At 42.8% G+C, this 144,179-nt stretch overlaps 1 protein-coding gene and 1 pseudogene across 1 annotated transcript; one reads left to right on the forward strand and one right to left on the reverse strand.

The window, feature by feature from the left end:
• Nucleotides 1-12,479: 12,479 nt before the first annotated feature.
• Nucleotides 12,480-119,522, forward strand: WLS (Wnt ligand secretion mediator). Its single transcript, XM_037042737.1, has 13 exons — nucleotides 12,480-12,833; nucleotides 54,665-54,937; nucleotides 85,782-85,906; nucleotides 91,264-91,425; nucleotides 92,522-92,658; nucleotides 95,493-95,661; nucleotides 96,945-97,042; nucleotides 97,406-97,469; nucleotides 99,396-99,539; nucleotides 100,748-100,831; nucleotides 109,159-109,312; nucleotides 118,483-119,459; nucleotides 119,492-119,522. The coding sequence occupies exons 1-12, from the start codon at nucleotides 12,728-12,730 to the stop codon at nucleotides 118,590-118,592; spliced, it is 1,626 nt and encodes a 541-aa protein (XP_036898632.1). The 5' UTR covers nucleotides 12,480-12,727; the 3' UTR covers nucleotides 118,593-119,459; nucleotides 119,492-119,522.
• LOC118985339 (protein FAM118B-like) lies at nucleotides 39,172-40,325 on the reverse strand (annotated as a pseudogene).
• Nucleotides 119,523-144,179: the final 24,657 nt, after the last annotated feature.

The following is a 144,179-nucleotide window of genomic DNA, read 5'->3' on the forward strand; positions in this document are numbered from 1 at the left end:
GCATGTGTGTTGAATTAGTCTGATCTTGTTATTGTGGGAACTTTAGTGAGCTGCAAATTAGAGACTCATTTCTAGATCCACGAATAACATTTTGAGCAACCCTGGATTTCTGCCTTTCCCCTCCTTGTACTTTTGCTTTTCCATATCAAAAATGGTGATAATTATAATGGGCCAGACCTCCAACGTTGTGAAGATTACTGAGATATTATCTTAAAATTGTACAGAATTGTTGCTATCCAAACACAGGAGAAGGTGTTATTATTCCCAGTCCAATAATAGACATGCTTTCAAATAATAGCTTTCAAAGATCTATAATCATGACAACCTCACTTTTCCACCCTTGTTACGTTCCTGTCTCCCATGGCTATAGGTCTCTGATACAATATGCTGGAGACACAGAGACATATGACTCACTCTTCAGCCAGATATATGAGCTTTAGCGTCATCATTCCTTGACTTTAACCATGTTTTTCCTTTCTATGAGGAGAACACCTACTCATCTTTTTAAACTTAGACTTATCTTTTGCTTTAAAGACTTATCTGAACTTGCTTCCTTTCTCCAATAAAAAATAAGCACTCTCGCTCTGGCTGGTGTGACTCCATGGCTTGAGCGCCAGCCTGCAAGCCAAAGGGTCCTAGTTCAAATCCCAGTTAGGGCACGTGCCTGGGTTGTGGACCAAGGTCCCCAGTAGGGGGCATGGGAGAGGCAACCACACATTGATGTTTCTCTCCCTCCCTTTCTTTCTCCCTTCCCCTCTCTCTAGAAATAAATATATAAAATCTTTTTAAAAAAAGTGTTCTCTTCATTCTTGCTTTCCAATGCCAGCGTCCCCCCATGTGGTAATACCATGACGACTACTAGCTAGAGCAGCCCTGAGTGTTACCATGTTCCAGGCACTGATCGAAGTCTTTTATATATACCAAATCTTAAAATTATGACAACAATCATATAATGTAGGTTCTAAGAAAAAATAAGGCTTAAATAGTTTAAATAAATTTTCTAAGGTCACATGAGAAGTAGCAAAGCCAAGCTTTGAACAAAGTCTGTCTGGCTCTAAAGTCTGTTCTCTTAACTGCTTTTCGATTCTACCTGTCATACTTCATTGTACTAGTTGCTTATAATATTCTCTTCAGTTTGTAGATATTTATTTTTTTGGAGAGAAGAAACATTCTCTGAAGTTTTCAGTGTCTTGGGGATAGTAGGTGTTCAATAAATGTTTTTTTTTAAATAAATAGATAGTTGGATGAATAAAGAAACTCCTGCTCTCATGCTGCAAAAGTACCTGAAAGTTTGTGATAAGCGATATGAGAAATCTAAAATTCTAAAGAATTCTGAAGCAAGGCTTTTAGAAGACTAAATGCATATTACTTTGAAGTGGGTATTCATGTACAGATTTTTCTGTGTTTTCAGTTTGAATTTTTACTTGGCCTTTTCAAGTAAAGTTAATTTTCATAAGTAATTGAGGAAAATAAATAGCACCTAACTCATCAAAGGTATTGTGGGGATTGAATGAAATAATACGTGTAATATATTAAGAGCAGTGCCTCACACATAGAAAACCTTAAAGGCTATTACTATTACTGCTATTTGAATCAAAAGCAGAAGAGTGTAACTATTAAGTGCATGAACTATGGTGATACACTGACTGGGTTCAAAACCCAGCTGTAGTATTTGTTAGCTACGTGATCTTGGGTAAATTACTAAAATAGAATAATATCCTGTATCTCAAATGGTTGTGGTAAGAGTTATATGTTCTCAGTCATATATATAAGAGCACACTTAGAGCATTTAATCGTAACCACAACCATTTGAGATACAAATTTTTATTATACTACTTTAATTTTGTGTTATATTTTTATATTATCTATCTCACTTCAAACAGTGCCTTTCACACAGTATGATACATGTTCAGTGTTGTGGTGACGATGTATTATTTATGATATCTGGCAGATAATATTCTCAGTATCTGTTGACTACATTTGTAAAGGAGACATCTAGGATCATTTCTAGATCTCTATTTGGGTCTCTGGAGAGTCAGAACTTTAAAATAGGTAATGCAGGCTCTGGCTGGGTAGTTTGGTTGATCAGAGCATTGTCCCCATATACGAAAGTTGCAGGTTTGATCCCTGGTCAGAGCACATACAAGAATTAACCAATGAGTGCATAAATAAGTGGAACAACAAATTCCCCCTCTCTCTCTCATCAGTAAGTAATTTTTAAACTTAAATAGGTAATAAAAGAGGAGAAATACCAGCGGTTCATTCATATTTTGCTGGCACTACTTGAGGGGTCAACTGGCCCATCCCAATGATCATATTATATAAGAAGAAAGACATGCGCTAGACTGTGAATTATACACAATCAGGTACAAAGAAGTGACTTGTGAACTCTGGGAATGAAAGAGAGTCTCAAGCACGTGGGTTTTGGATAAGTCAGTGAGCTTTAGCTAGATATGGGCTTTAAAATGTAGGTTTTATTTGTAGGCAATAGGAAAATATTGCAGAGTTATATTCAGAGAGTGAAGAAGACAGATCTGTATTTTATAGTGATTGTACTTTAGAATCTATGTACAGATTGAATTATGTATTGTTAGAAACCAGAGATTAAAGACCTGATACGAAGGGTCTTCAAAAGTCTAAGTTGGAGAGATGATGAGAGTCTGGACTTGCAAGGAGGTGAGGAGGATGGAGAGGAGAGGTCAACCCATTAGGAACAAGAGAGGTAGAACCTGGTCTGGATAACTGATGGGATGTGGGTGATAAATCAAGGATGGCCTTGAGATATGTAACTTGTGCAAGTGGTTGAAATGTTAGGCCACTAAATGGGATAGGGAAGACATCTGGTTGATTTGGAGGAGCAGGTGGCTTGTCAAGGCAGAGAGGTCTCAGAAGCGACTGGGCCTGAGTCTAAAGTTCAGTCAGGAGGTCAGGTCCGAAGATGCAGACTTTCCCACTGACCCCACAACAAGAGATGAGCTAAAGGAGAGGATACTGACATCCAGGGGTTGGGCAGAGGAAATGGAGTCAGTGAAAGAGAGAGAAAGGAATGTTAGAGAAATAGGAAGAGAACCGAGAATGAAGTAGGGAGAGATTTTCCCAACAGTACAAGTGTTAAATTTGGGACATCAAATAAGACAAACACCAAAGAGGCTGCAGGTGACCTGTGGCAGAGCAGAGTCTGAGGAATGTTGGGCCTAGAATCTGAGTTGTCTGCAGGGGGTCAGGGAGGGAATGGGAAGAGATGTTACTTTAAAAAACAGCAAATGTGAACTGTTCATTGAGGAAGTTTGATTTATAATCAAAGGAAAGAATTCAGTAAGTGATGTATTATGTTGAATGCAGGATTGAGGAAGATCTATTTTATGTGGGGGAGACTTGAGAGTAAGATTGAGGAAGGGTATAAAAGAAGATCGTGAAGAAGCTAGTCATAGAAGATGATAGAAGGTAATTAATAATAACTAACATTTACTGAAGTATAACATGTGCTAAGTACTCTATCTAGTAAATACCTTTGTTACTCTCACCCTGGAGGCAAGGGGTACACAGAGCAACACCCTATTAACCTGAGGCTATGTGGACAGCTTTCTAAAACAGGTCTCAGTGCAGAAGTACAGGTACACGTGCAGAAGTAAAGAGGTATCCTTTGCTCAAAAGGTAGATCATTGCTTCTCTGGAGATCATGCATAAGAAAACGATCAGTTTTGAAGCCCAGAATGTTTATACTTGATGGCTCTTTCCCTTAACCTTCTTATTAAAACTACATCTGTTTTGAGAAGTAGATGAAGGGGCAATGATCTGGAAGGATGACTTCAGAGCTTGGGATTCTACTAGAGTTGAATAAAAAGACTTCCAGGAAAAACACTGCCCTGTTATCTTAAAACAAAACACAACATAACAAAGCTGTGATCTAATGACGTAGATATGACAAGTGCCCAGATAACTGGAATATCAGGTAGCAGGTGTGAAGGGCCACCAATAGATACAGCAATGTGAGTATCCCAAGGAAGATACTGTATCTGCTTATGAAGAAGGAAGATCAAAAAGTATTTCAAAGTATATGTGGTACTTAAAAGATAGTCAGTTCAACAAACAGTTCTGGAGGCTTTGTAGCCCATTCTTTTCCAGATAACAGCTTACGAAGAGTAGGTTGCACATTGAAAGAGCTGTCAACAAGGATTGCATGCAAAGATTCGAGAGGAACCTGGTACATGGCAAGAAGAATCCTTGAATAATGCAGAATAGGAGGGCAGGGGTTGACGGCACCGAACCTCAGTGTTCTAACTACACAAGCCAGTTACCTTTTCAATAATCCTACTCCTTGTTCTCCCTTTCCTCCTCCAGTTTCTCCTTATTACAGAGTGCTTATCAAATATCTGGCCCTTTGCTAAACTCTCTCTACACTGAACATATTCGATCCTCCCCAGAGCTTTTGTGAAGACACCATCATTTTCACTTTGCAAGTGACTTAGCGGAAGCTCTGAGGGCTTGTTACTTGCCTAAGGCCCCAGCGTTTCACCCAGATCTGTTTAAGGTTAAATCTTTGCTTCTCATACCACCTCCCACAATTAAGCAACAGCACCTGGCATGTAGGAGATGCCTAATAAATTAATAAAGGGTAACAATAAGAATTACTAATGGATATACATGTTCAACAACATGTGGTGTTTTGGGGATTTAACAAGATGTTTAAAGCGAACAGAACCTGAGGTATCCTTGTGGCAGGGGCAGAAAAGGAAAAACTTTTTTTTTGAGCAAACATGCTAAACTTCCTATGTTTCAAGCACTGTTTTAAATACTCAGCACCAATGATCCCATTTAATCTTCATAACAACCCTATTTGGGGAGAGTATTATTATTCTCATTTTATAAATGAGGGTGTTGAGTGACAAAAGCAATTACCCTAACTAGCCCAGAAACACAACGAGTAAGTAGCAAAGCCAGATTCAGACCCCAGGCAGGCTGGCTCTAGGGCCCATGCTCTTCACCGCTACACTCTGCTGGCCTTGCAAAGATCAAGTGGAGCCAGAGCGTGGAGTCCCTGTGCACCCATCTAGGAGCGCACCCCCTGTCCTGTCCCTTCCTCAGGTCAGGGTCTCTGCCATGCCTCTTACACCAGTGATTCTTTAGGACTTAACCGTCTCAGGTAACAGAGCCATAGCATCACCGAGACCCTTTTACATACCTGAAATAGTAACCTTCGTGAAAGGAAGAGTGTACCTGTCCTCCGTGTATTTGTAGTCCAGAAATTGGCAGATGCCTGGCATGTGTAAACACAATAAATATTTATGAAATAAGTGAAAGAAAGTACCATCGAATCATTCAGGCTTCTCAGCTCAGATTTATTACAAAGGTGAGACATGTATCAGAATTGGGTAGGTAACCAGCATTTGAAACCATTTATTTGCAAAGATAGATGCACCTCTATGTTCGTTGCAACGCTATTCACGGTGGCCAAGACATGGAAACAACTGAAATATCCCTTGATAGCGGATTGGATAAAGAAGATATGGTACATATATACAATGGAATAGTACTCGGCCATAAGAAAAGATGAAATACTGTCATTTGAGACAATATGAGTGGACCTTGAAAATATCATGTTAAGTGAAATAAGTGAGTCAGAAAAAGCTAATAACCTTATATTCTCACTCATATGTGGGATATAAAACTGGAACTCACAGGCGCAGACAACGGTATGGTGGTTGCCGAAGGAGAGGAGGTGGAAAGGAAGTAAAGGGTAAAGGGAGCCAAATATATGGTGATGGAAGGTATTTAACTTTGGGTGTTGGGTGCACAATGCAATATGCAGATCATGTATCATAGAAATGTACACCTGAAACCTATATAATCTTATGAATCAATGTTGCCCCAATAAATTTAATTGTTTTAAAAGTACCCTGGCTGGTGTAGCTCAGTGAATTGAACACGGGCCTGTGAACCAGATGTTGGCAGATTTGATTCTCAGTTAGGGCCCATGCCTGGGTTGTGGGCCAGGTCCCCAGTAGGGGTCCTGTGAGAGGCAACCACACATTGATATTTCTCTCCCTCTCTTTCTCTCTCCCTTCCCCTCTAAAAATGAATAAATATTTTTTTAAAGTTGCACTGTGGAAAAAAAGAAATAGGGAAAATTTTCCCTCATAAATTGTTACATTAAGATGAATAATATTGATAAAGCAACTTGAAATCTTTGATAAAGGGTGTCTTTTTTAGGGTTTCATATCACAACAACAAAATTAACCAAAATATTTTAGAAATCAATTTCTAGATTAACTAAGCCAAAATTAATTTGGTGTACTGAATGTCTTTTCTAATAAGTATTTTTCTAGAATGTCCTCAAAACACTGTGAAATTGTGCATGACAATTACTTTCATGAGTGATTTGTTTTTAGATCTTCAACTTGGAAAAGCCTTAATGGCAAAAGTCTGCAAAGAAAGACTTGTAAAGATTTAAGGCTTAATTGGAGAGAGTTTGATCTGAGTGGGAGTAAGGCGCTGAGGAAGAAAACAGAGTTGAATGTATGAACAAAGGAGCAGTCAAAAGCCACTAACCAGTGCCGGTCTCAGAATTGGCAGGAAAAGGATTTTCTGGATCCATGTCTCCTGAGAGCTCCTGGGGGAAGGGAGGGGGAAGGCCCCCCCCCCCCCCCCCCCCCCCCCCCCCCACCCGGCCCCCCNAGCCCCCCCCCCCCCCCCCCCGCACACTGAGGAGGTGATTTCTACTCATTTCCATAGCACCGGAGGTTTCTTTTCTTTGTTGAGTTCAAAGGGCACAGCTGACATAAAGGAGATAAGAGCTGGGACTCTGTGGCAGGCTTTCTAATACAGGCTCCATGAGGGCAAGACCTTTGTCGGGCTCACGGCCGTAACCCAGAATCTAGATCCGTTTGGCATTCAAAGCCATTCCATCAATATTTGGTGATTGAATGAATTGTGTGTTCAATCTACCTCAGAATCTGAACTGCCCAGTTTACTAGCAGTATGGTCAAAGGAATATTCCTTAATTTCTCTGAACAGGCTTTCTTTTTTTAAAACAAATGATAAAATGAGTACCTACTTAATAAACTGTTGTGCATATTAATGATGACAACACTTGTAAAACATTTAATTTAGCATAGTGCTTGGTACATAGAAAGCAATCAGTGTAATCTCTTATTGTTATTGTTGTAATTATCGACGTTATTATTAGTGGCTAATAGCTGCTGTTGGGTCTGACATTGGGGAATTACCTGCCCTCCTCACTCCTTGCCATCCAGTTGCCTTTATCTAACGCAAAGTGGAAATATTATAGCTTCTTGGCTTTCATGTATTTTAGCCTCACACAACCTTTACTTCCCCACATTACATGTAGATGCCTGAAACTGTTTTTATTGGAGAGTATCCTTCATGCCGAGTCACTTGGTGATGATTCTGAGCTAGTTTACAATTAGCACGGGGTAAAGGTTGGGCATTGCCCAAATCAGGGTCTACTCTCACCCCAGATGGTCTAGGGCTGAGGATAAGTCCCAGTCCCTCTGCATTGGCCATCTGTGGGGGAGCCCCCCGAAACCCCTGGACAGCCAGGGACTGGAATGTGTTCATTCATCATTCACTCACTCATTTGATAGAATTTCTCTGCTGACTCTGCGCCTCGACGTTGGTTTTTATCTACGTATCACAGGATCGTTATCCAGGGCAGGTGTTTCTTGGCCTACTCAGGCTTTCCTCCCACTGCCACGCTCCATGGGCAGGAGCAGATGGAGAGAAGCATATGAGCATGACAGTACAAGATGAGATGGAGAGGGGGAGCAGTCATGAGGGTATGGGGTGGGGGGTCAGTCAGCTCAGACCCCATAAGGCATATGCCAGGGAAACTGGCAGAGAGAAAGGACTCTTTCCTTTACCTCTGCTCCAGAAACTGAGCACATGGCATCTCAGGGGGTTATACACTGGAGGCATCCCAGCTCTCTGCTGCAGCCTCTTTCAAGCCTGGAAAACAACAGGAGGCTGGCTGGCTACTTCAAGTTGTCAGCTGCCTTTCACAAGAGGCCTCTGGGAACCTATACATTTGTTATCGGTCCCTTCCAAGTTGCCTTGGTTCAGAGGCAATTTCATAAGAAAGGATAATTAGAGCATTTACAGTTCTTTGTTTTGCTTTGCTATTTGGGGACAGAAACCTCCCCCTAATAACTTGTAAAAAACATTTGTTGAGTGCCCCCTTTGCCATCGGGCTTTAGGGCAGGCACTTTGTAACATTTTTAAAGTGCTCACCACAATTTAAGGAGTTTAGCATCTTTTAAAAAAGAAAGAAGTAAGAAAAGTATCAAAAAAGGTAAGTAATATTGTCAGGTTTATATACACAACCAGTAAGACAAAGCTGTGACTAAATAAGGTGTAAAATTTTTTAAAAAAGGTGAAACATATTTATTCAGTGTAGGTGTGCATGTGTAAAATGGGAGAGGGTGGCGGGGTATTTATGAAATAGCTTTATCTAAAGACCAAGTTGAAAGTACCAGTATTCCCAGCCTAGGGTTCTAATAGTCCCTACTCCAGATTAGTGCGCAAGAGGAGGTACTAGAAAAGATCTTGTATTTACATACACAGTAAGACGAAGGGGCTCACGGAGGGGAAAAAAAGGGTGGTTCCTTTTGAAAATAAATGAATAAGCATTTTAAAAGAAGTTGTGAGTGTATACACATTCTTTTATATCTATATCTATATCTATATCTATATCTATATCTATATCTATATCTATATCTAACTATAGAAGGAAAGGGAGAGAAAAATGACACTGAATAATAGAGTGTGAACCCAAAGTGCCTGCTCACATTTACAGGCACTAACTATGAGAAAATCCCAACAACGGAGGAGCCACAGGGATGCCATTTATGGATAAAAGCGATTCACGAGAATGAGAAGCCTCAGAGTGAAATTATTACTCTTGTTAGGTCCCTCTGGGAAATAAATTAGGTGTTTGAGGAGGTATATGCAATTCTTTTAGATCTCTACATTACATTTACTGCAACGATGATAATGATATGCTTGCTGCCTTTGGCTCCCAGAAGGGGCTTTCTCGGCTCCAGGAAATGAGCCCTCCTCTGTACACGGCGCTGCGCTGGGGCTGTGAGAAAGACAAAGACTCAGGTCATACTCTTCTTGGTCTTCAGGAGCTTGCGAGCCAGGGTGACAACACGGCACACACATAGATGCGGTGCGAACTACAACCCAGGTTCTACGTAACCAGACAGACATTTAGTCAATAAATGCTACATGGGAGTGGGAGGTAGGGTGAAGGGATGGGGAGGAGTTGCAGTGAATCCACCTTCAGTTAGATATTCATTCATTCATTCACTCACTCACTCATTATGCATTAAACATCACTACAAACTCCCATGGGCCAAACCCTTCAAATAAACAGTGGGTAAATCAGGATCCCCACCTTAAGTCTAGTGAAATGGAGTCTAGATGATTAATTGCTGTTGGCAGAGTTGGATTGCACCCTTGGGTTATCCCAGTCTCTGGGACAACTTACCTGGTGACCCAAAACACATGTTTTATGGGTGACTGGGAGCAGCTTTCAGAATGATCTTACGTTTAAAGTTCACTGAGTGTTGTCCAGAGTTCAAAACTAAACGTTGGCCTATTAGCACCCTTGTCAGTCACAGTTAATCACCTAGACTGCTCCTACAATACAATTCAAGAATAAATATAGCAGGATAGAATTTTAGAGCTAATAAAGGACCAACGAATGATCAGTTTTACTAGTTTTTTTACACAAGATTATCGATTTCTCTTAAAAGTTCTAATTATAACAATTAATAATATCTCGCAAGAACTCCATAATAATGGACATTATTATGCCCATTTTGAAGATGAAAAAAACTGAGCCTCAGAGCGGGCAGGTGACTGTGATCACACAGAGCAGAAGGCAGAGCTGGGAGTGAGGCTCCATCCCAGATCCAGGCAACTCAACAGTCAGGCTCTTTTCTGCTCAACTGTGTCATTCCCTTGGAAAATAAGAATCCAATAGTCATGTTTTATTTTGAAAAAGACATAAGAGAAATGGTCATTTAAAAAAACAGTCCATGGTGATTAATGCTGCAGGTGTCTAGCCCGCCCTCAGTTTGGCAATATTGGTAATCTCATACAAGTTAGAAGCACTGGTTAGCAATGAGAAGTATCCCTTTTTAATTAAAATGTTAAATAATAAGTGCCCTCTTAAAATTGAGTATCACCTTGCTGGGGAACCAGCATTCTATTCCAGGTCTCTCATTTCCAGACCTGGAAGAGTTAAGTCAGTTACTCTGAAGAAGTATATTTGGGAGCCAAGGGGATGAGGCGTGTTGTAGCAGTTCATATTGGAGAAAAGTGAGTTGAGTTGAGGAGGTCACTAATCTTAAACAAATAAACCCATTCAACTAGCCAAGAATTTCTTATAGATTTGATTCATACTTTAAGTGCATGGAACACCATTTCTTTCTTCCTAAACATTGAAAAGTAGTATCAAATGGAGAGTAAATCTTGATATTGAACCCTATCAACCTTACTAAAACAAAAAAAAAAAAAACAACTCCTGTTATTAAAAAAGAAATCCTACCTTAAGCTACCATTATTATTTAACTATAAGGGAGTTGACAGCTTACTGAGATGAGAACACGGAATGTAGAGTTAACTAGCAAAAGAAGAAAGGACATTCTTTACTTCTGTTTATGATGCCCTGGAACCTACTCCTGTGAGGGGAAACGAATGACATAAGCTTCTGAAAAGGTAAAGAAGAAGAGCAAATAAACCACATTGGTCTATCTATGTTTCGGTACCAAACACTCCTAACCACTACCGCTGACAGGATCTTTTTCTGCTTCTTCCTGGCTGATCTGAGGTTCTCCAAAGTAAAGGTGGCTAATCACTACTCGCAGTGAAGAACAGCTAGACTGGGGAGCCTAGATGCCAAGGCAAGTGCAAAGGTCTTCACATCTTGGCACCCTCCAGTGCCAAGAAAAGAAAGCTTGCAAAGGGTTATGGGACAGAATGAATAAGTAGCAAATATATCCCCAGAACTGGTAAGAACTGTTAGATGCCAGGGAGATGGAGTTATATATACATAAATTTTGGTACCAGTCCTCAAAGAAGTATCTAGCTGGACTCCAGAAATGAACACCTCTATGAAGTGTAATCTGCATAGCATCTTCTACAAGGGCAATGAAAGTTCAGGAACAGAGTATAGGGTGTGGATGGAGGGGAGGGGCAAGAAACTAAGCCTGTAAGGGATGGTGGGTGGCAAAATCCCTGCATGTGTGGAAATGGAGAGGGGAAGTTACCAGACCCAGGGTCTACCCAGCAGTGTGTGAATTGTGCTGGCCAAATGTCCAGTTTATGAAAGACAGAAACACCAGGCCCAGGAATTTACTCTTGATAGACCAGGAAATCTCGAGAGTCCCACCCGCCTTGCTTCCTGCAAGTTAAGTATAGATATAAATATATCCTCACTAAGAGAGAACAAACATTGCAACTTAATATGAGTGCTATCTAAATCAAATTTCTCTGTCAGGCTTTTGAAATGCAACGGTGGGCTTGCTTTCACATTCGATTATTTATTCAGCCCACAAAAGTTATGGAGGACCCACTAGAGCTAGAATTTTGTTAGGCACCACGGGAGGTACAAAGATGAATAGGACTCGGTCCCTATCCCCCAAGAGTTAAGGCCCTGTGGTGGCGGCAAAAGTCCTTGCAAGTACTTACAATAGAAGCTAAGAATGTAAACACACGAACGGTAGGGGCTCAGTTCCGGGAAATAGTATGTGGAGGTGGTTTGGAAAATTAGCAAGGTTTTTCAGGCAAGTTGGTTTTTAAATGTTTAAAACTCACGGAATTTAAAAAAAAATTATTTTTGAGGCAAGAGCCACGATCAAGGCGCTGAAAACACAGGGAGTGGAGTATAATATGTAAAGAACAGCAGCCTGACTCGGCTCAGGGTTCCTCAAGGGATGCGGTGGGGGTGGTTTAGCGGGGTCTATGCCCAATAGCCCGGGCTGGGATCAGGCAGAAGGAAGCCGAGCTGAGATTGGATTCCGCATCTCTGTTCTTTGATTTAAGCGTTTTTTTGGTCCCTTAACAAAATTCTCCTCCTCTTTCCTAAAGAGAGTTCTAGCAGTTGGGGGGTGGGGACCGTTTCCTAAAGTCAACGCCTAAGTTAAAGGTCTGCAAGGCTTTCCACGGGTGATTGAAATCACGCACCAGAAAAGGAAACGTGTGAGAGGCGGAGTAGGGGGAACCCACTTAACAACATCATCAACCCCCAACGACACCAGCCCCTGGCGGGACAGGCCGCCCGCCCGACTCGGGAGCGGGACGCCAGCACCCGCGGGAGCTCCGCGCCCCGCCCGCCCTGGCGGGCAAGGGGGTGAGGAAGAGAGGGAGGTAGGGAGGGAGGGAGGAAGCGCGAGAGGGAGGGAGGAAGAAAGGGAGGGAGGCGGCGTCATGTGATCCGCTTCCCTGCTCCTTTAAGCGTCCACAGGCGGCGGAGCGGCCACAATCACAGCTCCGGGCATTGGGGGAGCCCGAGCCGGCTGCGCCGGGGGAATCCGTGCGGGCGCCTACCGTCCGGGTCCCATCCTCGCCGCGCTCCCGCACCCCTGAAGTTTTGCAGCGCCCAGACAGGAGGCGAGGGAGGAGGGAGCGTGAGAAGAGAGCGAACAAAAAGCACACCCTAAAACATTTATTTCCAAAAGAAAAGAAAAAGGGGGGCGCAAAAATGGCTGGGGCAATTATAGAAAACATGAGCACCAAGAAGCTATGCATTGTTGGTGGGATTCTGCTCGTGTTCCAAATCATCGCCTTTCTGGTGGGAGGCTTGATTGGTAAGTGTGAGAGCTGCAAACTTTTCCCCCTTTCTCTCTTTTCCGGCCCCTTCCCTCTTTGCCTCTCGGGCTACTTGTTACAGTATCACTGTCTTGCTTCTATGATCTAATTAGTCTGGCTATTGTGCTTAAGAAAGCAGAGCTCCATGGGGCTCCGTGGGGCACAATCCAGTCTAGTGGCTAAGAGAAAAGCAGGGGAAAAAGTTTTGGCCTAGTTTCAGTACCCACTTGAAAGGAAGGAAGGGGGTGGCGGGGGTGGGAATCTTAAGCATGGCGACGGATCGCGCGAGGAAGCGCTGGGTTACAAAGTTGATACTGCACCCCCCGCACCCCTCGCCTTTTCCCGCGTTCCCCCTTTTTCTCTCGGTTCCCTCCCATTCAGCTCTGGAGGGCAACGTAATCGACTTTATTAGGAACAACAGAAGAATCGGGGAACTGCGCCCAGTTACAGGGCAGTGCTCCCCGCCCGTTTAAACGCATGGGTCGTCTCAGCCAGGGGGTGAGAGTTTGTATTTTTGGGTCCCGACCATCGCTATCCCACCCCACGCTTCGGCAGTCGGAAGGTCGAAGCGGTGGGCAGGGAGGTGGGATGGGTGGGGTGCGATGGGAGAAAGTCCTTGGCTGGCCGTGCGGGAAGTTGGAGAGGTCGGAGGGGAACAGCGTTTCCGAAAGGTGTTGCTTTTGGCCTTGTGCCCTCTTTTGAGTCCTCCTTCCCCCACTTCTCTGAGCCCTGAGAGCGGGTGAGTCCGCAGCCCCCGATCCTCCTCGGCGTCTCGGAAAGCTCCCCCGCCCCCGCCGGAGTCCCGCACAGGTGACAGCTCTCGGAGCCCCAGGCTAAGGTGCCGGCCCTCGGGTACCTCCCCTGAAGCGCACTGCCCGGACCTCTCGGAGCCAAAGAGGCTTCTGGATGAAGAAGATGGTCTCCTGGACTTTCCACTCGAAAAACTCCTTCTCCCGCCCCCCCCCCTTCTCTCGGTCTTTATCCATCCTTCCGCCTCGCCAAACACTGGCGTTCCCTCGAGATATAGGACATCCCGGCACAAACTTCAGCGCCAACTTTGCAGCCGGTGCGGACGGGAGGTTTTGCTCCCTTACTTCGCGGATATGTGAAACTTTGCGGAGTGGGAAGTCCACGGAGGGGCTTTCTCCACACTTCCCTTTGGAAGAGTCCGCGGCGCGGGCGCTGTAGTCATCCTAGGGACCAGAGCCTGGGCACTTCGGGTCGTGTGCGTGGCGTCTTGTCTCCAGACTTGGGTTTGATGGGGGCAAACTAAAGGGAGCCTGGTTCTGTAAATCACTGGGACATCCAAGCTAATTGTTTAAACAAAGGAGAGTGGGTGAAGCTTCACCGAGCAGAGAAATTTCTGAAAGAGATTGTGTCTTTCTCAGTGTAGGTATCCACAACGTGGAAAAGGATTCAGAGTTTTTCAAGCTCATACTCTCAATTTGAGCCAAACAACTAAATCTTTTCACTCCTGGAACTCTCACCACCCACCCCCAAACACACACACACACACACACACCCATTGGGCTTTCCTGTTGTGAGCTCCGGTTTAGCTATGGGCAATCCCCATGTTTCCTTGTATTGGATTTTTTCGAGGCTCTTAATACATTCTCTGCTGGGAGCGCATGGCAGCCTTCCCTGTGCCCTCACAGTGATTATGCAGCAGTTACAATTACACCTCTTGTCTCTCTTGATGAGCAGTTGCAGTTAGATGCCATTGGATCTTGTGTGATTTCAGTGGCAGACCATAATTAAAATTTCTTGCACCTTGTGCTTTCAGGATTAAATTGGCCTATTATCCCTGCCTGACCTTCATCCTCTTTGAGGTTTTTGTACAGGCAGTGAACCATTACACATAGTTCCCGGGCGTTGGTTGGTATGTGTTTTAGGGTCCCCCCCAAAGCTGATCTCCTAGCCGCCTCGAAGACCCCATCGTCCACTGGTCTATGTTTCTTAGGGTGCTTCTGGAATTACTATAATTTCTGGAATCTTAATACTGGGGAGGTGGTTCATGGACACTGATGAGTGACCACTGGACATTAAAGTTACAGTTGGACTGGAACCATAGTATGCTCAAAGAGGGGCTTTTCTGGAGTCAGTGGTGCCAGGAGTTGTTTCTCCCCAAGAAACGTAGTGACCATACTTGGTAACAGTCTCAAAAAGTTAGTGATAGGTTCTAACCATAATTAGATTCTCTCCCACATATAAACTGCTTTATTTCCAACTTTCCTTGAAAAAGAGAACGTAGATATATGTAACACTTCTTGGGAAGAATTGTGTAAGTTTACTGTTTAGCTCCCTTCCTTCTCTGGTGGTCACAGCTCTGTCCCCAGTTCTGGCTGGAAGACTAAGATCAGATCCAGCCCACGTTGAACACTTTGAACAGGGACTTAGCCTTTTATCTCCTCCATGTACAGCAGCGATTTTCAACCTGTGTGCCGTGGCACCCTGGTGAGTCAAAAGAATTTTTAAAGCTTGTAGTACCTGACTATTTAGTCAAGGGCACTGACAACGGCCAACACAATAGCCGTCCAGTGTGAACGAATTAAAATTATACTTACTATTTTTGTCAAATTGGCAAAAAAACATTTTTGGTGTGCCACGGAATTTTAGTAGTTTATGTGTGCCACCAGATGAAAAAGGTTTAAAATTGCTGATTTTGAGAATTTTTCTTTCTGCTTTCTTTTCCTTCTTTCCTTCCTCCCTCCCTCCCTCCCTCCCTCCCCCCCCCCTCTCTCTCTCTTTCTTTCTTTCCTTTTCCTTTCTGTTAAAGAAATCTTGGAACTTGGGTACACTACAAGACCCAAACATGGGAAATAAATATCAACACAAGGTAAGTGATATGCTTTCCCACCGCACTTCTCTAAATCGGAAAGCAGATGAAGCGAAGCAAAGAACAGACCTTCAGCGAAGTGGGCAAGTGGAATCTGTAGATGGAGGAGCAGTTTATAGGCTGGAAAGTTGAAGTCAAGTTCAGAAAATTTCTCTTCTGCTCTCCCCAGGGAGAAGTCCTCAGTTCCACTGACACGTTAGAAGGAAGGTGTCCCGGGTGGGAAGTGTCTTTCTGATACATCTGCAGAGGCCAAGGGAGAGAGTGAAATTTTAGTGTCCAACTGACCGTGATAGATGTTCCTTCCTGCTCACGGTTGTCCCAGGTGAAAAGAAACATGACAGCGTAGGAAGGGGAGGATCTGAATGGCAAAGCTCCAGATTTTAAGGCTGTAAGTACTACACACATGACACAAAACACAAACACACACCCCAAACAACAACGACAAACCGTGCACCCCACAGTCACCACGCCAGTCAGTTAACCCATAGGCTTCAGTCTCCTCACAGGTAGGTTAGCGAGTTTCAGTGTTCTTTCAGTTATAACATTTCACGAATTTGTCAGTGCTTAGTTTTACATGAGACTTAGGCTGGTGTTTGGTTGCAGCCTTCCAGAATTGATGGGGAAATTTTAAACATTAGGTGAAAAGCAAGCAGAATTGGATTTTAATTAGCCAGCTTAAACACTCCCCTGCCCCAGACCTTCTTAGAACCAAGTTTTTGTGTGTGTGCTTGTTTTATTTGTTTGTTTTTCTTGTGGGTCTGTATGCTGCTGAATCTTCAATGATATTTTGTAGAAAGCCTCTGGAAAGCAATATTCTATATGGTAGGATTTGGGTTATTTAAAAATTCACTGAATTACACTATGCTTTTGTGAGGACTTTGAGCCATTGTAAAATCTTGCATCTGTTTTCTTATATATTGAAAAGGTTTCTTAAGTGGCTAGCCTCTTTAGTATTTAGAACTCATTTAAAAATTTAAGCACCCCCTGAAGGAAAATTTTAAAAAATTTAAAGATATTGCTTAGATCTTTATCCTCCTTAAAAGTAAGGGGGATAGTTTGTTAAAAAAGAATTTCTGCAGAAAGTTTTTTGAAAATAAATTTTCTTTTATTTCACATCTGGTGCCTTTAGTTCATGAAGACACAGCTGCAGGGGTGAAGGGGGTGGGGAGGAAGCCATGTGACCTGCCCAACAGGAGTGCAGCCGCCTAAAAATCATGAACTTGAATCCCTGGCCCATTATGTGCAATTTGCTCAGCTTCAAATTAGTCATGTCTGGGGGATATAATGGTTGAAAAAGCAGGTCACTGTTCCCACCTGTTCTGAAACTGTGAGGAGTATGAAGACCAGGACTGGATGAGTAGAAAATTATTGCGTTGTTTTAAGTGTACACATAAATGAGAATATTCCAAACTTAAACTACAAATAAGTATCAACAAATGATCAATAATTCTTTCTTTAGGAAAGACTGCCCTTTCTTTCATCAGCTCACTCTGCGAGTATGTTAATGCGGAGACTGTTGTGTGTGGGTGTGTATCAGTTTTCTCAATTTTTAGGTGGACTTATCTACTGCCTTTCAATGATACAGCCTATGCTATTGTGTTGTTACTGTTTAAATGGGAACTATTGGTGGTCTTAATTTTGGTTTATTCTGTTTTTGTTTCTGTGACTATCATGTATTTAGAAGTTGCAAGATTTAAAGCATTTAAATACAATTACAATTATGCAGTGTATATAAGAGTTTGCATCCTGGTCTGTTAGGTTTTAAGCTTATTGTGGTATTTATTATATTTCAGCATATGTTAATAATGCAGTGCTTTTAATCCTGCAGTGTTTCCATATCTGGTGAGAATCTTGAAAAGAATAATTAATTAATTGGCCTTCTTTAAATGTTAGCCCACATTTTTCTGTATTTGATTGTCCCTTTTATTTTGTAAAATGTTTATATCTGACTAAAGCGTGTTCTTTTTTCTTTTCTTTAAATATTTTATTTATTTATTTATCTTTTAGAGGGGAAGGAGAGAGGGAGAGAAACATCAATGTATGGTTGCTTTTCGTGCATCCCCTGCTGGGAGTTGGCCTTCAGGGAACCGGCCTGCAACCCAGGCATGTGCCCTGGCTGGGAATCGAACTGCGATCCTCTGGTTCGCAGGCCCGCACTCAATCCACTGAGCTACACTAGCCAGGGCGCGTGTTCTTTTTTCTTTGTTTATTACTAGAGTATCAACTGTGGTTTGTGAGAGTACTATGCAAGGTCAAAAATTTTTGTAAAATTTTCTACAATTGAAATTACATTATTAAAAAAATAATGACTTAAAAAAACTAAAATACCTCCTTGGATATTGCAACAAAATCATGCTTATGCTAACAGTCTCTAATCGTGCTTTCATCTAGTTGTTCAGTAAAGCCTGTCTAGCCTTCTCTTGGAAGTTTCCCTTCTCCCAGTTAAAGGTGACAAATATTTCCTTGAGATTATAGAGTAGCTTTGTAAGGTTTTCAAGTCCCCTGCCTGGAACCCATTTCTAGATTCAAAGCCTTTTCTGCCTAGTTAACATTTTGTGATAACTTGGCCTTTAATTTTAAAAAAAATCCATGTAGACTGAGGAAAGATTCTTACCTTATATTCTTCATGAAGGGGTTTCTGTGGAGATTTAGAATTTGAGGTTTCATGAAGGTCCTTAGCTTTGAGCTCATGTGCGTCACCTGCCTAGTGCACAAAAATATTTTTAAAAGATTTTATTTATTTATTTTGAGAGAGAGGGTAAGGGAGGGAGAAAGAAGGAGAGAAACATGGATGTGGGAGAGAAACATTGATCAGTTGCTTGCTGCATACCCCCTACCTGGGACCCACCTGCAACCCAGGCATGTGCTCTGACTTGGAATTGAACCAGTGACCTTTCAGTTTTGCAGGTGATGACCAACCCACTGAGCCACACCAGTCAGGCAAAATATTGATTAGAGCCTACTGTGTGCCCCAAATAGGGCCATAGTACAGGCTAGGGATTAGCAAAGAGGGGACTTGAAACCTGAGTAACCTAGGGAAGCCAGAGGCAGAAGAGAACCCCTCTAAATACAAGTTCACCAGCAAAAGATTTCCTGAGATAAGATTTCTAGCATCAAGAGAATTCTCACTCATTTACTGGGAATTTGAGAACATGTGAAATGAGAAGCCCTGTTAATTATAACATCAAATAATTATATTAATATTTCATCTTAGAATAGCCCTGGCTGGTATAGCTCAGTGGATTGAGCACAGGCCTGCGAACCAGAGGATCGCAGTTCGATTCCCAGTCAGGGTACATGTCTGGGTTGCAGGCAGGTTCCCTGCAGGCCAACTCCCAGCAGGGGACGCAGGAAAGGCAACCATACATTGATGTTTCTCTCCCTCTCTCCTTCCCCTCTAAAGATAAAAAAATAAATAAAATCTTTAAAAACAAACAAACAAACAAAATTTCATCTTAAAATACATAATAAAATAATAAGAATGTTTTGCATGTGTTAAATGTGTACTCTGTGTCAGATATTATTTAATTTTTCCATGCAAATGAAAAACCAAATTGGTACTGCTCTACCCAGTTAGCATGCAAGTTAACTGAGGTACAGAAAAGTCTAGAAGAAGTGCTCACAATTGCCTAACTAGTCATTGTCAAAGCTGGGGCTCCAATCTGACAATAGAACCAGAATCTCAGCTATTATGTGATCCTGCCTCCACCTCCCAAAATCTTGACGTCAAGGACTGAATAAAAATGGTTTAAATATAGGAAGATATGGTGAGTAACAATAGAAAAACAACTGTCTTATTTTTACATCATTGGGGAACGTGTAAAAAGGAAGAGACATCAAATATTATGATAAATGACATGGAGTCCAGCCGTACATAGTCAAACATCGCCCGTACCAAGGCCACGGGAGGACACCTTTTGATATGTCTGCATATGCGAGTCCGACCAACTTGGTACAAGTTCTAACCAGTCTCCATAATTGTATGAATCATCCACTGCCTGAGCGGCCAAGTTCATTAACCATAATGTGTTTGCGTTCTGCTACTTTAAGGAAGATTACTTGATTTTGTTTTCTCTAGTTAGTGGTTTTAATCTACTTATGTAGTTATGTAAGTCTGGACTTCAAAGGAAGAGGCGAGAAGGAGTCAGCTGAGGTCGGAGAGGGTATCAGAGGCTGTGAGCTGGCAGGGACGGCAGAGCAGTTGAGAGAGGAGCCTCCACTGAAAACCGAAAGTTCGGTTCCCCATAGGATAATTTTTGTTTATATTCACACCCATGCATCACAATGAGGGCATTTCCAACTAGAGGCTTCCATGCTGCCACCATGAACAGGTACGTTTAGTTCTTTGGAAAAAATGCTGATAGAATTCTCCTATTGAAAGATTTGTTGTCCTCAGTTTTGACAGAGGCTCTTGAGAGATGATGGCAGGTGGGGACCATCAAGACATGGAATGATCACTTCTGTTCCATTTTAGGTCTTGTGTCTTCCCTGGGCTGTGGTAGTGGTGGTCTAACAGACAAATGGGGCAGATAGGGACAGTTCGCAGAGAAAGTACCTCGATGGGTTTGGAGATGGGAGTAGAGAAGAGGAGCTTGAGGTGTTCAAGCCCTCAAAGGATTGCTAAATAACCGAAATGGGCAACTCGTGTTTTAGAATACAAAAATACTAAGATTCTCTAGCCTTTTATTGCTCTTCTTCCTACCCTCCACACCTCTTTTGCAGAGCAAAGGCAATAATCAGATTGTCATCCAACCGGTAGTGAAAGATCTGGGTTATTATGATTTGCTGGATCTACTCAATGAGTATGGAAAGCATTTTATGTATGTTGATTCATTTAATAATCATAATGGACCTTGAGGCTCATTGGAGGAACTTTTCAGAGGTTGCAGATATAGTAAATAAGAGGGCTGGCACTCAAGTCCATGTTCCTTGACTGAATCCTAAGTCTTAAGTCTAATGCCATTGTCCTATTATCTGTTCAATTTCCATGGGTAACAAAGGGTGGAGTGTGATGAACCTAATTCTACACAGATGCAATAGAAGATGGAAGCTGTCACCCCTATTTCTATTTCAACTGTTTCCCCAAACCTCATACTCTCATCACTGACTAGGTACTACTCACAGACCTAGTTAATTCGTAAACAAATCCCAATTTCAATGCGTACTAACTTCTTACACTAGTCATTGTAAATGCTGACCGGTGTTGGGGGCTGAACCTGAGAAAACTGCACCCCAGGTACTCCTAAAAAGAAATTACACACAGCAAAGATTGACTGAGAATTCTACTTGAAAATGTGTCAGAATTACTGACCTCAGAGTGCTCCCTGGGTTTGGCATATACAATAGGTCTTGAATATAGTTGTTGAATGTAAGAGAGGAACATGGGGGTGGAGAAGGAAGATGGGAGTAGAGTGTGGACTCAGGAAAGAAAAACTAAGCCCCTTTTTAAACATATGAGACCATATCTCTGGGATACGGCTTGTATCTGGATTTCCCAAACCTACTTCCTATGTCACGCCCAACCCCCGTCTGCTATGCCTATTGAAATCCTGGCCTTCAAGTACAATTTTCTCCCTCTTTTTGTCTTTCCTACTCCATTCTTTTCATATTTCCTGATAAAGGGGTGTTCTTTCCCTACTGGCCCACAGGAATTATAAGTCCTTCTTCAACTTCTGGTTAACTCCCTGGGTTAACTTGGAGGCTTTATCCACAACACAATATTTCCAAGAGAACAGGTAATTGAAAAGAAGAGGCCAAATTATTACATTTGTTTTGGCAAGGCATTATGATTTTTCTTTAGAAAGAAGGTAATGGGCCTGTAAATGAATTGCTTAGGTTTTTTAAAGCCACAGATTAGTAAGATTTGGCTCATGAGAGCTGGTTGGGGGCCACTTAACTGCTGCCTTAGTCCTGGCTGAGCCCCTCCCCGAGAGAGAGCTCCTGGTCGCAAGGCAGTACCATGCAGTGGGCAGAATCTTGGCTCGCACTCTGCAAATGACTTGTCTCAGTGACCTCCAATAAGTCACAAATGCTCCTTGGCTCCCAACCGCAACTGTGATGTGGGACAGAGCCCTCTTATATCATGGATGATGGTTTCGAGGACCTTGGGGACACGGCGTCTGTTGGGGTGCCTCATTGAACCAGGCCCACGAGAGATTCGATGCCCAGAGGACTCTTTTCTGAAACTATCTGATTAACTCCATAGCCGTCTCTGCTACTTTCCTTTCTCTGTCCATCTCTGTTTTTAGATATGGAGGAAATTCAATCATGATGCTGTTTATTTCCTGTTCTTTTTCTTCCTTGAGTCACCACCACTTTGCCAAACACCTCCAGATTCAGAGACCTACTGAGGATGAAGGAATGGGATTGACCCAAAGCATTATCCAGTTTGGGTTTGAAAGTACAAAACAGGTCATTCCATTCTGTTTCCTAACATGACTTTCCATGCTGTAGCCAGATGTCTCATAATAAGCCTTCCCCGAACAGTGGACACGATTCCAGAAAACTAGTAAATAAGAACACAAGTCTAAAGCATTCTCCTAAGCATGCACATTTTGCCCCAAAGAGAACCCCTCATGCTTTTACTCAAGGTCTATCTGTTATTTTTGTGTTTTACACAGTAATTAATTAATTTGTAAAGGGCCAGAGGGAGGGAGAAGGAGGGGGAGAGATACATTAACCTGCAACCCAGGCATGTGCCCCGACTGGGAATTGAACTGAGACATTTCCCCTTGTAGGATGACACCGAACCAACTGAGCCACACCAACCAGGGTGCATTATACACAATTTTAATAGAGCTTGGTTATGCCATTTCTAAGTCTACAACAGTTGAGACAGTTTGCCATCTCTGGCAGTAGAGAGATGAAAGAGTGTGGTTACCTGAGGGCAGAGGAAAAGAGGGGAGGACACCCAGGAGCCTGGGGTCTCTGTGGTACCCGCAGGTCACTTCACACCTCAATACCCCACTGGCAGCATCACTACATCATAAGCTGATAAGATAATTGATTATTCTCCAAGGTGGTCTTATTACTTGCCATGAATGTAGCTTTTTGGATGAATGTATCCACACACTTTGGTGTTGTTTGGCCTAAATGGAAGCTGTGGTGCTTGTTTCTATGAAAGTGTAAAAATAAAAGGACCTTGGAGACTGTCTTGTCCCACCTCCTTTGAGGAGGAATCAGAGTCCTAGGAAAAGAAAGGGGCTCAATTTACAGAATCAGAGACAGAACCAAGGCTTGGATTCATGTTCTAATGCCAGTCAGCCCTCCAAACTTGTATCTCCTTCTGAGCTTCAGCATGAAGACTGTTTGATTTCTGTCCAAACTCAAGAAAATTCCCCCATTTGTAGTTCTTTTTTTAGAGCACAGGGAAGGGAGGGAGAAAGAGACAGAGAGAAACATCAACGTGTGGCTGCCTCTTGTGTGCCCCGACTGGGGACCTGGCCTGCAACCCAGGCATGTGCCCTGCCCGGGAATGGAATCCATGACCCTCTGGTTTGCAGGCCGGCACACAATCCACCGAGACACACCAGCCAGGGTGCCATTTGTAGTTCTTACAGCTTTATTCACTTTCTGTAACTTGAAAATAAAATAGTAATAACTTGAATGCCTTCACCTTCTTGCTTTTGTTTACTTAATATTCTTAGCTAATCTCTTATGGAACAATATAATCATACACAATGTTAAGCTGTTCTATGTGGATTTTAAAGGATACTACAGAATTAAAAAACAAAACTAAATTCCTTGCTTGCTTGCTGAGGGCGTGGTACATTCCCTTCCTGTTGGTTGAGAAAATGCTGTAAATTTAAAATTTAAAAAGGAAAAGTCCTGCAACTGTGGTCCTTAACAATCCAACCAAAGACCCATCTTTGTGGTTATTTTTAAGACTTCATCAATCAGAGGCTCCTTTGACTAAAATTCTGTTACTAACTTATGTGCTTTCGGGGGATGTGTGATGCAAGCGTAATTCCGAAATTGTAGTGAGTTTAGGGGAAGTGGCATGGCATATATTTTTTGGTCTGTTTTACATACAAAAGGAACAACAAAATTTCTCAACCTTCCTTTCTACCATTTCTTCACTCTGAGGATAATTGCAAACAGAACATTCAAGTTGCGAAAATAGGACTTAAAATGTCGAGGGCTCCATACCACTGTAACTGATGGGCATGTTTCTGTGACTCCAGAGGAGCAAGTGTTGCACTGTAAATTCTTCCTCTTCCTCTTCTTTGTTGGAATCATGCAGAGTCACAAGGCGCTATGCTTTTCTGCATCCTCTGATTTAGCCCTAATAAATTCTGACTTTTAAGTGTCTGTTTAGCAACTTTGCCTTCAGGTGATCATAGCCAAAAAGTTGGGTTTCATATTTATTAAATCTAGCTCTCTGTTAGGGCAAGTGGGTCTTTTGAAGGCCCTCTTCCCTTTACTCTGGGTTCTTGTATATTTTGTCTGCCCTCTGTTGAATTGTGACTTGCCTGAGAACAGAATGCCTCAAATGTAGAAAGAATACATCCCCACATTCCTTTCTTTTCTCTGTTCTGTTGAGCTAGTTCTGACTTGTGGGAAAAGGACTCTAACTTTAATTCATGTTTGGTATCACTTACAGGACACACCTCTACTTAGAAATGATCAGCTTTTTCATAATCGTGGGGTAAAGTAGGGTGGAGTGGGGAGGTACTTGGCTGCGACTGACAACTCTGGACTTCAAGCATCCTTTTAGTCACACCTTTACTCTGAATTTTACAGAATTTGCAGGTCCATCAGAGAGCTGGTGTTAAATCCCCAGGACCATTCTTTGAGCATGCCTGAACAGAACAGAGTTTTTTCCTAAGAGAACATGGTATTTATGGATAACAGTTGATGAAAGTCAAAGAAATAGGATAATTTGTAGATGCCCAAGATTTTTAAAACTAAAAGGATACTAAGTTGCCTTTCAATTAACATTTGTTTCCTTTTTTATTTTATTTTTTTACCAACATCAGAAGAATTCCCCCGTTCCCCTAACCAACCCAACTATGAAAAAGAGAGAAACTACTTTGGGAGTAGGATGAGCAGCGGGATGTTTGGGATGTAAACAAAAACAACATTAATGTACATTGAGGCCGTAATATTTCTGGGTTAGGACTTGGGTTGGGCATTGATACCCGTTCTGTCCATTTAATCCTCTGGGCGGCTCACTTTAGAATAACACTCCTGCCTTGGCCGCTGTGTGTGGCTTGGGTGGAGTGGGGGCATGTACAAGAAGGCAGCCAATCTGTTTCTCTTTCACATAGATGTTTCTCTCCCTCCCACCCTCTCTCTCCCTTCCTTTCTCTCTGAAAGCAATAAAAAATATATATCCTCGGTGAGAGGGGAAAAATGGAGTAACACTCCTGGCTAAGCACAACTGACACAGTATTTTGAAAGTTGCCCTTGGCCCTGGCTGGTGTGGCTCAGTGGATTGAGTACTGGCCTGCAAACGAAAGGGTTGCCAGTTCGATTCCCAGTCCAGGTACATTCCTGGGTTGTGGGCTGGGTCCATAGTTGGGGGCATGTGAGAGGCAACTGATCTATGTATCTCTCGCACATCGATGTTTCTTTCCCTCTCTTTCTCTTTCCTTTCCCCTTCCTCTAAAAATTAATTAATCAATTAAAAAAAGAGAGTTGCCTTTCATGTTTTGGCCTTCTCATATGATTCATAGGAAACTGCCATTCTATAAAACAGCATGGTCCTGGCTGAAGGATTTCCATACGATGTTTCTGTTCAGTGAAAAACTTACTCATCCTTCCACCCAAAGCAGATTTCTTTTTTTAAAAGATTTTTTTAATTTATCTTTAGAGGGGAAGGGAAGGAGAGAGGGAGAGAAATATCAATGTATGGTTGCCTCTCGTGTGTCCCCTGCTGGGAATTGGCCTGCAACCCAGGACTGTGCCCTGACCGGGAATCGAACTGTGATCCTTTGGTTCCCAGGCCCGTGCTCAACCCACTGAGCCACACCAGCCAGGGCCCAAAGCAGATTTCTTACTGATCATTTTCTAACATGTGGTTTTATGGTGATCAGTGGGTGTGATCTGGTTCGTCATCACACTTGCTTTATAACATGGACTACCACTCACATGCTTTGAACCTCAGTTTCCTCATCTAAAGATTTCTCCTTCACAGGGACACTATTGGGTTTCAATGACAGCATGTAAATTACCTGAGCATGCATGTTAGATCAATTATATATCAGCCATTTTCCTGAACTAGAAGTTGTCACTAATTAACTTCTTAAAGTTTGGTTTTTCAGGGTTTTTTATCATTCTTTCTCTGGTTAAGCCTGTGGCAGATTATTTCTGCCTCTTTGTTGACTATATAAAACATTAGCCTGGCTTGAGAGCCATCCGTTAGGCACAATCCAAGCTAGCTAACAGTTCAAAAAGCAGGTCATTTACACATTTGGTGAATGAGAGTGATTAACTTAGTTTTTGATCTGGTCAGCGACCGTTTTCAGCAACGGTTTAATTTTTATCTTCAATTTTGCCTTTTAAATTGCTGGGCCAGTATTCATGGCTCTTTCTAGCATAGATAAGCCCAGGTAGTAAAGCTTGTAAATGGAGGTAACTCAGTTCATGGAAGAGCTATACCCCATCCCTGCATGCTGCAGAGGGAATCCCAACTGTTCTTCTGTGTCACATTATAGAATTGAAGTAATCACCCATGGGGAAATTATTTTGCTTCTAGATAATAATGTTAGTGACAACGACCTTTCAAAGTCAAGATTCAAAAGAAAAAATAATCTCATAAAATATTAACTGCTTCTAAAATATTAACTAGAATTATAGTGCTCTATTACAAGAAATTATAAACAAAAAATAAAGATGAAACTATAGCCCCTATAAAACTGTAAGCTACATGAGAGCAAGGCTGGCCTAATTTGCTCAGCTTTATCTCCAGTGGTTACCATGGGGTAGTGCAGGGCAGGTGCCCAGTAAATACTTGCTGAAGAAACAGATGGATGCCTTGCATTTTGGACCTATTGCAGAGGTAGCTGAAAGGCTTCAATGGTAAGGGCTGTCTTTAAGATTTGTAATATTGTATTCCTGGCTATTCTTTTATAATTTAAATGAAGGGAGATTTCTTATTATTTACTTGAATTTAAAAGGTTGTATCACTTTCATGGTCTTCATGCTTAGATTTATAAAAACATACACTTTTTGGAGCTAGAGGGACCATACTCCTATTGTATTGTGGACTCTAAGGCCCAGAGAAATCACAGGAAGAGAATAAGGTTAGAACGAAGAAGTTTCCTGACAACTAATGGAGTGTTTCATTACCTAGGCCTACTGTTACACTGATTACTATCATGTCTGGTCTAGGACTTGGTCTGTACTTAGCCGTAAAGGCAGAGAATTTACAGTGACTCATTACCCATGCTGAGTAGGAGGAAGGGAATATAGACTAGTTACATGTATTTTCAGATTTGGATATTCAAATGAGAATGTTGACAGATGATGTAATTTTGTGATTTGTGGTTTTTGAGAAGCAAATGTGTTTCCTTCACCCTCATGTGGGCTGTTTTTAGGGGAATCTTTAAAGACCACATAGTTTGCCTCATTTTCTATACACTTTGGAGATAGAAACTTCATCTTTCAAAGTTCCTCCTCTTACGAGTTTTGCAGGTGTATCAACAGTTCTTCGTGGCGATCACTAACGTGTTTATGATGCCAGCTTTTATAATTGCCCTTGACAAGAAAGCATAATGCATTCAAATAACCACTCCCCTCCACATTCCATTGTGTTCGGCTTGTGCATCTGGAGGGGGGCAATGAATTCGTGCATGCATTCTTCCAGGTTTGTGAACAGTACTGAAACAGGTTGTGCAGAATACCTGCAGGTAAACCTGGGCCTGGGACGTGCTAGTGGAGCCACGTGGAGATGGGGTGCAGAGATTTAAGAAGCAGATGTAAGGGGAAAGACAAAGAAACAAAAGCCAAGGGGATAGTCACACAAAAATTAGACTTGGGCTTCTCTTAGCCAGACCTTCCAGCTAGAGGTGGGAGTGTTGAGAGGTTGGGGTGGGGGACACAGAACTGGCATGGAGTAAGGGGGAGGGGGAGGTGATGGTGCTGGAGAGAAGGTGAAGGCTTGAAAGAAAGGTGACAAGAATTTCTCCTCAGCTGGGTCAACATGTCATCATGCGCTCCCTCCTTTCCTCCCTCTAAAATAATGCTTTTTTTTTTTTGGTGTGGACCCATCCACTGCTCTGAAGCCTGGATAACACTTCACTGGAAATGGGAGTTTGCTATTGTAAATCTAACGAGAGCTTTGAGGTCAGAAGCACTGGATACAAATCTGGGCACTACCACTTGCTGGCTGTGTGGCCTTGAAGAAATTACTTAATCTCAGAGCCCGAGTTTCCTCCACTCTCCAATGGGTAAAATGGTAGTAGTAATACTGCGGGGATTAAATGACATTTATATGAAAATATTAGATAAGCGTACACTGCCCGGCACATAATAAACACTTAGAATAGGCTAGGTACTATTTTATTTTTAGTCTTTTTCTTTTTTCTTTTCCACTGCTTTTAGAGAGAGAGGAAGGAAGAGAGCGAAACATCGGCTGGTTGCCTCTTGCATGCCCCCGGACTGGAGATCGGACGGGGACAATGCTCCAACCAACTGAGCCATGCGAGCCAGGGCTAGTCTTGTTCTTTTAACCCAGGAATGAGTTCTTGGAGCTAAATCACAGAGAGATTTGGAGCTCTCAGAGAGAGCCCTTTGGGAGCCTGGTATAAAAGTTTTTGTGCCTGCTCTGAATCTGGCCATTATGGTTCGAGTATTGTAGATGGTTCTGGAATGAGGTTTAGATTGCTTGTGTGAATTTAAAATTTACCAACTAGAAATATGTATTTTTGTTCCATCTCAATTTTTCTTTATGCTTTTGAATAGAATACAATGATGTTAAAAAAAATTAAAAACAAAGAAAACAATTGTCCTGAAATCCATCATTTTAATACAATTCTGTGTTCATTTTTTAATTTTTTTACCTTCTGTGACCGAATAGTTCCAACTTTATATAAAAGAAATGTAAAAATCTAGATAGCAGAGGCTCAGAAGTTTATTGTTTATGCCTCTGCCACTGTATATTTATTTTGGAAATTCAAGTCAGTTCCTCATCTCCTCCTTCTAAACGCTTCTCTATTACTTAAACCAAGTTGCCTGTTGAACCACTGAACCATGGGAAATTCATTTTCAAAATCTGCTTAATTGCTGTGAGACTTTTAATTTGTTCTGGATGATGGTGCTAATGTCTGGGACCTGGGACTGAAGCCCTCCAAAGTTGTTAATTCAATCAGCTGCTGCGCCCTTGCCATGCCTAATGAAGGGCAGGGGGGCTCCAGAGTCTTCTCACAAAGAGGCGGAGGCTGGCCCGAACACCTTGTCAAAGATGAATGAGAGGGGCCCCGCAGTTAGGTCGGACACTTGGGGCAAATTACCAGGGTGTCAGCCCATATTATCCAAAGCCCTGGGTTGTGCTTCCCCAAATAATTATTCAGTGGGTTTTATGTAGGACCCCAGAGTTTTAAGGCATGCATTGTGTGTGCATGTTGTTCACACCTGATAATCTGCAAAATTCTTTAATTACTGAGGTTCTGTTGTGGCTCTGCCTATAATCTGTAAGATCATAAATATTACCCTCAGACTATTGATATTCCCATTAACCACTGAAGTTTTCCATGGCGAGACTGGTGAAAGCTTGCTCTGTCCTCATGATAAATTAGCTTGTTTATTCCTCTTCTGCTTATTTCTATCCTGCTGTTGGTTAGTGTAATGAAGCAGAAACCCATTGTGTATGTTCATTGGGTAGCGATCCTCTGGCACCAAAGGGGGTAATTGAGTAGAAAGGCAGAATGCTGTTGGTGCATGGGAGAAGTTAACACCACATGAGGTCACCAGGCTTCAAGCTTTAATCAATGTGGACACAATGCAATTGAGATTTTGAAAAAGGGTTTGTTTATAGTGTGAGAGTAAGGGTCAGTAGTTAATTTGAAATGCTGTAGGTGTGTTTTCCTTGAACCAAGAAGGTGTAGAGCATGTGTCATGGAGGATTGTAAATATCCTCAAGGGAAGGATGTAGTTGCGGTGGGGGTTTAAAAAGAAGGGCATTTAGGAACTTAAATGTACTTATTATTGACCCATCCATGCTTTACTTAAACTTTACCATTCTTTAAAATGAGCCACTGTAGAAGAAACACAATGGAAGTCCATAGTATAGAAGCACAACCCTACCAAGAAACAACTATTTTTAAAGCAACGATTTCCTTTCAGAAGATCACTGAAGTGCTATGAAATATTCCTAATAGTAGCACTGTGTGCTAATTCTAAGGGGATTCTCACTTTCAGGAGTTTACATCTTCTAGGATTTTTTTATTGCTGTGGCTTGAATGGAAAAATATGAAAACCATGAGCCCCTGTACTTGTTCATGCTGCTGCCCTTTTCCATTTCAAGCTCCAGTCTATACCAGGCATGTCTGCCTGCTCTTTGGAGTATTTTTGGCTTCCTCCTCTTATTTAATGACCTGTGTCTCAATAGATGGAAGCACCATAAGTACTCTTTGGCCAATTTGAAAGTAGAGAGGGCGTGTCCTCTTGTTGCAGGGAAACTTTACGGACCAACATCTGGCTTTTCAGAAATGACTCCAGGAAAAGAACGTGAAGGTTATGTACCACCAGAGGCTCTCAGGTGATACGTTGAATGTATGTTAAATCTAGATAATGAATTCCTCACACTTGTGTAGTGCTTTTACCCTGCTCTGAATCACTTTCATATAAATCATCTCATTTAACATCACCAGCAACACTCTAAGAGAGGCTGGCCCACTAGGCATATTCACATTTTAAAGTTATGGAAACAGAGATGGAGAATAGCTGTGTTTGTGGTTAGTTTTGTTTGAGGAGATAATTGATTTGTTTGTGGAGGGAATTACTCTGGGGATTTCAAGATTAATTGCTATAAGATGACAGGATGAAGAGCAGGAAAAAAGGCTTAGTTTTTTTTAATATAGAGAATTCTTTACTATGGAAGTCACTGCATATTAGCAAACATTACTTTTTGAGCTACCTTCTAGGGCAATGAAATGCTGTCTGTGGTCCATTTTTTTCACCTTCCCAGTGTAACACTCAGTTGCTTCCATGAACAGTTGTTAAATATGTAAAGAATATGTCTTTGAAGGAACAACCTGAGGGTGTCCAGATGTTTTGATCTTTTCCTGGGCAGAATCTGGGTCTTTGGAGCCCTGAGGTAACTCTGAAGGAAGGAGGAGCCAGTGAGAGCCTAGAAGAGGCAAGTAAAGCTAATTTACTAGTGCTAGCTAGTGAATGGTGCTTCGGTAGGGTGACCCACTATGTTAACTCTTTTGTGGTGTGCTCTTCTCCCTTACCTAAGTCGTGCCAATACATATGCACTGGAAGGTGATTTTTGGTGTTGGTATGATAGCACATAGAATGGGTCATTTAATTATGGTGCATCCAATCTCCTCTTGGTGAACATTGGTGATATTTCTAGTTTGGGGGCTATGTAATAGCCATTCTGGGAAAACCTTGCTTGTAGTTAAATTCTCATTCATATTCTTAATCATTTCCTTAGTAATTTCACTTCTGTGAATTTAGATTAGGTCTAAAGGCATCCCATTTTTAAAGATTCAGCTAATCATTGCAAACTTTCCCATCGGATCAGTGATAACCACCAAATACCCAATTAGTCAAGTCTGGAAGTGTTCATTTCTCTGCATCTGGGCCGGTGCAAGGCATTATTTTTAATTTTTGCCAATGTTCCAAGAATATCCTTTTCTTTCTTTTTAAGATTTTATGTATTTATTTTTAGAGAGAGGGTAAGGGGGGAGAAAGAGAGGGAAAGAAACATCGATTGGTCTTACAATGCCCCCAATGGGACCCCCAGTCTACAACCCAGGCATATGCCCTTTCTGGAAATCAAGCCAATGACCTTTCATCTTGTGGGACAATGCGCAACCCACTGAGCCACACTGGTCAGGGCTCCTTTTCTTGTAATTCACATTTCTTTACTAGTGAGGGTGAACCTATTTAAAAAAATTTTTTTGAAATCCCTCTCTGAGAACATTTTTTCACTTTTTTTTTTTTTTTTAGAGAGAGAGGAAGGGAGAGAGAGAGAGAAGCAGTGATTGGTTGCCTCCCAGATGTTCCCAGACAGGCCCAGATAAGGGACTGAACCGGCAACCTAGGTATGTGCCCTGACTGGAATTGAACCTTCAACCTCTCGGTTGTAGGACGATGCTCCAACTAAATGAGCCACACAGGCCAGGGCACGTGTGAGCCTATTTTCATATGATTCCTGGCTCTTTATGTTCTTTCATGACTTGCCTGGTTGTTTTCTTCCTTTAGTATACTGCTTTCAAAGTTGACCATCCCTATAGTACACTTTTTAGCCATTAGAGAAAGAGGGAAGACTTATTGGGAGGATGGTCCAGCCAAATTCTATTGATAGAAAGACCCTGAGTTTCCTTTGTGACGTTTCTCCTGCCTCTCTCTTAGTCCATGTAGTTTAAGAGAATCCTCACCTCTGACACCAGTGATGGGCACGTGACCGAGCATGCAGTGGATATGTTAGTCTAATCAGAGTAAATTCTGAGGCTTGTGTGGAGGCTACCAGGAGGAAGTGTCCTCTATTTTTCTTACTGAACTGAAACCCTGCTAATATGAGCCTGGAATTGCTGGAAGCCTTCCAAGAAAGTCTGATAATGAAGCTAATAAAACTTAAGGTAGAATTCAGTGACTGTAGAGAAGTGAGATTTGTTGACATAATTTGATCTTTCAAAATAACCCCTATCTAAAGACTACTCTGTTGCTGGACCTTTTTCAGCTTCCCCTTACTAAGTGATTGATTAATTTTTGCTCAAGCAATTTGGAGCATAATTTTCTTTCTCTCGAAACCCAGAAATATGTGACCAATGCCCTCGTTTACTGTGTCTTTGGTTTAAAGACAGGCTGATGGAGAACACTAATATATTGAAGGTGTATTAAGAGTTTGCGCAGGTTTGATGGAATAGGTCTTCCGTAACAGTCAAAATATAAAATCAGCTATGGACCCACAACCTTTGTTAGGAACTAGAGCAGTGGTTGAAGTGGTGAGTGTGTGTGGGTTTCGTACCCCTGTTGGAGCACCAAGTGGCTGGTGAAGATCATTAGTGCCAATTCCTGGAAGTAGGCCAGGCTGCTGGCTTTGAAACGAAGTTTATTGCAACATGCCTTCCTGCTGAGCTGGATTTATTGGTGAGATACATAGCAACAGGATGTCCCAGCATCTAAAACGAAGTTCTTGAAGGCACAGGAGAAGCTTTGATGACTGCCTAAGGAGAGCTGTATTTCTGGGGATGGTTGGGAGTCTCTTAAGAGATGTTGCAATGGCTCGAGGTTTCTTTGGGACATCCAGGAGTCTGTGAGGCAGAACGAGGAATGAGCCAGCACACGTTACTACCATTCCTGGACTGGATTAGTCATGGGCTACAGAAGGAGTGCACACGTGGATCTTGCCTTTGAGCAACTTAAATTTGATTGGAGAGATAAGGTTGATAAAATAAGACAGTTTGTTGTTAAGGTCAAAGTCGGGTGAAGCAGACTAATTGTTCTGAGCCTTTTTTAGATCAGATAAAAAGATTTGTTTTAAAGAATTAGTGAGTTTGGCCTGGGCCTTTGAAGTTTTGGGTGATCATTTGAAGTACAATTTGATGTGCATAATCCAAGACAAGATTCACCTCATTCAAGGCGTTGAATTAAAAATGAGCTTAATAGAAAAAGCCATGAGCAGGACGACTGGTTCGGCCCCCATCTCCTTATCATTCAGTTCCTCTCGTCTCTTCTTACCTTTATAATTTGCTAAGTGGATATGGTAATGCTTTCCCTTGGCAAATAAAAACAAAGCCAAATATGTTGCCATTTTCCACCAATTTCTTTTCTTTTTGTTAAAGTCACTAAGGTAAATCCTGAGTGTCTTTAGGTCACCTACAGCTCAGAAATTTGTTTAGATGGTGATTAAGGTATGTCTTCATACTTTGCTAAATTCTGGAGAATATAAGAGGCACAAGACATGACAATCTGCTCAGCTGTGGTGCTGGGAAAAGGAAGCACCAGATCTGAAAGTAACAAGTTGAGATCTCAGGGTACCCACCACGCACCAGCTATGAGACTGGCTTTGTTTGTAGTACCCTTTCAATCACCTACTGCAGATCTGTAGGCTTAAATATGCCTACGAAGTGCACTTACCTTTTGTAATGCACCCAAGACAAACATGATGGCATTGTTTTTGCTGAGTAGATAGGCAGATATCTACTCCACATATAAGAATATTTGTAGTAAAGCAGAGCAGCACATGATAAAATATCAGATAAGATTAATTGAGAATTTAATGTGCCAAGCAGTGTGCTAAATGTTTTATATGCTTTCTCTCAACCCTCATGGTGTTTTTAGTTGGAACTCAAATCTCTGTTTCCCTTGCTGTTTTCATATTTAAAAGTCTTGAAAGACTAAAGTTTCTTTAACACAGTGACTCAGACTTAACTTGTTAATTTTATTTTCTTTAAAAAACCCTCTGTTTTAAAAGCTATGGAGTTGGGGAGACAAAACCTGAAGGTGGCTATCCATTGACCAGAAGGTTTACAAACACCCATAAGGACCGGCACTGTGTTAGACATTGTGGGCAATCACCATTCAGCCTAGGCCTTCCATCTGTGTTTCCCTTTGTGAACTCTTGCTAAGCGTCCCATCATCCTTTGTCAAGATGAGGTCCTGTTCATCCTGTCCGCTTTCACGCCGTAAATGTTTTAGGAACTCTCCACAGACTGGCTGGATTGTCTCCCTGGGCTATGAACAGATCGTGTGGGTGATGAGATGAGTCGGAAAAGACTCAGCCTTCAAAAAAGGGGGATGGAAAGCTCTTTCTTGCGCTGTCAGAATGGAGCAAGGACACAAAGAGAACTTCATTCTTCATGCTTCCTTTTGTAATGAGAATGGCCAAGGCATTTTTTCAGCCACTATTATTTTGTCCTCTGTCTCATCTGAGTTAAACCAATTGTTAATAGCTAATCGAGGGGTTAAAAATTTCCCAGGCACAGCCAGACAGAATCAACCAACTTCACTTGATAAAGGAGTGTGTCAATTCTGACCGGGAAACCAGGTTAGGTGAGGTGCCAGGCTTTCTGCAGACGAGGTGCTGTTCTGGTAGGATTCTCTTATCCAAGATCTACAAGGTGGTAGATTTGTGCTTAGATCATGAAAATTTCATGTGTGTGCGTGAGAAATGGATTCAAGGTAAAAACAGGCTAAGGTGTTTACTAGATTCAATCACTTTGTAGTACCACGGTCCCTAAAATAAGCAATAAATAGAAAACTTCAGGCATCTCAATTTACTGAACAACTTTGGACAACTTATTGTTTAATCTTTCTGTAGTTGCTTTCTTAGAACTCAGAGAAGGATGATAATCTTTGATAACCACTTAAAAGGTGCCATGTAAAATAATGAGACTGTAAGAAGGCCCTGGAGAAGACGAGATGGGGGAATTTAAGTATTATTCATATCTACTGTAGAAAGATGAATGAATATAGCTTACCCCCTTTCTTTGAAAACCTATGCTTTCAGCACCTCGCTTTTACAGGGGAAGTTGTGTATGTTAGCAGAGGTTGCCTTTGTAACAATTTTGTTTTCCAAAGTAGATCCTACAAATTTACAATGTGGTTGGTTTCCTAAGGGCAAAGAGTGAGGGTAGCCTGCTTCTCTCTCCATTCCTTGAATCCAGTAGTGAGATGTTTTATAATTATTGTTGGTTAAGGGTAAATGAAAGGCAGTGAAGTCAAAGGCAATATTAGTGTTTATGAGAGAGCTGATCAACTGTTGCTCCAGCTATTCCCTAGCTGCATATTTGTCTGGTTTCTTCTAAGAGTTAAATGGAGTTTTGAAGTCAGAATAGTGAGAGGGGGCTATAAAGTCCAAGAGAGGCAACACGGTATCTCAAGGTTGGAAGACACCGTGAAAATTGGAAGACAGAAGGAAAACTGCTTGATTCTTGATTTTTAAAAACTTTTCTTGCCCTATTCCTCAGTCATTTATTTAGAACAGAAGAGAAAACAAGGTTCTTTCTTCCCTTTTATGTCTAGCCTCACCTAAATGATATTTTTCCCCAGGTAAGATTGGAGTTTACTACTTCTATGATGATAAGCTATTACTGATATTTTCTCTCTGACCAGTGGACACCCCTGATTTCCCCATCTTCTATTTGTCTGTTTTCAGCAGGAATCTCACAATTTTCTAATTCTGTAGAAATATAGATCCTTGGTTTGGGGGCTTTTTTAAGACTTTATGTATTTATTTTTAGAGAAAGCAGAAGGGAAGGAGAGAGGGAGAAAAACATCAATGTATGGTTGGTTGCCTCTCATGCACCCCCTACTGGGGACCTGGCCTGAAACCCAGGCATGTGCCCTGACTGGGAAGCAAACCAGTGACCCAATGGTTCACAGGCCAGCACTCAATCCACTGAGCCACATCAGCCAGGACAGAACCTTGTTTTTTAAGGGGCCTATGAATTCATCTAGTCCTGCCCCACCCACACAGGAGTCTTCTAACAGAGATGGCCATCCTGCCGTCACCTTTCTGTCTTAGTGATGAGTTGCTGTCTAGACAGCTATTTCAATTTTCAGTCCAGTTCAGACACTATGATGGTTAAATGTTATTTCTTATCACTCAGTGGAAAACTGGCTTCCATTACCACATTGTAATTTCCACTCATGAATCCTGGATTTTCCTTTTGGAATAATCTACATCATGTGTGTCCCTTCAGTTAAATGGTGACCTTTCAAATTGAAGATGACTATCATTTCTCTCTTTTGACTTTCTCTTTTTTTTTCCAGTAGGAAAAAACACCTTATCTGGTTTAGACTCCTTACCATACCTGCTGTCCCTATCTGGTGATTGTATTCCCAGTCAAGATTAAGTTCACCTCTGCTACCATGGCAACCATCTAGGGGCTTGTTGTTTCTACCTAGAGGAAACCACCATTTTCCTGTTTTCAGTAGAATGTTCATAATTCAAAAATCAACTTGTTATTGCTGGTGGTCAGCTTGTTCAGAGAACCCTGAGTTCTGAAACAGTCGATGCACTGCCTCACCATTTTAACTCATATAAATCTCATGCCAAATGCATTTTCCATAGATCTCTGCAATTGATTTTTCTCAGTGGGAGAAATAGTGTAGCCTAAGGCAAAGAGAGATTCTGAGTGAGCTCAAACAGATTTCGTTTCAAACTCCAGGTCAACTACTTGTTGACTTTAGATGAGATATTTACATTGTGAGTCTCATTTTACTTATCTCTGAGTGTCAGTAATATGATTTACCCCTCTCTATTGCATAGGACCGGATATCAATCCAGTTAAATCCCCTAGCCCAATGCCTGGCACATAACAGACACCCAACAAATGATACCCGTTATAGCCATTTACAATTTGTAGATGACAACCTGATGCAGCCAGTCCAGTATGTAGATAACTGCAATGGTTATGGATTGTTGAGAACTTGGAATCCATGCCGTTGCAAACTCTGAAAAGGCAGGCCACAGAATAAGTTAGTGGAGTAGAGATTTTTCTTCTAAGCTTGAGTTGTTAGGAAAAAGTAGGGGTTCTCATCTAGGAACATTTTGCCCCCAAGAGGATATTTGACAATGTCTGGAAACATTTTTGGTTGTCATGTCTTGCTGGAGGAAGAGAGAAGAAGCCATCACTAACTAGTGGGGAGAAGCCCGGGCTGCTGCTAAATATCCTACAATGCATGAGGCAGCCCCAGCAACAGTTACCCCACCCAAAATGTCAAAGTGCTGAGGTCAAGAAACCCTGGGAGGGAGGGATCAGGGCAGGACAGCCAGGAGCACTAAGATGGAATTGGCACGTGTAGCTGTCTGATTGTGGGGAGCCTAGGCTTTGAATAAAATTTCGGAATTAGATGATGATCTAATGTAGCTGTAACTTGAACCTCATATAGTCTAGCTCCATAATCCTAATGTGCCTTTGTCAATCCTTTCCATTGTCCCAATGCAATGTGCTAATTAAATACATCCTGCCAAAGGTTTATTTGAAGTTTTTGCACCTATCTTAGTTTTTTATGTTGTTCTTATTAAAGACATGACTGACCTCTCCCAGCCAAGTCCATCTCTTCTACCTGTCTTCTTTCTCTTGATTGTGTACCATGAAAATCCAAAGAATCCGTGTAGCAATACTTGAACCCTCATGGTGGGGGGTGGGGGGCAGATGAAGGCATGCCACAAAACCAGCATTCTCTATATCTGTAGGGAGGAGGGGGAGGAGGAGGGAAGACCCATGTTAATACTTTGGGCAGTAATTATTTTATAATAATTTGTAAATATGATTGTGAAAAATCTTATAGTCCCATTTCACTGAAGAGAAAGTAAGGGCTTATTCTGTGTTCTTTCAAACAACAGGCTGACTAGGGTATCCTTGGGCTATTTCTCAGGGAAAAGACACCTTAGATGTTCAACTTGGTTTTTTTTTTTTTGTCTTGGAGTTACTTTATATAGGATTCAAAATTAAAATCCTGCATCACGTTGACTAGGGTTCGTCGTAAGAAGGAAAACAGCAGGAATCGCCAATGCTCTGAGGAATCGAGTAAAATGGCTCTCCTGAGAATGAGAATACCCCTCGTCCAGCTGAAGGAACAGATCTTTTTTATAAAGATTTTATTTATATTTATTTACTTGTTAGAGAGAGGGGAAGGAAGAAAGAAAGAGAAACATCTACAAGCAAGAGAAACATGGATTGGTTGCCTCTCACGTGCCCCTAACCAGGGACCTGGCCTGCAGCCCAGGCATGAGCCCTGACTGGAAATCAAACTGGCCGGTTTTCACTTTGAAGGCTGGTGCCCAACGCACTGAGCCACACCAGCCAGGGTGGAACAGATCTTTTAAAGTTTAAATTGAGTTTCAAAAATTAGGCCTACTGTACCTTGTAGGTTTGTTTTCCAAAGTGACTAAAAGTAGAACCAGGGCCTTGGGAAGTAAATGCACAAGGTTTTGATACAGCTCAGGTTATTAACAGATCAAGAAAATTAGAGCTTCAAATCCTGTAAAAAAAACAATCATTAAGCTTCATTGAAAAACCAAGTATAGAGCACAAGACTGAACCAAGGGCCATGGTGATCCCATGGCATCTGCACCCCAAGTCCTTCACACAAACCTGCAGCCTCACTCAGTGGATCTCATGCTGATCTGCTTTGTAGACTCGAGCAGTGTGTCCAGCTTAGAGGTGAGCTGGGGAGCTGCTGCTGGGTCCCCTTGTCACTTGGGTGTTCTCGAACTGGAACAGGCTGCATTACACTAAGAACCAAAAAAAAAAAAAAAAAAAGAGCAAGAACCGGCTGGAGGCACAAAGTAAACACTGTCCCCAGGAGGCCTTTGCAGCTTGGTCTGATGGTGGGGACTCCTGTAGTGCTCTCATGCACTGTGGTCTCTTGTTTCACTGAGCTGCAGGGGAGCCATATAGCCAACCTCGTCTCACCGTCCCTACTGCTCTACCCCTCCCAGACATCTCCCAGATCAGTCTCTTTAAATATTCTGCAAGACCTGCATGTTCGTCTCTATAAGGCACAACTAAAATCTCTTTGTGCCCCGTGTCTTCTTGACACTTAGTGAACTGAACTTCATCTTTTGCCTGAGCCAGCACAAAATGTGTGTCAGATATATGCTTGACAGCCTTCAGAAAAGGGGCTTGGGAAGTGGTGTCAAGAATATTCCAGCCGGAACCCTGGAAAAGTAACAACTTGTTTTCCCGGAGTTTCTGAATCTCTCCATATCTTGAGTGTTCCTGAGCACATGCCAATAGGCAGCTGAATGAAGGACAATGCCCCTGGGGTTGGTATAGACTCCACAGGTATGTAACCTGCTCAGCTTCTGTTTCTTTCTAGCCCAGTCTATGACCTTTTCTGCATCAGAAAGGTCAAGGGATTCAGCTTATTTTTCCTGATCTGCTGCATACAGTTCCAGGAGACTGTTGAAATTTTGAGTCCATACCAGGGCTCCATTTTCCATTAGATGGAGAACTGACTGAAGTGGGTTTTTTCCAGGGTCTTTGATCTTTGACTGCAAGCCACCCAATACTGTGCATAAATAGTCCTTAAAACACATCCAGGGGGTTCCAACCTTTTAGCATCTCTGGGCCACCCCGGAAGAAGAAGACTTGTCTTGGGCCATTGTGATTTTGTGATTATGTGACATTGAGACATGTAATCACAAAAAAAGTCTCATAATATTTTAAGTAAATTTGCAATTTTATGTTGGGCTGAATTCATAGCCATCTTGGGCTGTATGCGGCCTGTGGGCCACAGGTAGGACACCCCTGGAACATTAGTAAAACAAGTAGAGAGTTTCTGAATGAGCTCCTGGGTGACATGAGCAAGACTCTGGTCTTCATGGAGACATTTCTGAAATGTCTTACTGTCCTCATCTTCCAGAAGTGCAAAATCAATGGCAGCATCAGTCAGGCCTGAATTAATTAATCCTTTCAAGGCTCTCAAGGCTGGAACCTGAGGTGCAACTGCAGCAGTAATGCCTGTTCCAATCACCAGCACAAAGTTCCCCAGGCTTCTCACTTGTTAATCTTGGAGACAGCATCCTGTGTTTGGGGGGGGCTAGCAGGTGTGCGTTGTCATCACTGAAGAATCCAAACGTGTTTTGTGTATCAGAGGTCTGGCTCCCCGAAGCCACGAGTTCCCATGTCCGCTCCTAATGCTGCCACTGCTCGAACTCTCAGGTTAAAATTTTTTGAGAATCATCTCTGACTATTGGTGCTGTTCGCTGAAAGATAAGGAGAACCCCTGTTTTTAATGATGCAAGATCCAGACCCTCTAGTACCTTGGGATTAACATATCCTTAAGGAAAAGAAGACAGGATAGTGAACCCGGATAAGGTCCCCATCTCCCTCCAGATTATTCTACTGCATTTGCTGGCAGCGTCGTTGTTATCAAAATACTTGACATTTATTAAAGCCTCGCTATGTGCAAAGTGATGTAGTAGGCTCTTTGTGTTAATTATTTTATCTATACAACCAACCTGTGACATGGGTACTCTTAGTAAAATTTTACAAAGAGGAAACTCACTTCATAAGGCTATGTAAGTTGCCCAACTAACCTACTGGTAAATAACAGAGCTGGGACCTGATCCAAGTACTTCTGAGTCTAGAGCACTCACTTTTAATTTTTCTTACTCCCTTTTTTGTAAGTGTCTACAACCATATCAAGAGCCCTTCCTGTGACAGTTGCACTATAATTGTTTTCTGCAATGTTACATTTTTGTAGAGGGTAATCTGGGTAAAATTTGAAATATACTAAGAACCCAGCAGTTTACATGAAAATCTGAATGAATGTTTTGAATTTATTAACCAATTTTGTCAATGATTTTATTTTTAAGGCAGTGTATGCCACAACTTACATTTCTTTGGAATAGTAATAGACAGCTCTGTTGAGTTTATTTCTGTCATCCTGAAAAATAGAGTTTGGACATATTCCACATTATTTCATTGTATTGGAATGTCTTTGTGTTGCATTATACTGTGAGTGAATGGGCAATTGGCTGGAAGCTGGAATGGAGTGCTTTTTTTTTTTATTCCTAAACATTTTCTTTGTGAGTGCATTAGACTTACTTTCCCATAGTGCATATTATGGAGGTCTATTTCATTGTACTGAATACATCAGTATGAAGTTTTGCAGTTGGCTGTTGTTTGCCCTTGCTTTTTGGAACAGTCTGTTGCTCTCACCAGTTGCTGGAAGATAGAAAACACCCAGAGCCTATTCTGACTCCTAACAGCACTACACAATAGAGTGGGATGATTGAGGTCTTTTCCTCTAACAGATATGAACGTACAAGGAAAATGAGGAAAGAAAGAGCCTAGATGAACAAGGCTTGAGAGCCTCTATTCTTGGCATACACATTAACCCTAATTTAAAGATATTTTTTAACGTTAAAAGAATGACTTTCACCATAACATAGAGTATATAATATCCCTGTGGAGTCATAATTTCTAAGTTAGGTATGTCTAACAGTTAAAATACCACCTTTGCAGTTGAGAGAACTGGGGCCCAAGATTGGTGGAATAATTTGCCTGGTTGGTGGCATGTCCAATACTAGAACTCTGCGGGCCTGATTCCTGGGATAATTCATTCCACCAAGGTTCTCCTCAAGTTTGCAGTAGTTCAGGAATAGCAGACTGATTTTGTGGTCCAGAATTAAAACTCTTCAGGGGTGTCCAAACATTTGGCATCACTGGGCCATGCCGGAAGAATTGTCTTAGACCACATATTACATATACCGTGACATGTAATCACAAAAAAAAATCTCATAATGTTTTAAGTAAATGTATGATTTTGTGTTGAGCTGCATTCGTAGCCATCCTGGGCTGCATGCGGCTGTGGGTTGGACATCCCTGCAAGAGTGCTCATAGAATGGTTCATAATGAAGAAGGACCTAAAGGCTGTCTTTCCATCCACATCCAGTGCTCAGGTGTCCCTGCACTTTTTGCACTCACCCAGTGTTGCCAGCAGGAATAAAGGTGTGAACAGCTCATTGTCTTCAACTGGGCAGATTAACTTTAGACCCTTAGATATTCTTGATCTTAGAACTGCTTCCTTAGAACTTGCAACATTGGGACTACTTAGAATAAGTCTAATTCCTCCTCCAAATCTTAGCTGTTCATGTATTTGACCTTTTTTATCTGTAACCTACTTCCCTCAATGCAAATTGAACTCTTCTTTTCCTTTTTTATTCTTGTTTATTCTATTATATTGTCCCAATTTTCCCCCTTTGCCCTCCTCCATCCCATCCCGCCATTGCGCCCACAGTCCATCCCCACCCTGTTATCCATGTCCATGGGTCATTTGTACATGTTCTTTTAACGAGCCATGTACTTCCAGCTTCTACATATTCTAACTGGTGTGTCTTATCACCCATTTTTCTTTGATTCCTCTCCCAGCCAAGTGACACTACTGTCCATCTGATGTTGGTGCAAGAAACTTGAGGACATTCTTGACTTCTCTCTCTCCCATCCCACACGAATCAACAGGGCCTGCAAATTCTTCCTGAAGAACCCATCCCTCCAGTCACACTGCCATCCTTCAGAAGCTCCATATATTAGCCCTAGACTTTCAGTCCCCATCCTATTCTCCGCTGCTCCTTTAACACCAGAAGTCTTCCACTGCTTTTCTTTACTAGTTCTTACAGAAATTTTGGATGTGGTTTATTGGGCCAGAGAGAAAAACTCATTTAGCACTTCTGGGTAAATAGAATGTACTTGTACATACGGCCCTGGGTTCCTTTGCCCAGGCTTCTCTCTGAGCCTGTCCTGTGGACTCGATCTCAAAAGCAGGATTTGATGTCTCTAGAAAGGGCTGTTTGCTTTTCTTTCTGGCAGAACTTGTTTTTAAGATGTTAATGAAGTGGCCATATTTTTCCTTATGTGTGTTAAGAGTGTAGATTTTTGTCATAAAGTCTTCAAATATGCAGCCACTAATTATATACATTTAAGGCTAAGAGGTAAACATTTTATCTCATATTCTATTTCTAACATTCGGGCCTTGACCCCCTCAGGGCAATGCTAGAATAAGATAAATAATTGTGAAATCCTACCTTTGAGAAGCTTAATTTCCAGGAAATAGGCTAAAATGTAGTCATTGAAACATGCTCTCGCATTTAAATATTAGCTATAAACCCTTTAGGAGAAATTTTTCAAAAATTACCATGCTTTTGCTTGCCTGTTGTCTGTCTCATACACATGCTTTTGATGTGTAAATTTACTCCGCTCCCCCGCCCCCCTGGACTAGGGTGGTAGTGTTCTAGTTTGGGAGAAGAAGTTCATTTTGATCCTCAAAATTCAGTATTCATTTTATATATAGGTTGACACAGATCTGCAAGAACTATCAGAAAGGGAAATGAGCCTCAACTCAAGCACATGTAATGTTGGGAGGTGGGTCTCTAGGCCCATGGCTTTCTCCCAAACATGCTGCATGCCAGGTTTAGCCTTAATTGTACTTTGATGTAGGTGGGCCATGGATCAAATTCACTATGGCGTTTTTCTGTGGTGCCTAATAAGTGTTTGATAATTAAATAGTGTTTGAGATAAGTTAATTTTCTAGCAAGTAAATCAGGCATAACTTAACATTAATGTGTTTATTATGACATAAAGCCCCTTTAATGGAAATAGTTAGTTCAGGTTTGGAGGATCTATCTGTTCAAATCTCTCTGTTTGGTGCCAAGAGGAGGAATAAGACACGGTCTCTCCTCTTTGGAGGTTATAATTTTGTAGGCTTCAGAAGCCATGTTTGCAAATTAAATAGAGTGCTCTGATAAAAGCCTAGAGCAGGTGATGCTGGCCTTAGAGGAAGTGAGGACAATTCGTTGCTTCGGGGAAACTGGTGGAGGCCTTAGGTGCCGACACATTTATAGGCATTTAACAAACTGAGTGCAGGAAGTGGCACCTGAGCTAGAATCCAGAGCTGATGCAAATATTAAACTATTTAATAATTACATAATGATCTTAATTTTATTTCAGTGTTAAAAAAAACCCCAATGATTTCTAAGAATGTGACTGTTGAAACTACAGTTTACCCTCTACTCCAAATGATCTCCACCTCCAATTCTAGAGAATTTGAAATTATAAGGGTCTACCATTTCTTTGAAAAATCAAGAAAGGGGCTATGGTTATTCCTGGCGTTTGCAAAATTCCAGATAAAGTCCTTAATGGACCTTGCTTGACCTTAGTCTCAGCTTACACTGTCTAGTGCTCCATTTTGGGCCCTTCGGAATGCCCTGCGCCTTGGTTCCTTTTATTGTTTTTCTGAAGTGGGTCAGAATGTGGAGAAAAATTAATCAATCAACTGCATGAAGCTTTTCTTTGAGCCTAAAGGTCTCCATTCCCTAGTATCCCACATATGTGAATGGAAGACTTCATCATTTTGATGCCACTGAGAAAAACTCACTTAGTTTAGACTCTTATTTATTTAGTTACTTCCTGAACATTGCCGTGAATGGAGAACTCACCCTTTCCCGAATCAAATCATGCCATCGTTTGCCTATCCTATCAGTCAGTGAATCCTTCCTTAGGTTGCTCTGACACTCCCCTACCTCTAACTTGTAATCTTGGCCCTTGTTCTGCCCACAAGATCTGGCACAGTCCCTTCTGTAGCAGGTCTGCCATGTGTTCCTGAGTCAGCTATGCTCTAGGCTCACATCCCAGACTGCCAGCCTGGAATTTGAAGTTATAACCCGAACCCCAGTAGATTATGGGACAGCCGCTGTTCCTTTTGACTGAGTTCAGTGCATTTGGGGGAGCCTGTTATTCCACCTTCTCTTTCTGGAGCTCTGTGGAGGTGCCCTGTTGCTGTGAGTCTTGCAGAGAAGCTATCCTGCCGATTCCCTTTGGGTGGAGCCTAGCCCGGTGCTGGAGAGGGCCTTGTCTATGGAGCTTCAGGCAGTTCCCTGTGGCACACTTCGGTCTTCCTCATCCGTCCTTCTGCTCCATTCATCAGCTCTCAGGTAATTGGAGAGCGCTAATAAAGAAAGGGGCAGCTGAGGGGCATTGCAATGTATTGGGAGGAGCACTGGATATCAAGTCAGACAGGGGTTCTAGTCCTACCCCTGCCACTTAGTGGTGGGAAAAAACCCACCCATCTTCTGCCTGTGCTGTGGAGGGACGTTATAATGACTACATCTGTTCACTATGAGGATTAGATGATGCAAGAGTGTGAAGCTGCTTTGTTAGCTGGAATGTGCAATTGACATAGTATGTGTGTTTATTAACATTAACAATTTGATAAAAGTAGATATCTGTAATTTATAAATAGTAGATGTCTGAAAGTAATAAATTATAAATAACAAATGTGTGAAATTTATAGAGTGGAACAAGTATTTCAGAACATAGCTGATATTTCTTCTAGAAAAAAGTTTTTCTTAACCCTAAAATTTTAAGACAAAAGTGTGTCAGGCTTGCTCACAAAATAGAGCCAGCTGTCCACCTTTCGGTCACTGCTACCCCCGCAGCTATGCCAGGGCAGCTTTGGGGGCCCCTTCAGGGGCTCCAGTTTCCCTCACGGGACCTGGTTCGCCCTCCATGCTGGCTCTATGAAAGATCATAGCCCAGGCAGTAAATTATAAGGTGCTGTAACTCACTTCCCACAGGTGGTCTTGGCTGCATTCCACAGCCTTTTGGCTGAAAGGTGGCTGATTTTGAAGCCCTGGCAGAAAGTCAAAAATTCAGCCCAGACGACGGGTTTGCTGAGCAATGAGCAATAGCATCCACAGATGAGCCATTTGGTTTTTCTATGGAGATCTTTTGTGTTTACTTCGTGTGTATTTAATTTTTACTGCCTTGACTATTTCTGGAATGATGGGGAAACAGTAATTGCAGGTATTTTTTACGGATGGAGGTTAGACTGAGTTATTTGATGTACTTCTGTCAAACTTCTTAACATAGCCTTTGCCCCTGCATACCAAAGACAAAGGGCCGTTTCTAAATCTGTGTTCAGAGTTCAGTATCGCTCCCCCAGTTAGCACAGCTAATGGTTGGCAGGTTTTGTGTGCTGAGTCTCTGGCAGGACCCTTACTGTGCATTTTATTATTTTTTTCAAAAAGAGGAAAAAAACTGGCACCAACCTTTTGAGCTTAAAATAATTTCATATTTACCACAGCATTGCAAATACTATGTAAGAGTTTGGCTCAGCATCCCAAAGCACTCTTAATTTTTTTTTCCTATTGGTTCCAATGCTCCTCAATTCCATGGGAGCCAAGCCAGGCAAGTAATGGGAGCCAAGTGGCGCTGGTTGCTTGCCGTGCAGATCCTGACAAATATAGAGTACTTCTTCTATTCTTCAAAGCTGTTACTTCTTTGGCTGCAAAACAATTGAGGTTGCATGCCAAGCAATTTAGATCCTGATCGGCCTTAGATGTAAACATACAACATTTTTCGATATTTTTAAAGTCAGAATGAATTATGCAAGCGTTTGCTACAATTTCTGAAACTTTGCCGTCAAACTGTCTATGTCATTTATTCGTAAGTTTATGTTGTGGGGAACTATTTTTAAACAAGTGCTTGACTTTCGTGTGTACAGTACAAATTATTTTGCATTCAACTCTGCTTTGTGGTGTGTGTGAGTTTGTGTTTTAGTGCTAGTAGTTGAGTGTAGAGGAATGCTCTGCTGTGTTTAAAAATTTAGCTTTCCTAGAACAGATGTTAGCATAATTAACTGCTTACTGAAAACTGCTGGCAAGAATGAATTGCTTTTCACTTCGCGCACCCCATTACACACACTCGGGCTCGGGGAGGGCGATTCTGAAAACCACTTCTCCAGGTCCTGGCCCAGCAGACCCACTTTCAGTTCTTCAGTAATTAAGATTGAATCATGAAATAGTATCTCACTTAGCAATCTAGTAAGATTTCCCTGGTACGGTTGAAATGGAGAATTTTATCTTCAAAGGCAGTGGCAGAGGCAACATGTCTGACCATTATAACTTGAGAGCAATTTCAATAAAGAAATGACCAGACCGAGTCAGTTAATTCTGAAGTACTAAGTCAGTTGAACACAAGTATTTACACTTTCCTCAGCTGAAAATATTTGAAGAGGTTGTTACAGTGAGATATCCTACAACTGAGACACATGCTGTGGCAGGTACTGAGAAATCATTCTGGAAGCAGACCTGGAGGGAACAGGAAACAGAATCGTCTGGAGGAATTGCTAGTTACATAAAAGCCTCACCACTCAACCAGGTAACATGATCTGGCTACATCAGTTGCATGACACACCCGAAGTGTTCATGTTTCCTTTTAACGAGAATTAAAGTAAGAGATTTTTGAGCTTGAAAAAGACAGGCAGATTCTCTGAGGGAACTCAATTTAACACATTTAAAAACTAATTTCTGAATTTAGCTGAAGATCCTTTTGTGTGAAATGGTGTTTGGTGGGGTGGGGAGGGGAGCCTTTGAATAAAAATTCTAGTTGTATAAATAACAGGGATTCATCTGGTCTCCTTGGTTTCTGCCACCTGTGTTCCTCTTGCCTCTTGTCTTCCTTCCCCTCCTTGAGGCACATCAAAAAATCCTAAGCCAAGCCAGGTATTGTCCAAGGGCCTAAATGCCCAATACATTTCATATGAATATTCATCAAGGCAAGCATAGACATTCAGATAAGCAAAGTTTAGAACTAAAGCGAGTAAAGCAATTCCCCTTAACCAGGGTTTTTTAGTCACCTACAGTCAACCAGAAATAAACAGTCCATAAATTTTAAATAGTGCACTTTTCTGAGTAGCACGATGAAATCTCACATGGTCCTGCTCTGCTCCATCCTGCCTGGGATATGAATCATTCCTTTGTCCAGCGGGTCTGCACTGTACATACCACCTGCCCAGCAGTCACTCAGTAGCCAGTCTCAGTGGCCAGATGGACTGTCTCAGTCTCATAGGATTTGTGCTCAAGTAAACCTTATCTTACTTAATTAGTGGCCCCAAAGCACCAGTGGTGATGCTGGCATTTCGGGTATATGCCAGAGAGAGGCCGTAAAGTGCTTCCTTCAAGTAAAAAAGAATGTCTGTACAGGAAAAAAACAGTATTGTAGGGCTCAGTACTATCCACAGTTTCTGGCATCCACTGGGAGTCTTGCTCTGTAGATGAGATAGAATTACTGTATATAATACTATAGATACCACCCATAGCCAGAAAATAGATGTTTTCTCCACACTACAGAGTGCAGTGAGTACTGAGTCACTTGGCTTTATCATTCAGCTGAAAGGTGTGGGGGCTTATGTTATCCAACTATTGCTTCTGTTCACTGCTTTTGTAGATATACGTGTAGACCCCGTACTTCTTAGCCCCAAACACTAGTTCTGCCTTTTAGAATCAGCCTCAATGCTTCTTAAAAATAAAGTTCACTATTCACTTTCTAAAGATTTCCCAAATCTTAAAGGGAACAAAATAGAGAATGAATAAATGGAGTTATTAAAAACAGATTAATAAATTAAGCATTTATGGTTTTTACAGGTCCAGAAACTGTGACAGCAGCTTTTTCACTGAGACTAGGGCTTAAGAGTTAAATCAACCTCCTTCTGGAGTCAGTAGCAAAAAAAAAGGATCTGCTAGCGATTCTTAGAATGATTATCAATGCTTATAAACATGCGTTACCCTTCTAAATGGTCTGTTCTCCACATTCCTTCCCCTCATAGCCCAGAGCAGATTAGTCTTTACATTTCATTTTTGTTGCAAGGCAAACATTCTTCCTGTCATTTAGGTGAAGGCTATTATCTGATGATGTAGCCTTCAAAGGCTCTTTGGAGGCCCAGAATAAGAGGCGGGGCTTCTTCCTTCCTTTCTCACCACACTCTCTTGCTTCTCCGTCTTCCAGCAGTGCTCACCGCCAGCCCTGTGGAAACCTACAGGACAGGGATAGGTGTCTTAGAAGGAAAGATCCTCCAAATAAAAATTTGTTTTATTGATAAAGACTGTTTATTATTTCTTCTTCATGTTGCTGCATAGACTGGAGCAGAGACTGTTGGGAGCAGAGGCCAAGGCTGTGCAGTAGAACTACCCCACTGGTTAGAGAAAGCAAAGAGTTGAAACGAAGCTGAGGAGGGGCTGCATTTTCATTTGGTCAATGATCTCGTAAAATGTTTAATACTCACAGACATCCCTAGAACATTGTGTTATTGTTTTTCTACCTTTTTCTAGATGTCCTATGACCAAGTGTATCTTCTGCAGAACCTTCCCCATTTGCCTGTTGCTCTTTTCCCCCAGGCTAAAAAAAAAACACCTGTTTGCTGTCTTTCAAGGCTAAGTCCAAGCTTTCTGCAAGCAGCTCCCTTACCCCCAACCCAGCCCTCTTTCCAAGGGATGCATCCTGTACAAACTTCTGTCAGAACACATTTCAATCAGGATATATTTCTCTGCCAACGTCTCAGCCTCCCACACTAGACTGTGAGCAACTCAGGGGCCTGGGACTGTCATTGTCTCTATCTTTAGTTAGCATAGTGCTCACATAATAATAATACTCCTAGATAATTGCTAAAGGAATTTTTTCACTTGAATAAAGCAAAGAAATAAATAGTCTGTGTTGGCATAAATGGAGACCATGGGTCATGTCAACATGTTGTGTTAATTTTAACTTTTCTAGGAGGCAGCCAACTCTTGCATCTCTCTCCAACTCTTTAATTACAGGTCTAGCGGGAGTAGGGGCTAATGATTTGATGTTGACTCAACTTTGAGCATGATAGCGGTAGTGGTTGGCTAGATAGCAATTTGTAAACTGTACAGCCATTTGAGATGTCATAACAGGAAGCCGACTGGAGTCAATGAATATTCTCCCAAAAGAAGTATGGCTTTAGTCATTGCTCGCTTACACTTTTATTCAAGGTTACATTGTAATGATGAATGGAATTTTTGCCTCATTCTAGAGAATTCATTTTCTGTGCCTCCCAAATATCTGACTGTTGCCTTCTCCCATGTAATGTCGGGTTAAATTTGTCATTCATCCCAATTATAATTACTTTTCCCTGTAATTTTTTTGTCTGTTTTTCCCTTATTTGCACATTTGACATGGCTGCTGTCTACTAGGTTCACTTCCGCCCCTAACAGCACCTCAAGGCATATTTGGTGAATGTGGTGTGAGCATAGTAATGTTCTTCGCGGAGAGGCCACTGACTTTTCAAAGAGCCTTCAAGTGTGTTTGTGTAGTTTTTCAAAACCTTGCGTTAGAAGTCTTAATGATTTTGTATCATTTTGAAATTAACTGTCATGTAATATCACATTTCATAATTCTCTTCCTATAGTGAAGAGGTGGAGGCCAAAACTCCTGTGTGGGAATATAGATAAGGAGAGAAGAATATGGCCTACATTTGCTATAGTAGAGAGAACTGAACTGAAAACAGGCCAGAGTTTTCAATGAAGTCACCTTGTGGTGGTATGACTTCTGGGCATACTCTAAATGCTGCCTTAAACTACCCTAAGTTAACCTGTCCACACTACCTGGGCATACTCATTTTTGGCCAGATTGCTCTGTCTGTCAAATTGTATTGATGTAGAAGTAGCTTTTGGCCCACTTTTTTTTTCTCAACTAAATGCTACTGATGAATAGAAAAGGGGATGTTTATAAAGTATGCAGAGGCAGCTGGGTGACGTTGAATTACTCTCCTAGGAATATTGAGGAGTGGTTATTTTTAGCTTTCACCTGAGCAAACATGACTCAGTTTATTGACCTGAATCCATCCACTACCTTTTTTAAATACACAAAGTCTGTTAATCCCTAGAACCACACTGGTTTCTAAGTAAGGGCTTCATTTCATATACCTGTTAGTTGACCATAGCTTCCTCAAAGGTTGCAAATAATTTCAACTTCTTCCACTTAATTTTATTCTCTTACCATTAAATCTGTCCCACTTAAAAAAATTTAATGACAGAAATCCAGTCTCTTCTTATTTTAGACACTGTTTTGTGATACATATCATCGTAATTGTTACTAGAATAGAATGAAAACACCTCCCATAGGCAACCAGCAATCAGCGATAAGCTTTTTTCTTTAGTTTACTTTCATGGGCTTTTGGCATAAAGGAGCACCTTGGAATTCACTTTTAATGGGAGTTGGAAGTTCTCTTGAGCTGTAAATACATCACTGGAGGAACATTTACTGTCGTGTTTAACTCTCAGGATTGCTGTTTATTTTCTCCAACAATACAACTACTTTGGCCTTTTGAGTACTACTGGCAAAGTTGAAAATATTGAATTGTCTTCAAGTTTTTAAGTTATGCAAAGGTTTTTGAGTGTGGTTCTATTATTCACATGAAGGAAAATATTTGTGGTTCTCATAATGCGGCTTGAGATGCATTTGAAGTTTCTCCAAGTTCATTGCCATGATCTTTATGAAAATATTAGTATTCTTGAAATTTTTTTCTTTATGCAAGGAACACTAGACTAATGAAAGAATGAAAATAATTCAGGCCGCTACAAAGGCAGCCGTTCACTGTGTCCATTAAAAACGCAGCCTTTGTGCCCGTGGAGTGTTCAGCTCCTCTGTTATTAAGTTTGGAATGTGGTTTCGGAGCTCAGCTGAGGAACTCGGCTGGTTATTTTTCATTTTGGTCTAAGGAGGGAGAGACTTGTTTTTCAAAAGGAAAAAAAATGAAAAAAGGTTAGGTTCATTTTGGAAGAATAGAAGTTTTAAAATGTAGTAACTATTTTTTGCCGCAAATAGTCAGTTTGAGCATGTTAGCCAAAAATAGAATTCATGACTTTCGCCTCCCTGTTTATTTCTCCAACCACATTAAAAAGGATTCAGTTAAATGTGCCATTTGGTCTTTTTAATGTCAGTGGGGTAGTTAGCTGAGTCAGGATAACCAAAGCTTGGTTTTCATCTTTCTAATCGTAAGCCAGATGTCTGATTTTAAATGAATTGGGTGTAAGATGCCTTTGGGCTACAGTTCTGAGTTTTAAAGAAAAATTTCCCTCATGTTGATTAATGCTGACTTCATGTCCCGTGTTCAGGATTCTACCCGGAAGAACTTTTGGCTAGTGTTTAGCAGCGCTGTGTTTTTGTGTACATTTTATTAGGCATTTTCATAACTTTCTGCAAATGTAACATTTTACTACTCGAAATTTAGGATCGTTGTTTAGGGATAGAAAGAAATGTACACCCGAGCATTATAAATAAATATTAATAATACACAATTTTGCCTCCTATGTGACTTTCCTCTTGCTTTTACATATTTCTCTAGTTGTTATCTGATCTCTATTAAATAAGTGATAATTTCTGCTTTAGAAGTTCTGAAAGCATGATATAACAAGTATATTTACAGAATTAAACATATTTAAACCAGACACATAAAACACAATTGTAATGCTTTTCTTTCACTACTAACTTTTTATGAATTGATTTCAAAAACATATTATCCTACCTGAGCCCATGAAGAAAACTATGAAAATTTTCAGAGAGATATAGAAACAAACCCCAGTTAGTGGAGAAGCAGTCACTGTTCTTGCATGGGAACACCATATGTTGAGAAAGGATGCTTATGCTGTCCACGTTAATGTATAGATTTAATGTAATTTCACTGTAAGCCCCAGCAATAGGTTATAAATTTGAAATGGACTGGGGATTCAGCCTGATAATTCAGTCTATCAGGTATTGATACACACCATCAAAATATGGAATTCAAAATAGTGTGATGTTGGTTGGGCCATGAACTGACAGTTCAGTGCAGGAAACATCAGATTGTCAGAAACATCTCTTGCATCTGAGATGAAGGTCATGACATAAACCAGTAAGAGAGTCTATTCAGTAAAGAATAATTTACATATTTTTAAAATAAAAAACTAGAACTTTATCTCATCTCTTATATCAAAACAAATTCCCAAAGGATCATCTTTAAATATTTAAAAAATGATTTGTTAAAAATAACTAGAAGTTACTAAAGGTGCATTTTTATTGAATTTGGAGATAAAGGTCTCTCTAAGGACAAAAGCATGGGAAAAAAACAAATGAAAAGAGAGCTTTTATATAAAATGTTGATCATCTCTATGTTAAAATATGCTATAAACAAATTTAGAGAGCAGATGGAAAAGTCGAGATAAATTACAAACAAAAAATATTAGGCAAAGAATTATTCTTATTTATAAGGTATATAGGTAAATTAAATTTGGTGTATCATGTGATTATTTTATAACTGCTGGTTGAAAATTTTAATTATGTAGAAAATATTTATACTATAATAGTTTTAATATTCATTTTGTACTTTTAATGTGCTCAGGCACTGTTCTGAGTACTTTTCCTGTAACCTGTTTAATGCACACAATGACTCAGAGAGGTGGGTGCTATCATTATTGCCGTTTAGGAGATGGTAAAACTAACAACACACCAACAGGTTTAGTAATTCACCCAAACTTCCCCGTGGGGATAAGTGATGACCCAAAGAGAAATGAGAGCCAGGATTTGACATCAGGCGAGTTGGCTCCAGAGTTTGTGTTACTTCCCACAAATCTCCTCCCAGTGAATAGAGAGAAAAAGCTACGAAACTGTGTATGGTATTATCCTGTTTTAGAAAAATGTGTGTTAATATTAGTATGTGTCTTTAAAGTCATACAATTAATTCATATACAAATTTTTATCTAATTATACCCTCATAGAAAAGATAGTATTTTCATATTTTCCAACAGTAGTTACTTCCCTCTAGTGGGATGCTGGCTAAATGTTGTCTGGAACTTTGTAATTTCTATATGTTGTAGAATTTCTATTATAATCATAATCATTTTATAGTCCCCAAATAGTGTTTTTTAATGTTATGTGGCTCAAATGTGATGTTTTCTCTTGAAATGAGTGGGTTGTACCTTAGTGCACCTTTGAAGTATCGGTTGATGTTTGTGTTCCCACCTCTGATACACGTCACTCCAAGTGGGGACCTGAGGTTAACATAGTTCTTTTTCTTAGTCAAAAGCAATATAGTAAAATTTAGAGTTAAGAATCTTAGGAACCAACTATCTTTTTTCTCAGATGAGCATCCTGAAGTTATGATAGACTTACCTACTTAGCCAAGATTAACCGAGGGTAGGTTATTTAACCAAGCTCCAGACCCAGGTCTTTTCATTTCAAACACTGCTCTGCGAAGCACCAGAGCCCTCCAAGGTCACAGGCAAGTGGAAACTGAAGTGCTACAGGTTTTTGTAACATTTCGTTTTGGAGAGAGGAAATAACTGAACCAAACAGGTTTACAGATATATTCTTCCAATAAATAGCAGGGATTGATGACACACTAGGAAGGCTCCTGGGGGTGCTTTATGACACCTACAGAGGTCACCGAAGAATCCTCACGCAGAGTTGATCCCAATAGAGAAGGCAGTACCAAAAAAATGCGAGAAAACAGTAGTGGAAAGGAGCTTAGCCAGAAATGAGCACTTCAGTGGTTGATTTTTCTAAAACAAAAACATTTCCGTTTCAGCTCCAGGTCCCACAACAGCAGTGTCCTACATGTCAGTGAAGTGTGTGGATGTTCGTAAAAACCATCACAAGGCAAAGTGGCTAATGCCTTGGGGACCCAACCAGTGCGACAAAATCCGAGACATCGAGGAAGCCATTCCAAGAGAAATAGAAGCCAATGACATTGTGTTTTCTGTCCACATTCCCCTCCCCGCCATGGAGATGAGTCCTTGGTTCCAATTCATGCTGTTTATCCTGCATCTGGACATTGCCTTCAAGCTGAACAACCAAATCAGTAAGTTCACTCTCTCCTCTATCCCCCCTGCCTTAGAGGATCTCTCTCTTCGGGTTCTTCCAGAGCCAGTTCTAGGGACAGTAAAATGGTAATATTAATAGCAGACAATTATTGATGGCTTACTACTTATGAGGCACTTTTCTGAGTACTTGAATTATATTAACCCATTTCACCCCCCCCCCCAATTTCTAGAGGTAGGTCTTTTATTTCATTTACAATGAGAAATCGTGGATACCAGCAGGTTGCCTAAGGCCAGATGGCTGAAGAGTGGATTCAAACTTGGGCAGCCTGGCTTCAGAGCCCTGCCCTAATCACCAACCTTCATTACCTCTGTGAGGAGTACAAAGTGTTTCTTTTTCCCTCAACTGGTCTAATGATTAAGTTAACATAAGACATATTAACACGAGAAAAAAATAATGTCATATGTACAGGAGACCCAAAGATATGAGACTCAAAGGCGAGTTAGGTAATTGAAGCCTAAACACCATCTGAGCTAAGGGATGGGATAGAGAAGTAGAGCTTCAAAGGGGAGGAGGAGAATTCTCAAGGCGATAAGAAAGCAGGTATTTGGTAATTAGAGGTTTGCCCTGCCATGCAGGTAAGTCTTTCAAATAAAAATTTATCTCTCTGGTAAAGCTCTCTTTCTATGCCAGACCCACTATCTAAATTCTTTTAGGTCATTAAGGAAGTAGTAATTTTTTTTCTTAAGTCTGTTGAGTTTTAATGGCCTTTAGCTCAAAATAGTCCACATGCCGAAGGGACACTCCTTCCCCAGTCTGGTGCCGTGAGGGAGCTCGCCCCCCTAGAGCGATTTGAGGATTTCTGAAAGGTCCCGTGTTTCTGAATGTCTTTTTCCACTGGGCTTTGAGGAAGGCCATTGCCTTAGAGAAAGATCTCTATCAAAATGGGAGCTTCAACCCATGCTCACCCATTTCCCCACAAACGAGGTGATTCTTTTTAGCTTATGAAGTTGTGATGCAGGACTCTGAGAGCATGGGGCCCGCACACATTTTGCGAGGAGAGGATCATTGGGTGATTTCTGGCAGGGAGATGCACCTGTGGCATCTGGGGTAATTCCAGGTTGAGAAAGAAGAAAGCATTTTTTACTGGAGCAGGATCAGGGTAAGAGGGAAAAAAAGTATGTTGAAGACAGCTCTACCTGGGGTCTGTCCCTGGATTAAAGCACTTTTTCTATTGTAATTTTCCTATGTCAGCAATAATTTTGATATATAATCATATCAATTTATTCTTTTTAGAAATTGAAACAGTGCCTTATCAAACACATTATGCTGAGATAATTTTCTATAAGGCAGGCTTTCCCCTCCCTGTTTATTTAAATTCGTACTCATTATCTCACAATGTTTTTGAGTGCCAACTTCTGCCAGGCAGTGCACTGATGGCTGGACATGCGAATGCAGATGAAGACATTGTCCTTCAAGTGGAAATGACTAGGAACTAACAATGAGCCATTACAGTAAAGTGTACTAGATGCTGTGACTAAAGTATGCCCAGGAGGCTGAGGAGCATAAAGGAAAGGCTTCAGAGCAAGAAAAGGAAAGGTTGCCTCCTGCGAACCACACAGTCGCAGTTCGATTCCTAGTCAGGGCACATGCCTGGGTTGCAGGCCAGTTCCCGGCAGGGGACTCACAAGAGGCAACCATACATTGATATTTCTCTCCTTCTCTCCTTCTCTTCCCCTCTAAAGATAAATAAATAAAATCTTTAAAAAAAAGGAAAGGTTGCCTCTGTGTGTGTGCATATGTGTCCATGTATGTGAGCATATGTGTGTGTGCATGTTCTGGTGAGCAGAGAGATATTGGAGGTGAGTGTTAAAGAGCAGAAACCCTGACGAGGAGTTGGTGAGCAGGGTGGGTAAATAGAAGAGCATTCTAGATAGAAGGAAGAAAGAACAGCTAATATGAAAGCCCAGATTTGTATAACAGCCCAAAGTATTCAAGTGGCATTTCTCTTGTTTTGTCTTCTTGCATATTGACTTATTCATTGGTTTTGTAACTCATTCATTCATTCATTTCAACTTTAAATCCCGACCCTATGGTAAGCAATAGATACAAAGGACAGAAGACTGAAAAAAAATGTTCTTCTAAGGGGTTAGGAAAGATGGTGGTGGGAAACAGGTAAAACTACCAAAGAGAAAGGTAAGTGCTATAATGAGAGGAATATGCAATGTTATGATTTATGATTTTTAAGAAATAAATATGTGATCATTTGGATGACTAAAAAATATTTCCCGTGTATATTTGATCTTGCTCCACAGCTCCTGACTCATGGCTCCCTCAAACATTTGGACTTTCCTAATATAAAATCATTGGGAGCATCTTTTATTATGTTTAGGCTCTTGCTCTTGGATTTTGAAAATGTTTGAGAGTCATAAATGTAAAATGTGTGTCTTGTTCCACTACTACTAAACTTAGGTTAATGAGGTGACTTTTGGAAAACACCTAAGGGTAGGGACAGGCTGTGAAGGAACCCAACCATAGACAGAGGGGTGAAAGTTTCAGCAGCCTTGCCTCCCAGTTTCTGGGGAGGAGAGAGGGCCTGGAGGTGGAATCAACCTCCCATGGCCAGTGATTCAATCAGTTATGGCTACATAATGGAGTTGCCCCAGAAACCCAAAAGTGGGGGGTTTGGAGAGCTTCCAGGTTCAAAAACTAGAACACTTACATGTGCAAGGCCCCCAGCTCCACAAGGGATAGAAGCTCCTTTGTTTGGGACCTTGCTCCAGGTATCTCTTAGTCTGGCTATTGATTCATTTCTTTTGTAATAAATCTATAATCTAGTGAGTTCTGTGAGCTGTTCTAGCCAATTAATTGAAAACAAGGAGGAGTTTATGAAAACCTCGGATTTATAGCCAGTTGGTCAGATGCATGAGTGACAACCTGGGCTTATGATTGGCATCTAAAGTGGAGGCTGGTTCTAGTGGGACTGAGCCCTTAATCTGTGGAATCTGATGCTCCTGGTAGTGTCAGACTTGGGTTGAATGGGTGGCCACCTTGCTGGTACTCAAGAATAGTTGCATGTGGGGACCCCTCTCCCCTCACCACACACATATCCTAATTGGTGGTCAGAACCTATTGCTTACATACCTTAATAACTTTACAGATAAATTACTGTAAATGTTTCCCAGCAAACATTAATCCCAAACATCAAAATGCCTGTGTTGGTGATGCTTTGATAAAATATTTCTATTCAGCATATGTAAATGAAGTGAGAATGTAGATTCAAGCTCCAAAATATATTTTGTCTTCATCTAGAAAAAGATTTTACTGAAGATTCTTATCTTAAAAAAATTCTTAAACTTCTTGTAACATGAGGTCTTGCACTTATACAGGCACACTAAAAAATTAACAAGAGCCCTTGCTGGTGTAGCTCAGTGGATTGAGCGCGGGACTGCGAACCAGAGCATCAAGGTTCGATTCCCAGTCAGGGCACATGCCTGGGTTGCAGGCCAGTTCCCAGCAGGGGACTCACGAGAGGCAGCCGTACATTGATATTTCTCTCCCTCTCTCCTTCCCTTCCTCTCTAAAGATAAGTAAATAAAATCTTTAAAAAAAATCAACAAGAGAGATAACTAACAGCTCTGTCAGTGAATGTGTAAAATAACTGAAATCCTAGATCCTCAAGAAAATCAGATTATAAAAATAGTTTTTATGAGCAGGGGCAGTTTGTTGATGCCATTAACTTTAATATGAGAAGGTTGATGTTGCATTTGTGAAAATATTTTCTTCCATAAATTTATTCTCTCTACCTTTATTTGTCGACAGTGAAGAAAGCACTGATAAAGGAGTAATGGTATGTCTTTGCCCATTGATAGAGATATCTACCTACATGTAATTTAATGATAATATGTGTGAGACATGATAGGTTTTCCTGTAACCCTTGTATTAGGAATGCATGAGATGCCTGTCCACTTTTTATATTTTTATCATTGTTTGGATGCATTTCTGAGAGCAATAAATGGGACAGGAAAAAAGATACTAGGAGTGTGTGAAAAAGATCCTGTTGTATGTGGATGACTTTCCATTTATCAAAGATTCAACTGTAACAATATTGCCTCCAATGTAAAGAGAAGTCAAGACCAATCCTATTTTTTCTTTTAGCTTTCCTAGGTAGCCTATGAAATGAATTCCAGATTGCAAATAATGAAGAGATTTCACATTTGGACTATGAAATTAATGCTGGGATTTCCAATACGTATGGTCAGAGTTTTTACCAAGGTCTTTAAGGACTCCTTATTTCCAAGAGAATACCAATTTTTTTAAAAGACGGGTTGATGTGTTTTTTTTTTAAGACTGGGTTTTTCAGGATATGTTAAGAAGTATGTCCAAGGACGTGAGACTTTCCTTTTACCAGAAAAGCCCCTCATCAAGTGTGAGTATATTTTAGCTTACAGCTCAGAGGAGCAAAAGGCAGAAATTTCCCCTGGCTATGCGGCTGAAACAGGAAACCACCCAGAAACCCTTAGCAGGTAAAAGCTGAGAGTTTCCAGTTCCCTGGGACCAAGTGGACATTTTCACAGGAAGCACCTCTAGGTACACCTCATCTGTTCTCCCTCCTCCTCATTGAAATGGAGTCTCCAGGAACTCACAGCCTGTTGTCTGTACCATTTGTTAATGAGCACCTGTGTCTGGCACAGATCTGCCCCATGCATGTGTCTGTTTAATGGGTGAATATATCCAGCCACATCCTTCCACAGCTGATGAGGGCAGCTGGATATGTAGGCCATGACTCTGCCATCTGAGTGTCATTTGTGTTGCCAAATCAGTAATCAGGGTACCATGGTACCCTGCACTCTAGATGACCAGGGAAAACCCCCATCAAAACCCAAGTGGGTATGGAACTGCTTTACAACATCGAACAAGTAAAGTGCCCAACACCTGGGCTGCTCAGGTGTGGATCAGCTTTGCTCTCTTCCAGGACTGCAGCATTGTTGCAGGGATCAAGAGGGTCTTAGTGGGTGTCTCAGCTGCCTGGATTAGGGATCCCTTTCCTCTAAGTGTGGTCCAGGCTGGAAGAATGAGTCCCAGGTTAGCGGGGGCAGGAGGCTGGGAGCATCCTCACTGGAACCTCTGTCTCTGGGCTCATAGTGAGTGGGGAAGGTCATCTCTTTGCAGAGCCTGACATAGGCTAGACCTTGTTGAACTCATCAGAGGTCACAGCTCTGCAGTTCTGAAAGATCACATTGAAAATATTCTGCTGTTGTTCTTACCCAGGGGGGCAAATCAAACTTATCAGTACCATACAAGGAAGCAAGCTTTTTAAAATCAGCTGCATGAAGAAAAGGGTGAATGTGATGAAACCTCAGGAGAGAGGCAAAAGCTGGCTTTGAAGATGAGACTGGATCTATTCCTTAGTTTCATTTCCACAGGTGGTACCCAATAGACATTTGCTGCCCATAATACACATGCAGCATGTAATAGAGGAAGACAGCACTCAGGAATATGGCCACAAGATACCCTCCCATGGCCGGCCCACCTCACTTACAAGTAGCCAGAACAGTAGCACAGGAGAGCATTTGTATGTGGACTGTCCTTCAGAATGATTCCGGGCTGATCGTGGCTGGACAATAATAATCCACTGGTCTTTTTTTCATTCCACTCCTCTCTGATCTCTGTGGTTTTCAATTACTGGACCATCTCCCCTGGATGGCAGTGCACTGGCCTAGGTGTCATCCCTCTTAACTTCTTTGTCTGTGCTTCTAAGGACTTTATATTTTAAGTGAATTTTAGTTATTTGGGTTAAATGCTTATTTCTTTTAAGCTTCCTAATTTAAGGTCATGGAGACTTTAGCTAGAATTAAAATCTTTTTTTAAAATACTAATATTCTTTCTTTTTTTAAAAGATTTTATTTATTTATCTTTAGAGGGGAAGGGAAGGAGAGAGGGAGAGAAATATCAATGTATGGTTGCCTCTCATGCGTTCCCTGCTGGGAACTGGCCTGCAACCCAGGCATGTGCCCTGACTGGGAATCGAACCATGATCATTTGGTTCACAGGCCTGCACTCAATCCACTGAGCTACACCAGCCAGGGCTAGAATTAAGATCTTGACAAACCCTTAAAAACTAGAAAAGTATTGACTTGTGATTTAAAAGCTAGTCATTGTTTCTTTTTTAAATTTATTTAATTATTTTTCAAGTACAGTTTTCTATTACTCCTATCCCATCCCACCCCCCGTGTTCCCCGCCTCCCTTCCATTTCCACCCTTCTTAGTTGTTGTCCATGTATCCTTTATATTTGTTCCTCTAAATGCTTCAATTCCAAGATTTAATCAGGCTGATCCTTTAGAGGGAAAATGGTGACAATAAAGGGTAATTTATAGTATAAAATGGTTAGAGAATGTGCATAATTGATTATTGATAATGAAGGTATTCCATGCACATTATACAAAAAAGTAACCCACATTTGAAAAAGTAATTTTAAACAGAACTCCAACTTTTCACCTTTTAAGCATAAACATTTTTAACACTTGTAATTGTCATTTGGTAATATGTATGAAAAGTATTAGCCAGCTCAACTTTTATTTTTTTATTCTTGTTCTATTATAGTTGTCCCAAGGCTCTCCCCTGCTCCACCCACCCCTTGCTTCCCAACCCCATTGTCCATATCCATGGGTTCTTTGTACATGTTCCTTGACTAGATCCTACCCCTTCTTTCCCTGCTTCTACTCCTCCACCTCCCCTCTCATTGCTGTGAGTCTATTCCTTGTTTCCATACCTCTGGTTCTATTTTCATCATTTTTTTGTTTTGTTCATTATGTTCCACTGACATGTGAAATCATATAGCATTAGTCTTTTGCCACCTGGCTTATTTCACTTAGCATAATGCTCTCCAATTCCATCCATGCTGTCATGAAGGGTAGGAGCTCCTCCTTTCTGCTGTGTAGTATTCCATTGTGTAAATGTACTGGTTTTTTGATACCCTCATTTATTGATGGGCATTTAGGCTGTTGCCAGCACTTGGTTATTGTAAATAATAATGCTCTGAGCACAGGGGTGCATAGGTTGTTTTGAACTGGTGTTTCAGGATTCCTAGTGTATAATCCTAGCAGTGGAATCGCTGGATCAAAAGGCAGTTCCCTTTTAAGTTTTTTGACAAAATTCCATACTGTTTTCCACAATGGCTTTACCAGTCTGCATTCCCATCAACAATGTACTAGGATTCCCATTTCCTACAACACTTGTTCTTGTTGATTTGTTAATGATGGCCATTCTGACCAGTGTGAGGTGGTATCTCATTATGGTTTTAATTTACATCTCTCTAATGGCTAGTGATGTTGAGCATCCTTTCATATGCCTATGTGCCCTCTATATTTCCTCCTTGAAGAAGTGTCTATTCAGGTCCTTTGCCCATTTTTTAATTGAGTTGTTTGTCTTCCTGGAGTGGAGTTATGTGAGCTCTTTATATATTTTGGAGATCAAACCCTTGTCTGAGGAATCTTTGGCAAATATGTTTTCACATATGGTTGGCTCCCTTTTCATTTTGATGATGTTTTCTTTGGCCATGAAGAAGCTTTTTAATTTGATGAAGTCCCATTTATTTGTTCTTTCCTTTGTTCCCCTTGCCCTAGAGGATATATCAATGAAAATATTGCTATGTGGAATATCTAAAATTTTACTGCCTGTGTTTTGCACTAGGACTTTCATGGTGTCATGGCTTATGTTTAAAAGTCTTTTATCCATTTTGAGTTTATTCTGGCATATGGTGTAAATTGGTGATCTAGTTTCATTTTTTTGCATGTACGATTCCAGTTTTCCCACACCATTTGTTGAAGAGGCTATTTTTACTCCATTTTATGCTCCTGCCCCCTTTGTTAAATATGAATTGAGAGGCATTTCTGGGCTCTCTATTCTGTTCCATTGATCTGTATGTCTATTCTTATGCCAATACCAGATCTTTGGTTACAGTGGCCTTGTAATATAGTTTGATATCAGGTATTATGATCCCTGCTACTTGGTTCTGCTTTCTCAAGATTGCGGAGGCTATTTGGGTCATTTTGTGTTCCATATAAATTTTTGAAATATTTGTTCTAAATCTGTGAAATGTGTCATTGGTATTTTAATAGGGATGGCACCAAGTGTATAGATTGCTTTAGGTAATATGGACATTTTAATGATGTAAATTCTTCCAATTCTTGAACATGATATATGCTTACATTTATTTGTGTCCTCCTTAATTTTTTTCAGTGTTGTGTAGTTTTTCAAGTACAGGTCTTTTACCTTCTTGGTTAAGTTTATTCCTAGCTAGTTATTTTTCTATTTGCTATAGTAAATGGGATATTTTCCCCTTAGTTTCTGTTCATGATATTTCATTGTTGGTGTACAAAACGTCTTTGATTTCTGAATATTGACTTCATATCTCACTATTTTGCCAAATTAACTTATTTGGTCAAGCTATTTTTTGGTGGAGCCTGTAGGGTTTTTTAGGTACACTATCATGATGTCTGCAAATAATGACAGTTTTACTTTCTCCTTTCCAATTTGGATGCCTTTTATTTCTTTTTCTTGTATGATCCCTGTGACTAGAACCTCCAGTACTATTCTGAATAAAACTGGTGAAAGGGGACACCCTTGTCTTGTTCCTGATCTTAGGGGGAAAGCTTTCAGTTTTTTTCCCATTGAGTATGATGTTGGCTGTAGGTCTCCCATATATGGCCTTTATTATGTTAAGGTGTGCTCCCTCTATTACAACTTTCCTGAGTGCTTTTATCATAAATGGTGCTGTACTTTATCAAATGCTTTTTCTGCATCTATTGATATGATCATGTGATTTTGTCTTTCATTTCATTTATGTGATGTATTATGTTTATTGATTTGTGAATATTATACCATCCTTGCATCCCTGGGATGAATCCCACTTGATCATGGTGTATGATCTTTTTAATGTATTGCTGAGTCCTGTTTGCCAATATTTTGTTGAGGATTTTAGCGTCTATGTTCATTAGTGATATTAGCCTGTGGTTTTCTTTTCCCTTCTTTTCCCTTCACTGCCTTTTCCCTGCTTTGTTGTGTCTCTTTACCTGGTTTTGGAATTAGAATGATAATGGACTCATAAAAAGAGTTTGGGAGTCTTTCCTCTTCTTATGTTTTTTATGTCATTCTCTTCGAGAATGATAGGAGTTAACTCTTTCCTAAATATTTGGTAAAATTCGCCGGCGACCCCCTCTGGTCCAGGGCTTTTGTATGCCAAGAGTTTTTTATTATTATTATTATTGCTTCAATTTCACTAGTTGTTATCAGTTTATTCAGGCCTTCTGCTTCTTCTTGATTCAGTTTTGGGAGAGTATATGTTTCTAGAAATTTGACCATTTTGCCCAGGTTGTCCAATTTCTTAGCATATAGTTGTTTGTAGTAACTTCTTACAATCCTTTGTATTTTTGTGGTATTTGTTGTAATTTCACCTCTTTCACTTCTGATTTTATTTATTTGGGTCCTCTTTCTTTTTTTTCTTGATGAGTCTGGTTAAAGGGTTGTCAATTCTGTTTATTGTTTCAAAGAACCAGCTCTTGAATTTATTGATCTTTTGAATTGTTCTTTTAGTCTCTATGTCATTTAATGCTGCTTGATCTAGAATATTTCCTTCTACTCACTCTGGGCTTTGCTTCTTGTTGTCAGTTCAACTTTTAAATGGCGATAGTTTTAAAATAATAGTCTATAATATCTTGGGGGAAAGGTCAACTGAAGAGAATCCTGAGACTTAGAGATGCCTAGAAACAAGAGTGATTAACTTTTCAGTGAATACTAGTTACAAATTCTGAGCAGACTGTCTGTGGAAATCTATGATTGGGTCTGCGATGATTTTTTTCTGAACATTTCAGAGGCATGGAATTAATCTCTTTGTCAAGGCACATATGTGGTGTTTCTGTGGAATTGTAAGAGACATAAGAGTTTAGTTTTTATTCCAAAAAGTTAGGACATGGAGGGAGAGTGAGTAGACTGAAAAGCATGTCAGAAAAATGTCAGCCTGAACATCTGGTGTCTGGATATATGGTTAATCACTGGGAGAAATGAATGCTTATCTGTGTGATGGGGCTTCGATTTTTCTGTAACACCAAATTCTGTATTTGGAAATAAATATCCTCTAGGGTGGGTATATCATTCTTTTTAAACAGTATTGTCAGTCACTCAGTGTATGTATGTCTTTGTGAAATGCAAGTTTCGGTTGGCTCATATGGTGCCCACTGGAAATGGAATGTCACTCTCCTGATTACAACTGCAAGTCACATACTTAACATAACTTCAGATGCTCTGTGGGGCTCCTTTTGAGGAACTTGGGTGCAGAGATCAAAGACAGAGGTTTTCTTTCTTTCTTTTTTTTTTGACATGTCTTAACCTAGCTTTGAAATGTACAGGCTGTTGAAATATAAGCACTGAGATTCATTGGCAGAAAGCCTCAAGATGGATTGCTCTGAGTAGTAAATCTGGGATTTTCAGAGGTCTAAGAATCCCTTAGGCTAAAGAAATACTGGCGAATGGTATGCAGTAGGGAAAACCAGTGTGTCTGTTCTGTTCCTAGGTAATGAAGTTGTTGTTTTGCCTTGAGGCCTGTGCTGTACTCTGCAGTTGAATGTTTTCTTACTTGCCTGTCTCATTATTGCAAATGACTACATAAAATGATGGAATTAAATATTTCTATCGCTGACAAGTGATTTTTCTTTTCTCAACCTGAAAACATTTCTGTAAAACTTATTTCTAGTAAAACAGCAAACAGCATAATCAGAATGCTATTACCTAGTTGATATTCAAGTTAGATGGCTGAGTGTCCTGGGAGAAAATTGCCTAACTTTTTATGAAGTTGTTGTGCTCTTCCATTTGGGCACCTATTATGGAATGTTAAGTAGACACTGCATGAAAACAGTTAGAATAAAGGAACCATCTGTTAACTGTAAAAAATAAACTATTGGGTTATCCAAAATCATTAGGGGTGAATTTATAGAAGGAAGACATTCAGGGAATCCTTCTGTGAACTTACTGTTGGCCATCAGTAAGAGTCATGGTTCTGAATTTTATTTTCAGATGTTTCTTGGGGAGGGGTCACAGAGAGGTGAATGGGGCACAATCGTCCGTACACCACAGGTCTATAACTGCTGTGGTGGAACAGACCACTGGTAATACGATATTTAAACAACTGGAATTTCATGCTTCATCAGATGATCTCTTTAACAAAATATGTTGAATCAACTACAGAGATATAAATTCTACCATTCCACTTCCCCCCTAACAGAGACCTTTGATTTGTGACCATGTTGCAGTCTCTGTTGGTAAGAAAAACACTTCTGATTAGATATTTTTCATTGCAGGCTCAAGCCACCGAGATTTTCAAAGTTACCTTTTACATTTTTTTGCCTGCCTCGGTCAGAGTCAATGTGAGCAGGAATAAAAACTTCAAATTTTCCTTCTATCCTCATACTTCTCCCCTTCAAAAAAAAAAAGATAAGCCAAAAAAATTTTTTAAAGAAACCTCAAAATATACCAGAAAGATCCAGGAGACAAAGAAAGTGGGGTTTGTGGTGGTGAATAAAGGTAGAGAAGTTGTCAGTATTCCAGGTGGGTTTACATGGCTAGTCCTCTTTCTAAGGGAGTCATGTGCCCCCTTCAAATGCAGGGTAGAATTTCGAATTTACTAGTATGAATCAGTCTTGCCTACTAACTTAGAATGGAAAGAAACTAAAATCTTGGGAGTAGACTATATTTTGATGATTAACCCAGAATGGTGAAGATTAGGGACATCATATTTGTTTACTCAGACTCATGGATTATCTTTTCCTTTGAGGAACTCTTCAGGCACAACTTTGGAATTAATTATTGTGAACATGTTTATGTTGGCAGGAGCGTGGGAACCTTTAGCTTTGTTTTATTTGTTTCATGTGATGATTGGTAAGCCCATTGCTTGGACAGCATTACTACAAAGCTGCCTGGATCTCTCTATCTGGCTCGATGTTTTTGTGTTATGTATTTGCAAATTAAAAAATCCAATCTAGAAACAGAGTTGGGCTCCTCCAAAACTTTCCCAAGATTTTCTGAAATTAGTGTTTATAAGTTTACTATATCCAGGCCCTCCCACCCCCTTCCAGTTGCCCATTGTCTCACTGGTCAGTTTCACATTGGAAAGTGGATCCTATTGGCTTGATTTCTAGTCTTAAAACTAGACTCATCTATGGTGCTGAATAATTTGCAGTAGTTGTCAGTCGACATTAACTGTGTAACTGCAGACTGTGACCACTGGAAGCATCGTTAGAGTACCGCTGGTCTAATCTCTGACCAAGAGACTATGGGGAGGTTTTAAGGACCAAGTGAGCCTCTGATATGCTATGTAAAACTTTAGTTGTAGATACTTGTGTGAGTTTTTGGAGTAAGAGGTTTTGTGGTTTTGTCAGGTCAAATAAGTGCTTGACCCCTCAAATGTTAGAGAATAGTCCTTTAGTTTACCAGATGAAGCAAGCTTACAACTAGTGGTCTGTGCCCACTGGAGCACAGCTGGCTGGAGGCAGAGCAAGATCTCCTCATTGTCTATCAGCCATGTGGGTAGGTGGGTGGTACGTAGCCACAAGTACGCTAGACTGCACAGGTCAGTGAGCCTTCCACTGAACAGCAGCCTCTAATTTTTGGACAGAAGTTACTCAGGTCTTTCTAAAATGGTATATTTTTCTATTTTAAAAAAAAATCTCCCAATCTGTATGAACTCAAGGGAATGTAGTGTCGTTTCGAACCTAGACTACAAGGTAAGCAGAACCTGTTTATAGTGGCACAGCTGCAGATCACCCACATGTCTCATTTCCTGCTCTGAGTTTAGAATATAAATGAGGAGATTCTCTTTGCATCCATAACAAGTATATCCTGGTTACTAAAAAAAAGCCTGGTGACATCAATGAGAAAGGTGAACAGCAAAGCAGCCAGCAGCAGCAGCAGATTCCTGGATAACGGCCCCAATATACATAAGGTGTTTTTGTGTTTTTACCTCCTTTTCTAACTTTGGGTTTCCTTATTACTATTTCAGTGCAGCCAGTCATCACATAGCTAATGTGAGGGTATTTTGTGGGGAATCATACTCTTATTTTGTGGAACCTAAGAATATATTAAGTAGGATTATTTTCTGGGTTATACTTTCCAAGGCAAAAGAAAGTGAGATGGAGGAAGGAGAACCCTTTGTTAAATATGGCAGAATTCCGCTCTCAGAAGCGCTGGGGACTCTACATTGGAAAAAAACCAGTTCTTTCAACATCTACTTACTGTTTACACACTGATTCTAGAAATGATCCCAGTTCCTCTTTGGCTCTAGTAAGTAATGTTAATGGGAGAGGTAGAAGAAATCTTTTAAAGGAAGAAGAGGTTCTGGTTTTGTAAATTATTCTGGTCCAGGTTGTTTGCTACAGTAATTGTCCAATGAATCTATCTTCCCTGCCTTACTGGTTTATTCAATCTATGACTACAAAGGAAAGCCCAGGCCTGACCTAACAAGCAAAACTATGCCTTCTTTAAAAGTAAAGTTTGGAGAAAGATTGAAATTATTTAAATTTAGTATCTTAGAAAAAGTTGCTGTCCCATAGAAAGGAGTTCTAATAACTAGAGTTGTTCAGCAATGAAAAGCCTGTGTCTTCAAGTATCGAGCAGCCTGTCACTGGTAGTAATCAAGCAGAAGCTGTGTGGTGGAGTAGGGGGGATCATAATGATGATGACCACAGTGGTAACTTGCCTTTACCAAGGACTTTGCTGGTAGTTGTCTTTGCTGCCAGCCCTTTGCTTTGGCTTCACACCATTTTCTTGCGGAACTTGCCTATCTTGGGCTCCCACGATGCCTACTGACTGGGCAGCCGACCACATGATCAGTCCACTAGCCTCAGATGATTGAATTAGGATGGGCCCTTGACACAAGAGAGAATAACCAGATTTTCTCTCTCTCTCTTTATTTTTTGGAATTGGGGTTCAATCTTTCTAGGCCCATCTTCATTAGCACTTACACCGGAAAGTCCTGAGGGCTGTGTGGTCAGCCATCATTCACTGCATGCGTGGAGAAGCAGACAAAGTTGGCGGAAACCAGATGCAAAGAGAAAGTGGAGGTGAAGGACAATGGGGTGTAACAATGAGGTGTAATTATGATCACTACAAGGGATGACTTTCTTCCTGGCAGGTTTCTCTTCCTGGTTCTGGTCCCGCAAGCTTGTCAGAGCTCTCTGTCCTTGGGTTCCTGGAGATACCTTTGTGTCCCCCAGCTCATTTGTGCTTAAGCTAGCTGGGTAAAATCTTCTTACTTGCAACCAAATCATCTCTGATTAAGACAACTTTCCTTTCCTTTCATCCGATCATCTCAACTATTCTCCCTGACAGAATGAGGAAACTGAGAATGAAAGAGGTTCATTGATTTGGCCAAAGCCTCCCAGCTGGGAAATAGAGGGTTGTAAGCCGAAGTGGTCATGTGGCTGCAGTACCTGGGCCCCACCACCGGTCTCTCAATAGTGCCGTGGATTCCTGTTCTGAGTGGGAAATTATACTAGATGACCCCAAGGTCCCAACTACTGTAACTCTTTTGCAGAGAGACTGTGACTCACTTAAGATTTTTTGGCTCCATAAAAGTCCTGTGAATATCCCTTCAGCTTTGTAAATAGGTGACTTCGGAGGCCCTCAAGTGGCAACCATTTCAGAAGATGCCTCTGTCGGATGAACACCCCTTTGTTAGTGGGTTAGCTTAGTGTTGAACTGAGTGAGTTCTCTTGTATTTTATTTTGTTACATGTTACCATGTGTTTGTTTCTAGTCCTTGGGTAGGCAGACAGGGTTGCTGTACTGGAAGTGTATTTTTAGTCTGACATTAAAAAATGTATCATAGACACCAACACAGGAAGCAGTTTTTAGGTGAGTCAGTGTATAAATAACCAAAGGGTTTTCATAAAGGGATAGTAGATCTTTTCATTTAACAGTCCAGCTTCTGAGCCTTCCTTCCCAACTTCCTTCATTCATTCAGTAGTCATTTATTGGGCTTCTACTATGTGCTGGCATTTTTTTAAACTTAGGATTTAAAATACAAAGATAAGTTCTCCTTCAGAATACAGTTTTAGAAATAATTATGGCCCCCTTACGTTTACTCCTCTTTATTCTGTAAGTCTGAACTTTGAGGGCTGAGACTGCATCTTCTTCATTTTTGTGTCTCCATCCTTAGCACAGGTCCAAGCACAGTAAACACTGAAGATGTACTCAAAATAATTAGTTAGGAGCGCACAGTCTAGTTCAGAGGTAAAGAAAGAAAAATTACAGCAATGTGTTCAATGCTGAGTGCCCAAAGTATTCCATGAACACAGAAGAGGAAATGATTAACTCACTGAGAAGGTAATTTTTAAAGAGCCTTTATGGCTGAAATCTTAAGGGGGATAGTGGAATTTGTTATAGTCTACTCTCTGATGACAAGGAAATGTCCAAAAGCAGCCTCATTTAAAAAAACTTATTTATTTATTTTAGAGAGGAATACGTGCCCTGATGGGGATCAAACCAGCAACCTTGGCATATTGGGATGATGCTCGAACCAATTGAGCTACCCAGCCAGGGCCAAAGGCAGACTCATTTTGTTACATAAAACCAAAGTGTTTGGCCTGGATCCCTAACCTTCCACTTACAAATTATGTGGCGTTTGGTAAGATTCTGAACTTCCTTTCACTTTTCTTCATCCATAGCAGCAGTTTTCAACTGGTGCGCCACGAGAATTTTTAAAACATGCACTACCTGACTATTTAGTCAGGGGCACTTCTCTCTTTCCATCAGACTGTCAAATAAAAAGAAAAAAAATGACAGCCAACACAACGTTAGCCACCCAGTGTGACTGAATCAAATTATACCTATTTTTTGTCAGACAGTAAAAATATTTTTTGGTGCGCTACAGAACTTTAGTAATCCATTTATGTGTGCCATGAGATGAAAAATGCCAAAAATAGTGGATCTGTAAAATACAGATAATAGTAGTACCACCCTTAAAGGATCGTTTTAAGGATTAACCTGGAATACATATGATGCTTCTATATACTAAGTGCTCTGTACATAATGAACACTCAATAAAAGCGAGTTATTATTATTCTTGCACTTGAGCGGAGAAGAGGAATGTGAGTTCTGGAGAGAAGGTAGAATCCCAGGAAGGGAAATGGTAGGGCAGAGCGTGCAAAATGAGGACCCAGGTGGATGCTGCCACCAGCCTTTTATGACTTTAGGACAGAAGCTCTTAACTTGAGATCAAGGATCTCAACCTTGGGAGGAAATGTGCAAAGGCCCCATTCACACAGATTGTGTTCGTATTTCTAGTGGAGTCCTGAAAGTCGTCCATGGAATTCAGGGGTTTGTGAATCTGAAGGGAAGAGCTCCCAGTTCTTGGTAAAGGTAGACCCCATGAGTGCCAAATACCATACTGATCAGCACTTTTGAAAGGTGGAGAATACCCTTTTAAAATAGGAGATGTTATTAACATACACATTAAAGTGCTTTGGAATAGAATAGTAATTCAGGGTGGAAGCGGAGGGATATGGAAGACAACCTTAAACAGTGAGTGACTTCTCCAAGGCACCTGGTTTGCAGGTAAGAAAGTTAGAACTAACACCCATATTTTTCTTCTATGAAAAGCTGTGAAATAGCATGTTATATGCCAAGGACTGTAAGTCCATTTGCTAGGCTTTGGAAGAGTTCCATATTGGAGAGGAAAGTTAAGCTCCTAAAAGACAGAGGGGTCAGTTGGTGAGTTGCCTTGATGACCAGACGAAGAGAATTGGAGTTTGATCCTTCAGAAAAGGAACTGAAAAATCACGTATCTAGTGCTGAAATAAAATGTGGGATTCAGGATTTGAGACTCGTAGCTTGTCCTTTGAATTATAGAGCAGCTAGAAATCTCATTTCTTTCTTTACTTCTTTCTTTCTTTTTTTTCCATCTGGGCTTCTTGCCTGGTGGTATTCCCCACGGGAGGGCATCTGTGAACATTTTAATGGGAGAAGTCATGAAGCTGGGTTAGGGCTGGGTTCGCACAAGGCAGGCTTCGCAGGCAGGTAAAATCCGACTCCCCCTTTTGCTTTTCAGTCGCAGACACAGCCATGGCTGCCACCGCCAGCTGAGTGACTCGGAATCTAGGGGTTGCCAGTAATTGTGGGTTTAAGTCACAGAGGAAAAAGATAAGAGGCTAGCAAGGCTGGTTTTTCCACAATTAAATGCTGCCTCTCGGGCTTCTCTGCCAGCAGGAATCCAGGAGGTCAGGAACCACCAGCCATATTATTTTTCTCCCTGGCTGCCTGCTTGCATTTGTATCCCCTCCTCATTCATGGGAACTAAGAAAAGGTGGGTTGGAAATAAAAAGCTTGTTCTAGCCTACTTTTTCCTTTACGAAACTTGTCAGAAACAAAGCTTTCCCATGAAACAGTCGTGATCTCTTCTGTTACTTCTGGTAGCTGGCTTTTCCTGCCAGCAGTCAACACAAAGGTATTTTGCAGGGAGGAGGAAAACCATTATAGAAATGCACTATCGTCCTTTTAAAGTTTGACTGCTTTTTCTGCCCCCCCCCACTGCCATGTACCCTAGTATTTTTGTATTTGTTGCTGTTTATTTACTTATTTTATTTTTTATTGGTTTTAGAGACAGAGAGGAAAGGAAAGAGAGAGAAACATTGATTTGTTGTTCTACTTACTGATGCATACATTGGTTGACTTTTCGTATGTGCCCTAACAGGTCCCACCTGCAACCTTGGTGTATGGGGTCGATGCTCTAAACAACTGAACTGCCTGGCTAGCCAGGGCCTGTTTGCTACTGTTTGACTCTTGCAGTAGTCAAACTCCAGTTTTTATTCCTTATCACTCCAATTCTATTGTAAGTGCCCAGAGGGCAGGAGTTGTTTTATTGTTTCTTTCTGCCATAATGCTTCAGGTGTTAGAAGGCAGTTAAACAGCTGGTGGCAGTTTAGGTTTCTACATTCATGAATTGTTAGAACTAGAAGGACCTTAGTCATCATATGATTCAACTCAGTATTTAAAGAAATAATGTAATACGGAAAGCAGCTTACTCAAACTGTACAGCTAATTAGTGGCTTTCCTAGAGCAAGAAACAGGTCTCCTGATGTGTGGCAATGGGAAAGAACTTGAGCTGTGGAGTCGGGCAGACCTGGGCTCACGTTTTACCTCCTCCCACACCAGCCGTGTGATTGTGGGCCTCAGTGCCCTCATTTTGAGCTCGTAGAATGCTCGTTTAGATCTGGCTGGCATTTATGTGTGGCTGAAAATGTCTGCACATAGTAGGCACTCAAAATGGGAGGCTTTAAGGATCATTGTTTTATTTTGGAAATACAAGATTGTCTTTATGAGACTCACATTTCTGCAGTCTTTTCAATGTTAGAAAATGTAGCCCTATTGCTTTGGGTGAGAACTTAGGAGGGAGAGTAGGCTAACAGGCCCTTAGGAGGATGCAGCTTATAATGCACTGGAAATAGCACCTGGTCCCACCAACAGAAAAAAAAGGGTCACCGGCACAGGGCCTTTTCCCTTCTCCTGTCACCCCTCAAAGTAAGGGAGTTGGGTTGGTTGGTTCAGCACTTCGTAATGGAGTGCCTGCCATGCTGAGAAAGAGACTAGCGAGGTGGGGAGGGGGGAGATGAACAAGCCAAAGTGATAGGAGCCTAAATGATCACAATGGATGTGATGACCGAAGGGGACGCCATTGGCTAAGGGAGGAGACCACCCAGAGTTAGTATCCGGAGGCAAGTTTGTGGAGAGAGATGCACGGAGAGGCTGACAGAGGCAGAGGGGTTGCCAGTATTACCCAAAAGGAAAGAAGTTATTTCAAGAGAAAGACTGAAGGAGATGGCTGGAGGGGGTGGGGGGGAGCTTAACACTCCTGTTAGTGCCGGTGGCTTTTATTGAGGGAGGGGCAATGGAGGTGTTTTGCGGCTCGACTGAGGGTTGTGGTTCATTATTGTGCTTCCTTCTCGCTCTCTCTCACACACACATGCTTCTGCACCCTCTCGGTGGTGTGAATCTCTCCAAATTTTGGAAGCCTGAGAAGGAGCCCGATATTGTCCTATGGCTTCTCAGAGCTCAGGTCCAGAGAATTCTCTGGCTGATGGGTCAAGTGGGGGTCCTGATCTGCAAATAGAACCCCAAAAGCCAAGGGCTGTAATCCCCCCCTAAGCCATACGAAACAAATACTCTGTGTGAGCAACACTGGCCTGACTCCAGCAATAACACAGCTGTCGAAACAGCTTAGTCACCGGGGCGATGGAGGTAGTGTGGCGAGGGAACGCTGGGGTGCAGCGATCTGACATTTAGCTGGCTGGCAGCAGCCCGAGAGCCTACACAGGTCGGTGGGAGAGCCGCAGAGAGGATCTGTCCCCTGTCCCCAAGTGTTGCCTTGTTTCTTTTGAAGCCCGACCGTAATTCTGGGCAGGGCAGACTAAGGAGAGGAAGAAATGGTTCACTCCTTTTAGACACCTGGTCTCTCCCCCTTAATGATCCGTGTTTATTTCCTGAATAACTTTCCTTTTTCTGCCCCAGGCTAGGCGGAGTGTAATTTTTGATATGGTGAAGGGGGGAAAAGTGCTCATGTATTTTATCTATAAATCTTAGTTTCTGGTATCCAGATCATCTGTGAAGAAATTACAAGGGCAAATCCAGGCCCTTCTACCTGACCTTGCTTGGATTCCTTTAGCAGCTTCGTCTGCCAAACTCTTGTCTAAAGGCTCTCGGTAGATCTGAGCAAAATACTTAGTTTCATCAGGATTTGGGGAGGACCAGTAAACTGCCAGGGAGTGACCCCATCCCTCTTGCAGCTCTTTGGAGAAGTGACCTTGGTGTTTTGTCTTTATCCTAGACTCCTGCACTGTTTGTTTTGGAAGTTGTTAAGTTAAATTAGCCATTCCTTTCCCTTCCTGGTTACTGTATGAGAATGCAGCTGTCAGTCTGTGAACTCTGCCATCATCTATTTTTAGATTCAGTGTGAATGAAGCTCTCTTCTCTAATTGCCTTCAGAGGGAGAGAGAGAGAAGAGGGGAGGAAGGGAGGGGGGAAGGAAGGAGAAAAAGAGAGAGAGGCAGGTAGATTTTCATAACCATCAAACCAGCTGTTCTAAATGCTCTGTGTGCTGACAGTGTCCTGGGGAGAAGGCAAAGAAGCCACTGTGTGTTTCCTCCCTTGGCTGTCAAGATTTTCTCTCCACGTTTATGTTGATAATGGTCAAAGAGGAGAGGGCTGTTGCCACATTTGTTTCCCAGTGTTTTAACACTTACCAGTTTGGGTGGTTCTGATTTCTCTAGCTTTGCGAGGAAAAGACTGGTTAATGTTGAGTTCATGTTCCTCAAAAAACAGACAAGGTGATATTTTCTATGAGATTAGATCGTCTTAAACATGCTGAGAACAGTGTAAGTGCAATGGGCTCAGTTTCCCCGAGATTCCTAGTCTGCCTTTCACACAGCTTGCAGATCTCCTTGCTTAAACACCCTTCCAATTAAAATGCTGCAACATGCAGAGCAAGCTTCTTCCCATTGTCATCAGAGCCTTCCTGCTCTCTCTAGCCTTGGCTGTTCTCTCCACTCCTCCCTGAAGACACCGTGCTATTTTGTGCTTCCATGACTTTTTGTGCATGTGGTTTTCTCTGCCTGTAATTTCTTCTGCTACTTGTTACCCAGTGAACTCTTACTCATCCAATGATTCACAGTGGACCATCATCTCATCTGGATGAAGTGATCCAGAATATCATGTAGTCCATGCTGCATTCCTCGTCTCGCTACCTAGCACTCTGGGCATCTTTATGTTGACTGTGTACTTCATATGTACTTCTAAAGGGGTACTACCCACGTGGAATTATACCTATTTAAACATAGGCCTGCCTTCCCCACTTTACTATGTATAATTGAGGGCAATGACTTTGCCTTGTATGTATTTTTATCCCCACTATTGTGCATGGAAACTAATAGGTGCTTAAAAACACTTGGAGAAAAAAAAACTGAACTGGATTGGATGGTCCATCTAGTGTTAGGATTTTCAGAGGTATATGGATTTCATCTTGGAGGCAGCACTGGCTATTGTGGTCTGTGAGATGTGACAAGCAAAGAGAATTAACCAAACTGGGTGCAGTTGGCTTTTGGGACCACAAAAGTACAGTAGAGACATCCAGTAGGAAGTGAGCATGTGGATTTGAAATTTGGGAGAGAACTTTGAACTTGAAAAGGTGATTGATATCCTAGGAGCAGATGAAACACCCTCAAAGCAAGTGTGCTGAGTTAGAAGGGGCGAGAGGTACTCTACAGCCTGGTGAACCAATGTAGTTTTTCTATATTCTGTGTTCTATATTCTACTCGGATTCATTTGTTTACAAAACAATCCATGTCCTGGCTACTTGTCCAAATGCAGAGCCTTTAGCAGTACTGTAGGGTACAGTAAGGATAAGTGAATGTTTTCTAACTGAGATGCCACTTTGCAAAGGGCCTGATGTGAGGAATGTTTCCCCATCCTGTTCATGTTTCATAGATTGGTATTTTATTACATGCAGCTGACTTTGCCTAGGGGGCATTGCTTCGGAACATAGCAAGGGACCATTTTGATGGTGCTTAGAAAAAGGTCCCCTTACATGTAGAAAATACTTCTCCACAATGCACATGCTGGACAAACAAGAAAGGTAATACGAACTAAACTGTTAGGCTGGTTTGCGAAATAATTGTGCTCATTCATTTTTATAACTGCTCACACCCAGGCCTGTAGGCCATCTTAAGAAAACACCCAGGGCCAAATTTATAATTAGCTGAGTCCATTTTTACCAGACCTAGCCATGGATATAGGACAGAGTTTGTTTTGTTATTTCCTTAATTGACAGCGTCATGAAAATACAAGCCAGGTCAGAGGGTTTTTGATTGGGGAGGGAACGCTGGCATAAATAACCCCAGATTATATGTCTGCTGGAGGCTGGCCTGGGCGTCCTCCTTCAGAGGTCACCCAAATAAACCCTGGTGACTGACAGGCTCCCCTATGGAATGTAGGAATGCATATGAGCATTTTGAAACCTCTTTAATTTTTTTCCCAGGGCAAGGGCCCAGGGAAATCAAGGTTTCTTAGGAAACCTTTGACAACCACAGCATAATTCTTTATTTCTTCTAATGTGACTTCCGCTGCCCCTTCTCCCCTTTATTTCTAGTTAATTGGTCAACAATATAACTTAACCATCCTGAGACTAGAGGGAAAAGGAACTAGTATTTTTTTATCCTTACCTGCGGACATGCTTATTGATTTCAGAGAGAAGGAAAGGAAGGGAGAGAGACAGGAAGGAAGGGAGAGAAACATGTGATGTGAGAGGAACATCCGTTGGTTGCCTCCTGTGTGGACTCCCAACCGGGGACCCAACGTGCAACCCAGGCTTGTGCCCTGACTGGGAATCGAATGTGCGACCTTTCAGTGTACGGGACAATGCTCCAACCGAGCCACACCAGCTGGGGAAAGGAACTAGTATTTTTAAGTGTCTGTGTGACAAGTGGTCCTGTCATCAGCCTTGGGAAGTAGGCCCCACTATTTCTATCTTGCAGAGATGGCAACTGAAGCTTACTCAAGGTCACTTAGCTAGAAAGACATAAAGATAGGATTCAGCCCTGGCTGGTGTAGCTCAGTGGATTGAGCGTGGGCCTTCGAACCACACGATTGCGGTTCGATTCCCAGTCAGGGCACATGCCTGGGTTGCAGGCCAGTTCCCAACAGGGAACTCACGAGAGGCAACTATACATTGATATTTCTCTCCTTCTCTTCTTCCTTCCTCTCTAAAGATAAATAAATAAAATCTTTTAAAAAAAAGATAGGATTCAAAAGCAGATCTCTTTGGCCCCAAACACTTTGTACTATCCTACCTGGCAAGTGCCCATTTCAAAATGTGTGTAACTGATGTATTTCACTTAGCATAATACCCTCGGGGTTTATCCATGCTGTTGCAAATGTTAAGATTTAATTTAATGGCTAACACCTGAAACTAATACACAATAATAACTAACACACAATTACACAGTAATTGAAAAATAAAATTTAGAAAAAGTGTAAGTGAAAATCATTTCATGACTTCCTCCATGAAACCTTGCCTTTCATCACTTCATCCTCCCACTTCCAGCACCCAGGGGTTATTCTTTCAATAAGCAGCTGCCCCAACTTCTTGGAGATGCTCAGATTCTTTTCTAGCTAGTTGTCTCCCCATCATTTTTGGCTCACTCAGAGGACTTGCTGTTCTTTCTGATTTGCCACTCATCTTTAGAAAACTGATGGGCAAATAAATGCTTTGTTGATGCAGAGCAGGACACTTTAATTAACTAGTACAAAGATAGATGCTTCCTAAGGACATGATGGATCGATGCTTCCTAATATGGAAAGGCGCAGGTTCTTCCACCTGGGCCTGCCATCTGGGTCTGTTTCTGCAGAGCCCTGGAGCACAGGTTTCCTCGTGTTGGAGCACCGCCCCCATAACAGGATGGAAATAGTAAGTGTCTGTCGAGAACCACAGTGCCTTTCCACACCTCCCTTCTCAGCATTCTGAATGAATTTTCCACCCAACCAAAATATGTCTCCAAAGCCATTTGAGAAATGTGAAGCTTGGACAGCCCACAGTATAGCAAAACTGCTGGTCTGATATATTGTGGAAAACCATGCATTTCAAATCTATAAATGCCCTATGCTGACACCTTACAGCTTTCCACCAGGGAACTGGTATAACCAGTGTCCTCATTTTATAGGGAAGGTTCTCCAGGTGCCAGAGGTAGCCTACCTTGGCCTTCCTGCCATTCTCCCAGGGAGTTCAAATTGGATCCTTCACTTTCATTATCTCCGGGGGTGGTGATGGTGAGGAGGAGTATCCCAGGAGTCACGAAACTGGTCTTTTATTACATGCAACATAGTCATTAAAGCTGAACTTTATTTCTGAGTCCATTGGAGGCCGAAGAGAAAATGATTCAGGTGGCTGACTTCACAGCTTTGCTGGGTTCCTTAGCCCAGTGCTTTCCTCTTTCTGACTTTTATGTTCCAGGCTTGGATAGGGGTTTCAGAGTAGAAATTTCCATGTTTCTGAAATCTGGTAATTATTTCGAGTTAAAGGTAGGTATAAGAGTTTCAGTTCCCTAATAAAATGATGACAACAATAGCTCATTCTTTATGCATTCTGCACTGCTCTAAGCATTTCCGATAGAGTAACTAATTTAGGGATAACAAAATCCTAGGAGGCAAGTCTTATTCTAACAGGTAAGGAACCTGAGCATTGGTCTCGGAGTGATATCTCAACATCCAGTGAAGGAGGGTGGGAAGGTCACGTGAACTGGCTGTTCTCCATGTGGTTACTATTTATAAGTACACCGTGAAAGACAGCAAAAGGCTACGACTGTAGGCCAGAAAGCTCTAGAAACTTTGAGTCCAGTGTTCCTAGGGGTGTGACTTTCAGGTCTTGTCTTCCCTGTGTCACACACAGGAATGATGCCACCTGCTTGAAACTACATAGGAAGTAAATAGGTGATGTGTGCAGATTAGGCAGAACCTGTGATATAGTTCATGAACAATAACAGAAAGCTTTAGAAAGAACTTCCCTTGAGTGAAGAGAAAGGAATGGTAGCAGGGAGGCAGTGTGAGAATTATCCCTTCCACAGAATGACTCAGATGGCCTCATGTTTTATTAGCCAACCTGCACAGAGATTGTGTTTCATTTTGTTTTAGTTCAGTTTTTGTTTTTAGTGAACCAGAGATGTTAGGAAACCTCCCTCGATTAAATGTCTCGTAACAATTTGAATTTCTGGCTTGTCTTGAAAAATGCAGGTCTGATGAGAACAACCTATACTGTCTCATGATGTCTATGTACTGGAGCCAAAAGCACCTGCTGCCAGCAGACAGGACTTACTCCCCTATCCAAACTCAACCTGTCCCTGATCATACATGTAGTTAGGGGCAGAACCATGATGTGAACCAGGTGTCCCAGACTTCCATCTCCATGTTCTTTGGATCACATCATGCCCCAGCAGTCAGTTTTCTGAAAGCGTGCTGTGTACATTTTGGCAGCTCCTCCCATCAAAGCTCAGATTAGGGAATTCCAGGTATATTACAATCCCTGCTTGCAACTGCCGAAGAATATTGCATAGTTCTCGCCTATAGATGTCTGCAAAAGATGTTTGCTCAGAGTCCAGTGGCCCTTTGCACACAGTGTGATTGATTCAACTGTTAAGTTTCTTTTGAATTTTACTGGTTTCTACCAACAAAGGCAGTAGAGGGTAGTGGGGCTTTGGGGTGACCCAGACCAAGGTTTAAGCCCTACCTCTGCCATTGTATTGCTGTTATTACAGTACATTACTATGTATTCTTGGGCAGCTTATGTAGCCTTTCTTCATAGAATGGGTGTAAGAACTACAGTTTTTATTAGAGGCTTACATTTTCATATTTTGTAACTAGTTTGAGGGGCTTGTTTCAGCACAAGTTAGCCAGTTTTCTTTAAGCGATACAAAAAAAAGATGATTCTCTTTTAAGACAATTTCCAAGTGGTTGTCTTTCTCATGTTACTAATTACAATATGACTTTAAGTGACTTAATGTCTGAGGACCTTAGTTATCAACAGGAAAGAACCCTGTCCACTTAATAGAGTCATTGGGAAAATGAAATGAGGTATTTAAGCGAAAGCAGGGAAGACATGGGGGCTTCATACAGAAAAGTTGTACAGGAAAACAGTGTTTGAAATTTTTATTTTTAACAACATGTATTAAAACAGTTTTGGGATTCCCAACAGACAGGAATACCTAAAAACTGGGAGCAGTCCAGGGGGGCCAACCTGTCTGGCTTCTCTCTTTCTGAGGCCCCTGCTCTGAAAGAGCATATCCCTAAGATTTGTGGGGGCCCAGGACAAGAGCACCTATGATGATATGGATGGCATATGTCTAAATACTTAAAAGTGATAACAAATTGTTAAGACAAATAACTTCTGTCATCTAATTGATATAATTGTAATAAATCTGCCTTCATAAAAAATGGAAGGCCAGGTTTGAATTTAGGAGTCTTGGACTCCTTGGAATTCTGTGCCAAAATGTGACTGACTAGGGAGTGTAGGTCCCTAGAGGCCTTCTGTTCCCACCCCAGGATTCATCCCAAATGGGAAAGCAGAGGTGGGGGGACTGTGTGCTTGTGTGCGGACACCCTAACCTCCAAGCCCAATCTCTACTCATAGGGTTTTATAAACAGCAGCCTCTGACCACTCCTGCACCCTAAGGTGCACATATACTTGTGTAGTTCCCCTTGGGAAGCCAGATTGGGGAAGAGGCCCCCTGGCAGGCCATTGAAATGAGCTCAGAGCTGTCTGGGTAGGATAGTCTGGGTTCCCAAGTTCCTAGACGTCTAGAACTTGGGGGTGGATTTAGCTCTCAGTGGGCATGTCCCCTTTACTAAGGTTATCTCGCCCTATTATGAAGGGAACAGCTGGAAAAGGGCCAGACGTATTTGGACCTTTTAAAAATGCAGGGTTCATTCCAGAGTTCCAGTCAAGATGGAGGCATGAAAAAACATGGTTTGAATCCTCACACAGCCACAGCAAAAATTACAACTAAACTACAGAACAACAGTCACTCAAATTTGTCAGATTAGAAGCTGTATGGAAGTCTGACAACAAAGGAATTTTAAAAAGTCACATTCCTCCAGATGGGTAGGAGAGGCAGAGATGCAGAGAGGAGCGGAGATGGGGAGATGCAGAACGAAGGTCCCGCACCCACTTGTGATGGATAAAAATTGGGAGGGATATGTTGGGATCAAGGGATCCCAGCCCCACACCAGACCACTCAGCCCGGGGTTCCAGTGCCAGGAAGATAAGTCCCCATGACTTCTGGTGAAAAACCAGTGGAGGTTGGGGGAGTGGAAGAAACCAAAAGATTCTCAGGAGCCTCCTCTCAAAGGTCCTGCAACAGTTGTAGGACTTACACAGACTCTCTCCTTCTGGGCTCCAGCACCAGGGCAGCAGCTGGAAGGGCACCAGTGGCTCACAGGGAGGAACTGAGTTCTCTGGTATCAGGGCATGTGCTGGGGGACAGCTTCCACCTGGACAAAACTTCATAGGCCAGGCAGAGGTATTGTCCCCTTTCTGAGCCCTCTCCCACACAGAATCACAGAATGGTGACATCTTATCGGAGACTCCATCAACCTTGTTCACATAGGTTGCCCCACCCAGGCAATTACCTAAGGCTCTGTCCCATCCAACTAACTGGTTGCACTTTTCTACAAATGGCCACACTACTAAGACAGGGAGTCAAACAGCTCTCCTTAATACATAGAGACAGATACAGGAAGGCTGCCAAAATGAGAAGACAAAGAAACATGGCCCAAATGAAAGAACAGAACAAAACTCCAGGAAAAGAACTAAACAAAATGGAGATAAACAAACTAACAGATGCAGAGTTCAAAACACTGCTTATTAAGATGCTCAAAGAACTCATTGGGAACTTCAACAGCATAAAAAAGACAGAGGCAAAAATGAAGGTTACACTCAGTGAAATAAAGAGAAATTTACAGGGAACCAGCAGAGGAGTGGATGAAGCTGAGAATCAAATCAATTATTTGGAGCATAAGGAAGAAAAAAAATATTCAATCAGAATGTCAAGGAGAAAAATGAATCCAAAATAACAAGGCTAGGTTAAGAAGTCTCGGGGACAACTTCAAATGTACCAACATGAACACTTACTTGAAAAAATAATGAAAGAAAACTTCCCTGATTTGGTGAAGGAAATAGACATGCAAGTCCAGGAAACACAGAGAGTCCCAAACAAGATGGACACAAAGAGGACCACATTAAGATATATCATGATTAAAATGCCAAAGCTTAGAGATAAAGAGAGAATCTTAAAAGCAGCAAGAGAAAAGCAGAGAGTGACCTGCAAAGGCAGTCCCATAAGACTATCAACTGATTACTCAAAAGAAACTTTGCAGGCTAGAAGGGACTGGCAAGAAGTATTCAAAGTGATGAAAAGCAAGGACCTGCAACCTAGATTACTCCAGAAAAGATACCATTCAGAATGGAAGGGCAGAGGAAGTGCTTCCCAGACAAGGTAAAACTAAAGGAGGTCATCATCACCAAGCCATTACTACATGAAATGTTAAAGGGACTTATTTATGAAAAAGAAGAAGATCAAAACTATGAACATTAAAGTAGCAATAAATTCATAACTATAAACAATTTAATCTAAAAACCAAACTAAACAAACAAGCAGAACAGCATCATAGATATGGAGATCACTTGGACGGTTATCAGCAGGGGTGGGGGAAGAACATGGAAAAAGGTTCAGGGATTAAGAAGTACCAATTGGTAGTTACAGAATAGATGGGGGGATATATAAAGTACAGTGTAGGAAACGGAGAAGCCAAAGAACTTATATGCATGAATCATGGACGTGAACTATCGGAGGGTTGCCAAAGGGAATGGGGGATGCTGAATGGAGATGGGCAAAGGGGGAAAACTGAGACAACTGTAATAGCATAGTCTATAATATATATATATATTTTTTTTTAAAGACTTTTTTATTTTTATTTTTTTTTAGATTTTACTTATTTATCTTTAGAGGGGAAGGGAAGGAGAGAGGGAGAGAAATATCAATGTATGGTTGCCTCTTGTGCATCCCCTGCCGGGAAACGGGAACTGGCCTGCAACCCAGGCATGTGCCCTTGACTGGGAACACTTTAAAAATTAGAAAAGCATAGAAGTGTGGATCTCACATTAACAGCCCCTCCTACCTGTGGCTCAGGCAGAACTGCTCTGAACCCTAGTGTTCCCATGAGCCCAGTGTGTGAATTGACAACTTCTTTTACAACTTTTCTGACTGGTGTTTTTGAGCTGTATGGTTCTGGAAGTGAAGGCCCCAATTTCTAATCCCAGTGTTATAAATAAATAAATATAAATATAAATATAAATATATATATATATATATATTTCGTATATATATCCCTAGTATGGAAGCTCTGGCCAATTCTTTTTATTGACCACAAGGCTGCCCAGTGAGGAAAAGTTGTAGCCATTCTGGCCTCTAACCTAGAGGATGGATGAACTTCAAGCGTTGCTTCTGCCCATCTGGGCATCCCAGTTTCTTATACAGACTCTGCCCATTTTCGGCCTCAAGTCCAGAGTCTCCCCTCAGACTGTGTAGTGATGTAGGAGAACTGGAGGTCCAACAATTCTGCGTACAGACTTCAACCCAGTCACCCTGATGTCCGGCACCAAGCCTCACTCTGCCTTCTGCAATGTCTAGTGCTTTCAAGTTCAGAGTCACTTGGGCGGTCTATTGGACATGTTGGTTCACTGTCCCAGAATATCCCATCTGTGGGAGTTTATGCTGTGCCTATCTCTATCGCTGTCAGGAAACCCTACTTTATTTTTCACTTGTAAGAAATTGGTTGAAATCTCTGGCCTGCTCATTTATCTACAATTTTTTCCCTTGTGATTCAGTAGCCTTTGGTTTCCCTTTTTGTCTTTTTTGTTTGTTTAATTTCAGGAGAAAAAGGAGGAAAACGCAAGTAGCCACGTCACCATGATTCACCGAGGTTTAAATATTAATAGAATAGCAGACTCCAAAGTTGACAGAAGATTTCGTCTCTGCCAGAAAGGCCTCAGATCCCCTCTTTGGTGTGCCTCATTTCTTTCTCTTCCTGGATTTCCTCAGAGAATTAGGGGTTTAGGACACTGTCAAATAGACCTCAAGCCACACTGGGCCAGGGGTAGAAAAGCCCTAATTTTCCAAATAGCAGTTACTCTTATCTGTTCCCCTCGTGGCCTGGGCGTGTTCAGGCTCCAGAGCCTAGAACGGAGTGCAGCCTCGTATCCCCAAGTGGGAGCTGGCCCTCCTGTCATTTTGGAAATGGAGTCTGTGCTTTCTTTATTCTCCGGTAGAACCCCGCTGTTCTTGAGCTTGGTCAACAGAGTATAAGACAGATAAATGTGTAGATGCAATTTTTATTAATCTGCCCCCTTCATGAGTTCTGTGGAGAGTTAAGCCTACTCACGGTCCTTATTGATATGGAAGAATGTTTATTTGTACAGTCATGTGCTCATTAATAATAAGTCATTAATTTGGGGAAAAACACCTTCATCTTTTAATTAACATTTTTCACTATGTGAAGAAGGGGTTTTATGTTTTAGAGAAGTAGAAGATCTTACATTTGAGAGCTTATTGGGGGTAACATTAGGGAGGGTCCTTTCAGACTAGGGTATGTCCAGAAGAAAGCACCCAACATACTTGAATCATGTCTCTCGGGGTTGAAAGCCTGGTCATGTTTCTCAGAGAGGAGAGAAAACACAGGCAGATGAGGTGTGGCTTTTAGAACCTAAGAGGGTTTAAAAATTATTTATTGATTTTAGAGAAAAAGAGGAATGGACAGATAGATAGAGAGAAACATCGATTTGTTTTCCACTTATTTATGCATTTATTGGTTGATTCTTGTATATTCCCTGACCAGGGATCGAACCCACAAGCTTGGTGTATCAGGACAACACTCTGAGCAACTGAGCTACCCAGCCAGGGCCCTAAGGCACTTCTGTGGAACAAGGACCTCGCCTTCCATGTGACTCCTATGGGCAGACCTAGAACTAGTAGTGTGAATTATAGGAGGACAAGTGCTGAGTAAGTCAGAATATGACTGTCCCAGCTGCCTCAGAGAGAGTGAGGACCCTGTCTCTGCACAGCGGTTGTCAAAGGGGACCCAGCACCCAGCCATGCATCCCATCACTTTTAAATCTTCAGATTTGGAGCTTCATAGGCATTCCTAATACATTTCTTTCATCTTGTTGGTTCTTGTGGCAGAGCCTATAAGAATTTTCTAACCATTTCCAAAGCCATTCTGAACTGTGAGTACTTCTCGTGCAGGAGAGAACGCAGAAGTTTCCATGGATGTTTCCTTGGCTTACCGCGATGATGCGTCTGCCGAATGGACTGAAATGGCCCATGAGAGAGTGCCCCGGAAACTCAAATGTACCTTCACATCCCCCAAGGTAGGGTTCCTTGATGTCTAAGTTGATAGAGGGTTTTCTTCCCCAACTTCCAGGTATGTGGGAAGATCCACTTTATAGTTAACAGACACGTTCCTTATTTCTTAGCATGTGTCAGCTAAATTGTCTTAGAAAAAAAGCCAGTAGATAGTTCACATCCCTGCAAATGAGAAAAGACTACAAGGAATGTCTGACTGAAGTGATTTCCTTGTTTCTTTGAAATACTTCCCTAAAAATAAATTCTTCATTCTTTGGTTAATAGCTAACCATGTCTGAAGACCATTGCTAAGTTATTTGGAGGTATAAAAATCTGGTGATACTAGATTAATGCTGTGTCTACTTCTCTGTTTCTTAGGCATCTCTTTGCTGCCAAAGTTAATGTGCTAGGATGAAAACTAAAAATCCCAGGGACCACAGGCAAAAAAGACAAGGAGGAGGAAATCTAGTCTTATTTGCGGCCTCAGTCTTCTAACCCATCTTTCAGACTCTCCTTCCTCCGTTCCTTCCAGGAGGACTCATTCAATCACCCATGGCATGGAGACTACTATCCTACATTGAAAATAGGGAGATATTTTGGGGAGGCAGGAGCAAAGGCCTTAGATTCCTCATAAATAAAAATTCAGGGATTGACTCAGTGACTTTTGAGGATAGTGGGGTCTGATGGTTTAAGGACCAGATCAGCATTAGCTGGAGGCCCTTTACAAAAGGAAAGTGCGGCCCTCATACGTGCCTCCCTGACATCCTGACCCCAGGTTGCTCTTGAAAATCTTTTGAAAGTCTCTGTAAAGGTGAAATGGAGCCAGAGTTACTGTTACTCATGGTTACTCACGTTCCTCAAGGCTGCTAACACGGCACACCATCCATGGTAAGTGATCTCTGATGGCTCTTCGGGTACAGAAATGGCCTCATTTTCTTTGTGTGAAGTGTGGGAGACACCAGGCTCTCCAGGAGCACATTCTTGAGTGTGTCCTTTTGTTAGGTGACATCTCCAGATCAATTGCACCTAAGGGATTTGGACAGTTTTGCAATGCCCACTCCATTGTCTGATTTAGTTCCTCTCCTCTCTTAGCTTGGCTTTTCCTAACTTTGCTTTTTGCCTGTAACTCAAGGTGGGGTTCCCTGTGGAATGATTGGTAAGAACAGCAGGTTGGAGCCTCTGAATACAATGCCCCTGTATTGTCCAACCTACCCTAAAAAGGAGTAATATGGGGCAGGTTCAAGGTATTTATTTACATTAGTTAAAAGTGTAGGTTTGGAGCAAAATATCTTCAGTTCCAGGTTGTATAACTTCCTGTCTGCATGACATCAAGCAAACTGTCTGAGGTCCAGTTTCTCTTCTGTGAAATGGGATGATAAAAACTTCTGTGGCGGCTTTGTAAGGACAAGACGAGGTAGTGAACATAAGCAAGGTGACCTTGTCATTTAACATGCAGTCCGAGATGTTAAATGAACATCCCAGATGTTCATTCACACCCTTGAGAACAAAAGGGGGTATTCATCACTTGAGCAACCAGGACTCTCTCTCATGAGCATTAAGAACCTATTGGGGCACCTGGCATTTATTAAGTCTCTCTCTCCAGGTTCCCTAGATTAGAGCCACAGGGAGTATGGTTTGAGAACCAATGACTCAGCATCACCTGAGAGCTCGTCGGAAATGCAGATTCCTGGGTTATGCCCAAAACCTACTGGATCAAAATTTCAGGGTGTAGGAGCAAGGAATCTGTTTCAACAAGATTTCAATCCCTTTTCTTTTCTATTTTTTTTATTATTTACAATTTTAATAACTTTTTAAATTGTTGTTCGATTACAGTTGTCCCCATTTTCCTGCCACCACCTTGCCCACCTGCCTTACCAGAGCAGCACAATTGACAAGAGCCAAGTGCTGGAAGCAGCCTAAGTGCCCAGCAGTAAATGAGTAGATCAATTCCTTTTCTTCAGCTTGAGAAAGCTTGAGAGTCACCGCCCTAGACCCTTTGCTGAGTGCCAATTATAGCAACCCCCCCACCGCAACAAAAAAAGCTATCTGGAATTGTTTGCGTAGACCCTTGGGGCCAATTGGTGGATAAAAATGAATAGTAGAGAGAAACTGGAGGTCGCAGGAGAGAGGAATATCGGACATTTTCAGATCTTCGTGTGCAACAGAGAAATTAATTAAAACCTTTCTAGCGGTTGCTGCAAGTTGATTGCATCTTTCAGCAGTGAGATTGGTTGGCTATCTAAGCTAAAGGATATAAAGCTTTGGGATATGGAATTTCATCCTCAGAAAAGGGAAAAGTCATTTCTCACCTTACTTACACACTTGGAGGGCACTGAGAAGCAGAGTGAGGGGAAGTCATTAGGAAGCCTGTAACTGCTTCTTAATGTTGGTTGCTTAATTATCTTTAGGATGTGTTGATCCCTTTCAAGAAAGATATTAAACCTTGAAAAGTGTGAAGGAAATGAATCATCAAATCTGTGTCTTTTGATTGCAGTGAAATTTAGTCTTGAGCCTGAAGATTAAATGAGAAATTGCTTTAAAGCTTTTTAGTCCCTGGTGGATTGCGAAGTTAAAAAAAAAAAAGTCAAGTTGCCACCTGCTGTAATTTGTCCTAATTAGTCAGTCTCATGCTGGAGTTGGGGGAGGGCTGAGGGGGATGGGAGAAAGTAAAGAGAGCAGGGAGCATGTCTTTCTCTCGAAATGCCCTAAATCCTGACAGAAGCGGAACTTCAGTGCATAAGAAAGAGTCTGCAACGGGATACAGTGAATTTGTGTTTGAGACAGATGGGCCAGGCCAGGATCCCAGGAGCCAGTGTGTCTGATTTCTCAAACTTAGAAAATTTGTCTCATGGGTTGGTAGTATTACTCTCTCTTGTAGGGACAGGGAAGTGGAGGACACCCAGAAACGCATGATGGGGAACTAGAAGTAACCCTAGAGGTTATCTTATTTTATCTTCTTGTTTTACATACGATAAAAGTAAGGCCAAATGAGGTGGATGACCTTCATAAGGTACTTCAGCAAGGGGCAAGGTCACGGCTGCAATCTAAGTCTCCCGGCTTAGAGTTCTTTGCCCTCCTTGTCACAGCACAGTGCCTGCTCCAGGCGTGCCTGAGGCAGTGTCATTCCTTTCTGCCCGCTCTACTCACTAACCTCTTCCCCATTGGAGCTGGAGGCTGGACTGGGAAGACCTGTGCCCTCAACTCCATGCTATTACTTTTGGGCCCAGGTACATTGCATAAAGAAGTCAGTGGCATTAGACTAAGTAAGCTTTTGTTTCCTTCCCTTCAAAGTCTCAATTTCCAGAACTAAAACAAGTCCCAGACAGGAAAACATATCATAAAACCCTCTTCTTGCTGTTAGCACAGAGGGTACTCAGTCTCCTCAACGCAGCTTAATATGAGGCAGAATTGGAGCCTATGGTTTTGTTGTTCCTGCAGAGGCCTGACACTAGCCCTGATTTGTAAGCATAAGAGAGAGAAAGGAGAAGAAGGAAGAGAAAAACAAGCTATACAGCCTGCAGCTGTTTGGGAAAGAAGAAGTATTCTTTATACAGGAGAATTTTTTTCAATTCCACAAGCCAAGTCTCATCAACTGGTGGTTCTGATAAAAGCCACTCAAAACTTTCAGGGGTGTCCCACCTTTTGGTGCCTCTGGGCCACACTGGAAGAAGAGTTGTCTTCAGCCACACATTACAACACGTAATCACAAAAAATCTCATAATATTTTAAGTAAATTTACGATTTTATGTTGGGCCAAATTCATAGCCATCCTGGGCTGCATGTGGCCCATGGGCCGCAGGTTGGACACCCCTGCTTAGAAGATGAAAAACAGTCAGAATTGATTAGTGATGTCTGCCTTGAGTAGGGAATAGAAGAGTAGAAACACATATGTATAAACCAGATATTTGCCTGCTCTACCTCTCCATTGTCGTGTGTGTCTTTTGTCTCTATACAAAGGTCTGGCACTGGCTGGTGTGGCTCAGTGGATTGAGCACTGACCTGTGAACCAAACATTCACGGGTTGGCTTCCCCAGTCAGGGCACTTGCCAGGGTTGTAGGCCAGTTCCTAGTGGAGGCTGCATAAGAGGCAACCATGCATTAATGATTCTCTACCTCTCTTTCTCCCTCCTCCCCTTCCCTCTCTAAAAATAAGTAAATAAAATATTTTTTTAAAGTTCTGTTTGTTGGAGGGTTAAGCTCGGACCCTCCAATAAAGAACTTCCCAAAGTCACAGAAGGGGCAGAAGACTCTTCATACGCTAGTTAGATTATAGACTCCTTACTATCCTTCTTCTGATTTCTCCACTATACTTTTTACTCTGAAGATAAACAAAAATTTATGGAGGTCCTGAGAATTTAAGCTTGGGAACAATGAATTGGGTCTCTCCCATCACTTGTTTGATCGGCAAACGTTGAAAATGGTATATAAACCCAACCTTGATGGCAGACACTCGTCTCTTGTATCAGGAAAAAGTCCCTGGCTACTAAAGCTCCTGCCTCTGCACGCCTGTGTTTACCCCGCCACCCCGGCCCCTTGGCAGGGACACAGGCCAGAAGTCCTGGTGAGGGCGAGCAGGGTGTAGCTCTCACACAGCCTGTGCCCTCCGCTTCAGGCTCCCGCTGCCATGCTCTGGGCACCATCTCTTCAGTTGTTTGGCAGGACGTCCAAAAAGCTTTTATTAGAAACTGGGATTAATTTTTGTTTAATTAAAATTTCTGCTCCTTCTGCTATCTTGCCTCTTGGGCAGTTAAGCTGTGGAGATAGAAAATTCCAAGCGAGTGTCTCTAACAAACTAGTCTCATTATTACCTCTTATCCCTTTTTGTCTTCCTCAAATCCCAAGGGCCCCCGGAGTTGCTTCTTTTTTCTATCAGGTCAATAAAAAGTAGATATTTTTAGCTTCTTGCAGCTTCTCCTGCTGGCCCAAACCCTGTAAGTAATTAGCCATTTATCTAAGGCTGTGATGAAGGTCAGCAAGGGCTTCCTTCTGAACACTTGAGAAGTTGACTGTTCCATGGAGCCCTGCAGGTCTCCGATGAGAGGCTGCAACTAAAAAGCCTGCCACCCTTCCTGGCAGGCCAGGTTATTTTGATATTAGGTTCAAAGGAGGGTAAAAATGCTGAGAAGAGAGTAAAGAATTAAAAAAGATTTATGTTTTTTACCTAACATCTTAAGTTCTGGCTCAAATGTGGCTAGTGGTTTTGAGTTTATTTGTTTTGAAGGTGGAAAAGGCAGCTGGTGGATACCATGCCTCCAGTGTGCCCTATTATCTATACCTCTAAGGTGGGCCACCAAGCATTAGCTTTAAGAAGCAAAGGTAAGATGAACAGTTCAGACAGTCTATTGGAAATAACAAGCCTGCTTCAAAACCTCTCTTCTTCCAGACCCCAGAGCACGAGGGCCGTTACTATGAATGTGATGTCCTTCCTTTCATGGAAATTGGGTCTGTGGCTCATAAGTATTACCTTCTCAACATCCGGCTGCCTGTGAATGAGAAGAAGAAAATCAACGTTGGGATTGGGGAGATAAAAGATATTCGGTTGGTGGTGAGTGCATCTGATTGGCCCACGCAGCCTGAGGTACTAGAACAGTGGCTGAGAACACTGGTTGTTGAGCACGTGTGTCGGAAGGGACCTCGCTTCTCCCTCTTCACATCTCCGTGCTTTGGTTGTCTCATCTGACAAACAGGAATGATATAGCAGATACCCACCATGGCTGAGATCGTAAATTTGTGCAAATGATTATAGTAATGGGAAATAATGCAGTTGTTGTGCCCATTTAAGATGTTGTAATGATTGTGATTGTGTAATGAATTATACCAAGACAAAAGCAATCTTTTTACATATTTCAACTTGCAAGCATCAGTATTAAAGGGAGCAGTGGTATTTTAGGTTATTTCTATTTATTTTGTTTAATGGAGAAAAGTAGAACATGGAGTTAGGAGACCATTTTTTTTAATCTAAAAATAATTACACAAGAAATATATATTTATTGTAGAAAACTAGAAAGCACAATTAAACATATAAAACATAAAAATTACCTGTAATATCCTGCCATCTAGTAATAACTACTTTGAGTTTTTGATTTTAGATTTTTTCTCTCTATATATACATATATAATCCTTCACTTAAAAAAATTGGGATTATCCTCAATTGATACTTTTGTTCCTTGCTTTGTAAGTTTAATGGTACTCATGAATATTTTAATGGTAGGTTATGAATATTTTATATAATAGTGAATCAATAGCACACAACACACACTTTGGGCTACTGTTTAGCATTCATTGTACTGTGTAGATTTACCTTAACACATTTTACCAATCTCAACTTGGAGCATCTAAGATATCTCCAATTTTTCAAAGAAGTCCTTATAGAAAAGTCTTTGCTTATATTCCTAATCATTCTCTTACTATACAGTGGGTCCATTTTTGTGCCTTTTGATGTATATTCCTATGATTCCTAAGAAGGGGTCAGCAGGTATCACATTTATAGTATACTGTTGTACATGCTATAAATGTGAAAGCTCTTGATCTTGACAGTTCAGCAGACAAGGTCTCCCCTTACCTCCCTCCAAAATGCATTTGCTGGTGGAAAATAACATTAAGATACATTCACCTTCAAAATTACACCGGTTTCTCTCTAGGGAATCCACCAAAATGGAGGCTTCACCAAGGTGTGGTTTGCCATGAAGACCTTCCTCACACCCAGCATCTTCATCATCACCGTGTGGTACTGGAGGAGGATCACCATGATGTCCCGCCCCCCAGTGCTTCTAGAGAAGTAAGCGCTGATTTTGGAGCATTCTTAAGGAACACAGCATTGCGTGATCTGCCTGCCGTGCTCCTGCTTTGGCGGGGTCTCGTTCAAGTGGTCAGTGTGCTACTTGTGCTAGTGATCTGACCAAGAGTTATTTTGGATATTTTTTCTCCTCCAGCTTTCACATGCAAATTATTATTAAATTCTACAGGTTCTACCTCTTTTGGCTCTTTATTCTGTCCTTACTCCTCATTCCCATGGGCTGAATCAGATACTTCTCTCTATTACGGAGGGTTAACTGCCTCTCTCCTAATAGCCCATGAGAAGGATGATGGTCCTGGACATATTTATCCCCTTTTTCTCCCATATTATTGACTTTCCTCTTTTTGCTGCATTGCTCCCATTATTTACAAATACCGTCTACCATCTCCCATTCTTAAACAAAACTTTTTTTTCATCGTCCCCCCTGAAGCCCTCACACCATATTTCTACTCTTTGTTTTTTACAACACAACTTCTCAGAAAACTTTTGTGCATATCTTCTCCTATTTTTTTCTCAAACCCATTTCAACCCCCACCCAACCCAGGAAGCTGCTCTTGATAGGATCACCTGTGACCTTCACATTCCAAATCCAGTGGTTATTTTTCTGTCCTTGCTTTTCTGGACTCATCATCAGCATTTGACATGATTGGTCACTCGCCTTTTTATCAGTGCCTCCTCCGCCCTTCTTGTGGTTATTCATCTCTTGCCCACGATCAGTTAGTCTCCACTGCTCTTTCCAGCAACACTCCGTCCTCTTAAGATTTGGAGCCAGGGCTCAGTCTTTGGAACTTTTTTATTAGCTACATATTGGGTGAGCTCATCTAATCTATGGTTTTAAAAATCACCTCAATGATAACTCTTAATTTACAATCACCAACCTAAGCCTTTTCCAACTCTAGACCAGCTGTTTGTTCAACATCTTCTCTTGCACAAAAATGTAACATGTGTAAAGAATACTTCATATCCTCCCATTTCAAACTTGCTTCTCTCCTAGGCAGCCCCGTCTTGGGAAGTGGCAACTCCATCCTGTCCCCTTGCTCAAGGTAGTCATGTAGGAGTCACCCTTTACTTTTGTTTTTTTACACTTGTCATCCAACCCACCAGGAAATCTGACCATTATCATTGCTACCACCCTAATCTAACCATTGCTCCTACCATCATTTCTCACCTGTTTATTGGAAATAGCCTCTCAATTGCTCTCCTTGCTTCTAACATTTTCTTCCTTATAATGAATTTCCATTGCAGCCAGATCGTTTCCTTTTAAGTAAAATCGGATCATGTCACTCTTCCACTCAAAGCTCTCTAATGACTTTGCATCTCCTTTGTCCCAGCCTATGAAGCCCTAGAAGCTTTGGATTCCCTCTGATTTTCATCTTCTGACCTCTTCACCCACCATCTGCTTGGTGCTCAAACATGCTCTCACCTCAGGGCCTTTGCACTTCCTGTTCTCTTTATCCAAAATGCTCTTACCCAGGAATATCTGTGGCTCCTAATTTCCTTTAGGCCCTATGCTCATGTCTCTTATCTTGTCTATCATATATAAAATAGCACCACCTTCCATTCTGCTAAGTTGCTTTATTTTTCCTTATAATACTCACTCTCTATTTATTATCTTTCCTCCCTTACCCTTCCTTTCACCCCATCTGAATGCAGATATCACTACAGCGAGATTTTTATCTGTTTTGTTTGCTACTATATCCCTAGTGTCTAGAATAGTGACCAGCCCGTAGCAGAAACTCAATGAACATGAACTGTTGAACAAATTAATGAAGGAATCATGTTGCTCCACTGTTGAAATTTTTTTTATTGGATCTTGTTCTTTCAAGGTAAATTCTCTAACAATGTATTCAGGTTTGCTCATGAGTTCAGCTCTTTCCACTTCTCTGGTATCGTGTGCTACATGAAGACCCCCACCCCCCACAAAGGCTGCTCCAGGCTTCTGTGGCTCCACCCAGACACTTCCCTCTGCTTGGAATGCCCTCCCATCTCCCTAACCTTGACTCACAGCTCAGCTCAATTTTTGTTTCTGTCAAAGTTAGATGTCCCTGTAGTAGCCTGTACACTTTCCTGTCATATCACTTATCACACTTTGTCTCTCCATCTGGCTAGGCACTGAATACCTCTCCATGAGTGGAAGAACTGGTCCTATTTATTTAGGTATCTATAGCCATAATAAAATGCCTGCTACATTATTTGTGTTTAATAAACATATGTATTTCAGTGGTATGAATGAAAGTAGGTATATATCAGTGGCAAAATGAATGACATTGTGATAGAGAAGTGACAATTAATAGTGCGATGGGGAAGAACAAAATAAAAACTAAACAAGCTGCTAAAAGAATTTATATTCATATTGTTTGGAGTCATTAATTATTGAAATGAATATGCTCATATAATTCATAGTTGCTGAGGATAGCATAATAATAGTGGATGTTCTTAATGATCAAGTTAATGATAACCTCAGTAGGTAACAGGAGATAATTATATTTAATGAGGTCTGTTTAAGAAAGCAAGAGTGGCTAAAAAAACATTGTAGGAAGTATTTAACCTGAGCTAATACCAAAATAAAGTTCCAGGGGTTGAGGAGATTAGGTTTCGTTAGCTAGAAAGGTCAAGATAGCTCCTTCGTTCTACAGAGGTGCCAACAAAATAGGACACTTTGCATCTCTGTGTAGAAACTCATTATGAGAGCTAAGAAACTGACCATATTGCATCAGTCCCCATAAGCAACATCTCATTTCCCAAAACTGGTTTTTGATTTTTGAAGGTCTCCTCAAATGAATAAAGCCATTTTCCTGAAATTTTCTTGCCATCAGAGTCATCTTTGCCCTTGGGATTTCCATGACTTTTATCAATATCCCAGTGGAATGGTTTTCTATTGGGTTTGACTGGACCTGGATGCTGCTGTTCGGTGACATTCGACAGGGCATCTTCTACGCAATGCTTCTCTCCTTCTGGATCATCTTCTGTGGCGAGCACATGATGGTAAGAGGATGAACCCCTGGGGAAGGGACAGTGGATGAGGCGGAATAAATTAGCAGTACAGTAGTAAGCTCCAGAGTCAGGCATTCGGTTCAAATTTCTGTTTCACCACTTGTTAGCTGAGGGGCCTTAGGCAAGTGACTTAGTCACTCTGAATCTCAGTTTCTTCATCTATAAAATAAAGGGTTTTGTGAGATTTAAATATAACATACTTAGCAGAAAGGAAGCATACATTAATAAACGACTATTATTAGTTCTTGTCCTTTGACTTCTGCTGTGCTTGTCCCCAGGACCAAAGTAACCACTGGAGAATGTGGGCCCAGTTCTTTCCAGCTAGCAATCTATCCAGGTGGCCTAGTAACCCCTATTAGCCTGAAATACTGACCTCCCTGGTCAGTTTGCACAGACACCAAATCATATTTCAAGAGGCATTGAAGGTACCATGGATAAAAATAAGAATGGTGCCATCATCACGCTGTGGCTGAAATGATGTGCCAGCTGGAGCTGAGGCCCCATGGCAGGCACATGGGCTTCGTAGTTAAGTGGACTGTTTTTAAATTTCACCATGGCTTGACCATTGCTTCTGAAGCTTTGCAGCCCTTCCAGAACAGTGAGAGAAGAGAAAGGCTTTTGACTACTGCCGGGGTAAGCATGAGGGACTGCCAGCGGTGACAAACTGTAAATGGGACCTCAGCAGCAGGGACAGGGAGTGGAGGGGACTCAGGCACAGCAGCAGGACAGGCTGCCGGGTGGATTGCACAGAGTGAATGGGTGTGGACTGCCCCACCTGGGTCACAGCCCGGATTCTAAGATAATGTCTTTTGCCTTTCTCCATTTTCTCACTTTGCATTCCTTTATATTCTCTTTTAAGGTCTTTGTATATGCATCAAGAGGAACTATTGTTGTTTTTAGTAAAGATAGGGAGCACATGTATTTCTTTCCCTAACCATAAGACCTCTTACACTCGACATATTTTGATGCCTTTTAGACTCTTCAGTTTGTCCTCTGGGGACCACCCCTCCTCAACAAACACAAAGGATAAGTCCCATAGGGATTTAATTCTGAATGATTTAAACTACTGGGCTTTTCTATATGTTCCTGTAGCATCCTATTGTTATCACTATGAGAACAGATTTTGGTCTTTCCCATTCTCATATGCCTAGAGTGGATCGAGATGCTTGATACACAGCAGGTTGTCAGCAAGGATTGTTGGAATGACTGACTCACCTGTAGAATTGCTTTGCTCTCCTTGTCTCGATCTCATTTCTCAACTTGGCTTTCATCAGGATCAGCATGAGCGGAATCACATAGCAGGCTATTGGAAGCAAGTCGGACCAATCGCTGTTGGCTCTTTCTGCCTCTTCATATTCGACATGTGTGAGAGGTGAGCAGATGCCCGTGGGACTCTGGGCTGAAATGTGCATCACCCTGACCACTTCCAGCTCCTTAGGAGGAGGATTCAGAAGGGAGAAGGGTGGTTGGGAGGCTGTGGACTAAAAGGATTGGACAGGGTCACATCCTCAGATAAGGACTGGGATGACATCATAGACAAAGCTCTTTATAGATGCGAAATATTTGGGTTGATTATCCTTCAAACCCCTTTTGTATTTAAGTCCTCTGTGACTTTTCTTAGTCTAAATACAGCCCCCACCCCTCCACTGAAAAGCTAGGAACATGTAAAAAGGAAAGTTACCCTTTTCCTCTGTATTAATTGTGTCTTGCCTTTCCATCTTTTTTCTCTTTGTAGAGGGGTACAACTCACGAATCCCTTCTACAGTATCTGGACTACAGATGTTGGAACAGAGCTGGCTGTATCCTTTCCGCATGGGCTCGGGGGTTTATTTCTTCTTGTAGCCTCCCAATCCCCAAGATCATTTTCTAATGATGTTCTCCATATGGGCTCAGCCAGAGCTTTGATCCTTAGACCAATGATAACAGCATAATTAAGGCAAATAAGGAGAGGAATTAATGCTTGCTTTCAAGCCCGGGTGAGAGTAGGCAGACTAAAGAGATTGCAGCACGTCCCCACGGCAGGGGTATCAGAGTTGTTAGTCTCATTGCATCCTGTCAAAATTATCTGCTCTACACTAGTTTACTGCAGACCGAAGCATGACTAGCTTTTTCCTGGAGCCATGGAGGCTCGTTTCTGGGCTCCTTGTGGGAGAGCCTGTTTCAGAAGTTGCCTGTGTGTGTGGGACTTCTTACAGTGACCTTGGTGCGCTGACATTCTAGTCTGTTGCTCGTCATTTCCGAGACCAAGTGGAGATAAGGCTAAGGTGATTAGTTCCAGAGGCGTGGAGGCTTCTGGTTGGTTGGCATAAACTATCTGAATCGTCTTCATAAAGCAGAAGTGACAGTCTTAGCTTATCCCTTTTAGGATGCTGGATTTAAATATATTATCTTCCTGAATAATGTATGTTAAAACCTTTGCAAGAAAAAGACTCTTCTGGAGAGGGGAGAAAGGCTTGAGGGGTATTCTTTCCTAATAGATAATACCTTGTCATGCACGGGTAACCATGCTGTGTCTGGCTGTGATGTTTATATTGGCTTCTTATTGAAACAAGGAGTTTGTGAGTAAACTAAGTCAGTAGTATTGTTGTCTTGAAGATAAGAAAGTTGAGCTCTCCCAGCCCGTCTGTCCGTCGCTCCATTCCCCAAAACCTAACGGGGACTATATGTAACATTAAGTCCACTCCAGCTTTTTTGTTCTACTGATACAATGGAGGTTCAGGGAGGCAAACAAAATTTCAAATCCTGCAACAAATAACTGTGTTCCCTTCATTTCATTTCGGGGTACTATTATTTTAGGAAAGAAGGAAAATTTCATTAGGTATGTTATTTAATGAAATATATGTGCTGAGTTCACACTTGTTAAAATATTTTAAAATATGCAACATGGGGTAGAGTTGTAGCAGAAAGGAGTTGGAGTCGGGTCACCTGTCTCCCAAGCCAGCTCACTCTGCCCCAAGCCTTGGAGGTTCTCAGACTGAACTTTAAAGATAGGTCTTAGAGTTGCCCTGCTCAGTCTCAAAGTTAGTTACCCCTCTCTCGGCTCCCACCGTGACCATGTGTCTTTCTGCTCCATGTTCCATTTCAAAAGATTGTTTCTGTGATGGACAGAAGACTGCAAACAGAACTTCATGCCTGGTTTTACTTCAAGACCTCCAGTCCCACAGCCAGCCCCTGCACCCAGCCCCACTCCATTTCCTTCCAATTCCAGGGTATCTCAATCTCCTTATAAAAATGTAGGGCCTAGTCCAGTGGTTCCCAAACACGGTTATACTTAGTGTCCTGTCTGATTCTGTACACCTGCAGTGAGACACCCGGGCCACCTGTGTTTTAACTCCTCTAGTGATTTTAATGCAACTGTCCACCGAATCAGTATTTTGCAACCAATACTGAGTAGTCTAGTGCTTTTCAAATTTATAAACTCCTTGAGGACCTTGTTAAAAGGCAGTTTCTGATTCAGTAGGTGCTAGGGTAAGCCCTAGAGTCTGCATTTTTAACAAGCAGAGCTCTGTTTCTCTTATTTGCCTTAGAAAGGAATTTGGAACATTCCTCTTTGTGGTAGTATTGTGTCAGAAAACCTCTATTGTTGGTGTTAGAGCCAGGTTTTAATATTTTATCCCCCTGAAAATTGCCTAAATATTTGGAGACAAATGGTATTGCCAACAGAACTAAGGAGAAGGGCTTGGGCCCTCGGCTACCGTGCTGTTTCCTTTACTGGACACCATCAGATGGCCTTCATCATTGTGGCTGGGATCTGCCTCTGTCTGTATTTCCTGTTTCTGTGCTTCATGGTGTTTCAGGTGTTTCGGAACATCAGTGGGAAGCAGTCCAGCCTGCCAGCCATGAGCAAAGTCCGGCGGCTGCACTATGAGGTAAGCAAACCTTTTGGCTCATTCAGGAAATGGTACTCAGTATCTCCTGCCTGGTGTGTAAATACACACACACCCCACCCTACACCTGGAAATTGGAAGCCTTTAATTCAACACACATACACAATGCGAGATTTCCACGTAACACAGGCTCTCTGGGCAAAATAAGAGGCTAACTCCTACTCTGAGAAACATCTAGCCGGAATGTCTAAGTCTTGGAGTTTTCTGTGGTATAAATGTCTTTCTATCCCCAGCGAGGAGTGGACTTGTCCAGCAGGTTCTTCAGCTTTGGGGTGGAATGTAAGTGCATACTAGATGGGAGATTTGAGGATGGTAGAATTGGGATTTGGCTTGCAGTGAGGTGTTACTTAAGGTCCCTTTACTGAGAATGAGCCTGAAGACTGGGGTTCAGCCCAGGTCATCTGATTTCCAGACTCCAGGAAGCCATAGTTCCCCTGAAATATCCACCAGGTGCTGAGATGTAGTTCAGTAATCTCAGCTTATAGCTTATGTGCCTTATTCAAGAGACACACTTCATTCTCCAATGCAGGCAACACATTAATTTCTCAAGGACCCCTTTTGGCTCATGCCCATGTGGTGGTCCTTAGAAACATGGGCCTAATTCCTCTGAAAAGAGAAACAGCAGAACCACAGGGTTTCCACCTGAGGTGGATCTGCAATAAGAGGCGCCCCTCCCCAAACAAATGTGCCCTCCAGGCCTGCTCTCGGAAACCCTGGGCACGTTCTAAAGCTCTGCCTGTCTCCAGAACTAGAGTGACACATGAAAAAATTCAATCAGATCCACTTCATGTTGATTAATATGCATATTTCTCTTTGTTCACTGGAGCAGAATTTTATTTCAACTGCAGAAAACTTGGATTTGGTAACTTTGAATCCTCGCGGAGAAGCTTAACCAGCTTAGCAGGGAAATTAGCAGCCTCGTGACATGCTGTGAATACAATTTCCCAGGCTCTGGTATTACTGTTTCATGAGAGATAAGAACATAGGAAATATTTGGCCCAATACATTTTCCAGCCACATTCACCTCTGCAGGAGGAATGTTACTAGGTGAAATTATTTTACCATCACTCTCAGGGACTGGGTTTTATAGATTCCTTTAAAATTAGCTTTTTTATAAGGTTATATATTGAGATAAGGTTGATGGTAGCTGGTGGAATGTTAAATATAACCTACTCTTTCTTTCCTAATAGGGGCTAATTTTCAGGTTCAAGTTCCTCATGCTCATCACCTTGGCCTGTGCTGCCATGACTGTCATCTTCTTCATCGTTAGTCAGGTAAGAGGACCCTGAGAGGTCAGGGTGAGAATGTCGCTGGAGAGGGGCTTCTGCTGTTCACTGAAAATGCTATCTGCTCCTGAGAAAGGAGTAGGGAGGGTATCAGGCTGCACAGCTGATCGAGCCCTGTGCTTTATACCCCAATCTGGGTCTTGTTATCATCTGGCTGGAGGCGGACTGAATTTTCCCTTTCAGTACGACCTCGGGGGAAGAAGAGTAAATTAAAAGCCTGCAGCCATATTGAAGTGCACTTGTTTCATTTACTTGAGAGAATGAACTTTTCAAGCCCTGTAGCAGAACACCAACCAGCAAGTGTTAATTTGATTGGATCCTTATCTGGCATTAATGTAGATCCTTTTACAGTCCATCAGCCATTCTCTGTGATAATTATATTGCCACTTAAATGTGAAATGAAATTCAAAAGTCCCCCTGATAGAACCTTATTTTTCTCCTGGTTATTTCCAAAACTCAACATTTTTCTGTACTTGAAAATCTTTTTTAAAATATATTTTATTGAGTATGCCATTACAGTGGTCCCATTTCCCCCCTTCATTCCCCTCCACCCTGCACCCCTCCCATTCCCCCCCTTTAGTTCATGTCCACGTGTCACATGTTCTTTAGCTTCTACATTTCCCACATTACTCTTGCCCTCCCCCCTATCTATTTTCTACCTACCATCTATGCTACTTATTCTCTGTCCCTTCTCCCCCCTTCTCCTCCTCCCACTCCCCTGTTGCTAACCCTCCATGTGATCTCCATTTCTATGGTTCCACTCCTGATCTAGCTGTCCTCTTAGTTTGCTTTTGTTTTAGGTGTGGTTGTTAATAACTGTGAGTTTGCTGTCCTTTCACTGTTCATATTTTTTAATATTTTTCTTAGACAAGTCCCTTTAACATTTCATAAAATAAGGGTTTGGTGATGATGAACTCCATGAATTTGACCTTATCTGAGAAGTACTTTATCTGCCCTTCCATTCTAAATGAAAGCTTTGCTGGATAGAGCAATCTTGGATGTAAGTCTTTGGATTTCATGACTTGGAATACTTCTTTCCAGCCCCTTCTTGCCTATAAGGTCTCTTTTGAGAAGTCAGCTGATAGTCTAATGGGCACTCCTTTGTAGGTGACTGTCCCCTTATCTCTTGCTGCTTCTAGAATTCTCTCCTTCATTTTAATCTTGGCTAATGTAATTATGATGTGCCTTGGTGTGTTCCTCCTTGGGTCCACCTTTTTTGGGACTCTCTGAGCTTCCTGGACTTCCTGGAAGTCTATTTCCTTTGCCAGATTGGGGAAGTTCTCCTTTATTTTTGTTCAAATAAGTTTTCCACTTGTGACTATTTCTTTTCCCCTTCTGGTACCCCTATAATTTGGATGTTGGAATGTTTGAAGATGTCCTGGAGTTTCCTAAGCCTCTCCTCATTTTTTTGAATTCTTGTTTCTTCATTCTTTTCTAGTTGGTTGTTTCTTTCTTCCTTGTGGTCCACTCTATTGATTTGAGTCCCAGTTTCCTTTCCATCACTATTGGTTCCCTGTGCATTTTGCTTTATTTCACTTAGTGTAGCCTTTATTTTTTCATCTAATTTGTGACTAAAATCAACTAGTTCTGAGAGCATCCTGATCACCAGTATTTTGAACTCTGTATCCGATAGGTTGTCTATCTCTTGGTCGCTTAAAAGTATTGGCTCTGGGGCTTTGAACTGTTCTGCTTGAGCCATAATGTTTTGGTCTGTTCATGACTGTTATGTATGAGCGGCAAAAGTTTAGGTGTTCACTGCGGCGAGTCAAACCAGTTGCTGGGTTGTGACTGGGGGCAGGGTCAGAGAGAGAGAAATGGCATTTGTTCTGCTCTCTCTCAGATTTCGGTCCCCTCTGCTGTTTCCCACAAGCAAATTGGGCCCTTCTGGTGCTGTTCCAGGATGGGTGGGCTTGTGTACATTCTAGGGCCCTGTGGGTCTTTCCCACGAAGTCTCCTGTGAGGCTGGGAGCTTCTCCCAGCATCTCAACCCCCGAAAGTTTTTCCAATTGGTGCTTTTAGGCTTTAATTCTCATCACGGGGGCCCTGGTTTGTATGGTCTGTCTCACTGCTCACTCCTTTGCTTGGTTTATCTGCCCGCTAATGTGTGACCTCAGTCAGCCAGCCACCTTGCACCCTCACTGGGTCTGCCTGTTGCCACCCCACACCTGGGATCTGCCAACTGCTGCCTGCGCACCTGGCTTGCTCCAGCAGCCCCTGCTTTTTCCTGCCGCACGACCCCTCTCCACCAGCCGCCGACTCCACCCCTCTTACTGGTCTGGATGAATGGTTTGTTGTTGTTGGACTTCCGTATGGTTCAGTTTTCGGTCTGTTTTGGTCGTGTTTTTGTTTCTAAATCTTTGTCGTCCTTAAATTTGGTTGTACAAGGAGGTACAGTGTTTCCTTCCACCTATGCCTCCATCTTGGTCGGAAGTCTGTACTTGAAAATCTTAATAATGCTAATGGTTTTCAAATATTGGACTTGTTTTGGAAAATATTATTTACAACTAATGTATTATATACCTATGATTTATTTGAGCTTCATAGAAATCCGATGGGTAGGAACTGTTATCCCAGTTTGCTAGAATATTAAATCAAGTGGCCTTAGAAACATTTCTTTCTTAATGCTGTTTTCTGATCAGACTGTGGATGGATTACTTAACAGTTCTAAGGTTTAGTTTTCTTATATGTAACATGTATATAATAATAGTACCACTGGAGAAGGTGGCTATAAAGATCACATGAGGTCAAGCTTGCAAAGTGCTTTGCACTGTGTCTGGCATGCTTTGAGCAGAAGTAGCATGCCCTTTCTAATAGCAGAAAGCATGAATGTCATGCCAAAGGAGATGGAATAAGTTAGGGGCCAGTATGCAGTCCTTTTGCCTTTTTTTTTTTTTTTACCAACTGCTCTGTCGTCCCTGTATTTGGCCAAAATTGAAAATGGTAGCAGTGCTCATGGAGCCTTAGGAGAAGGCTCGCCCCGCTTTGCTGGCGAGTTCCCTTTTAGTCCTGGGGCTTCTGAGTTTTTGTGCCATGAGTCCCTTGGGTGCCCTGCTGAAGGCCGTGGGCCACTTTGAATGTATTCAAATGAGTAAAATAAAATTAAAAAACTTTGGATTTGAAGGGGAATTAGATATAGATAGATAGATAGATAGATAGGTAATATATATTTGAAATTATACATATCTATAACTAAACATTTGAAAATATTATTTTCACTGATAACAAAATTATAGGTAGTGCTAATATTATGAGAGTCTGTTTTCTACATTCATAATTGAAAGAAGCAGTAACTTTCAGTTAGAGACTGGTAAAAATAAAGATACAATTTTTTCTCATTCTCAGACCCCTTGAATTCGAGTAAGGACACCGGAGGGTGCCTGTAATGCAAGTGAGGGGTCCCTAGAGTTCTGTTGGCTCTGCCCAGTGGGCACTGCTAGTGTTGCTCCCGAAGGCTGAAGTGAATGTAGAAAAAAATTAAAAATATACACACATGTGTCTTCATAAGTTCTGCTCACCACATCTGCTTTGACCTACAACAGTGCTGTGTTTGTATCAGACTGTTTGTTTATAAAACCTTGGAGCACTTCATTCACCCCTCCAAATGCAGTAAAAATATTTCAGATGCTGAATGAGTTTTTTATTCAACCATCGGAGGCTGACACAAGTTGTGTGGGGTGGGAGGCCTGACTTAGCCCTTGGCTGATTCCCTCGTGTGACCAAAATGCTTCGCGGCCCTGCAGCCATTCGGTCATGTGCTTAACAGGGGCCAGTTCTGCCGGCCAAGAGAGCAGGCTGCGCCACTCAGAGAAACACAGCCTCAAGTAAGGTGGGCCGAGGAATGAAAGGCAGTACCAAGTTATGTTCTCAGGAAGGACACCTCTGGTCCTAGCGCATGTCTCTGCCACTGTGGAAAGCTGAAGTTGTTTTCCCACAGCCCCATCCCACTTCCTCTCTTGTCCCTGCAGAGTCCCTGCTATCTGAAGTCAAGAAGGGACATTTGGCTGGTGTTTAAGGAGGCTAGAAGATGTCCAAAGTTAACTTTACACAGTTTAATCAGTGTACCTTTTTAAAGCAAAGAAGGTCAGCCTTCTGAGGAGCAGAGTTTGTGGCTTTTCTTCTGAGAAAAAAATTAATATGCCATTGCCCCAGTATTTTCTAACATAGCTCCAGCCTGTGGCTGGCTTTTTATATCTGCTGTGACAGTCGCGGCCCAGAGTGGATTTTAACTCTAAGGGGGTAGCAATGAGGTCTTTTGGATTCCATTAGCTCCTCACATTCCTCCTGCTGGGTTATTTTTTAAGGTTTATTTATAGATATCTAAGACGTTTTCAGGCATAACTCTCAGTGTCCCAGGTACTGTATTAATATAGTCATCAGAGGATTTATTTTTTAATGTCATTTTGAAATGTCTCAGCAATGAGCTCACCTGAAAGAAAACCTATTGGGTAACTTTTTGAAATAGATCCCAGCCTTAGGTAAAAGGAATGTATTAAAACTTCCATTATACTCTCGGGCTCACTGGGAGAGCTTGCATTTAAGCCCCATGAAATATAATGCGAGGGGATCTCGCCAGGATATTGAAGCTCTGAGGCCAGGAATGAAAGACCAGCTGCCGGAAGCTGAGGAATGCAGTGACCTTGGGGCTTTGTCGCTGGGTACTGAGGTGCAGTCTTTTAATGCTTGCCATTTTAATGGTCTCAGTCCTAGCAACCAAGCGATGGCACATCACAGTCTGGTATTTTAGCCCCTTCCCTCTGGAAGAGAAAGAGGTGTTCCATTTAGAGGTGACGAGCAGTCGGGAACACAAGTGCAATGCAGGGGAGGAGGTCACCAACCTGCACTAAGGGGACCCCCAGGTGCCTGACATTCAGGTCAAGCCATAAGCAGCCAACTCCCAGAGAGCCTGTCCTCAGCTCTTTTTTTTGTTTGTGTGACCACTTCATTCTGTTACTTACAGAGGAAATGTTTCCAGTAAGAGAGCCTGTGTCTGGGACTTAGAAATCTTGTTGTTAAGTGGAATGTTGGTTGTCAAGACTACTGGGTGTAAAAGGATTTGACCTTCACTTGGCTGCAGGGGTATAATTGGGTGGTTTCACACAAAAGTAAATTGTTGAAATGTTAAATAAGGAAAAACAGAAACTTTCAGAAATAAGACGTATACGCAAGAAAGACAATTTTCTTTTCTTTTTTTCTTTTGGTTGGAGCTACCTGAGTTTTCTCTCTGCAAGTTAAAACAAGGTGACTCTCACCTCTCTGCCTTGGCCTTAATGAGGTTTTTGGATTTACAAGGCCCACTCTGTTGAGGCTGCTTATTGTGGTCCATGTTGGTGGGAATGCGCTCAGGATGGCTCAGGCATGAATAATTGAGAGAGGAGAGAGGAAAACACAGTCCAGTCTCCAAACAGCAGCATGACACTGTATACAGTTTATGTATTTATACAAATTCAACTCTTTGCCCTCAGCAGAAAATAATACATTTAGAGGTTACAAATTAAGTAGGATAGGTAATTCTTCACATTTATCTAAACAACATGCATGTGTCTCAAAGCAAACACGAGAGGTGGGCATGAAAATGCTATTTCCTCAGTCTTGCTCCTGTGTGCCTCTCACAGTGCGAGCATCTCATTTGAGTGGTTCTACTGTAAAATCGTGTTTTGCATATATAACTTATTTATTATGGCCCATGCATTATATCTAGGATCTATAGCATGTATATATTACTATGCAGATTTGCATAAACAAACCTGTGTGTATATATATTATATAAACCATGTCCATTGTGGTCAATGAATTGAATTTTCAACAAAAAATTTGAACTTACACAATATTTGCCTCATAATTTAACTTAGGAGACTCACCTCTATTTAAGGTACAATTCCTATTCTTGTTGTGTAATGGTTAAGTATACCTTCTTTTGGAGCCAGAGCCGTGACTTGCTGGCTAAGCAGTCTCGGGCAAGATGCTGTACCTGTCTGTGTCACAGTTTGCCCATGTGTTGAGTGGAAATGTTACCTACCTACCTCATAGATCTGTTATTGAAACTAAATAATACCTTCCATGTAAAGTTCTTAGTGTAGTGCTAGACAAACCACTAGCATTAAATGCTAACTGTTATTATCCTTGTTATTACTTTTAAAAAGCTTAGCTTTGCTAATACCTAGTAACTTTTTGTTTTCAAATGATTACAAAGGAATAAAATAGAAATATTTAAATGAAACAACACTCATTGCCCATTGACCTCTTACATGTAAGTGCAATTATTGTGATTTGCCACGGACTGAATATTTTCTCTTGACTTTTCAGACACTTCCTAAGCCTCAGTATTTCTAGGCCACCTTCCTACCACCATGTATTTGCACTGGCCTTCTTGCGCTTCCCTAGACGTTCCCCACGTTCATTCAGCAGACATCTGTCCGTTGAGCACCATTGTGTACCAGGCACACAAGTGGGTGTTTCCTTAGACTATCCACTCCCGGCAAAAATCAATTTCAGCAAAACTGTCAGTCCTGAGTATTTCCAATTTATGTCACAGGAAGTGGGGTCCCTTGCAGGCCAATTATCCTAATAGAGTAGAAAAAGTCAGAACCACTGTGCTCCATTCTACCTGTGCTTCTCCCAGCCTCGTGGCCCCTCCATCAGGCAGAAGTGTTCCCTCTGTGAGTGCAGTGGGTACACGTGTTTCCAGGAACCTAGGCTTCCTCTCCCCTCCCATTATATACATTAAAAAACTACCTTAAATATTCTCTAAGTACTGTGGTTTTTATCAAGGTAGGCTATTTTGTTCTTAAAAGTAAGAAGAATAATATTTGGAGGCATTTCTAAGAAGTAAGCCCTAAATAGCTTGAATTCTGGTGTATTGTTCTAAAATGGGTAATGGTTTTGAAACCTTCTTTTGCCAAAAATGTTTGTGAGTCTGCTATATAAAGTGAGTTATTTCCCCAAATAAGTAAGAGTTCGTGGTGGTGGTTTGTTTGTGAATCACAAAAATGAAAGAAAAATTATGTATCGCACTGTCAAATTCAAACTGGTAAGTCTCGAATCATTTAGTCTGGTTAACTGACACTCCAGGTTCTTTCCGAAAGAACTAGCTGTACTTACAGCTCTACTGTGCCTGGGGTCCCAGTGTATTATGAGTTCTAAAGAAGGTACCAAGTGAATATAAACCCGCTGCCTTGAAATCAGGAGGTGAAATCAACCTGTTCGTCATTCATATTGAGATACAGTGTGCCGTCTTACACTTCGGCTCCTAGAAGAAGGAGCTCCGAGGGATGGCTGATATCACCCCACCTCATTAAGCTGCCACAGGAACATATGTCCAACACTTTCTTTTATTCTCATATAAGAACTCCTGTAGTTCTTATGTGGGAATAATCATTCTGTTTCCTGTATGAGAAGTGGTCAAACTCATTTCATTTCAAAGCTGGCACCAATCACTAGTCATTCACCTCAACAGTTCTGTTGACAGTTCTTAGCATAATCCGCATGTCATCAGACAGCTCTTAAAACAATTACCAAGTCATTAACATAGACAAAAGCAGCCTCAAAACATTCTTGCAGAATTGTAAAGTGCATGAAAGCTCATAAGCACTTTGGTGAGTGACTTACATGGAGTGACATGATATAAAAAAGATTTATTGAGTGTTTACTGCATGCCAGGAAATTTCTAGAATTATTTTAATTTAATTCTCTTTAATAATCCTGCAAGTTCTTTTTGTGTGCTTCAGGAAATTAAAGTTCAGAGTCCCAGTCTTTACTTCTCCTACATTAAACAGTGGTGGAGCCTGGATTTGAATTTGGGTCTCAGTCTTCAAACCTGTGTCATTCTGCTTCCCCACACTGCCCCGCTAAGGAAAACTCACTCTAAGGACTCATTTGCCCTTACTGAGCCCCTGTGGTACATCCGGCACTGAAGAGAAGGCAGTAAATGAATCACAGAGGGTCTCTCTCTCTGGGAGTTTACGGCCAGCTGAGAGGTCAGATAGGAGAGGAGAAATTATATGTGTGGATAAGTGTTAGACTCCAATATAGTTTCCTTAAATTAGGGATAACGATGAACTGATGCTTCCAGGAGGACACTCCCCGGGTGAGTTTGGTGTGCAGCCAAGATGAGAAGCAGACTTTGTGCCTGACACATACAGTAAGCCTGTAATTAATTTGCCAGGACTAGTATGATTCAGATTAAAAAATGGAGTCTTAACTTGGCCCTTCAGTGTTCCCACACGTAGAAGGGACTTGGGTTTTGTGTTGGTTGGTCCCTGTGTTGGGGCTGTGTTTCTTCTTGGCTCTGATTCAATGTCACTGCCTTTTTTCTGTAGGTGACTGAAGGCCACTGGAAGTGGGGCGGTGTCACAGTGCAAGTGAACAGTGCCTTTTTCACAGGCATCTATGGGATGTGGAACCTGTATGTCTTTGCTTTGATGTTCCTGTATGCGCCCTCCCATAAGAACTACGGGGATGACCAGTCGAATGGTGAGTTCTAGTCTCTTCCGGGTAGCTCTATTTCGGAAAAGTAGGGTTCTGTCTCTACAAGACTTAAACGGCAAGGGCTCTGGGTTCCCCAGTCCAACTTTCCCTCCAGGTGGGAGTGAGCATCCCTAAGAATTCCAGAACCATGAGACAAAAAGCTGGTGCATGGCAGATGTTTCATTAAGTCCTCATTCCAAAAAACCTTTAAAATATATTGGGAACATTATATTCTAGTCTGAAATATGTCCCAGTTTTAGCAAAAAAAAAAATTAAATTTGCTTTCCTCAATTTTTTGAGCAAAATTGACTGTTGGAAGTATACCACATCCATTTTTCAGCTTCAGAAGCATGATTCTCTGATACCAGGTGGAATGGGACTGGGCCCTGAGAGCTGAACATGGAGCTGGCTTTGTTTTTCTCTTGCTCACTCTTTGGCTTGGACATGTGTTCAAACTAATTGCTGTTCTCCGGGCCCCACAGCCTTTCTCTCCCTAAGTGCTGGTATGTGCTGGCTCAGATGTTGATGCTACAAGGAGCCTTGGACAACTTAGCGAGTCTGGTCGTTTTGTAGATGAGAAAACTAAGGCCCAGAGAGAGGAAGGACTTGCCTGAGGGTTTTGTACCAGCCATGGCGGACAGAAGTGGATATCACTGTCTAAGGCAGTACTGTCAACTTGGAATTGGTGGCCTGGTAAACTGTTCTGATAGCTCCTTTTCATTTGATTACTTGACTCTATACTGTTTGGCTCCACCCTTACTCTTTTATATCTTTTTCACACCTGCTTTACCCTAGCTATGTGCTTGCTATTCCGCAAATGTAAGATGCTCTTTCTGACGGCAGAATCAATGTCCCACTGACTCACGCCAGGGTCTGCTTCAGGGTCTGCCTGTCCACCGTGGCACAGAGGGTTGGCCTTGCTTGGAGGAAGTGCTCAGTGAGGGCGCGGTGAATTCATAGATGCGTATCCTGCCTCCATCTGGGGGTAAGAGAACCCTCCCCATCTTTTGTGTCCTCCATCCTGAAACCTTTGCTTGGTCACACCAGTTGGAGTTCGGCAAATTACATTCAGTAGAATATTATGGCCAGGGGATGTGAATAGGTTTTAGGAGTCAAATGCGTTTGATAATCACTGGGTTTTTAATCAGCATCAATGAGGATTTTGCTAAAAGACATCTTAATGCCTTCAGCACATTAATATGTACTGTCAGTCATCTACACTGGGTAGAGGTAAGAGCACTTCCCCAAACCGTTAAACCTCTTGGCCCTGGAACCCTTCCTCTAGGCACTGTGTCTTTTGGAACTGGTGCTGGACGGAGCAGCCCTGGGGGAAAGGGTTACACTTTTCACCTGACACTCAGTGTGTGGATGTGGGCCCGTTTGCCGGTGCCTCCTCTCTCCTGTTGGAACACCAACTCCTTAAGGGCAGGACTGGTTCTTAAAGGTGCTTTTGAAAATGTTGAGTGACTTAATGCTTTAGAAGTAAGATTTGTTCTAGATTAGCTTTCATATTTCACAGATTAGAACAGGGTAGAAGGAGGTGGGAGGTGACGTGAGAAATGGAGCCGGGACAGGAGGTGTCCGTGCTGAGGACCAGCGATAGAGAAGTGGTCTCAGCCATTACGTCTCCGGTGGGGCCCCTGCCACTTCTGTGCAAGAGTGTCCTAGACATCAACCTTCCTTCCTTCCTATTCCTTGACTTCTTTTTTTTTCCTTTAGAGATTTTATTTATTTCTTTTTATTAGACCAGAGGGGAAGGGAGAGAGAAAGAGAAGGAGAGAAACATCAATGTGTTATTGCCTCTCACATGCCCCTAACTGGGGACCTGGCCTGCACCCCAGGCATGTGCCCTGACTGGGACTCGAACCAGTACCCCTTTTTTTCGCAGGCTGGTGCTCAATCCACGGAGCCATACCAACCAGGGCCTATTCCTCGACTTCATGTCACATTCAGTATTGGGTTTACTTTTGGCCATGGATCCTGGGCAAGAGTGAAGAATTTTGACTTACCTGCCTAACTCTGGGTCTGATTGACATTCTCTCTAGAAAGCTCATGAACTAGGGGTCCTTCACTTTCTGCTGCGTCCTTTGCACTGCCGGCAGTCAGCGTTTTACTGTGTGCATGGAATACAGAAGCATGTAGCCTCTCCAGCAGTGGACCCCATCATGCCAGCCGGAAGGGATTCTGGGCTGGTGAACAAGAATTGTGATTTCATTTCATGGTCATCCTGTTGGACTTTGAGAGAAACCACATGGACCTGTCCTTGACTTGAGAGTATTAAGTGGGAATCTAAAAGATTGAGCTCCTGCCTTCCAGGGAAATTGCACGAAAAAAATTTACTTGTTGGATTTCCTGGAATGTGGGAAGGTCATTCTAACGGGTAATACTTTTGAGCACTGACCTGTGCTGCAGCACTTCATGCACACGAACGTTTCTGGTCGTTTTTGCTGTGGGACTGTAGGCCAACTGCTTTACTTCTCTGTGCGTCACACCTCCCGATTGTAAGCAATCTCTTAGAGTCTTATGGCACCATGAAATTCTATGGTTTTCTTTCTTCCTGATAGCAAGGAAGGGGCACAAGAGCATCTTCTGTCATAAAGTGGCAGCCCAGGGAGTGATTCTGTCACAGGTGAGGGGTTTCCAAACACCGGTGAGGGTCTCTGCAGCCCCCAGCACTTTCAGGCACATGGGAGGAGGCCAGAGCTGTGGCCAGCCTTGCAGAGACAGGATGGCCACCTGCCACCCTGTTGGGTCAGCACACCAGATGCTGGAGTGGTAGCCAGGTGATAAACAGCTCTCATTAGGACTTCCTTCCTCGCACAACCACTCCTGTCTTAGGCCTGAAACCTTGCAAATTAATAGCACTTGATCTATTTCCTATAATATTTTTGTTGTTGTTGAAGACAGTTTGAACTTCAATTTCACAGAAAGCTCAAAAGCTAGTTTTCAGGTGATCTCCCCTGATCTTTTACCCAGGGGTGTTGGAACATGGTCATGGTTGTTTTAGGTTGTCCCTGTGACTGGGACATGCCCCTGGCACTTAGTGACCAGACTCTAAGCATGTTCAATGTCCTGCATTGAGCAAAACAGTCTGCCCTGCCCAACCCAAAACAGGGTAGTAGAGAACTGCCCCGCCCCTAATGCCCATAGGGCACCTGTTGAAAAACATTCTTCAAGCAGTTTAGTGGGCAGACAGTCTTGGGACCTTGTTCTGATCATAAGCACAAAATCAGACAATTTAGCAGTTCTGTGATGGTGACGTGATCAGCTATGACTTCAGAGCAGCCCCCGGGGTTTCCAAACACTGGCAAGCTGGTCATCTCCCTGGCAGTTGGTTGTACCCTGTTCCTGCACGGTGCTGTGACCTGTGTGCTTTTGGAGCGGGCTGCTTCAGGTTGGGTTCTGATCGCTTTTCTTCTCTGCTCCTTTCACTGTTCATCTCATCTGCCACCAAACCACACAATGTATCCCGGGAACTCGGGCACATTGGCCAAGATGCTGAAGCTCCCCAGAAAGGCTAGTTTGAAATATTACATGGAAACCTAGAAAATGAACTCGTAGGGGCATACACTGTACTTTTAAATTCTCTGGATGGTACTTCTCTCCCTGCCCCAGGTTTTTCATGTTCCTTCCCCTTCTCATGGAAAGTTTTTATTTTTAAGTGGGCTTGGACTGTTCCCCCTACTCCTTGCTTTTAAGGTCGAGAGCCAAAAATTCAGATCTCTCGCTATAGAGAATGAATCACAGGTGTGTCATGCTTCTTGCCTTCTCAGCTGGATCCTGGATAGACCTCTGGAAAAAGATAGACTCCTGGAAAAGAAACAACCCCTGAGAAGTGTTGTTTTGTTTGGAACTATGTCAGGAAGAAGTAGTAGGAAGGAAGTGGGAGCAGAGAGCATAGGCTTTTGCTTCTCCCTTTTGGTCAAGGCATGAACAGAGAGAAACAAAGCAGACAGCAGGTTCAAGAGAGGGCTGGTTTCCAAAGAGCATTTTCTCTCGTGTATTTGTTTGTCTCTTATTGTGTGGGTTGGAAAGTGACCCTTAGAAGCTACTGAGTAGCTCAGCCCTTAACACGGTGCTAGGTTTGATAAGATGGAGTGATAAGAAGCCCAAAGGAGTTACAAAGACACGTCCTTGTCCTCAGGGAGCCAGAAGTTTGGGATGGGAGATTAAGACTTCCTTGGTGGCCTCCTGAAACGTGGGATGTGGCAGGACAGCTCCAGCCAGAATATTTTCGTGTTTTCAGTAGCTGATTGGTGCTGCAGGGCTGTGGGACTCTGGCTGCCTTCTTGCTGGTTGACTTACCACAGTTGCAGTGGTGATACCACATTCACATTCACCGTCTTATATGTGTGTGCACGTGTGTATGTACATGCTTATGTAATCATTTCATGTGTGTATATGTGTATGTGTGTGTATATAGATAGATAGATAGATAGATAGATAGATAGATAGATATAGGGAGATAGATAACTTTAACAAAGATATTTTAGACCTCTTTCTTACTAGGGCTGTTCACATTTTCTGCTCTTTCCTTGCTGCCTTTTTATTAAAGTTGTTCTTTTTACCTGTTTCCATAACAATTTGTGAATCATTCTGGATGTCGTCCCAGGCAGAAATGAATTTCAGCTGATGTTAGTTAGCCCTTAGCTCGGAGGGAAGGCACCACCTCCCAGGGGTGCAACACCAATGTCCTGTATGCATGACAAACCCCAAAGCCACCAATTCATGTGGGGAGAAAAAATTGGTGCCACTTATGAAGTCAGACAATTCTTGATACTAGCTTTCATTCTTGTGTTGTTTCATCTAGAGAATTCTTGTTAGAAGGTTTTAGGGAAAAAGCGAGAAATGGAATTCTTGACTGGATGACTATGACGACGGGAACAGGAGACGCCCTAATTGCCAACTGGTTCCTTTCTATTTCTATTCACACTACATGTCTTCTGTCAGACACACTCGTCCTGCTGGAAGTCACAGCAGCCACCCCAAGTCGCACATCTTGGTAGCTAGCTACCGCACTGCGACAGCTTTACTTACGGGGGCTTCTGAGGCCTCGTGCTGCTGGCCCCCCAGGAAAGGTGGCTTTGGATTTTGTTGCCTCAATAAACGTTTGGTTTGAGTTCTAAGGCTGTCACAGCAGCTGCCTTTTATTGAGGTCTTTCCTGGGGCCGCATGTTCGATGACTCACCCAAGGCCAGCCTGGCTTCTCCTGACATCTGTCCTGGAATTGGTCTTACCATCAGGGCTGCGCTCAGCCTTTTCCCATTCCCTCGTGAAGATGGCACTTCAGTGACAGGCCATCACTAGCCTCAGGCCTCCTCTAGCTTTGCCTCTCCCGGAGCCACTGGCCTACCAGTGACCTAATTTTTCCTTGCCTGAGCACTTAAAATCATATTTTCTGAGCCTTAGTATTTCTGTCATCCACTATGATAGGAGGTACCTCAGTCACCTTCTTAACAGAACCTTTCTGTTCCTTAAAGGCATTGGTTGGGTGGGGCTGTCATAACAAATACATGCTACAGGCTTTGTGGCTTAAATAACAGAAACTTATTTATAGTATCACAAATCGGGACGCTAGACGTCCAAGATCAAGGTACTGGCAGAGTTAGTTTCTTCTGAGGCTTCTCCCTGTGTCTTCCACCGTGGTCTTCCCTCCATGTGTGTCCATATCCAAACTCTTTCTTCTAAAGACTCTGGTCCTATTGGACTAGGGCCCAACCCAATACCTCATGCTAATGTAATGACCTCTTTAAAGAACCCGTCTCCAAATAGAATCACAGTCTGTGGTATTGGGAATTGGGACTTTGAACAATGATTATGGGGTGGGGAACGCAATTCAGCCACAGCACTAAGAGTTCACTTAAAACTTCTAGGCTTTATTGTGCCCTCCTCCTTGCAGTTGCCTGGTGGTGAGTGTCTGGAGGTGCTGTGAGGTGGGTGGGAAATGCCTCACCCTACACCTGGTATAAACTACCCTGAATGGTTAAAAGAGATTGAGAGATGGCTGGACCCACAATTTCTGAACCCTGTCCCACTGAGGCCACTCTGCCCCATCCCCCAGAAGGGATCGCAAAAGCAGAATCATCCCCAGGCAGACCTGTTTGCTAGCTGAGAGTTTGTCCTTAAGCCCCAGTGGGGAACCCCAGTACTGGTGCACTGGGCTGGACCTTGCCATGTGGAATAGAGCAGGGAGGAAGGATCGAGACTGGCCTGTACCAGACAAATCTTGGTGGGTGTTTTAATGAGCATTTACTAAACCAGATCACGTGCTGGGTATTCACATTCTTCAGAAAAGAAAAAAAAAATGTGTAAGACCTAATATCCACTGTTTTATTAACACCCCAAATATAGGACAGATATAATCTCAGAGTAAGCAACAGTATTTGCATTGAAATTATGTTGCTTTACAAATACTATACTCTCTTTGATTTTCTCATTCTGCTGTGAATCAGAGACTTCATTATAGAGAGTTATCATTTGAGCTTAGCTTTGAAGGTGAATGGGAAGGAGGTCAGTGTGGGACTAGAAAAAAACCCACAGAAAAGAATGAAGTCAAGAAGTTACACGAAAAGAACAAAATCTTTGTTGGGAGACACAGATGGTTTGGAGCCCTGGCTCTAGTACATACTGTGTAAGAAGCAAATATGAACTCGTGGTGTAGGATCTCTCTGGCTTCCATATCTGGGTAACGGGGTGTTCATTTGTCGCAGTGGTTATAAGGAAAGAATTGGGTAGCCCTCATTGATATTAGAAGACTGCCAACCTCCCAGATTCTGTGAAACAATCTCAGAATTATCCTTCTTTTTACTAAAACAGTCACAAATAACTGTCATTGAAACGCTGCCCGTTTTCAGAAGCTGTGCTTATCACTGGCTCATACAGTTCAGTCTACGCAGGTCTCTGGGCACTGGTCTGCGTTTCCGGCAGTTGGAATTAAGCAGCAGCTGCGTCAGCACTTACCTGCGGCCAGGGCACCAAAAATATGGACCCTTGGTAGTCCTTTGAGACTAAACCCCATGCCAGAGATTGGTCTCATTTCACAATGGTTAGAAAGAAACAAGCCTTTATCTTACTGTGAATTAGCTGAGATGAATTGACATTATAACCAGAGAAAGAAACTCCCTGCAAACTGAAAAATTCTTTTCCTTCCTTAATTAATTTTTGTACGCTTCTCTGCCTCCAAAGTATGAAACACATCACATTTTTGGAAGGGTTTTTTGTCTGGGAAGGGAAGAGCCTTTGAGTGTGTTTCCGCACTACGCAGCAGTTGCTGAGAGAGGGAGGAGAACAGATGGAGCAAGACCTTGGCAGGAGTAGGGGGTTGATGGAATCTGGAGACAAATGGAGGGATCCCCACTCCTGCCATGGGACTGCCATATTCCCACATCCATTCCCTAAGGGGAAACAGTTGGCCTTCGAGGTATAATAGAACTGTACACGAATCCTGGGTTTTGCTAGGCAGAGTTGCATAGGTCTGGGTCCTCATCCTTGCTCTGCTGGGAGCAAGCCGCTTCACATTAGAGAAAGCAATTGCCTATGAGAGCCTCCCTGTCTTCACTTCTTATATGGAAATACAAGGCCTGCTAAGCCCCTGATAGTGTGTGTGGTAAATAGGCATTCAGAGCAGCTGTCCTTGCTGTCAGTGGGTGGATACTGTGTGCTCTAAATTCTCTTTCATCAGATCCATAAAGCAAAATTAACATCCTGAATAGTTCATCCAAATTATTATGTGTGTGTATTATATGTGTGGATTTATAACTGTAACGCATCACATTCAAACTTAAACTTCACTGCCTTCTCATTGGCTGTTATTTACAAAGAGTCAAAGAATTGACATTGCCTAGAGGTTGAGAGCTTGGGTACCATGACTCTCCATCACTATTTACCTACCTGGGCCTTGGGCAAGTTGCTTACTCTGCACCTCAGTTACCTCTGCACCTCAGAATGGGAAGGACGACAACAGCACTTCTGTCAAAGGGCTGGTATGAAGATTAAGTGTGTTAATATTTGTAAAGTGTTCAGAACAGTGTCAGGCACATACTGTAATATAGGTACCTGTTAACTAAAGAAGCCAAAGTAATTTTGGCTGTTTCATCAAATGACCTATAGGAGCAGACACATTTTCTAGGGCCTGCTAGTTGGAATCACATTTTAAGCTTAAAGAATTCATATCTTTGTTTCAAAACCTGAAGAAAATTAAGTACATTCTAGTATCTCTGTCTTCACAAAAAGATCTTCCTTAGGTAAACACTTGGAGGTATTAATGGGTTTACCAGGGTGGTCAGGACTATCTTTGAAATGTTAATGACTCTCAGACCTGCAGATCACAAAACTGGCTTTGAACTTTTGAGAGCTCACCCAGATATGCAAATTTAGAACTAGCTCTGATGAAGCACCCTGCAGGGGCTGTGTGTGGGGTGAGCAAAACACTGGTCTTGTGTACACAATCCTGGGGATTCAGAAGGTTCAGAGTGCATTTCTGGCCATTTTTCCTTGAGAAGAAGACTCCTAATTGTTCCAAAACACATATTACATGCCCCCCCCCCCCCCCCCCCNCCCCCCCCCCCCCCCCCCCCCGCCCAGTCTGTTGGGAATAGGCAGGTCCTCTTTGCCTGCATGTGGCATGGCCACTTTGCAAACTATTCGCAGCAAGGGAGTAAGCGCCTGTCCCCACCCCCACATCTTACAGGGGAGGCGAGTTGTGCTGGCTCAGCCCATAGCACAAGCCTTCTCTGTTCAGCCCATCTGTCTCAGTTGCATACCTGTCTATCACCTGGGGCAGGCTCCTACTTCCACCCCGGTTTCCTCCTCTGTAAAGCCAGCACGATCAGGGTGACACCTTGGAGGGCTCTGTGAGGAGAAATACAACCAAGGATAAAGCACCCAGGATAGCGTCAGACACCAAGGAAGCTCTCATTAAATGTTAGTAATGACTACAAATTACATAAGCAGTAAGCTGACTCATCTCTCATTAATATCTCTTCCCTGGGAGACAAAAATGGATGATTTACTGCAAAGTCTGAGTGAAAGGTTGGGTGTGAGCCCTAGGTGTTTGTGCCCAGGTTTTCTCTATCAGGTCAGAATGTGGAAGAAGCTTTGGGCGGTGGTTACTGAGATAAGCCAGCTTTCTCTTTCTTCCTCCCTGAACATGTCTAACAACCAAAACGCTGTTTCAGGCGATCTGAGGGTCCACAGTGGGGAAGAACTCCAGCTCACCACGACTATCACCCACGTGGACGGACCCACTGAGATCTACAAGTTGAGCCGCAAGGAAGCCCAGGAGTAGATGGCTACAGCACCTGGCTGGGACTGTCCCCGCCCTCCAGCCCTTCCAACTAGAGTGGGGAGCGTGCCAGAGAGAGCTCACTGTGCAAACAAATGCTTGACTGCTCGTGTTTCTTAGCTGTGGTTTCTTGGACCAGTGGCGTGGATGTTGTCACTTTGCCTTCTAACCATAGCTCTGGGAGGAAAGAGCCCTGCAGCCACTGATGCATTCATTGTATGTGATAACAAAACCTCTGGTGTGACACACTTTCTGTGCTCATTGGTAATTAGTGACGTAGTGACATCTGTAGCAGGTGGTTAGCAAACCTCATGTGTTGGGGGAATACTCCTTGGGGGATGATTTGGGCCAGGTGGGGTCTATAAGGAGTGGAATGTTTGACTCTTTTGTTGTTTTAGATTCTAGGATAGATTCCTAACATCCTTTGCAGTCCAAGATAGGCTGGTGTCATAGTTTTTCACTCCTACTTCATGACCACTTTTTTCCCTATTTATATCACCAGGTAGCCTGTTGAGTTAATATTTAAGTTGTCAATAGATATGTGTCCCTATTTTTATGCATAACATAAAATAACCGAATTTCATGGTCTAGTACACCAGGGGCATTTCAGCTTTGAAACCAAATCTGTATATCCAGTACTAACCAATCTGTTGGTTGTGGGTTGGGTCTGAAAAGCATTTTTAACCTCTTGCTTCAAATGTGTTTTCTTTTGATAAGATGCTTCAAACACTCTCCAAAAGTGTAGATCATTTAAATAAACCTGTATGTATATTCATGTATGTACATGCACACGTCACCCTCCTGCTCAGCCAGGACATATGCGTGCAGATTCTTCTCATGTCAAGTCCCTGGGGCAGGGAGTGTGGGCGTGTGTGTGTGTGTGTGGGGGGGGGGGTGGGCAGGAATAGCTTTATGAGAAATTAAAATATTTTGCCATCAAATCAAAGTGTTTGGGGACGGTATCTATTTCTGGAAACAGGGAACACGTTTTGTGCTGGGTGGTTCACCTCCCTAGTATCATGTGTGACCACAAGGGCAGGGGGAAAGTTACATGATTTAGAGCCAATTACCATCCCCCTCTATTCTCACGCCCTCAGCCTGTTCAGTTGTGTTTCCACTCTGCCACTGGAGAGGCAACATGGTACAGAGGAGAGAAAGAACCCTGGCTCTGAGGTGAGAAGGCAGTTTCCTGTTGAAAGTCTATTATTTTTAAGTGTCACCTCGTTGGAGACACCTGACCTGGATGTTTCTGTGAGGTAGAATAGATAGCAAACCATGACAGGGAGGAGGAGGAAGACATGTCCCACCCACTAACTCAGCAGTCCCGTGATACTGCCAGGTGTTCCAACACTGCAGGAAACACCACACTAACGCAGGAGGAGGGCAGTCTTTGAAATTCTATGTGTCGTTTCCACTATGTGGCAAAGAAAGCCTGTGAAACCGTGCTTTCATCCCAAGGCCNGGAACACGTTTTGTACTGGGTGGTTCACCTCCCTAGTATCATGTGTGACCACAAGGGCAGGGGGAAAGTTACATGATTTAGAGCCAATTACCATCCCCCTCTATTCTCACGCCCTCAGCCTGTTCAGTTGTGTTTCCACTCTGCCACTGGAGAGGCAACATGGTACAGAGGAGAGAAAGAACCCTGGCTCTGAGGTGAGAAGGCAGTTTCCTGTTGAAAGTCTATTATTTTTAAGTGTCACCTCGTTGGAGACACCTGACCTGGATGTTTCTGTGAGGTAGAATAGATAGCAAACCATGACAGGGAGGAGGAGGAAGACATGTCCCGCCCACTAACTCAGCAGTCCCGAGCCTGGTCCCGTGATACTTACTGCCAGGTGTTCCAACACTGCAGGAAACACCACACTAACGCAGGAGGAGGGCAGTCTTTGAAATTCTATGTGTCGTTTCCACTATGTGGCAAAGAAAGCCTGTGAAACCGTGCTTTCATCCCAAGGCCTGAAGGGTGGGAAGCAGCCCACAAGTGCCCAAAGGAAGAAGCCCATAAAACAACTTCGGTTAATTGCCTACCTCTGGTCACTTTTTTACAAGGCAGTCCCTAATGCTTATAGGAAGAAACCCACAAATATCTTTGGGTAGCTGCCCTAACTTCAATTAACTGCCTCCTGTCCATATTTGTTTTACAACAAGATGAACAAATAGAGTCTGGAGCAAGATAAGGATTCAAGCTAACAGACCTCCACACATACCTAAGTTTGGGTATCATGTCCCCCAGGGGAAGCTGGCACCACCTTTACCCATCAATCGATAAGTTAACTTTTCCACCTCTATATTACCAACTATATAAATCCTCAGAAGAAAGGACCTGGTGCTCTTGCCACCCCTGCCCTTGCCACCCTTGCTCTTGCCTTTCTCCCCTACCTCAGCAAGGCCCATTCCCTTCCATGAGAACATACCACCAATAAACCCTGGATGCAAGCTAATAGACTTGCTGATCTGTAATGCTCTACTGCATTGGCAAGAAGAACTGAGTTTCTCCAGTAAACGGTGCTGTGACTGGGATCCTAACTTGGATCTCACCCTTTGTCCCCAGCTGTTTGGAACACAGTGAGTATGGTCTCATCTGCAAGGTTTTCTTGCCTTTCTCACCTTTGGGATAAAGGAGATGTTGTGCTGTGGGAGTGGGTCATTCAAACGTGCTAGGCCAGGAGGTAGAAACAATGAAATCTGAAATGAGTGCTGGGGTTTCACGTAGCTCCGAAGACTAAAGAAGCACTTCCTCCATCCAGCCTGATCCGCGTGCAGAGGCCTCATAGGGAACTCCCATCACTGTAAAGTAACTTCGATTTTGATTACTCCAGGACTTGAAAAACAAGGGCTCGTCACCCAGCACTGGGAGCCTTCCCTCCATCCCCCACCGCCCCGGGCTGTTTTAGATGGGGAAAAAACCAAGGCGCAGATGAATTAGGGATGACCAAAGAGGTAATGGCCTTTGGGAGCCCTTCTCATAAACAGCACACGTTGACGTACTACTTGGGTTCTGTAGCCTTTTCTGCCTCTAAACCTCGCCAACAGAAAAGTCAGTTTAAATCACTGGCCTGTTGTAAGTTTGCACCATCTCTCTCTTCCCCAGGTGGCTTCTAGCAACTCAATGTGTATCCAATACCACTTGCAGGAGCTGCAAGGAGGGGCAGTGTTACTTCTGCCAGGTAAAGGTCTAGTGCTCTCACTCTCAAGAAATTGCCATACCCTGGGAGCATGGGTGGGGCATTTAAAAGTCACCGGGGTGCTCGCTGCAAAGAAAGGCACCCATGAGAATGAACTGGGTTATGGACTGGGCCAAAAACATTAGGTTTCCTCCCAGCCACAAGCAGAAGTTCACACAATCCAGAGGTACACTGTAAAAGCAATCACACTCTCATCCCTGTGGGCCATTTCCCACTTAGGTTTAGTTCTCCAGAGGAGAAAGCAAGATTTTAGCCTGTAGTGGAAACTTGCTGGCTTTTTCAGGACTTGTTCTCCTAACTAGGCCAAACTTTGTTGGAATTTGCCTCACTTGGAAGTATTTTTCCCTCTTTCTCTGGCCATTCCATTTACATCCCCACCACTCCCAGGTCTACCTGCTTTACAAAGTAATCAATCGCAGTGTTTGTTTTCCAGCCCCAGGCCATCTAGTCCCCTGAGGCCATGCCTTTTGATTACTGCTGCCTAGCAGGAGGGGATGCTATGCCTTACTGACCTAACCCAATCCCTGCATTCAACTTCAGCTTCAAATTGGGCTTGGCCCCACTGTGTCCACGTTAACGGAACAAAGAGGGGAAATCTCAACCCCTCCTAGACTGTAGAACTCATAAAAATACGGAAATGTCTTTGGAACACTTTACATTCTGGACTGGGGCAACTACTGAGTCCTGGGGACAATAGCTTTGTTAGCTTGCTACTCACACTCATCACTGGTTGCAGAAACACGGGGGTGCCTGCCTTTCTGATGCAGAGGAAAAAACGGTCACTCAGGCCACTTTTCAGCGGCCACCTGAGGGCGGAGCCTGATATGTCTGCCATTTTGGTTTTTCATTTGTTTGTGTGTTTGTTTTTTCTATCCAGCCTTTGCCGGGAGCAGAGCACAGGGTGGGGTACTCTTAGGGTAGAACACACTACTTCCTTCCCAGCTGCTCACAGAGAATAGCTAGCTGTCAGTGTTTGACCTCTCAACTCTCTGCTAAGCCTCTTTAGCTCCCAGAAGGATGCGGGAACTACTAACTACTCTTTCTCAACCCCTTAGAAAAAGAGCCAGGCCCGCTACTGCCTACGTCTCCTCACCGGGCACGGTGCTTTACCCTTTTCTAGATGGGGAATCAAGAGTCCACTTCTGCTGGTACACCGTTAAGCTGTATGCTTTCTAATTGGTTGCAATTTGATCCTCAAAATTTAAAGAAAGACCAACTGATTTTTTGTAATACAGGTTGGCTTCCAGTATCAACTAGGGGATGGGGAAGTTTGGCCACTATATGGGCCCCTAAACTGTAATACAATTCTACAACTTAGTCTCTTTTGTAAATGTCTTGGAAAGTGGTCAGAGATTTCTTACACCCAAGCATTTGTCTATTTGAGGAGCCACAGTGATTTATGCAAAAAGTATATACTTAGTCCTATAAATGCTGAGCTTCCTGATTCATCCTTCAATTTCTAGATGCTCATGGGACCAGTCTCAGCCCGAGAGGCCCCAGAGAAGGCCCCTTCTCAGCCTTCCTCACTACCCCATACCTGGGGTCCTCAGCACAATCGCTGGCCCCTACTTTTCCCACCCCTAAAACTGCCCTGCCTACTTGGCCCTTGCCCCTAATAGAAGTGGCAGGAGAATCCAGCCCCCAGCTGACACACAGACCTTCCTCCCTTGTTGAGTTCAGGCCAATCAGAGCTGACCAGGGAATAACTTGGACAATTCGGACAAATGCAGAGACACTTTGCAGCACCCTACTTCGGCACATGAACTCACCTGGGATGGTGGTTCTGTGACAGACTGTGTTGGAGACTGAACCAGAAAAACTAATTAAGGGGGCCCGGAAGGAAGTTTGCTCACAATTTACATCTGTCTGACAAGGAATATCCTATAGGAGAACCAGGGGTTCCACCTATGAACCCTGGGTGGGGTTATAATAGCAATTCCCAAAAGTGGGAATGAAACCCCTTCTTTGTATTAGGGCTAGACTCAAGGCAGGTCACCAACAGGCCATTAATTATTCCAAGGTGTCTGCTGTCAACCAGGGCTGAGATGGAAAACATATCACTTTCCTAGAAAGGCTGAGAGGAGCTCTTGTCAAGCATACTAACCAGGATTTAGAGTCTTATGAGGAACAAATGAGATTAAAGGATACATTTTTAACTCAGTCAACTTCTGACAGTAGGAGAAAATTACAAAATCTTCTCCAGGGACCTGGGGTTTCTTTGGACGAAATGCTGGCCCCAGCCAACACGGCCTTTTACGACCACCACCAGCAGGGAGGCCAGGGCTCAGGAGGAGAAAAACAGCCAGGGACTAGGCCCGCCCAAGCTTCAGCCCATTCACAGCCATGTCCTGCAGGCCCTGCACAGCCTGCTCCAAATGACACCAAGTGCCGTGTGTGCTGGGAGAAGGGGAATTGGGCAAAGGGGTGTCCTAATCATGAAAAGTCTCCTCCAGGGCGCTGTAGAAGTGCAGGACTACAGGCCATGGGGCAGCCCTCTGTCCCTGGGGCTGAAGGGCCGCCCGCCTTGCAGATGGTAACTCAAGACTGAAGCTGCCCACCCGAGTCGGCCCCACCTCAAGAGGTCACCGTCACTGTACTGGAGCCTAGGGTATGCATGGATGTGGCAATAACCTTTTTATTAGACACTGGGGCTACCTACTCTGTCCTTATTGCCTTCTCCAGAGGCCTCCCCTCAATCCTGCACTGTCCTGGGTGTGCCAGGAAAGCCCCCCACTAAGAACTCCCCTCCTCCTTTGGGCTCCCTCTGGGACAGATATTATTTCACTCATTCCATTATGTCATCCCTGAATGCCCAAGTCCCCTCCTCGGGAGGGGTCTTCTTCAATTGTTAGGGACTGAAATAGTTATAGGAGGGAATCCTGCCTTAAGACCACCTCTCCACATGTTAGTTACACAAATTGAAGACCATGTGGACACTTGCTCCCCCCCATGGGAGAGACAAATTGACCCAACGGTCTGGGACACCAGAGTTTCTGGTCTGGCTAAAAATGCCGCACCAGTCTTCCTTAGCCATAAGGTCCCTCAGAGTTTCCCCACCAAGAAGCAGTACCCACTGAGACCCGAGGCAAAGGCTGAGCTTCAGCCTATAGTTTCTGAATTCCTTTCTCATGGGCTACTTAAACCCACAAGTTCCCCTGGTAACCCTCCTGTATTAGTGGTCTGGGGAGAGGACGACTCCTATAGATTAGTCCAAGATTTGAGAATCATTAACGAAGCAGTGGTTCCGCTGCACCCTGCTGGTCCCAACCCACACACTGTCTTGGGGACAATTCTCATGTGCTTTACAGATTTAGACCTGAAGGATGCATTCTTTCCTATCCCGCTGGACATAAAGTCCCAATTTCTTTTTGCCTTTGAATAGACGTTCCCTGAGGGGCAGTCCCAACAACTATCTTTGACCCACCCCAGGGGGTCAGAGAGAGCCCCATTTGTTCGGTCAGGCTCTGGCTGAGAGCCTGACTTGACTTACAGCTAGAGAACAGGGCATTACTTCAGTATGTAGGTGATCTACTTGTTTGTTCCCCGAACCAGAAACGATCAGTTTTGCATACTGCTCAGACATTAAATTTCTTGGCTGCCTGAGAACATAAGGTCTCCAAGTCTAAGGCTCAGCTAGTCAGACAGGAGGTACACTATTTAGGCTTGGCCCATCCTCCTGGGAAGCGTGGCCTTTCCCCAGACAGAGTCCAGGCCATCACTTAGCACTTGAAAACAACTGAGGTCCTTTGTTGGTTTAACTGGGTATCGCAGAACCTGCATACCTAATCATGGCCTCTTCGCACAGCCCCTTTACAATAGCCTCAAGGGGTGGGAAGATTTGGTCCCTTTACAATGGGGACAGAATCAACAGAAGACTTTGAATCAGTTTAAGACATTGCTCACTCGGGCTGTGGCCCTAAAACTCCCTAATCTCTCCAAGCCTTTCCCACTATATACACATGAAAAGGAGGGGATAAACAGCTCTTGGATTCCTCACCCCCAAATTAGGAAATACCCATCAACTCATGGCCTATATATCGAAAAGGCTAGCAGTCTGTGTGTGGCCATCTTGTTTTTGAACTGTTGGGGCCTTCACCCTCTTTTACAGGAGGCCTTCAGACTGCCCCCCGGGGCTCCAGTTGGGCACACACTAGTCATCGAGTCCCAGAACCCGTGCAGACGAAGGGACACTGCTGGCTCTCGGACAATAGACTCTTAAAATACCAGGCTTTACTTTTAGAAAATCCTCACATCACTATTCTTCTTAAATCCTGCCACTCTGCTTCCCAATTCAGCGGAGGACTTCCATTCCACTCCTGCTCTGAAATTGTATGTGTGTCTTCTAACCCTCACCCCGATCTCTCCAGTGGGCCTCTAGACAACCCAGATATTATCTGGTTCACAGGTGGCAGCAGTTTTTTTCTAGAGGGAAAAAGAAAGGCAGGGTACGCACTACCGGCCAATTCCTTGGCTCAGTTAGCAGAACTAATAGCTCTTACCCGAGCACCTCCACCAGCAGAAGGAGAAAGGGCAAACATTTTCACAGATTCTAAATATGCTTTCTTAGTCCTGCATGCTCACGCAGCAGTCTGGACGGAGAGGGTTTTCCTTACCACTAAGGGCCGCCCTACCAGATACAGCCTCAAATCCCAGACCTCGAAGCTCTTCAAAGGCTTCAGCAAATATCGGCCACTCCTTGTAGGGGACATCAAAGGGGGATTCTGAGGTAGTCAAGGGCAATTGCTTGGCAGACACCACTGCCAGACAAGCCACCCTTCAGGAGGTATGAGTTCCCGGCAGCCAAGGTGCTGTAGGGGCTCTCATCCCTCAGGCATCCCCCCGCCGCCCAACTCCATCCCGTACTGAAGAAGAACAGTCCTGGGCAACGCAGGAACAGTTTCAACTTTTCCCTTCAGGATGGCTGAGCTGAGGAACCATTTTAATTCTACCCCAAAATATACAATGGTAAATTACTAAGTCCTTCCACAAACCAACTCACTTGGGAAGGGAATCTCTGGCCACCCTTACTGGCAGGGCATTTCAAGGAAAGGGGCCGTCCAAGGCTGCCAACGAAGTAGTATCCTCCTGTCCTACCTTCCTTCTTTGCAGCCCCCAAGGAGCATTTCTGCCAATGCTGGCCCGGCCTGCCCCACAATAGGGATCCTATGCAGGGGAGGACTGGCAAACAGATTTTACCCAGATGCTCCCTAACACGGACACAAATACCTATTGGTCTTTGTAGATGCCTTTATGGGTTAGCTAGAGGCCTTTCCAACCTGAGTGGAGAGGACTCCATAAGAATTGAAGAAGCTTCTTCATGAGATGATTTCTAGGTTTGGGTTCCCCAGCTCCCTTCAAAGTGCCAACAAAGCAGCCTTTACTTCCACTGCAGTCCCAACAACCTCCAAGGCGCTGGGAGTCGACTACAGACTCCACTATGCCTGGCGCCCTCAGTCATCGGGGCAGGGAGAGAGGGCCAAACCATCTCTAAAAACTGCCATAAGAAAAATCACACAAGAAACCTCTCCCAGCTGGAAAGAAGCCTTGCTGGTTGCTTTACTTCGGACCAGGGTGGCCCCCAAGGCCTATTTGACTTTCAGCCCCTTTGAGGTACTATATGGCTGACCCTTCTATATTCAGAGCTCTGGCTAGACACAGAGGGCTTCCTCCCTAGAAACCTGTGCATAGACGGTGGCTCAGTTTCAGGCCACCCTCCGGGAATTTGGCCTACAGCTTACAAACCTAGCCAGGATTCCACTGCCCCACTGTATGCCCTGGCAACCCAGGTTTTAAATAAAGTTTGAAAGGATGGTTCCCCAGGTTCTGAACTATGACCCATGTGGAAAGGACCCCTCCCTGTTCCTATGTCTCCTCCTTGTTTGTTCCCCGGACAAGCCGTCATAGTTCCTGGAATCTTCAGTTGGATACATCGCTCTGAAGTCAAACCACGCAAGGAGCGAACTAAACCCTCAGGACTTCCAGAATAGCAGAACGATACCACATAGTCCTCTGAGCTGGTGGAGGACCCCAAGTTCCTTTTCCAAAGGACATTCTTGAGTCTGATAAGTAACTTCCTATTTTACTCCTTACCCGCTTTCGCTGATGCTAAATCTCCACCTAAAACTGCCTGTGAATTAGCCAATCACATGACCCATTCTTTAAAGTTAAATTCTTCCCATTGGCTTTGTCTTTCTACCCACGGCTGGGGCTGTGTTCAGCCCTTGGCACCAGAAGAGCAGGGAAACATCTCCATTACCCCTAGACAAAAAGACTGTACCTCCCAGCCCATAGGGCACCATAGCTACTCAAAACCTCGCTAAACTAGTGCCCAAGATTTCCTGCACTAGAAGTCAATCTCCCCTAGAGGGCCTCTGTGTTCTCACATACCGTATTTTGCTGTGTATGATGCGCACTTTTTTGGCCCAAATTTTTGAGGGAAAAATAGGTATGCACATTATAGCTGGGTGGTACGGTACATAAAATTCCTTGTAGCTTGTATCTGTTCTTGTGTTTTGTAATTATTTGTTACATAAAATCTCTTATACCATTATGTGTTCAAAAATAAATGCTAGAATTCCTTTATAATACAAAAAAACCCCAAGTCTCTCAATATAAATAAATAAATAAATAATTGAATTAAAAAATTAAAACAAAAGATTTTGTTCCTGAAAGTTTGGTCCAAGAAACATGGGTGCACATGATACACGGCAAAATACAGCCACAAACCGCCTTCGGTTTGGTCAGCTATCCCTTCTGCATTGTCAGTCATGCTCCAGGAGGTGCTCAAGGGAGGGCCTGCTGATGGCCAAATGCCCACAAGACAAAATTTTCTAATCCCGGGTCCCCCGTATCACAAACACCACGTGTGGCATTTTCCTCACTGCCGTACCCTGTATCTCTGGAGGAATTCCTAATCTGAGGGGTGAAACAAATTTCATGCATACCTGCTTTCTGAAGCCAGCTGTTCCTAGCCCACATTTAGACCAAAACAGCAAAAATAATTTACAGCCAAGGCAAGTCGTCCTATCAAGTTGGTGAACCCCTCCTACAGGAGAGAGGACTATGTCACTCCGGTGCGCAGCTCTGGAGTCACCATACATTGTGGACCGAAGAGGAGATCTGTCTTCACTGAATTTATAAATAGCACACATTTCCACCACCCCATAATAGACCCTCTAGTCGCAGCCTCACTGGCAGCACAAGGATTACAATGGTCAGGTACCAAATACCCAAGAACCAAGCAACTAGTCAATGGCAGCTATGTCTCTGTGGAAACCCATCCAATGAAGCTGGCAGATACTGCCTTGCTGGCAGAAGTACCCTCTTTGACAGGAGTCTATGGGGTGTGGGTACTCAGCATCCTGGACCTTCCTCCGCAGTGGAATCTTCCCCTTTGGGAATATTCTTTCTGGTGTTTCCATAGATTGGGAAAACGCCTCCCTCCCATTTCCTTTGGGAGGACGAGGACATCTTTTCAGAAGGGCTGGTCCCCTTATTCCTCTAACATCAATTATTGGGATCCTCTCTGCCACAGGAGCAGTGTCAGGGGGTGCTTCATTCGGAATCTGCCCCCATCTATCAAAGGGAATGTCCAACTCCCTAACTAAAATAGGGGAGACATTTGCAGCACTCCAAGACAACTGGACTCATTAGCTGGAGTTGCCCTCCAACATCAAAGGGCATCAGACCTCCTCACAACCTCAGTGGGGGGAACATGTTTATACCTCAAGGAAGAGCCCTGGCTGGTGTAGCGCAGTGGATTGAGCGTGGGCCTGCGAACCGCATGATCGAGGTTCGATTCCCAGTCAGGGCACATGCCTGGGTTGCAGGCCAGTTCCTGGTTCCCGACAGGGGATGCACGAGAGGCAACCATACATTGATATTTCTCTCTCTCTCTCTCTCCTTCCCTTCCCCTCTAAGATAAATATATATATATACCTCAAGGAAGAGTGTTGCTTCTAAGTTAGCAAATCAGGACTAGTCCAGCAAAACATTCAGTGCATCCTTGAATCCACATCCAGGATCAAAACTTCAACATCTTTTTGGGACTCGTTCATGGCTTATGTCTTTACTTCTCTCCTTTGCAACACCATTATTAATTATACTAGTAATATTACTATTTGGACCCATGTTAATAGCTTAATAACTAAATTCATCTCTCCTAGAATAGAGGCTATAAAACTATAAATGACTGTCATGAACAACTATCGGCCTCCGGGACTAGAGGCTCCAGACTTCTGCCATGGGCCAGTGGAAGGACACCTCCCTCCACCTCCTCTGATGGATAGTTAGCAAGCAGATGGAACCCAAAGAAGGCTCAAGGACTCTTTTACAATAGGAAGCAGCCAGAGCGGCCGTCGCCCCAAAACCTCCAGAGATTTGGGTTCCAGACGTTTGAGTGGGGCGTGTTAGGTAGGATAGATAGCAAACCAAGGCAAAGAGGAGGAGGGAGACGTGTCTCACCCACTAACTCAGCAGTCCTGAGCCTGGTCCAGTAGTATTTCCAGGTGTTCCAACATTGTGGGAAACACCACGCTAACAGAGGAGGAGGGAAGTCCTTGAAATTCTATGTGTCGTTTCCAGTATCTGGGAAAGAAAGCCTTTGAAACTGTGCTTTCATCCCAAGGCCTGAAAGGCTGGAAAGGGCCCACATATTACCTGTCAAGCAGCATGTAATTTCTTCACCCCGTCAGGCCGACTATGTAAATCCTCAGAGATGATCTGACGCTCTGCTACCCCTGCTCTTGCCCTTCTCCCCTTCCTCATCAAGGCCCGTTCTCTTTCATGAGATCACATCACTGATAAACCCTGCGTGCACGCTAGTGGACTTGCTGATCTGTAATTCTTTACTGCATCAGCAAGGATAACTGAGTTTCTCCCATATTTCCTCACCTACAAGCTGGCATTCGTAAAGTTTAACTGTGCGGTGGGGTAGCAGTGCCAATTCAATCAGTTAATATATATGGAAATGAATTTTAAATGTCGAAGCAGTGTGTTCTTCCTGGAATCAAAAACAACTCAGGACTGTCTTGGTTTTTAGACACTGATGCCTGGAGGTCTGGGATATAGTCTGTTAACTCACCCATTCAGCACTCACCATTCACCGCCCCCCGCCCCCAATTTTGGCTGAAAGCACAGTAAACAGGGGCAGAAGGAAATTCTTTGGCTTTGCCTGTTTTTCAGGCCTTTTACAATCCTGGTGAACATCTGATGGTGTATGAACAAATCCACTCAACACTCATTTCTGATCAACCTCTATCGTGCCAGGGATTAAAGGGAGCTTGTGCCCTGCAGTCTGGAAGGGGAGATGAACTTAATACGTGGAGTGTGATCTCTTGTCCCAGAGGTTGGAGGGAGAGGTTCTCCTGAGGAAACAGGGAAAGGGCCTGACATAGACCTTAAAAAGAAGTAAGAGTTCACCTGGGCCAAAGGGCAAAGGGAAGAGAAGTACAGAAACCACAGAGGAAGTGAAGAAGGGAGAATGTTTGGATAAGTCTGCTCATCAGGACTCACTGGCTCACAGGGATGGAAACACAGGAAGTAAGCCCTGTGCACCTGTGAGCTGGGATGAGGAGGGTATGTACATGACACCAAGAGCCGTAAGACTTAGTCTTAGGGTTTAGACGGAGAAATAGTATGATCTGAATTTCCACTGCAGTATGTGGGGGCTGGACAAGTGAACTGGGGCAATAACCGAGGACTTGAAGAGGAGGGGAATCATTGTGGGGGGAAAATGGGCAAGGTTTGAGAATTCCGAGTGTGAGCCTCAGGCAAAGCAAGGGCAGAGTCAAGCTTCAAGCCTTGCTGGGTAAGGGAAGGGTAGGGCCCCTTGCAGAATTGGAGAGAGTCCTGGAGAGGTGTAGGTGGTTCTGTTACTTGAAGGTCTATCAGCAGTAAAAGCCAACTCCAGCAACCTAGCCAAAAGAGGGACTTTACTAGAATTTTTCTGGAATTTCTCATAAATTCATGGAACAGTTGAATTTACTAGAAAGACTGGGAACTGGGACAGTTCTAAGGGACCCCAGCACCAAGACTCAAAGTGGACCTTTCCCCTGCACAGTACCATTTATAGTTAGCTCAAGTCTGTCTCTCTCACTTCAAGGCTAGAAGAAATCTCTGGGAGTGACTCAGTCTCAGGCAGGTACCTGTCCTGTGGTTGCCATCAACTGTGATATAGACGTCCAGTGGCTTTCAGCAGCTTATCCTGTGGGCTGGGGTCAGTTCCCAAAGAATGGAGAATCCATTTAGACCTGGGCAACCAATCAGAAAAGATCTACCACAATGAGCAAGAGGATAGGTTTGGATTTGCCTGGGCTGGGTTTTAAAAGCCATCCTCTGGCTGAATTGACAAGCTAACAGTTAGAAATGAGAGGCTGAGCAGGCCACTCAGAGCAGGAGGTTTGGCGGCCATTATCATTGAGAATGAAGAGGACAGCTGGGCAGAGCATCAGAACCTCAGGGAAGATAACCGGGAGCCGTGAGCCAATCACGGCTGCATTCAGTAAGTGACAGGAAAAAATGAGGTAGATTACTCAGAAAAATGTGTTAAAGAAGCCAAAGAAAGACCAGATTCCTGGGGAAAATGTTAGGTATCCTGGGAGATTCAGCAATATTTAAGGGCTGAATACAAAGGTGGCCTTCCCAAGTGTCAAGGGCAGAATTTAGAGGCAGCGCAGTCAATGGATAGTCAATGGGAGGCAGGGTTGTGGTTCTAGGAGGAACCAGAGTGGAGGGAAAGCTTGAGTTTTTAAGTTTGGGGAGAGAACTGGACTGAGTTGAAACCTGGGGTTGAAGAACCAGCCAGGAGGTCAAACTGATGATGAGTTTACAGAAGCCCCAAGGAAGATGCCCCGAGGAAGAGATTAAGGGATTTAGGATCAAGGACTTGAGTTGATGTGTTCACGTTGAAAGAGTTTGGGGGACACTTCTTTCACCCTGAGAGGAGAGAGAAACAACAGATAGCTGTTGGAGGGGAAATCTGAGATCAAAGGAGAGAGGTTGCGGCCTGTTCCTGTGGATGTTCAGCCTTCTCCAGGAACCGGAGGAGAGGACAGGAGTTCTGTTAAAGCTCTGTTTCAAGAATGCAGGTTGAACACAACCATTTGCAATTGGTGGAAAATTAAAGAAACGCTTCAGAAGGTGAGAAAAAGCTTTTGTTAAGGACCACCGAGCTAGATAAAAAAAAAATTATTTGCCACATATACCAGTTTTAGAAATTGTCCTAAAAATGTTCAGGTAGCTTTGAAGAATATTATTGAAAAGACATATAAAATACCCCAATTACCTACTTTTTAAAAATAAGAAAAATCAGCAATATATTCAACAACAAATAAAATACAATTGCTATTTCAAAGAAAAAACAAAAATTAGCTTTCTGTTGGTCAACATTCAGTATGTTAGTGAATGGTGAATGTCCGTAGAAGAAAATGTCCATAATAATGAAGTAAGTGGCCTCCATATGACCTCCAGGTAACCTGAACCACTTCGCAGGGCAATTCTGATGCCTGAGTCTTTCAGCCCGTCTCTCCGAGCTGGTGGAGGCCTTGGAAGCCACACCCCCAGCGTCCTGGAAGGTACTTTTGAGAAAGTTCAAAGAAATTCAGAGGGGAGATGGGCTTGTGTGTAATCTTAATCTTGGTGTTTCTAGAAACTGTGTGTTATCAACTCTTCCAAAATTGGTCGGGCTGACTGGTCACACGGGGGAATCTCAATGAACTACAATTTCCATGTTATCTTTTACAACCTTGCGACATACACATATCTTGTGGCTCCATCACCCCAGTGAGGTTTTCCTTGCTACTTGCAGGCCACCACGGAGGCTAAAAAGGAAACGGGAAGAGATAGCGTCTCAACCATCACAAAGCCTCAGGGATCATTCCTGTCCCTCTGAAGCAAATACACACAGCTCTTGAACAACGGCCCAGTGTTCTGTGGGAATTCAACTGGGGAGTGTTGGTGAGTGAGGGAGTGAACACGTGCCAGCTAACCCCTGTCTCTGTGTGACTGCTGTGAACACGAAATGTCTTCAGGACCCCCTTCTACCCCCCTACCATGTTCTTTGGGGCCTTCTCCTCCTCCTCCTCCCCCCTTTTTAAAAATTTTTCTTATTTTTTATTTTTATTTTATTCAAGCAGGCTGTGCTTCTTTCTCCGACATTGATCATCAGGGTCTGTTAGTACCATTGATATGTCTTACCTGGTTGGTGCGGTACGACTTTTTGCGACAGTACCTTTATCTCCAGGTCCTTTCATCCTGTGGTGCTAGAGGAACCCTTCCACAACCTTGCTCTCACCCGTCACATTCTGACGTATGACTGACTTCATTGCCTAGGGACAGCTTGGTTTGAGACCACTTAGCGCCTGTTCTCCTGACCTCAGAGGGGTCTTCCAGGCACTCCCTGAACCGTCGAAGTATCTGGAGACTCCTGAGTCTCTGAGGATACATTTAGCTTTGGTAGCTGACAAGGTCCTTCAGTATTAAAATCAGGCCTGCCTTGGTGACTCCAACTTTTTTTGTTCCGACTGAGCTTCTTCCTGCAGGTCCTGTCCCACTCGGGACTGCTCTTCTCCAGGCTCACGGCTCAGGGCCTCGACCCTTCTTCTAGCGCGGTTTCCAGGCGGTTCTCTCCTGACTGCTTGCCTGTCAGCTGCATTGTGGTCTCATTGCTCCAAAACATGACACTCAGCCTGCAGGTTTGCTCTGGCTGCTGCACACTGGTGTGAACACCATACCTCCACCAGGGCTCCACGTCCCAGGAAATGAAGCTATATTTTTAAAAATATCCACACCTTATATATTTTTTGCTTCCAGTGACCAAATATGTAACCACTCAAACACTTAGAGTTTTAAAACTATCACCACGAAAACCTGTCATTTTCAGGAATATTTGTCAACTTAATTATAGGGCTTCACATGTATTCCTGGGGTATTTCACTCTTTTATCGCACAGTCCATAGGTAAAGCATTTCTTTAACTTTTAAAATAAGCACAGTTTGAAATGTAAGTAGAGGTAGTTAGTTTTTTAAGTGCAAATGGGCTGCTTTTAAGTGCTCAAGAATTTACACATATATATTCACATGAGACCAGAAAATCTCCCGTGGCCTGGACCCCCTCTGGCCAGCTCTCTCCTTCACACACAAACGCGTGCACATGCACCTACATGCACACACGGCATCGCAGTTAGACACCTTTGTATGTGCATTTTTTGTAATATAGAACTTCATAATTTATGTATTTTCCCATAATGTCACCTCATAGTCACAGAGCGGGGATCCTACTTCGTATAGTAAAGAATGAGACTCAGAGAGGTTCAGCGACAAAGTTAAAGCAAAGCAGAAAACTGCAGTCCTCGAACTCACTCATTTAAGTAGCATATTTGCAGCAGAAGAGTCAGGAGTTTTGTTTTGAGCTGCAACTTTCATTAGAGGAGAATGACCTTATTGGGAGATGTTTTTCCAGCCTTAAAAAAAAAAAACACAAAAAACAGCAAAAAAAAAAAAAAAAAACGCTCCACCTCCATCCATGGCCAATGTCTGCCCTCTTCTGGCCAAAGGGAGGATGACAGCTATCACTGAGAAAATCTTCAGACCAAAAATCAAACCTTGGAATTTGGGAAATTGGTAGTTGCTCCATGATAATTGCTGCTTTTTAGTGAGTTCTGGTCCTGGCTCTGCATATGTCTTTGCGTTGGGGCCCTCAGGGCAGCTTCACTCCCACCCACTTGAGCTTGGTGAATTCTAATGATAAAGAAGGTTATGTGTTAATGATGTCCTTGAGCCGTATAGAGTGCCTGATCAGACCGGATGTGCTGGCTTTGCTGTCAAGCAGTGTTGGTGTAACTATATATAAGTCAGGGTTGCTACAGAATGGACCCGTGGTGGGGAATAAGATGCTGTTACTGAATGGACCCTCCTCCCCTGGGGTCCCTTCTGTACTAGGTGTGCCTTGCCCACGGCCCTTAGAAATTGTGGCTCTTATTGCCAGAGTTTGGTAAAAAGGAAAGGAACTATTTATTCAAACGTTATATGGGTTTAGAGTAATGGTAGAATATCACCATTAAAATACCAAAGTCCCTTAAAACACCCCCACACACACAGAGTCCTCCCTGCCCTACTTTGCCCAACCAGGCCAGTCAGGGACACCACCTCTCAGGAAAAGCTGTAAGTCTGCAGCTCGGCTAGACTCCCGGTTCCTCCCAGTAATCCGGCCTTAGCTGGCAGGTCTCCCACCGTTCCCAGCACCATCAGCTATGTTGCTGCCTCCATCTCCAGTTCTTAATCCACAACCAAATGGCACCTCCTCATGGGCCCACCAGCGGGAGTCCTTTAACCCCTTTCCTTCCCGAAGGGCCTCTCATTGTCCTCCCTCGAAGTCCTGTTGTCCTTCTACATTCTTTCAAACTGCTAAGAGGGAACTCTGCCTGGCTGCGACATCTTGCTTTCCTGCTTCCTAAACCCCATGGTCAAGGGGGCCCTCAAAACTGCATGGTGAGGAGGGAAGCACAGCTGTCACACCTGGGTTTCAGTCCTGGCACAAGTCTTCCTCTGCCACCGAATTTCCAACTTGTCCCACAGTTGGCGACACCTGCCAGCACTCCTTCATTTTTCAGCCTTTCTTGGCTGCCCCAGTAAGTCTGCAGAGGCCAGGCATGGCCCTGGGGTGCGGAGCAAACCATCTCCGAGCTCTCACACAGATGCTGTAACCAGGGGGAGCTTCCCCCCAGCTACATCACAGGTCAAAGTCACGCCCATCTCCCTAGCTAGCCTATTGATATGCAAGATAACATTTTTGCATATCAGGTATGAAGCTGGCCAGCGGTTGATATGCAAAATAACTCTCTAGGGCCCTGCTCCATTTGTCCCATTCCCCATGCTGGCCTGCCTTGGGTGGTGGGGCTATCCTATTTTTCTGTATTTCTTGGACACCCCCAGTTCTGGACCTCATTCCAAATCCTTTGTTTGGGGAGCCTTGGCTGCACCCTGTTACAGGATAGTATTATCTGCAGAGATTTTCTGGAAAATGTCTTCAGAAATTCTCTAGAAAACAGCATAGGTAGCCTGTCCTTTTCATAATAACACTATATCTAATCCTGGTTGGTGTGGCTCAGTGGATAGAGCCTATGCTCAATCCTTACGCCTGTGAACCAAAGGGTTGCTGGTTCGATTCCCAGTCAGGGCACATGCCTGGGTTGCAGACCAGGTCCCCAGTAGGGAGCACATGAGGAGCAACCACACATTGATGTTTCTCTCCCTCTCTTTCTCCCTCCCTTCCCCTTTCTAAAAATAAATAAATAAAAATCTTAAAAATAAAAATAACACTATATCTAGAAAATCATTCAATGTTGTTCTATCACCAACAACATTCACTTTACTTTTTCAGTCTCTAGTAAGAATATACCACTTTTTCATTAATCCCCTATGTTGGACTGTTGAATGATTTGCACAGTTTGACTATTACATCATCAGCTGAAATGACTATCTTGGATGTGAATGTTTTTGTTGATCTCTGATTGTTGCCTTTGGATCAGTCCCTAAGAGCAGAGTCACCAGGGCCAAAGTTCAATCATTGGATCTCTAAATGCACTTTGAGGATCCCATTGTGGACCAGGTGCTGTGCTAGGCACCTATGAGGGCTCAATAAGCAACGTCCCTGTTTTTGAGGTGCATGTCGATCTGGCTGGGGAAGGTGGGGATGGACAATAGATAGTAAGTCAATACAGTGATAGCGATAAAGGTTATGGGAAAAAAGCATTTACCATGGACACCTGTAAGCTTAAAGTGCCCTCCGGAAATGCGCCACCAGCAGAATTAGGAGACCTGTGGCTTTGTATCCTTTCGGACACTGTGAGTTGTAATTTACCTCTTCAATAGCCAAAAACCAAACAGTTAAATTTTGCATTTATTTCTTGACCAGTGACATAGAACAAGTTCCACGTTCTTGTAAGTTTATATTTTTAAGTTGCCAGTTAATTATCTTCATCTGCTTTGCTCTGATATTCTGACTTAGGATATTTATCCTTTGTCTTGCTTGCTTCTAATTTTGTTTTTGATTTTTCTGAGACATAAAGCTTTTTAATTTTTATGCAGTCTAATCTGTAATTTGTTTTCTTTTGAATTTCTATCTTTGCTGCGATGCTTAGAGGAAACTTCCTAAAGTAATAGAATAAGTCACCCATATTTTTTCTAGGTTTTACATTTTTCTGTATTAGTTTTCTTTAATTCATAGGAGTTTTCAGTGGGAATGTCAATTAAATATTTTTTTCCAAACAGTAATCTCAGCATGACTTTCTGCATAATAGTTGAGCAACACTGGATCTTAAGCCACTTGAAGAGGCCGAGGCAGCAGGCCACACCTGAACTGAGACTGTGAGGCTGGGGCGGGGCCGATGTGGGGGGGGGGGGCACTCCAGCTGTGCCAGAGGCTGCCGGAGAGAAGCAGAGCATCCTGGGTACCCCTGCTACTCAGCGGTCACTCAAGGGCTCCCAGAGAACACACTTATGGATTTTCCAGTGTGGGCCCTGTCCCTGTCGAGGAAATGTACCACCTGGACCTCCCAGGAAGTTATTTTGAAAAGCAGTCTGCTCCTCTGTGCCGGAGCCCGGGGAGACGGCAACATTGATTAGATCAATACAAGGGAACCACTGGAGCCTCTTCTGTGGATAAAAAGAGAAGCAAATGATGACCTGGTGAAATGGACAGAGCCCAAGGTCCTGGCCACTGCTTTAACTCTACAGCTAATTGCTGTGTGTCCTGAGCCGAGTTCTCGTGCTGCTCCAGGTCCAGTTTGGTCAGGTCAGATGTTCTTTCTATTACACCACATTTAGCCTTGTTAGCTGGTTGGGAAGAATACTGCATATTGATATGCACTTCATGGTTTGGAATACAAGCTGCATTTGTATAGAAAAAATTGGGGAGTGTGCCCTGGCTGGTATAGCTCAGTGGACTGAGCGCGGGCCTGAGAACCAAAGTATCGCGGTTTGATTCCCAGTCAGGGCACATGCCTGGGTTGCAGGCCACTTCCCAGCAGTGGAAGCACGAGAGGCAACCACACATTGATTTAAACAAAATTGGGGGAGTGTGCACAATATACCAGCTTGATCTAGAGGACTAAGAGTGTGTCTGTGACAGAGAAACAGATATTGAAAAAAGGAAGAAGGAGGGAAAGAAGGAAGGGAGGAAGGAAATGGAGAATCAATTGGGTCTGTAAGAAAATATTGAATTAAGCTTTGTTGTTGTGAATTACAGTATTTCTGCCAATCATTCTGACCTGCACAGAGGTGAGTGGGAGGTGTAGGGGCCACTCATACAGGTGAGTTGGCAAACTTTCACCCCACTAGCTGGCTCCCAACAGTCCTGTTAGTCTTCGAAGTTAACACTTGAAACCTCCCTTGCCCAAGGCAGTGGCTGGCAGACCAGGCAGTCCCATATTTGCATGCAGATAAATCAGGAGGGAAATCTGGGGAAGGAGACAGATCCTGCAAGCCAGGGTTCCAGTGTGAGGAAATAAAGCCTCGAAACCTCTGGCCGTAAAAACCTGTGGGGCTATGGCAGTGGGAGACACTTCCAGTCTCACAGGAGAGTCCACTCAGAGGGACCCACAGGGTCCTAGAATATACACACACCTACCCACCTTGGAATCAACACCAGAAGGACCCAATTTGACTGTGGGTAGCAGGGGAAGTGACTGAAAGTGGGGCAACAGCCAAGCAAGTGGCCTTGTTGCCTCTCTGATCCCTCCCCCACATGCGGCTCCACAATGCAGGGTGTTGCCCCACCCTGGTGAATACCTAGGGCTCTGCCCCTTACAATGTAACAGGTACACCAAAACAAAGAATATGGCCCAAGTGAAAGAACAGATCAAAAATCCAGAAAAAGAACTAAGTCACAAGGAGCTAGCCCACCTATCAGAGGCAGAGGTCAAAACACTGGAAATCAGGATGCTCACAGAACGGATTGAGTACAGATGCAAAATAGAGGAAGAAGTGAAGGGAATATGAAGTGAAATAAAGATGCAGGGAACCAACCATGAAGGGAAGGAAACCAGGACTCAAATCAACAACTTGGACCAGAAGGAAGAAATAGACATTCAACTGGAACAGAATGAAGAAACATAGATTCAAAAAAATGAAGGGAGGTTTAGGAACCCCTGGGACAACTTTAAACATCTGAAACATAGGAATGCCAGAAGGAGAAGAGGAAGAGGAAGAAATCGAAAACTTATTTGAAAAAATAATGAAGGAAAACTTCCCCACTCTGGTGAAGGAAATAGCCATGCAAGTCTAGGAAGCTCAAAGAGTCCCAAAGAAGTTGGACCTAAGAAGGAACACACCAAAACACAGCCTAGTTAAATTAACCAAGATTAAAGAAGAGAACAGAATCTTAAAAGCAGCAAGAGAAAAGGAGGGAGTTATCTACAAATGAGTCCCCATAAGACTATCAGCTGATTTCTCCAAAGAAAGCTTACAGGTAAGAAGGGGCTGGTCAGAAGTATCCCAAGTCATGAAAGGCAAGGACCTACATCCAAGATTGCTCTATTTAGCAAAGTTCTCATTTAGAATGGAAGGGCAGGTGAAGTGCTTCCCAAATAAGGTCAAGTAAAGGAGTTCATCATCACCAAGCCCTTATTATATGATAAGCTAAATGGACTTATCTAAGAAATAGAAGAATATCAAAACAATGAACAGTAAGATGACAACAAACTCACAACTATCAACAACTGAGCCTAAAAAACAAAAACAAAAATAAACTAAGTAAACAACTAGAACAGGAACAGAATCAGAGAAATGGAGATCACATGGAGGTTATCAGTGGGGAGGAGGCAGGGGGAGAATAGGGGGAAAGGTGCAGGGAATAAGAAGCATAAATTGTAGGGAGAAAATAAACAGGGGGAGGTTAAGAATAGTACAGGAAATGGAGAAGCCAAATAACTTACATGTATGACCCATGGACATGAACTAAGGTGGGGGAATGCTGGTGGGAGGGGTGGTACAAGGCAGAGAGGGATAAAGGGGAGAAAAAATGGGACAACTGTAATAGCATAATCAATAAAATACACTTTAAAAAAAGAAAGGGAAAGAAACCTCCCTTGCCCAGAATTAATGTCAGTCACAGCTATTTGCTGCTCTCTACTGGCCAAAATGAGTAATGACTGCATGACACAGGACAGTTTTCTCTGCAATAATAATATTCATTTCTATAAATGAATATTATTACACATGAACGAATATTATCAACAAATATTTATAGAATTTCTAGTGCCATGTATTGCTATAAAACAGACCAGGAACCAAAATAGACAAAAAGTCCTACCTTCATGGTACTTAATTCAATAAAAGCAACAATTATAGCTTCAAACATTTGTACAATATATGTGCCAGGTAGTATTTTTTAAAAATATATTTTATTGATTATGCCATTACAGTTGCCCCACACCTTCATTCCCCTCCACCCTTCACACCTGTCCCCATTTTCCCCCTTTGTTCATGTCCATGTGTCACAAGTTCTTTAGATTCTATATTTCCCCTACTATTCTTGCCCTCCCCCTGTCTATTTTCTACCTACCATCTATGCTACTTATTCTCTGTACCTTCTCCCCACCTTCTCCTCCTCCTCCCACTCCCCTGTTGCTAACCCTCCATGTGATCTCCATCTTTATGGTTCCACTCCCGATCTAGCTATCCACTTAGTTTGCTTTTGTTTTAGGTATGGTTGTTAATAACTTGAGTTTGCTGTCCTTTCACTGTTCATATTTTTATCTTCTTTTTCTTAGATAAGTCCCTTTAACATTCATACAATAAGGTCATGGTGATGATGAACTTCTTGAACTTGACCTTATCTGAGAAGCACTTTATCTGCCCTTCCATTCTAAATGAAAGCTTTGCTGGATAGAGCAATCTTGGATGTAGGTCCTTGCCTTTCATGTCTTGGAATACTTCTTTCCAGCCCCTTCTTGACTGAAAGATCTCTTTTGAGAAATCAGGTGACAGTCTGATGGGAACTCCTTTGTAGGTGACTGTCCCCTTATCTCTTGGTGCTTCTAGAATTCTCTCCTTCATTTTCGTCTTGGGTAATGTGATGTAATCTTGGGTAATTATGATGTGCGTTGGTGTGTTCCTCTTGGGGTCCACCTTCTTTGGGACTCTCTGAACCTCTTGGACTTCCTGGAAGTCTATTTCCTTTGCCAGACTGGGGAAGTTCTCCTTCACTATTTGTTCAAGTAAGTTTTTCACTTGCTCTTCCTCTTCGCCTTCTGGTACCCCTATAATTCAGATGTTGGGATGTTTAAAGGTGTCCTGAAGGTTCCTAAGCCTCTCCTCATTCTTTTGAATTCTTGTTTCTTCATTCTTTTCTGCTTGGTTGTTTCTTTCTTCCTTCTGTTCCGCTCTATTGATCTGAGTCCCAGTTTTCTTTCCATCACTATCGGTTCCCTGTGCATTTTGCTTCATTTCACTTAGTGTAGCCTTCATTTTTTCATCTAATTTGCAACTAAAATCAACCAGTTCTGTGAGCATTCTAATCACCAGTATTTTGAACTGTGCATCCAATAGGTTGGCTATTTCTTTGTCGCTTAGAAGTATTCGCTCTGGGGCTTTGAGCTGTTCTGCTTGAGCCATAATGTTTTGGTCTGTTTGTGCCTGTTACGTTATGTATGAGGGACGGAGGCTTAGGTGTTCACTGGGGCAGGTCAACCTAGTTGCTGAGTTCTCACTGGGGCTGGGGTCAGAGAGGGAGAAATGGCATTTGTTCTGCTCTCTCTCAGATTTTGGTCCCCTCTGCTGCTTCCCACAAGCAAATTGGGCCCTTCTGGTGCTGGTTCCCGGGTGGGTGGGCTAGTGTACATTCTAGGACCTTGTGGGTCTCCCCAACAAACTCTCCTATGAGGCTGGGAGCCTCTGCTTGCACTTCAACCCCCGAAAGTTTTTCTAATCGATGCTTTAAGGCTTAAATTCCCTAAAATTTAAGGGTGGCTGGGGCCCTGGGTTGCACGGTCTGCCTTACCGCCTATTTTTTTCACCTGGTTTATCTGTGCAAGAATGTGTGACCGCAGTCAGCCAGCCGCCTTGCAAGCCTCACCGGGTCTGCTTGTTTCGACCCCAGGCCCGCCCAGGTCCACTAGCCACCGATTTTTTTTTTGTCGGGGCTCCTCTCTGCCAGCCACCAACTCCACCCCTCTCACCGGTCTGGGGGAATGGTTCGTTATTGTCGGACTTTGGTACAGTTCAATTTTCTGTCTGTTTTGGTTGTGTTTTTGTTTCTAAATCGTTGTTGTCCCTAAATTTGGTTGTTCAAGGAGATACAGTATTTCCACCTACACCTCCATCTTGGCCAGACCTCCCAGGTACTATTTTAATTGCTTGATATTTATCAATTCATTTAAATCCTGAAATCAGTTCTACGAGGCAGAGGTATGATTATTTTCCATTTCACAGATGAGGACACTGGCGCACAGGGAGGGTGAACAATTTCCCCAAAGTCACGCAGCTGGAAGTAACTGAGCCTGATTTAACTCAAACTGGTTCCAAAGCCTGTTCTTAATCACACCATACCCTGCCTTTACTGGGACGTTCCAGGAGATACGCTTTCTTTCCCGTCCCAAATATTGCGCAGACAGCAGCACTCTTAGATGGGAGGGCAAACACTGACTGCTTGTTTGGCTCAGCCACTCCCCCATCTCAGCCACTGTGTGGCTGTGAGCCTGTCCCTTCCTCTTGTCCTGTGGGCAGTTCAACACACTCCTGGGCATGCTCCCGGCAGGAACTTACCAGATGTTGTCCCAGGCCTCCCGCAAGCCACAGGAGGGGATGAGTCTTTGACCTGCCACTCCAGGCCCCTGTCTTGAGATCCTTGTTATCCTGCTTCTCCAGTGGTGCATTAAGGGCAGGAGGCCACCTGGAAGTTAGTGATGAAGCCGAAAGTCATTCTCTGCGTGGCCTAGGTCTCTTGGGCAAAAAGATAACAGGCAGCAAGAGGGCTTCAGATCCGCCCCTGGGAGAGCGGACACCACTGCCGGGGAGGGGCAGACCTGCTGGGCTGCACTAAGACGCCAGCGCTGGTGTGAGGGCCAGGGAAGAGGGCAGCGGGACGCAGGAGGAGTCCTCGAATGTTTAGAAGCCCTAGATTTCTGTTTGTGGATTTTTTATTATCATGTGTCCCACCTCACACAAAACATTAATTTTGTATGGAGAGAAAAACACAGTTTTTAATTCCATTTAGAAATTTGCTGATTTTTAAAAAGGCAAATTAAAAAATATTCTATTATGGTTCACCCCAGAATCCCTTCTCTTCTCATCGCACTTGCTAGAACTTGCATTAGCCCCATCTTCACCCTGCACGAGAAAATGCTCATCGATCACCACTTCCTCGCCACTGGTCAGAATGGGTTCATGTGAGTACTGAGGTAGGA

The sequence above is a fragment of the Sturnira hondurensis genome, unplaced genomic scaffold, assembly GCF_014824575.4.
Source record: "Sturnira hondurensis isolate 20B ecotype Veracruz unplaced genomic scaffold, ASM1482457v3 Scaffold0000648, whole genome shotgun sequence".
In the NCBI taxonomy this organism is placed as follows: Eukaryota; Metazoa; Chordata; class Mammalia; order Chiroptera; family Phyllostomidae; genus Sturnira; species Sturnira hondurensis.

Bases quoted from the DNA above. Each gene is read 5' to 3' on its own strand.
- WLS (XM_037042737.1), top strand. From the start codon at position 12,728: ATGGCTGGGGCAATTATAGAAAACATGAGCACCAAGAAGCTATGCATT. The intron at 54,938-85,781 runs GTAAGTTCACTC...CTTCTCGTGCAG, and splicing joins CAAGCTGAACAACCAAATCA to GAGAGAACGCAGAAGTTTCC. The intron at 97,043-97,405 runs GTGAGCAGATGC...TTCTCTTTGTAG, and splicing joins ATATTCGACATGTGTGAGAG to AGGGGTACAACTCACGAATC.